The sequence below is a fragment of the Pempheris klunzingeri genome, chromosome 4 (genome assembly GCF_042242105.1).
Source record: "Pempheris klunzingeri isolate RE-2024b chromosome 4, fPemKlu1.hap1, whole genome shotgun sequence".
Lineage (NCBI taxonomy): Eukaryota > Metazoa > Chordata > Actinopteri > Acropomatiformes > Pempheridae > Pempheris > Pempheris klunzingeri.
The window spans coordinates 1,654,872-1,798,390 of NC_092015.1; the positions used below are offsets into that span (position 1 = coordinate 1,654,872).

Genomic DNA, 143,519 nt, shown 5'->3' on the forward strand with positions numbered 1-143,519 from the left:
TTTGGAAATAATTGGCATGTTTGCAAACTTGAGGGTTTCCAGGGAGCGAGAGAGAAAATGTTTGCTGATGGGCACACAGACCTCCTCCTCCTCCTCCTCCTCCTCCTCCTCCTCCTCCCCCAGGAGAGTTTGAACAAAGAGATTAAAAAGCGGCAAGACAGACTGTGAAAATGAAAAAGTGGAGATGGAGAGAGATAAATGAGGACGCACTGGGAGCTCACCAGTCAGGACGCATCCGGAGGTGGAGGACGAGAAGGACGGGACAGGATTGGCCTCATGTCATGAATGAAAATTCAACCCTGACTCGAGTTGGTTTTTGTTGCGTAAAGCTTTGGGCTTGTGTCGGCTTCACTCGCCTTCTTTCCAAATGTAATTCATCAGGAAATGTCCTCCTCCTCCTCCTCCTCCTCCTCCTCCTCCTCCTCCTCCGCTGCTCACTGGGTTTCTGTATTTCATGAAGTCCTGTTCAGCGCTGGGTGACAGAGGCTTGGATGGATGTGAAACTCTCCTGTGTTCAGAAACATGTGGCTGGTTGATAAAGGGTCAAAGGTCAAAAGCCTCTAGACAGAAAAGAAGGAGTCAGAAGTCATGTGACTTTCAGGCAAAAAGCTAAAAAAAAAAAAAACTCAACACTCAAAACTCAACTACAACCATTAACTTCAGGATTCAGGGTCAGTTTTGGGTTTAAAGTTAGTAAAAACTCTGGACTTTCTGCTCCTCTGTTCAAACGGTGGCCGAAGCTCAGGGGACTACAATGTTAAACCTGTTTCACCAAACTGATGGACAACAAAAATGACTTTCTTAAGATGTTGGCAACCAAACGCAAGTGAGTTTTTTCCAAAACTGTCAAAATGCAAAGAGACACGAGAAGAAGCCGGACAACGCAGATGACGTGAAGCTTGCTTAATGCACCAGCTGAAAACTAGCTTCAGTTAGCAGGAGCACTAGCTTCAGTTAGCAGGAGCACTAGCTTCAGTTAGCACAGGAGCAGTAGCTTCAGTTAGCACAGGAGCACTAGCTTCAGTTAGCAGGAGCACTAGCTTCAGTTAGCAGGAGCACTAGCTTCAGTTAGCACAGGAGCAGTAGCTTCAGTTAGCACAGGAGCACTAGCTTCAGTTAGCACAGGAGCACTAGCTTCAGTTAGCAGGAGCAGTAGCTTCACTTAGCACAGGAGCACTAGCTTCAGTTAGCAGGAGCAGTAGCTTCACTTAGCACAGGAGCACTAGCTTCAGTTAGCAGGAGCAGTAGCTTCAGTTAGCAGGAGCACTAGCTTCAGTTAGCAGGAACACTAGCTTCAGTTAGCACAGGAGCAGTAGCTTCAGTTAGCACAGGAGCAGTAGCTTCAGTTAGCACAGGAGCAGTAGCTTTAGTTATACTATATTACACTATACACACCATGATACACACTCTCTCTCTCTCTCTCTGTATGTCTCTCGTCCCAAGTGTCCACTCTACACCAGTCAAACCACAATGAGCTCTCAGCTGCCAGTCCCCTGGGGCATTATGGGTAAACTCACAACATTATGCCGTCTATTGACTAGTGGAGTGCACTCCAGGGACCATGGACACACACACACACACACACACACACACACACACACACACACACACACTGCAGTCTGTGTTACAGGCCGTCACATCTTTAAATCGGTGATATTCAGTGTTTTTATGAGGCTGAAGGTTTAAAAGTTGACAAATCAGCTGCATCTGCATCTTCACGGAGCTTCATAGTGAATCTCTGCCCACAGTGAGTGTGTATATCAGTATTTAACAACAGCTTCATGGCAATTGTTAAATATACGTTATATTTTCCTGCTTCATGTGGTGAACTGTGGTGTGAAGTTTTTTACCCGTCAAACAGCAGCCAGAAGAAGCACAGAGCAAAATATGTCCTCACCTCATCAAGACACCAACATCAGCACCTTTTTCCACAGCAGGAACTTTTATCATTTATGATTTTGAAAAACCTCGGCGCGTTTCCACCGAAATTACCCGGAGAAAAACTTTCCCTCAACCCCAAACTTTCCCCAGAAAAAGTTGATTGATGCTGATTGGTGGAACAGACCTGCAGCAAACTGGTTTATTTCACTTCTACAAGCTTCACTTCGCTTGTGTTTGGAGCAAAAGAAGAGAAGCTACTAGAAGAGGACGGACCCCCACTCCCCTTTGGAAACACAAACCACACAGATTACCAGGAAGTCTTTTACCAGGTAAATAAATTCCTGGGGCTTTATAGATTAGCCCGTTTTCACCAAAACAACTGAGGGTGGATTGATAAAACATGATCAGCTCTAAAAACTGCTCCCTCCTTCAACAAAAATGTCTTTAAAATGCTCCCAGCTCGCCATAATGTCCTCACTGGAGGGGTGTAAAACCAAAGCACACACACACACACACACACACACACACACACACACACACACACACACACACTCGTACTTGGAGCTGCTCAGCGAGATGAAAAAGGAAGAAGAGAGAGAGAGAAAACAGTGTTTTTAGGCCAGACTAGTTAAGACCTCACTGTCCCAGTTGAACAGAATATAGAGCTCACACTCTGAGATGAGCGCTGTGTGTGTGTGTGTGTGTGTGTGTGTGTGTGTGTGTGTGTGTGTGTGTGTGTGTGTGTGTGTGTGTGTGTGTGTGTGTGTGTGTGTGTGTGTACACCCAGCAGTAGGTCTGTCTCTGGGACAGATCTCAGTAGGAGAATGAATGTGTGTTGTCAGTCTTTCTGAGCAGAGTCACTAGAGGAAGCCCATTGGTCACTTTTAAAGCTCTGGACCGCAGGACCGGCGTTAAAGGGTCTCGGTCAGATCCTCTGACTTCATCACTTGGCAGCGTTGCCGTGGTTACACTGACCGACTGATCGGACGACGCCTCCAGCAGGCTCAGTTTTAAGAAGTGACTAAGAAGCTTAAGTTTAAATTAGGTTTCTGTTTTAGAAACAAGCAGCACCTCTTTTTTTATTTCAGCATCTTCATCAGTACTTTACTTTAATTTACTTTAATTTACTTCAATTTTTGTCTATCTATTTATCTATCTATTTACATATATATATATATATATATTCATCGATTTATTTATGTAATTATTCATTCATTTATCCATTTATCTATCTATTTATTTATTTAGTTTTATTCAAAAAGTACGTAGAAACAAATAAAACTACTTTTAAAATAATTTTTAAATTTCTAAATGAAATGTTATCTATATATTTATTCCTTTATTCATGTATTTATTAGTTTTATTACCACAATCACATCTCTATACTTCCACACGTACAGGGGAAGCTGCCTTATCTATATTTTCCTGTCCTAGTGGTTCATTTTGGCTCTGAAAGTTTCACCGAACAAATCTGTAAAGTGTCCTTAACAATCTGAAAATGTCTCGACAGCTTCATCCTTGGATCTGATTTAAAGACAAAACAAAGTGAAGTAATACGTTAGTATCATCGTTAATGTTAGTGATGCTGCGTTCACGTTAAACTGTTAATCCACACGTGTCCTTCTCTCCAGGTTTCTGTTACAGTACAGTTCAGCCTCTGTCCAGGCTCAGTGTACCGTCCCGGTTTGGCCTGTAAATCTGTCCTGCTGTCCGACCGGTGCCAGTGCACCAGGTCACGCCGGCTGCCGTCAGATTAGCTCGCAGTAGCCTTTAGTCCGATGTGTATATCTGGCTGCTGGCAGGCCAACAAACCGTGTTTACAACAACAACAACAGCCTCCTCCTGCCAGCTGGAGTCATCCACAGTTATCCGGCTTCCTTTAAGACATTATTGCAGAAGCTGCATTCGGGCAATTTAATCCACTCATCAGTCTGTGCTCCTGCTTGTTCTCTTCACAGTTTGAGCGGCTGAAGTCAATCCCAGCATGCACTGGACGACCTGGGCGGTGACAGCACGAACCGCTGAGCCACCACTGTCTAACTTCATGTGGATCATGCACCGACCACTGTTAAAATATCAATAACGGATCAATAGTTGTTTACTGAGCACTTCAAATGTAAAGTGAGTTTAAGAGCATGTAAACAAAGTGAATAGAAACATGCAAGTTGACAGAACAGATGTACAAACAACAAATTAACCGATCGAGGCAGCGATGCACCAGAAACTCCTGTGTTCTGTGGAGCTAAAATCCCTGTTTTAGTGAATGTAGTCTGGTGTGTGTGCTGTTTGTGGTTAAACCAAAAGGATCTTCCAGGTCTCTCTCTGTAGGGATCCTTTCCATGATGCTGTCACACACTTAGAAGAACAATCTGAGCTGAGCTGAGTCAGCGGCAAGAGTGTTTAACCACTAACAGCCGTTATATCGCTCTCTTCAAAGCCACCAGACTTCATTGACAAAAATAGCAATTTTGTCTTGCAGAACATGGGGGGGGGGCTGCTGGTCTTGTTTGTGTTATTGTGTGTTACCCAAATATTGTGTTTGATTGAAACCTACACTTTAAAAACACCAAAGTCACACAATAACACAAACTAACTAACCGATCAAGCAGCAGCAGAGCAGCAGCTCCTGTGTCCTGTTCTCTAAAATCCCTGTTTTAGTGAATGTAGTCTGGTGTGTGTGCTGTTTGTGGTTAAACCAAAAGGATCTTCCAGGTCTCTCTCTGTAGGGATCCTTTCCATGATGCTGTCACACACTTAGAATAACACTCTGAGCCTGTCAGTGGATCAAACACTTATTTACTGGACTAATTCCAAAACGTTTGGTACCTACCAGACATTTTGAACCCAAAATATGTAAAAAAAAAAAAATTGTAAAAACACTGCAGTTATCCTGTCAGACAAAAGGTAAATCTGGGTTTACTCAAATATTTTACCTGAAGGAATTCTCACTGAATGCACACAGATAGACGAATGAAAGCTAGCAGCTAACAGCAGCTTTTGGAGGTGACTACACACACAGACTTTAGAAACACATCAATTCTTCATCAGTAGTTTATTATACTAATAATAATTATTACCACAGATCTGATCCCAGAGACAGTAGGCCACCAAAATGGCGGCTCTGCGTGCGTTGATATGATTGTGGTGTTGTTAGACTGAAAAAGAGACCCGACCGCGGAGCCATGGCTCTCTTTTCTACTGGGGGGGTTTGCTGGTGGCAGGCAAACGAAACAAAGTTCTCATCGCTATGCTATTAAAGGCTCTCAAAGCCTAAAACACACGTACTAATCATGTAAAATACAAATACAGAGTGTTATTCTGTCTGTATTAAAACCCACGACGGGTTCGATGGAACCATATCAGTCAGAACGACGACTGAAAGATGAAACACGATGGTAAAAAAAATGGTTTTCCGTCATCCTCAGGCCTCCGTCAGTCCCTGCTAAACTCGGCCTCAGCCCTCTGGACAGCTTAGCACAGCCAGAGAACATTTATAGCAGACAACGACCCCCCCACCCCCCTCCTGAGCGAGGATTAGAGCCACTAAGTTTACTACAGGTGAACAGACGGAGGCACTATAGTACTGGACACACACTCTCACAAGCTCTTCACTGACCTGAAGAGGTGAGGAGGTGAGGAGTGAAGGTGAGCCAGGATCAGAGAGTTTACAGGTGTGGGGAGAGGACATCATAAAAGCTTTAGGAAAACATCGCTCAGGAAGAAAACTGCTTTCAGATCATTCAATCATTCCTGTAAGAAAAACTGTGAAACATTTAACAGCTCTTTTATTTCCAAAGTACTATGAATGACTGTGTGGTCATAACTGCTTCTAACAAGGTGCATGTAAGTGAGTCTGCAGATGTAAAAAGATAAAAGGTGTGGCAGGTATCTATAGGCTGCAGATTGTGGCATCTCCACCCCCCAAAAGCTGTTTATATGTGTGCAAGGATAAAAGAAAAGAGCCCTGCAAAGTCTCCAAATGACACCTGAGCAATCAGGTGCTTTGATTTAATATATACAGTGGTTAACACATGTCTCAGACCAGCTGTCATAAAAAGGAGAAAACACAAATATTTTAGAAATCTGTCAAAAACTTGTTTCTAATTAAACATTGTATTATTATTTATTAGGCAATAAACAAAGTGGAACAACTAAATAGTCCTTATTCACATGTTTTAACCAGAAATCTTAATATCTAGTTTGACCTCCCTGATTGTTTTCATGGACTTTTCCACCGTCTCTTTTGTTATTGAGCTCCAAATAGTTCCCAGCTGTTCCCTCAGACTTGCTTTGGATTAAATTAGTGTGTGATCTATTTTTTAATCCAATAAATCCCAGATCTGTTCGATAGGATTCAAGTCTGGACTCTGACTTGTCCAGTCCATCAGTTCCTCTACTCCAGATTCCTTTTACATCATTTCAGATCCATCATTGTGATTAAAGAGCTGCACATACTGGAGGGTTAACCATCACAGGAGCTAAAGAAATAATCTGGTGATCAGCAATACTGTTAATTTAGGGCAGGGGAGGGAAACACCTTCCACTGGGTGGAGGTCTGATACATTTGTTAAGCTCTGTACATTTATAGATTCTCCTGTTTTTCACAGATTAACACACACGTTACATCCGTGCTGCGGTTCTGCAGAACTGAAAAGTGGTTTGCAGAAAGTTCTGCTCCGTAAAAACCACGACAGGTGGTGACGGCAGCCCCGGGTTATATCAGATCAAAGGTAAAGCTAGTTTAGGGGTCAAGTGAGGAGCAGAGGTTACACTTTACGTGCATTATGGGTAATTTGCTGTGGCTAAGCTTGCAGCACTGGGTCACTGACAAAGCAGGTGTTAAATGGTTCAGGTTACAACTTTGCAAAGAAACACTAAGCTGCACTTAGCGCTACTCTCTTCACCCTTAATCCCACTTTAAAGGAAAAATCCCCCCTTTAAATTTACAGTATGTTTCTGCTTTTCCTCTCAATATTAGAGGAGAAATAAGGGAAATTATTAAGTGTGTGTGTCCTGGTGTGATGTGTGAGAAACACCATCTGACAGCAGGTTAAAGTTGTGTTTTCACTTCTTTACTGTTTCATCACATCTGAACCAGATGTTAATGGAAACACCAATAGTTTGTGATAAGCTCACATGATTGGACAAAGGAAAGGTTAACTTACCTTTTGTATCAGTTTTCTCTTCGTCCACTTTACAAACTTAACGTAAATGTGTGCTTAAATTCAAAATGCGCCTGAATTAGTCCCCACACGAGGTCTGATCTCTGCTCTGCTGCCACATCTTGGGTTCATGTCGCTGTCTTGTACGAGCTTCAGGCCTGGGTCGTGTTCAGGTTTAGTTATTTTCAAATGTAGTTTAGTTACAAAGCTCTCTCCAGGAATCTCTCCATATAGAGTTCAACGAGTTTGAACTTGGAAAGTTGAATTTTTTCGGTAATTATGTCTAATTACATATTTTTATACCCGCTCTCCTCACTGTTATGGTTTGTATATTCAAAATACAAGTGTAGGAAGAGGTTACGAATGAATAAAGGTCAGTAGTGAATATGAAAGAGCAAAAGTATGTAGTCCCAGTAGAGCCAGTGCACCGACTAACCTGCAAAAAAGCTGTGTAACAGCTAAATAAATAAACTTATGTAAGTTCACAGGTACGGGCATGGGTAAAAATGAGTGAGTAGCAATCTAATTGGTATTGATTTTGGGTTCAGGTAATAGTTAATTATGAGTTGAACTCATATTTCTACATGTTCCAGTTACAAAAGTCTGTATTTAATCACGGTTTGGGCTGCAGGACTAGTTTTAACAGGTCTGGATTTGGCTTGTAGATAATAGCAGGTCAATTAATTCATAAATATACAGTTGATAATTAGAACAATAAAAGAGGAAATGCAGAATAGAGAAGTAGGAAATAGATGTTATAGGAAACACAAGCTATGTCTTAGAGAACAAGAGAATATATGATATTATTTATCACTTTTGAGGCACAAAATACCGTCTACTGATCATCAACACACTTTTTAAGCCGCTAAAAAGTCTGATAATATCAACTATATCTCATCTTTAGCATCAAGCTTTACTCCAAGTCAGTCAACCTGAGACCAGTCAGGTGGATCAAATGATCAGTCCCCTGCAGGTGCACACAGCAGGTAGGTCTGGCTGTTCATTTCAGTTGTGGCCCAATCATGACCTCAAACATGGCTGCCAGAAGGTGCGTTACATCACCTGAAAATCCTTCTGTTCTTTTCTGTACATCCCTCCCTCTGCCCGCCCATCACCCACCACCCCTCCCGCCCTCCCAGTGTATCCTCCACGGAGTGGGAGGGGCCACCTAACAAGATCACCGCCAGCTAATCAGCAGGGAGACTCCCCATTGGCCAACAGTCCAGGGGCCAGCCCATGGTGGGAGGTTGTCATGGCAACAACACCGATTGACACCGACAGGTCATTGCTATACACATAATGGGATTATGGGAAGAGGGGGAGGAGGGACTTTGTCTGAGCAGAGAGAGGTGGTGTGGGGGGGGGGTAGTGTTTGAGTCACAGCTGCTCAAAGTTGTGCTCATTGTTGTCCCGTGTTAGAAACATGCTGGTTAATGTTACTGGAAAACTGGGTCGGACTCTCGGGCCGCAAGCTGAAGTGGTTCAAGTCAAGTCCGCAGGGCAGGAATTATTTAGTCTCTATTGATAATTATACACCCGAGCAGACCGACATATTTATGGGGTTCCCCAGGGCTCAATCCTCGGTCCTCTTCTGTTTAACATTTAGACGCTCCCATGAGGCCACATTATACTAAACGATAACAGATCATGATCTCATGGGATAGTGTGTGAATAGTGCGTCACATTTCGCATCATGTCTACGAATTTTAATGTTTTTTTTTGCTTTTAATGTTGTTCTCATTTAGTGCCATTCTCACCAAGTTAGCATGTTCCTCCAAATGGCAGTACGATCGGTCACTGTGGCTGGTACTTGTTGTATCAGGCTGTCTAAAGCACAAAAGTATGCAAAGTGTACAAGAAGAAGACCTTCACAGGGAGTACAGGAGGCATCCTGATCAGATGCTAAACCACCTCGAAGCCCGGCTAGGCTACCCCACCGAGGAAACTCATCACATGATCAGATCACGTGACGTTTTCAAAGCGCTGTCCTTCCATCTGGCAGACGCTACAGGAGCGCCACCGCCAGAGCAACAAGACTGAAAAACAGCTTCTGTCCACAGGCCATCAGGCTCTTGAATAAGGACATATAATCTGGAGCTGTGCATCACCTCTGCAACCTGTAAATACATGAATATTTATTAAACGTCTACATCTTTGCACATTATATTTGCACTATCCTTTTTCTTTTGCACTGGTGAACTGCAATCAAACTCTAATACACTGTTTGTTTCTTTTTCTTCTCAAATTATTTTTCTGTACTTTGCCTTTTTTTATATTTATAATTGTTTTTGTCTGTGTGGAGGGAAACTAGCAAAGTAAGAATGTCATTGCTCAGTGTTACCGCCGTGTTTTTACCGTGCACATGACAAATAAACATCTTGAATCTTGAATCTTCACCTGAAAGTACAGATTTGGAACTCTCTCCCAGTTTTTGTTTAGTTTTAATTTGATGGTACAAAAATATTTATCCGTCAGCTTTTATCACTTTTTTCCATTTTGTAAAATGACCAAAAAAAAGACGAATATATTGAAAAAAATACAAAAAATATTTTTGTACTATCAAATTAAAACCACATCCTATCACGTGGACCTCTAAAGGTTAAACTACGTCAGTCATTAACAGAACACAGATCGACTGACCTGCTCTCATTTCTCAACATTCACAGATCAAATGCAGGTTTTTCTGTCCTGCACATAAACAAATGTTAGTCAGAGACATTTGTGTGGCTTCTTATATACTGATAATCTGTCATTCTTTCATTTATCCTTTAAGGAATTATTATTATTATTATTATTATTATTATTTTGTCTGTGATGTCCTGGTGTGTCTTCCTGCTGAGGTCTACAGGCTGTTTGGGGATATGACCCACAGACGAGAAGGACAGCAGACAAGGCTAGTCAGCACAGACACAGCAGCCAGCAGGACTTGTGTCTGAGTGCGACCAGACTGACTGTCATGTCAGCGCCAGCAGCTCTGCCATGAATCAGCATCACACAGAAAGAGAGAGAGAGAGAGAGAGAGAGACACACACACACAGAAGGACAGAGAGATGAAGACAAACAGTAAAGATTAGCATGTCCACATGTAGCACAGCTGATTTTCTGTGCAGGATCAGGTCATTAGCTGCTTGGTAATTCTGGAAATCTTCCTCCGTTGCCTCAGAGAGACAAATAGCTGCAACCAAGGGCAGACGTTTCATTTCACTTTTGTCGAGGGGCAGTAAACATAAAAGGAGGGAACACAGGTGCAGGACTATTAATAGCAAAAAACAAGAAAATGGTGCAAAAGGTTTTTGCTACTCATTCACACGGACCATCTCTGACATGCAGACAGCAGGAAGGTGGGCAGTGAACCATCAACCCTGTGATCAGGGGACGACCGGCTCTGCCTCCTAACCACCCCTCAGCTCCTAAAACTCCTCTCGGCTTCTCTGGTTTGTCTGGTTTTTCTCTGCACCAAACCACAGTGAGACATGTTGTCTTGCAGCTACTATCAAAGCACATTTTCATATCATTTAGAATAAAACATTCATGTTTACATACAGACTTTCTGCCCATAATTGCATCGTTCCTGCTCGAAGGACACAAAGGTTGCAACGTCCTCCTGGATGTTTTATACAGGCATCAACACCGACCTTCATCTTGGCGTCACCAAACTACCGTGATGAGTGTTAAACTGCAGCTCCTCTGATCTCCACTAGATACCAAAGAAAACTCTGTATTGAAGTGCATGGGGAAAAAAACCCAAACGTATTTCTCCAGCAGGCAGTTAAAGGTCTCAAACCTCATTTCACATCTTTAAGTGTTTGTTCTGGATGGGATTTTAGCAGAAACGATTATATCGTTAAGCTATCGAGGTATCACTGGGGCGACTGTAGCTCAGACGTAGAGTCGGTCGTCCACTGATACCAGACCGTTTACATTCACTTCCTCCTAAAGATGACAAAAAATATGGCCTGCGATACAATTACATCCGGCCCGCGAGATCATTTCATGTGACTATTAACAAAGGCCTGTCGGTAAACAGCACTCCCACCTCTCATACTACAAATCCCACAATGCACCGATCAATCAATCTTTATTTATATAGCGCTAATTCACAACAGCGTTATCTCAAGACGCTTTACATAAAGAGCAGGTCTGGACCAAACTCTAACCAACGATTCAGGAATTCAACATTAAGGATTCAAGAATCCCCACATGAGCAGCATCAGATATTATATTGAGCATCAGTGGAGGAAGAACTCCCCTTTAACAGGAAGAAACCTCGAAGACCCAGGATCAATGTGGGCGGCTTCTGATCAGCTGATCAATGCATCAGAGCTGTTATAGTGACACTTCAGCTAGCCCCCCCCCAAAATAAACGGCTAAACGAAAAGTGACTTTCTCAGCAGAGTTTTACCTGTCTGTCTGTCTGTCTGTCTGTCTGTCTGTCGGAGGTGACCCTGTGTGTCCTGTTTGTGGAGCTGATGTGGCCGTAAATTAAAGAATATAAATATAAGACGAAACTATGAGACAAAACATCAGGACACGTATAAAAATAAAAAAAATAATTTAAAATTTAATTTATTTTATTGAGGAAAAGTTGCTGAAGTTTAAATTCATATTTCTGAATAAAATCTATATTATTATATTGTATTCTATTAAATATACTATTATAAAAGTCACTTTTAGACCGTTTGGCCCGCCGTGTTTTACATTTAGTTTGACACTCCCACAGAGGTGTGGACTCGAGTCATGAATTTGATGACTTTAGACTCGACTTGACAAAATGTAAAGAGACTTGCAACTCGACTTGGACTTTAACATCAGCAACAACTTCCAACTTTATTCGACATTTGAAGTTGCACAAAGAACGGTAAGCTAAGCTAACACTAGCTTACAGGCTAACTAATTTAACTGCTAGCTGCAACTCACTGATAGCGTCACTTTGCAAACACGGTTGCAAACCACGGTTCCTTTTAACAACTCTGTTGTTTAAAGGACTCGAAAGGACTTGAAACTCAAATGGTAGGACTTGGGACTTGACTTGAGACTTGTCGGTCTTGACTCAGGACTTGACTTGGGACTCGAGGGCAAAGACTTGAGACTTACTTGTGACTTGCAAAACAATGACTTGGTCCCACCTCTGCACTCCCATCAGCCGTTAGCGTGCTAATGCAGTCAGCCTGGATGGAGAAATATAACTGTGGAACGTTAGCATGTTAGCATGTTAGCATGTTAGCATGTTAGCATGTTAGCATGGCCGCCGTGGGCACATTAGCATTTAGCTTTGCAGAGCTGTGGCTGTTCCTCACATGAATAATTAAAGTCACTCCTGCCAGGTTGTGTGTGTGAATGAGGAGAGAGGGAGAGATTTACAGAAAGACAAAAGGGAGACTGGAGGCCGAGAAAGACGAGAAAGGGGGGAATTTAGGAAAATGTAAAGAGGATGGATGGATGAGCGTAAATATGAAAGAGGAGGGAAAAGAGAGATGTGCAGGAGAGGAGACAAGGAGATAGAAGAGGAAGACGGAGGAGGAAGTAAAAGCTGTGCAGAGGAGAGGAGGTAAAACTAGCCTCAAACCTAATTACACAGATTAATGTGGCGTGGAGAGAGCAGTTACCCAAATGGACTAAAAAGAGAGAGAGGGAGGGAAAGAGACTATCACACTCCATGATGCTCAAAACCCCAAGTATTAATATACGACTCCCTCTCTCTCTGCTCCCTCCATCTTCCAGCCTCTCTCACTCATTCTCGTTAGACAGGATGTGTCAGCACTAATACTTTATCCCCTCTCTCTCTCTCTCTCTCTCTCTCTCTCCATTTTCCCTTCCCTCTCTCTTTCATCGCCTCAATCTTTCCTCAATTCAGTTCAATTCAGCGCGTTTTATTGAAATAAAGCACAGCTCAGTGTTTAAAGTGGCCGAACACAATAACACCTCGTGGAGAAGAGAGAAAGAGTTGGAGCGGGCGGATCCAATCCCAAAGTGACTTTTTAAGGACAAATTAGTGGAAAATGAAAAATAATCTATCAGTGATTTATACCGTTTCTCATGCAGGTCGTCGTCACTGCCTGGAATTGGAAAGAAGGAACGAGAGGCGCTCCAGGAAGTCCGGTTTGATGGATAGATTCACGAGTTCGGAGGCTTATCAGGCGCCAAAACACTGCACACAAACATTTTTACAACTCCGGAGAGTTACGACGCCGACGGTCACTTTTCCTCCGTCTCAATGATTGTGAGGTAAACAGTAAATTTAGGATCCTTCAGCCTCTGAAGCTGCAATTTTCCACCATTCTTTTACAATACAGCTCTCACATCCCCCCCCCTCTTGACTTTATGTCTACAGAAAGTGCAACACTAAATCACTGCAGTGCTTTCTGAAATAACATTTGGACAGTAGAGACAAACTAGAAACACGGGAGGCTTTTATGCTCCTACGCTCCCCGGATCAATACCGTGAGGCTTTTAATTACCTTTAATAACCAGAGTGTACGATTGTGTGGAGAGCAAACAGAAGGAAATGATCCAGAAGCTCAGGGCTGGAAGTGTTCAGCGACAAGAGTTCAAGACAAAGAATCACATCTTTGAGATTTGTGTTCTTTAACGTGCACTATAGTTTTTATTTTATCTAACTCACACTTTGGTTTTAATCTTTTTATCACTTATTTATTGCTGTATTCATGGTGGTGGTCACTTTTACTCACTTTTGCTGCTGTAACACCAGAATTTCCCCTCTGGGATCAATAAAGTATTTCTATCTATCTGTCTATAACAAACAAGCCTTTATATGTGCTGCAAGGTGGTTAACCCCTTGAAGGTCCTCAGAAATAATCACGTTAAAGATCCTTACACACATAAATGTGTATGCATAAAAACAAGCCATAAAAATGTTAAAAATCTTTCTTTTTTTTAAATTTTTTTTAAATAGTTTTTTAGACCAGCATCAGCCCTAATCATACATATCAAATTTTAATTAGTTTTTTTTAAAAATTAACCCTTAAATTGCCATGTTTTTGTCATGATGCGCATCATTTTATGGTCTAAAATACACAAAAAATACATGAAAAAAATTGAGAACTCTGAAAAATTCACCATCTTGCAAAATTATAAGCAATATGCATGAAAAACTGACAAAATATGCTAAAAATAAAAATCATAACACACTAGAAAGTGCTGAAGACCCTCAAAGGGTTAACAGTGTGGAATCTGTGTTTTGAATCAATAATCACATAAATCTGTATATATATTTGTTTAAAATGTAAATTATTAAATTTAAAAAAAGAGTAAAGTGTGTGTTATCTGTTATATGAAGGGACAACAGAACAGTGAACGTCACATTAGGAAGCTCAGGTTTTCTAATTGCCCTTAAAGACTTGATATATTCTCAGTGTAACCAATGAAAAGGCCAAAAGCCTCCAGTGCGTTCGTCCGTCTCTAAATCCTCTCTGACTCCTCGTGCTGCGTTCAGGGGCTCCAGTGTAGCTGCACAGCCTCGGGCCTGTGTTTTCTGATGCCGCTGCAGACTGTCAAGAGCCAAGACGACACGAAGAGAGACTCAGCAGTCTGCTGCGCTTCTCCAACACGCAACCAACAAAAAGACAACAAGACCGATTACCGCTCGCTGTCACAGTGAGCGACAGCATGGATGCACACAAGCCAATCAATCAATCAATCAATCAACCAATCAACCAATTCATAACAGCGTTATCTCAAGACGCTTCCCATAAAGAGCAGCAGAGAAGATCAGATATTATTTTAGGCAGAACTCTTCATTAGCTAAAGCAACTACAAGGAATTATTAAGACCTTCATGACCAAATCAGCAGGTGAGACCATCAGCAAGAAGACTAGAAGACTGTTTCGGTCTCTTATTTTGAAATCAGATGGAAGACTTTTAAGCACGCAGACCAGAAGGTTGTTCAGACAGTGAGACTCAAGTTAGCCGATTAAAAACGAGCAGAGAGATGTCAGCAGAAAGAGAGGAGAACTAAAGAAAAGCTAAGAGGGCACCGGTGGTCCTGCTTCGTTATTCTGAATCTAAATGTTCAGACAGAATGATGTGCAGCACTAGAGTTTCACTGTGAGCCCTGAAAGGAGGTTTTTCTGTGGAGAAACTAGTTTTTTGACGTCATATTTTGTGGTTATGGAGGACAGGAACACTTCAGAAAGGAGTCAGAGCTGATCCTTAACGGATCATTATCCTCCCAGACTGTTGTTATTATTTAAAGGATCCATCAGTTAGACGTGGTTTTACATCAAAGTATGACTTTACAGAGTAGATCCACAAGACATCAGCATCAGGCACCAGGCAGAAACATGATCGCCTTTGCATCTGTTTTAGCTGGACGACTCATCCTGCTGACATGGAAGGAAAAACTCCCTCCTACCTGTAAAACATGGATCATTTGACGCTGGAGAAAATTCACTACACTACAAAAGGGTGTGCTTATTTAACTCATTTAGAAAAAATGGACACTACTGATATTCCAGTTTAGAGATACTGACCCCAGATCTTTGTCTACATATTTATTATTTGTAATTTTAATGTTCTTTCCTTGTTGTTTTAATTCCCTTTTTTCTTCCTTTGCAAGTGTTTCAAGTTTATTTATATGTATATAATATAATAATATATATATAGTATTTGTAAACACTGTATTTTGTGTATTTTCCAAATACTAATAAAAAGTGTGACTTTACGATGGCGGCCATAGCTAAGCTAGCTACCTGTCGCTAACTGTCGCTAACGTTAGCTACATCTGTCCAGTGAACCAGATCAAGACCTGTAGTTCAGCATCCCATCATCCCTCTGCACCGTAACGTGAATGATGTCATCACCTGAGCAGGTGTGACGGACCGGTGCTGAGAAAAACGAATAAATCCAGATTATTATTTGATTCTTTTGATGTTTCTGAATAAGTTTGATTGGTGCTAACATGAGAAGAGTGTGTGTGTGTGTGTGTGTGTGTGTGTGTGTGTGTGTGTGTGTGCCATTCACTGGAACTAAAGACAGCAGCACCAAACAAAAGCATGACTCATCACACACACACACACACACACACACACACACACACACACTTTAATTCATGTGAATGGGGGGCTGTGGGACGTCTGGGGGTGGAGGACGCCGACATGCATCAGAGCACAGCCACTGAAAAGAGACCTGCTCCTCCTCTAACTCCCCCCTCCACCTCCCCCTCTGACTCCCCCCTTGTCCCTAATATTTCGCCCTCTTCTCACTTTTATTCATGCCTCCTCCTCCTCCTCTTCTTTCTCCTCCACCTGCTTCCTCCTCCTCCCCATCTCCCATTTCTCTCCCTCTTTTCTCCTCTCTCACCTCGTTTACTTTCCCCTACTTTTCCTCCTACTTTTCCTCCCATCCTTCATCCTCTCCCCTCCTCTCCATCTCCCCTCCTCTCACACCCTGCTCTCCATCTCTCACCCTCTAATGCTCAGTTTTCATGCTCTTTTATTTCCCTTCAAGCTTGACTTATTTTCTCCCCCTCACACACACATTTTTCTACCGCTCTCACACATTTTCACCTCCTTTTCGCCTCCTTTTCTTATCCCCTCACCCACTCCTCCTCTTACCTACCCTCCTCCTCTTCCTCCTCCTCCTCCTCCGTTATTCCACCAGTCAACATTGATTAGATATCGAAGTTAATCCTGGCTAAACTCCTCCGCTTATAGCCCGCTCGCCTCGACCAATCACGGAGGCGCTTGCTGCCAACGGGGGCTCTAAACTGCGTCCTGATTGGCCGACGGAGCTGCCTGCCACCGCACGGGCACAGACCACGTCTGAAAATAGTCGAGCGGGGACGGGTGAGCGGGAAATGAATTTGACAGGTAGCGCTGAGAGCCTGATATGACACACACACACACACACACACCTCCTCTAACCCTTGACATATACATAAGCTTACTCATGAGTACACACACACACACACACACACACACACACACACACATGCTTACTCATCCATGTAGCTTAGCATGAAGAGGCACACAAAGGCTGTATGTATGTGAATGTATAGTTGTACACACACACACACACACAAGCTCACACACACACACACACATTTACAGATTTAAAAAAAAAAAAAAAGGCGCATTCAGGGTTGAAAATTGAAACCAGTCTTAAAATAGGTCACATGACCGCCATAGTAAATGCACATAAAGTGAAATAAACATCTATTTAAAAGCTTTTTATATTAAAAAATGATCAAAAACACACATAATTTAGCTTCAACGTTGAATTAGCAGCCGTTAAAAGTGTTTTTCGCGCCGGCTTTATTTCAGCGTGGCCGCTGCAGACTGTCCACTATTTGAGTAGCATTGTGATATCTTCTTATAAGCTTTTGCAAAGGGCGGACACGTCAATGGTGCTAAGACGCAAGTCTTTTTGTCTGAAGGTCGTGAGCAGTCCCAGATTCTACATGGATTGTCTTTCACACATCCTCTCTCTCTCCCTCTCTCTCTCTCCCTCTCTCTCTCTCCCTCTCTCTCTCTCATCTCCTAGAAGTTGCCGTTATGTTTCGCTGACGCTCTGCTGCACAAGTTCTGGTTTTTAATCAGCACGATGAGGGAAACTCTTTAATGAATGCAAAATGTTACTGCACGTATTTATTCCACACGTGCAATAGAATATCTGCTTTGTAGCATCAGTCTTGTGCTTGTTGCTCAGTTTTTTTAACTCGCAGCGAGTGATTTAAGTTAAGGGGAAGACTTGATTGATGCAGTTATATTCCTCATCAACATGAAGTGAAAAACAATCTTTCCATAACCTCGTTTAAAGTGAACCTCAACACATCCAGGATGCAAACTTGGACTTGGCCTTTGTAAACCCCAGGACTGCCCCCCATCACTCTGTCGGACGATTATTCCCAAAGCACAGTAGTCTAAAAGATGTCCGTTCCCCCGTAAAAACCCAGACGCGACCGCCCTGAAGGCCCGGCCCTCCCCGTGCTGCTGAATCGTTCACTGAATACTGTCAGACACGTTTCCAATATCGGAGTAAAACCACGACAGTCCCCGTCACCTGAGCCAGTCGATCCAGGCTGTAAAGTAGCGCTGTGTTCTTCCTGTTGTGTAGGTGGTTGTGTACGTTGCTGTGGGGTTAGCTTTAGATAACAGCCAGTACAATGGGACACACACTGTGGGAAAAAACCTGGCCAGTGATGATCCAGGTAAGAATTACGCTCCTTTAAAATGTTTCTGGCAAAACAAAGTAGAGCATAAATATGATTAGTGGGAGGCTACACGCAGGAAAACAAGCCGCTGGCCGCTATCAGGCTCTTATTTAGAGGGTATATTTTTAGGGAATGACATCCTTTAAACCACAAAAAAAAAGGGAGTAACCAAATTTGCAGAGCCCAGATAGCTGCTGGCCGAGCAGCCTCAGGGAGAGAAGTGAGAAGAATGAGAGCTTAGAGGAGAGGTAGAGGCTTTTTTTATCTGCTGTGAGATAAGAGCGCTTCAGACTGAGCAGAGGACAGAGATACCAGGGTCTGCTTCACTTCTCTGTCTTATGTATTGTACAGCAGAACTTAAAAGTTATAATCCCTAACTTTGCTGTCTTCTTCTTAAAGCTCAGCTTGCCGGTGCTGAAGCTGAAGCTCGGCCAGATAAGTTTTGTACTTACATATATATATATTTCTTTTTCTTATTTTTATATTTTTATATTTCTATGTATGTCCTGTGGTATGTTATAAGGGAGAGGTCAGACGAAATCTCATTGTACTTTGCTGTATGATGACAATAAATCTGATTCTGATTCTGATAAAGCGTAAAGAGTTTTTTCCCTCCAACGGTTTTCTTTTAACCACGACAGCGGCTGTCATCGGCATCGGCGGCGGCTTTAAGTTGAACCCACGTCAACAGCCAAGTTGTTTCTGAGCCTAAACTTAACATGAACTCTGTCATAAAACATGTAACATTCATATGAGCTGGTTTGGAAGGTAGTAATTGATTAATAATTAGAGTGACTGTGATGCTCACTAATGCACATGATCAATACTCACACACAGGTAGGGGGAGTGAGTGTGTGTGTGTGTGTGTGTGTGTGTGTGTGTGTGTGTGTGTCCTGGTCATTCACAGCAGCCCTCTCAGTGCAAAGCTAAGATAACACACAGGGATGACTTCACTGTCAAATCCCCCTCAAATCCCTCTTCCTCTCTGTGTGTGTGTGTGTGTGCATGCCCATCCATGTCCTGCTCCATTCACATCATTCATCATCATCATCATCATCCTCCTCCCTCCACCTCCTTCACTCTCCCTTACTCCCTCCACCTTTAATCCAACCCTCTTCGCTCATCTCCTGTAGCTTCTGTCTCCGTGTCTTCATATATTTCATATCTGAACACATCAGAACAGGATGAACTTAAATCAGGTCCCGTTATGATCCTGTTGATTCTTTTTCACAAGCTATTGGAGCGTAATGTGGCTAGCAGGCTAGCAGCTAACTTGCTAATGGTTTTATATAGTGTTAGCTTAGCTAGTGTTAGCTTAGCTTATTTACTCTGTCCAGCACCATTAAACACAACTGAGTCCTCATCAGTCCTACAAACACCATTTACTGGTGGTGTGCGGATCAATACTGACATATCGATGCCTCCGATACCAGATATTAATGTTCTAGAATCAGTTCTCATATTAAAATATCGATATTCTAGTAATTTGGAGTAAACGTGTGGTTCATCATTAACAGGAACACGGTGGAAAGTAACTCTACTATCAGGATCTCGGCCCAGTTAGTAGGAACTACTTTCTCTTCCGCCTGTCAGAGTCGTGTGTGAAATAAGGCTGTGTAAGCGAAGCTTTCCAAAAAAAAAACAGAGCAAACTTAAAGGGAAAAGTGTAAATATGCTGATGTTCCTAAACAAAAAAACATCTGAATGTTTGTGTTAAAATGTTCAGGTGAGCGTTTTAAGATGGCGTCAATTAACAGGCAACTTTTCAGTATTTTGTTTTTCTTGCATCATAATTCTTCATAATTAAACAATCGGGCTGAGCAGTGTGACGTCTTACATTCATTATGAAGCTATCATTTGACAAACATCACTTTTAACTTTGTACAAAAACTTAATGTGTTTGGAAAATCAAAGTATCGGATCGGTATCGTCGATACCAGCCTGGATTTTACTTGATATCGGATCAGAGAGGAAATCTGTAGTATCACACATCCCCACCATTTATTGTCCCCAAGACTAGTTACTTACTGCAATTTACAAGTCCTACAACCATGAGCTCAGACGTTACTACACCAAGCTCCATTTAACACTAATGACAGGCACCGTTTATTAGTCCTATTAACTCGACACTAACTACCATTGGGTGCCCGTCGTTAATACCTTTGTGTGTGGCCTTAAATAAATACTTCTAACCATCTACTGTCCCAGACACCATTTTACTAAACGTCCAACCACCTTTGAACTGAACCCACAGACGTCCCTAAACGTCCCTTTCTGCTGGTTTTGAGATGCTGTTGCATGCGTGCATCTAATCCAGGTTTCTGGTTCTGCTCCGGCCAAGTGACAGAAACAACACATGACACAACTTCTGTCCACAGTCTGTACAGAGTCACGCTGACTGACTGGTTTCTGTCAAACCAACTAAAGCCGACTGGACGACAGTTTAAAGGGTGAACAAACATATTCAATGCATCAGTTTGTTGTTTGCCAGCTACCAATAAAACTAGAAGAAGAAGAAGTAAACAAACATGGACGACAATCGGCTCGCTGCTGCTGCTGTCTGCTCTGAAAAAACCAAGAAGAAAAAACAGGTCGTCGTCTTGATATTCCTGCTACTTCCTGTTGTCTTCTGACACCACTTCCTGTGTCCCACCCTCTCTTTTTCATTGGCTGTCGGCAACACCTGTGTGCAGGTGGCTCGGTGATCAGGTCACATGACCCCGGTTGCGTCCAGATTGGGCTCAAAACATTCAGACATGTTTGATTGACTGAGGCCTGTTCCCCTCACACACTGACAGGTTTCTGTCCCCAGCTGGTGCAGACTGGTGCAGACTGATGCAGACTGATGCAGACTGATGCAGACTGGTGCAGACTGATGCAGACTGATGCGGACTGGTGCAGACTGATGCAGACTGGTGCGGACTGATGCAGACTGATGCAGACTGGTGCAGACTGATGCAGACTGGTGCGGACTGGTGCAGACTGATGCAGACTGATGCAGACTGATGCAGACTGATGCAGACTGGTGCAGACTGATGCAGACTGATGCAGACTGGTGCAGACTGATGCAGACTGATGCAGACTGATGCAGACTGATGCGGACTGGTGCAGACTGATGCGGACTGGTGCGGACTGATGCAGACTGATGCAGACTGGTGCAGACTGATGCAGACTGATGCAGACTGATGCAGACTGGTGCAGACTGATGCAGACTGATGCAGACTGATGCAGACTGGTGCGGACTGATGCGGACTGATGCGGACTGGTGCAGACTGATGCAGACTGGTGCGGACTGATGCAGACTGATGCAGACTGGTGCAGACTGATGCAGACTGATGCAGACTGATGCAGACTGGTGCAGACTGGTGCAGACTGATGCAGACTGGTGCAGACTGATGCAGACTGATGCAGACTGATTCAGACTGGTGCAGACTGATGCAGACTGATTCAGACTGGTGCAGACTGATGCAGACTGATTCAGACTGGTGCAGACTGATGCAGACTGGTGCAGACTGATGCAGACTGATGCAGACTGGTGCAGACTGATGCAGACTGGTGCAGACTGGTGCAGACTGGTGCAGACTGATGCAGACTGATGCAGACTGATGCAGACTGATTCAGACTGGTGCAGACTGATGCAGACTGATTCAGACTGGTGCAGACTGATGCAGACTGATGCGGACTGGTGCAGACTGATGCAGACTGATGCAGACTGGTGCAGACTGATGCAGACTGGTGCAGACTGATGCAGACTGATGCAGACTGATTCAGACTGGTGCAGACTGATGCAGACTGATGCAGACTGATTCAGACTGGTGCAGACTGATGCAGACTGATGCAGACTGATGCAGACTGATGCAGACTGGTGCAGACTGATGCAGACTGGTGCAGACTGATGCAGACTGATGCAGACTGATTCAGACTGGTGCAGACTGATGCAGACTGATTCAGACTGGTGCAGACTGATGCAGACTGATTCAGACTGGTGCAGACTGATGCAGACTGGTGCAGACTGATGCAGACTGATGCAGACTGATTCAGACTGATGCAGACTGATGCAGACTGATGCAGACTGATTCAGACTGGTGCAGACTGATGCAGACTGATGCAGACTGATGCAGACTGGTGCAGACTGGTGCAGACTGATGCAGACTGATTCAGACTGGTGCAGACTGATGCAGACTGATGCAGACTGGTGCAGACTGGTGCAGACTGATGCAGACTGATGCAGACTGGTGCAGACTGATGCAGACTGATGCAGACTGATTCAGACTGGTGCAGACTGATGCAGACTGATGCAGACTGGTGCAGACTGATGCAGACTGATGCAGACTGATGCAGACTGATTCAGACTGGTGCAGACTGATGCAGACTGATGCAGACTGATGCAGACTGATGCAGACTGATTCAGACTGGTGCAGACTGATGCAGACTGATGCGGACTGGTGCAGACTGGTGCAGACTGGTGCGGACTGATGCAGACTGATGCAGACTGGTGCAGACTGATGCAGACTGATGCAGACTGATGCAGACTGGTGCAGACTGATGCAGACTGATGCAGACTGGTGCAGACTGGTGCAGACTGATGCAGACTGATGCAGACTGGTGCAGACTGATGCAGACTGATTCAGACTGATGTAGACTGGTGCAGACTGATGCAGACTGATGCAGACTGATGTAGACTGATGCAGACTGATGCAGACTGATGTAGACTGGTGCAGACTGATGCAGACTGATGCAGACTGATGTAGACTGATGCAGACTGATGCAGACTGGTGCAGACTGATGCAGACTGGTGCAGACTGATGTAGACTGATGCAGACTGATGCAGACTGGTGCAGACTGATGCAGACTGGTGCAGACTGATGCAGACTGATGCAGACTGATGTAGACTGGTGCAGACTGATGCAGACTGATGCAGACTGGTGCAGACTGATGCAGACTGATGCAGACTGATGTAGACTGGTGCAGACTGGTGCAGACTTTGGGAATTGTGGGTAAAATCTGGCTAAAGATGTTGTAGTGTGTCTCTGGCTTTAGAGGAGCAGAAGGTTATGATCTCAACATCTCTGCTTTGTCATGTAAACATGACGGGAACCTGCAAAACATGATGAAGGATGAACCTCGTAACCAGGACACACACCCTGTCTGTCTCTCTGTCTGTCTGTCTGTCTGTCTGTCTGTCTGTCTGTCTGTCTGTCTGTCTGATGTATCCATCTCTTTTCCTCTGTCTGACACCTCAATGACTGTTATTTATTACCCAGCAGCCCCTGCTTTAGCCAGGCATGCCAAGGCTGGTCGCTCTGTCCTCAGGCAAACTCTCTCTCTTTCATTACCCCCCCGTCTCTCTCTCTCTCTCTCTCTCCCTCCCTCTGTAAATGTCTCTCTCTCTCTCTCTCTCTCTCTCTCTCTGTAAATGTCTCTCTCTCCCTCTCTCTCTTTTTATGCCACTGTCTGGCACTTTCTCTGTCTCATTTCTTCCTCTGTCTTGCTGCCTTCTGTCTGTTGTTTTTTCCCTGTCGCTCTCCATCCTCTGTTTGTTTTTGTTTTTTTTGCTGTTTACACACACACACACACACACACACACACACACACACACACACACACACACACACACACACACACACACACTGCTGTCACCAGAGGCAGAGGACTCTCTCTAGACACCTCTCTGTCTGGTGACATCCAGACGACATTGGACTGTGTGTGTGTGTGTGTGTGTGTGTGTGTGTGTGTGTGTGTGTGTGTGTGTGTGTGTGTGTGTGTGTGTGTGTGTGTGTGCATGTATGTGTGTGTGTGTGTGTGTATGTGTGTGTGTGTGTGTTTGTCCCCTCGTCTTCATCTGTTTACATTTATATGTCTAGATAGATAGATAGATAGATAGATAGATATTAAGAGAGTGCAGGGATGGAGTGATGGAGAAATAAAAGGATGGAGGCAGCAGTCAAGTGAGGTTGTGTTAGGGAGGGAGGGAGGGAGGGAGGGAGGGGAGATGAGGTGAGGTGAGAGTTTATGAATGGGGGGATGGTGGAAATGAAGTCGGAGGTGTAGATGGAGGGAGGCAGGATGAGCGATGGATGAACAGACAGAGAGACTGAAGAGGGAATTAAAGATGAAACCGTGTTGGCATGTTTGTCAACTCTGCCCTGAAGGTGTGTGTGTGTGTGTGTGTGTGTGTGTGTGTGTGTGTGTGTGTGTGTGTGTGTGTGTGTGTGTGTGTGTGTGTGTGTGTGTGTGTGTGTGTGTGTGTGCGTGTGTGTGTGTGTTGCTACCACTTACAGCTGTGCAGCCTAATTAGACTCCAGCAGCATCCTCATTAGTCTGGTTTGTTCAAAAGGCCAAAGACAGTCAAAGTGGGGACACCAGTGTGGACCTGGTTCTGGTTCTGGTCCTGGTCCTGGTCCTGGTCCTGGTGGAGCCGGTTCCCACTTGGCTCAACTTGCAAACCCTCAGAGAACCGGTCTGGCGAAGGAGCCACGCCGTGACATCGCTGCATGCTTCTGTAACCGTCTCTGCTTTCCCAGAAGCACAAGGCTCAGAAAACAACACTGGAGGACCACGTTGTCTCTTCACGTCGGATCTTGTCTCCTCTGTGTGACCCTGCTGGATTTTAGCCCCTGCTGAAGCTCAGGTTTCTTAAAAATGGCGGCTACAGAGTTGGTTTCCAGACCTTGGTTTCCCGACATCACAGCAAAGTGCGTTATGTTTGAGTGCCCCTGGGAGAGATGGACGCTCCCTTCAGGAGGAACCTTCAAGTGACGGCAGAGAACTGATAACCAAGACGTGAGTGGTGGCGCACGTTTGGCTGCTTCAGGTGTGTGTTGTGTCGGTAAAGTCAGAAAACATTTAAACACATCCAGCAGCACAGTTTAAGATGCTCCTCATCCTCATCACCTGTTGGATCTGCACCTCTTCGTCACACCACACCTCTGTCACTACTTCTTCTTCTTCTTCTTCTTCTTCTCGGCGTGACACACATTCGACCATGTTGTTACGTCACCATGAAACTCCAGCAAACCACAGACATCAACACTGATCCAACAGACTTCTCTGGACTCAAACCACCACAGGCTGACTCCTCCAACTATCAGACATCTGAAATAACTTTATTAAAACACGGCATTACAACAGGCATAGAACAAATAGCCATACTCACTGTAGACGGCGATGCATTCTGGGAAACCGGCCCAGAGGATCAAGCAGGAAGAGACAGAGAGGGTAAAGCCGATGAGAAACACTCCCAGTAACCACCACAGTTACAAACTTCATTGATTAACCCAAACGTAGACGATCATTGCCAATACTTGCAGCAGCTTTTTGTAATTCCGACAACATTTCCTCAACAAACGGTCACATTAGAAGAACGCTCCCTCCTTCTGGCCTCCGATAATAAAAGCCCAAGTGAATTAACATCCAACCTCAACAGACCAACTTCATTACCAACATATAAACACCTCGGGGACTCTCTGTCCCCTAAAGTCATTTTCTCAGACACAGTTTACCGTCCCGGCTCCACCGGCTGAAACCTCAGCAAACCTCAACTTTGCTGGTGAAGTAGGAACGGCAACGTGTACAAAATAAGAGTCCCTACGTTCAAAACATGTTTCACGTAAAATAACACACAGTCATTCATTTGTTGGTTATGTTTTTGGATTATTCAGCTCATTTTAAAGGTCATTACTTGTAATCAGACGTCCTACTTGAACAGTTTTACAAGGTTTGATATATTTAGCTTCTGACTTCACGCTCAAACAACCTGCTGCTTCACTCTTCAAAAACAACGGCAGACAGCGAGCGACAGTCGGCTTGTTGAAGGTCTGGAGGAGGTTATGACATCATAAGAGGAGCCAAGTGTAACCTGGGCGTTTGGAGCAGGACAGAAGACATTACAGAGTGTGTTTTGGATGATGTGGGGTCTTTAATAATCAGGACCTGCACAGTAACTAGTAACTAAAACAGGGCGCCCAATACGTCGATCGACCGGTCGATCATCCCTAATCAGGACTAAGCGGTTTAGAAGATGAATGAAAGAACGTATGTAATGAAGGTGTTTGCGTCTTGATTGACGTTCAGGGCTCCAGTCTGGGGGCTCTTCTCTGCTACGGGTCCCCAGCAGGGACATGAGCGGTCAAACTCCAGCTTTAGCCTTCCAGATTATATCTACTGAAGAAGAGATATTCTGGGATGGGGAACAGGACAGGAAGGGATATTAGACTCCATTCAGAGCAGGTCATCAGAGGAAGGTAGAGACCATAAATGTGTTGAATGTTCCAGTTCCTCTGGTCACTTGTGTGTAATATTATAATATATTATAATATATTCTAATATATTGTGTGCATCACTGTTTGTGCATTACTGCTGTCAGTTTTTATGTGTAATACCAAGAGTTACATTAGCTGCAGTTATACAGTGTGGGCCTACATATATTGTATAAAGTAAACTATAGCAATAAATACATGTTTAGCAGCTTTAACCCTTTAACCTCCTCACCAAGAAAAAGGCAATGAAAAAATTTATTCTTTATATATTTTATTTCCTTGGGGCACTAATTACAAAAATCTATGTTTTTTTTATGAACAGACATCTTTTGAAATATTGGCCTCTACCAAACGGTTGAGATGTTGTAAGTAAAACGTGTTCAATAAGATCTAGTGAGTCAAAATGTGCTCCACCATATGGCTGAGCAGAAGGTTAATGTAGGTAGATCACTTTGACCTGGTCATTTTAAAAGTGTGGGCCCCCCTGAACTAAAACCTTCAGATAAACCAGGGATATTAGATTGGAACTACTTTTTCTCAGTGTGAGGGGCCTGTTTTAGTATCCTGAACATAAACTCGACCTGGTTCAGCTCCTAATAACGTCCTGACTAGTTATCAGTGTACCAGCACGGTGTAGTTTTATGGTAACCAAAACATTATGGGTGCACACTCGCTCTGTGTGTGTGAGCGTCGGTAGGTGTTCCTGGTCTCAAAGCCTCATTAGGCGAGCATATGGAGTGATCTGCAGACGGTCCAGCGGTGATGTGGAGCAGAAAAGAGTCTGACTCAGCGCTCCTGCCGCTGAATTACAGCTGGAGGTTTTTCCTTTGCTGTGCTTTTTAATATGATGGAGTCTGGGTAGAAAACACTAAAACTCATATCTGAGGTTCTTTTTATCGGCCAGAAGAGGATTTTATGTCACTGAATGGTTTTAATTAATTTGCACCTCCAGACAGGAGGTGTCCTCTGAGTGAGGGTTTGGTGCTTTGCTCTACAGCACATAGAGAACCAATGGGATCTTCTTCTCCAGCTGATAAACACAGATTCAGACCAACAACCCTCCGGTTACTTCTCTCAGCTTCGGTCGGCCAACACGCCTGCAGGCAGACTAACCTCCTCCTAATAAAACGGAGGTCAGGTCACACCGATTCCTGAAATATCCTCCTTTAGAGATGTTAACATCTGCAGCGCTGTGACACGATCGATCAGGTGACGTCCTCACAAACGCTCACATGTGCTCCAGTATTCATAAATACAGAGCGAACAGCTGCAGCACTTCCTCCAAACTAAGAGAAAGCGAGATTATTCTTTTTTTAGACCAAACCTGCTGTAAATGAGTTAGTTAGTCCGATGGCTCGGTCAGTCAGTTAATCAGCCATTAATGTGGCTAAGCTACTTAGTCACTGAGACGATGTCCTCGCTAAACCGCCTGCTTTAATTCTTTTTTCTCTCCTGCAAGAAAAGCAGCACACAAACACAAACACAGCAGCACGTAAAGATGTCGGGTAAAAAAAGGGTCTCCGCTCTCGTCTCCTCGTCTCCTTCCCTTCGTCGTGATCCTCCATCTCCTTCCTCCTGAGCTCAGGAGGCTGCTGACCGTCACGTCCAATCACCCTCACAATTAGTCTTCGTTCTCACTGTTACTATTTTTCTTTATGTGTTTGGTCACTGCTGTTCCTTCCTGCTGAGTCATCTTCAGCTTCTGTATCACCTCAATAAACATTTGATCACCTCACACTTCCTCTCTGTGTCTCTCAGCGTTGCCCAGTGGGAATATTACAATAACACTCTAGGATCCTCTGGAGTTTCTGTGACTACACGCTGCTTCTTTGATGGTGAAGGTGACGATAATCTAGTTTTTAGGCTCTTTGACAAACCGGCCTGCTGCTTCAGCACCACGGACAGCAGCACAGGTTAGCTCACGCTCACATTTCTTACGTCTTACGTCTCGGGAGGTGGTGCTGCTGTCACACCTGCTGTTACCAAGCAACCAAACCCAGACACAGGTAACGTTTAGCCTAGCAGGAAAGCTAAAGTAGCTAGCTCACTGTTAGCGTGATGCACGGCTCCATTTTCAGTCAGCTGATTGGCTAATTCGTGTCACGTGACCTGAGGTGTTGCTCGCCGCAGTCAAAGAAGTGTGCACTTGTCATCCCACTGAAAATAGAGGATTTGTGTGCATCATCCTAACAGCCCCCAACAAGGAGGGGAGCACTCTGGCTAACAAGGGGGACGATATCGCCCTCATATCGCCGACAGCCACACAAAGATGGCTACTTTTTAAAAAAAACAAAACACATGAACTTCCATTTTCAGGTCACTAAAACAACAGAAAGCAGCTCTGTCTCTTCTTCTTTGCCTGTTTTTTGGTCTGCAAACAACAAAAAGTGCATCAAAGCTCACTGATCCTCTGCATTCAAACTCGTCTCTGGCTTATTTCCATGTTTTTCTTTTGTTTATTTGCATATTATGAGCAGAAAACAGCGACCAGACTGCAGCTCTTATCCACAACCAGGTGAAACAAGCAGGTAAACGCCTGGAAGTCACACAGATCAGTCCTGATGATCTCAAAGATACAAAACCAGCTCTGCTACAGCTGCACTTAAAGCCTTCATTCTGCAAAAGTTTGATCTTTTCTTCGTCCACACTGACTCATGAGGCCGTCGTCTTCAGGTTTGTCCACTCAGAGGCTGCATGAAACTCAGGTAAACCCCCCCGCATTAAGTGTGAGGTCACTCGTGGGTGTCACCAGCTGAGATCAAATGAATAATGAAAGAAGTTTTCCATGTATTGACTTTGTCTTTACAGCACGGATACGTCCGAGAACAAAACCAACATGGCTGCATGACACAGTTCCATGTGGAGAAGAGCTCCACCCTGATTCAGCATCTGGAGAAACCAAACTTATCGCCACACAAACACGTCGCTGACAGAAAGTGCAGCGACAGGAGAGAGAGTGTGTTTATAGTGAATGTGTTTCACTATATTTAAGATGTTCCTGTTTGCGAACAGAGAAGAAGAGATCTTATGCTGTAAATACAGAAGAGACGAACACGTCGTGGTTCATTTATTCTCTTCAGTGAACACCGCTCATGTTTTTCCGTCGGTTCCTTCAGTTTTCATACTTTGCGGCGGCGGTACGGTCGTGACGTCGTGACGTGCAGCAGCACAGCTCGCTCCTTTTGTCGTGCCGTTATGCAATTCTCTCCCTCCTAATTATCTACTGTGACCTCATACCGTGGACGGATTAAGAGACAAAGGCCCCCTGAGCGGAGCCGTGCAGAAGCTCTCAGCCACGGTATGGCGGTGGCTCCTTTCTTCTCGTGGCTTCTTCACAGTGACAGTTTTGGCTGCTCCTTCAGTAGGAGCTCTCCTAATGACTCAGCCTTTGGTTGGTTTGGTGCAGCGGCCCCCCCCGGGCCTGACGGTGATCCACCCGCGCTCGCCCCGATCCCCCTACTTCTACTTCTACTTCTGAAATCGTTGCTGCATGTTCGCCCGTCTGCCCGCCCCACTGTCTCCACACAGAGCGACGCCCTTCGGTGGATGTTGGCGTCCAACGTGGTGGACGTGGCTCCTGCGTGCAGGCGGCATCCGGGTCATCGAGGGTGGGGGGTGGGGGGTGGGGGGGCACGCATGCATTTTTAAATGAAGCCGCCTCAGCGTGGACACACACACACACACACACACACACACACACACACACACACACACACACACACACACACACTCTCCATCTTCCTCCAGTTCACTCTGAATGGTTGATGTTTGAGGGGGGGGGCTCCTCACACCCACTCCCTCCCTCCCTCCCTCCCTCACCCACTCCCTCCCCCCTTCTCCTTGCTCTCCCTGATGCTTTGCCCCTATTGTTCTCCTGCCTTCACACACACACACACACACACACACACACACACTTGTACCAAACAATGCCTGAAACGTGAATGGAGCAGCCACCACAGGGAGAGTTGTAAGCTGTTGGCGCCCAGACTGGTGCTGACTCTCTCTCCCTCTCTCTCTCTCTCCCTCTCTTTCTCACCCATCTCTCTCTCTCTCTCTCTCTCTCCCTCTCTCTCTCACCCATCTCTCTCTCTCTCTCTTTTTCTGAGTGCTTATGAAAAGCTCGCCCTCATCACGTTCAGCACTCTGTGGCCACGAGCAAATTAACCCCCGAGAAGATAATTTTTCTCTAAACCCTCTTAACTGGGGGTGAGGAGGAGGGAGGGGGGGTGAATTTTAGGGATGGGGGGTGGTGGTGGTGGTGGTGTTGGTGGTGGTGGAGAGGGGGCGGGGCTGGTGGTGGTCTTCGTAGTTGCTAGGGGCAACCATAAGGGAGTGAGGGAGGTAAGGGCGTGCGCGTCAGAGGACTTTTGTGTGTGTGTGTGTGTGTGTGTGTGTGTGTGTGTGTGTGAGGGGGGAGGTGGTGGTGGTGGTGGTGGGGGGGGTTTGGGGCGCGTGCGTGTGAGACCTGCCAACGTCCCGCTGCGCGACCCCTCGCGCCAATTTCATCTCACACAATTGGCTGAGAGAGAGAGGGAGAGAGAGAGAGGGAGACGCGCAAAGGAGCGAGAGACAGACAGTGAGAGAGAGAGAGAGAGAGAGAGAGAGAGAGGGTGAGCAAGAGAGAGAGAGAGAGAGAGAGAGAGAGGGAGAGAGAGAGGATGGCTGGTAGGATTTAGCCCCGGCAGCGTCTTTTCCCGTCCAACACAACAAGCTTATTACCGCTCTCTCTCTCCACGCGCTTGGAAACGGATTTACGCACACGAAAGGAGGTTTGTTTTACTCATTTCTTCATTATTCTCTGCTCCCATCACCCTCCCCGCTGTCTGCACCCCCCCACCACCACCCCCTCATCTCTCTCTCGGTCTGCCTTTGACTTATTTTCCTCACACCGTGTGCTTTGCCCCCGTGAGGCTACAGGTCCGCGGGACCGCGTTTAATGGCGATTAGCTGGCGGGTAATTGGCCGCTAACAGATGAAGCAGGCAGGAGGAGCGGGAGCCGGACTGGGGGTGCTGCTGGTGGCTGGGTGGGGGGGTAACACCGGCTGGGGGTCCTCCTGCAAGAGGGGCTTGTTTTGTGGCGGTGGGATGGAGGGTCCTCCCGGGAGAGCGGCGGCGGAGGGGGACAATGAGCGGGGCTGTTGTTTGGCGACGCTGCGCGCCCCCGAACCCCCCCCCCCGTTAATCCAGCTGCTTCTGGAAGCAACGGGAAGATGGAGGGCGTGAGGGGGGGTTAGAAAAGAGAAATGTGTCCAGGTTGAGATGTAACAGCTCGGGTCCATCACACGGACCGGATCAGTCCCTCAGCCTGGGTGTCTGCTGGCTTGGTGGTGGGGAGGGAGGGAGGGAGGGGGGGTGTTTGTGCGCCCTTTCTTGCTGCTCTGGAGCAACACAGGCGAATTCTATGAGTTTTACCTGTCACAGTGTTCATGTGGGGCTCAACAGGGGGGCATGTGATGCCAGCCCCCCCCCCTCTCGTGTGGAGTCCTTGTAATAATCCTGTGGGGGGGTTGAGCCTCTGTGATGTGTCCAGTCTGGAAAGGGGCGTTTGTTGCTCTCGGCGGCAGAAATATACAGTCAGATGTGAACTGTGTGTGTGTGAGTGTGTGAGTGTGTGTGTGTGTGTGTGTGTGTGTGTGTGAGTGTGTGTGTGTGTGTGTCTCAGCATGCAGGAGAAGAAGAAGAAGAAGAAGAGCAGATTCACAAAAGGCGCACAGAGCGGTGCAATAAAACCCGACAGTATCATACAATGCGCGCGCAGGGAGACAGAAAAGGGGGCGGAGGAGGTGAGGATGGGGGGGTGAGAGAGAGAGAGAGAGAGGGGGGGGGGGGGGGGGGGGTATCTCAGCCATTTTCCATGAAGCGCGTGTAAAAACGCACGCACATGGCGACAGACAGGCAGACTGGAGTCACATCCTGATCACAGCCAGCGTCCATGTGTGGATGTAAACGGGGTCAGCGGTGGAGAGAGAGATGGGGGGGGGAGAGGGAGACAGAGAGAGAGGGGGAGACAGAGAGAGAGAGAGAGAGAGAGCTGCCATCTCTGCTGCTCCTCTCATCAGCATTGTTGTTATTGTTGTGGTCTGCTGCAGTGTGAGCGGGCTGGAGCTTCCAGGGAGGGGTATTCCTGCCTCTTTCTCCCCCCCCCCACCCCCACGCACAATAGACAAGGGGGCTGCTTGTTGGGAATTTGGCGCTTGACTTGTTTTGCTGAATGAGGACTGAGGTGCCAGCTCCTGTCTGTGCTGTGAGCCTCCTCTGTCACCACTGATCACCGGCCCCCGTCCCTCCGAGGATCCACCGATTCATTGATCATTTAACGCGCTCTGGGACGTTGTCTCCCCCCTTTGTCTCCCCGTGGCGACGCGTTCAGCCATCCGTTGTTCTCTGTGGAGATCTGACGGCCAAAACCACCTTCGGACGGCTTCATTAAGGCCAAAGTGTTCCTCCAACCCCCCAGTCCTGTTTGGATGGGGGGCACAGTCCTGGTGACCCCTCCTGTCAGGGATCTGTGTCCTGCTCCCTTAAATATGATTTAATAACCACAAGGCTGCTGTTCTTTGTGTCTCTTTTGGGGGGAGAGAAGAGGAAAAGGAGAATAAAAACATGTCGCCATATCAGGAGCTTTTTTTTTTTTTTTGCCCCCCAAAATGGAGGGGGAGGAGGCTCAGAGGAGCTCATTAGCAATGCAAATTAGGCTTTTTTTTTCTTCAACGGGGGCTCGGGCACCTGCTGTCTCGAGCATGCGCGCGGCTGACTGGCTTCCTCCTCCTCCTCCTCCCCCTCAGCCTCGGGAGCGCGCCTCCCTCCCTCCCTCCTCCTCATCAGAATTATGTTGCATGTTCACGGCGCGCACAGGCTGCAGGAGCTTTGAGGGATGTGATAAAAAAATAGAAGAAGAAGAAGAAGAAGAAGGAGGAGAGCTGGAGTCTCTTCTTCTTCTTCTCCTTGTGTGGCTCACAAGCAGAGGGAGGCTTTAGCATAACAAAAGGAGGAGGTGAGGGGGGGGGGGGGGGGGGAAGAGGCGAGAAATGACAGGAGGGACGAAAGACTGGGGGGTTTTGATGAGAAAACATGAAATAAATGTGAGGAGATGGAAAGTGAGAGGACGTAGAGAAGATGGAGGAAAGTTTTCAGCTTCTATGAAACTCTAAAAGACTAAAAAACTCTGTTTTAGTGTTTATGAATCGAGTGTTTGTGGTTTTTTAACGTTCTGAAAAGCGACGGCGTCACTACATGATCAGCTTCCACCTCCACGTGCTCTCAGAGAAGCACCGTTACCCAGAGTGCAGCATGTTTAACAGCCTCCTGAACGGTGAACAGGTGTGTTTAAAGTGCAGCGAAGACAGAGGACGAGGAGGTGACAGAAATATGGACGTTACTTTATCAGATTCATCTCCTCCTTATCTTGTTTTCTACTGCTGAGACAAACCAAAGAGTGTCTTCTGTCTGATGGAGTCCAGTAAGAGCAGCTGGATGAAGTAGTGTTCAGTCACTGCAGCTGTAGATTAAAGAAGTGGAGAAGAAGTACAGTACTGGAGGAGAAGCTCTTAGTTCCAGGTATTTGATGAGTTTATTATAAAGGTGACTTTGGACTGACGACGGTGACTCACTGCGTCCGTCCTGCGCTGTAAACCCCCCCCCTGATACAACAGACCATCAGCTGCTCGGTGTCGTCTACCATTATGTTCTACAGGCTTCACAACAGCTTGTTTGTGAGAAGTTTAGCTGGACGATCGACCTCTCGCTGCCTTCACTGACCCCAAACATGAGTAGAAAGCTGTGCGTTTGTTCATGCATAGCTCACATGAAGAGTAAAACTCAACTCAAACAGCAGTGCATCATGGTCATTTCTGTATTTCCCACCAGCACATCCTCAAAAGAAATGAGCCTCCACGTCTTCAGCACCCTCTGTAGGACAGACGGGGAACTAACTTACAGTGAACTTAATGTGGTGGCAGCTCGGTTAGGTTTAGGTTCAGAACGACGACCACAGTTTGAGTTAGAAGCAGCACGTTAAATAGTGGACACACGTTTCTTATGTTATACAGGTAATAAGTGTGGACTTGTAGCTTCAACAGTTTCCTGTGTGAACGTCCTCACCTGAGCTCTACACACCTGACTTCAGTCACCACGGCGCTGAAATCGTTTTAACCTCCTTGAACAACACATTCAGTGTGGCGACGGCTCGTTATCACTTCTCTAATACATTTTTAATTGGCTCAGAGGAAATTAGGGGTAAAGTATAAAGGATTAATATATAAAAAACCCCAAACAATAAGGAAGTGGTTGAATTACTGAGGGGTTAAAGGGCAAAGGAAAGAAGAGGAGGAGGAGGAGGGAGATACAGATGAGACAAATTAAGGATAACAGAGATGTTTGAACAATGAAAGGAAGACGAGAGGAGGAGAGTAGAAAGAGGGACGTGACAGGAGAGCGGCAAAGGAGGAGGGATGATGGATGGAGAGGTTAAAGAAAGGAGGGACGGAGACAAGAAACGAAACATGACGAGCGACAGAGCGAAGGAGAACGTAGAGGAGGAAAGAAAGGAAGGAAGGAAGGAAGGGGGAGTTTACAGGAGAGGAAGACAGTAAGGGGAGAAAATGGAGGATGGGAGGAAACTTTAAAGAGAGTTTGAGAGGTTGAGAAAGCAGGAAGTAAGAAAACCTGAAAGAGAACTGAGAGGAGGTGAAGGAGGAGGAGGTTAAAGGCAGATAAACGGAGAGGAGGAGTAGACGAGTGGAAGATAAGACAGGAATATGTAGACACAGGTGTAAAGTAAAAGGTGAGAGACAGGAGGAGGAGGAGGAGGAGGAGATGAACGAGAGGAGGAAGATGGAGGCAACAGAGAGGGAAAAACAACAGGAAACTGGAGGCAAGTTGGATGAAAAATAGGAGAAGCTGGAGGGAAAAGATGAGACATAAGATAAGAGGGGTGAGGGGGGATGGCAGGGAGGAGGAGGAAGAGGAGGAGGAGGAGGAGGAGGAGGAAGGGGAGCGCTCGGCCTCGTGTGCGCCGGCTAACCGCGAAAAAAGCAGATGAGCAGACGGAGGAAAATGGTTGTATAGACGTGGAACATGGCGTCGGCTGCGGCCAGACAAGGAGGAAATTGTTCAGTAATGTGCAGCAGGTCTTCCTCCGCTCACTCCTCATCACATGCACATCATGAGGAGGGCTTTTAAATTCACACACAGTTAGCGTGGAGAAGATATTTACTTTATTCCCACGCAGGTTGACCGGTAAACCACCACCGTGCGGGTTAGGGTTAGACTGTGATCACAAACCGCCAAACAGAAATAATCAGAAATCTGATGTAGAACACCCAGATGTCAGCGAGCAGTCGCCTTTACAGTTTCTACGCTCATTAAACGCTCTGGTTTTACGCTCCAGGTTAATGTTTGGTGCCATAAAAGTATAAGAAGTGTTTTATGGTGTTGGCCGAGGTGATCTGAGGCTGCCAGCCGACGTTTAACCCCTTTACTCCAAAATCGCCCCCACAGATTTCACAAGTGGTTCTTATCTTGTGTTTAATATTTGGCAGAAAATCGTTGTTGTTTTGGTCACAAACACGTCGACGTTACGGGTTAAATGCAGAAACGCTGCTGTGACGAGTCTTTGCCTCACAGACGGGATAGAAAAACCTGATTTGAGTGTCATTTCTAACAGTTATTTGGTGCAATTTGTAATAAAAAAAGGGCTGAAAAACCATCCAGACAGGCGAAGGACGAGCCCCCACTGAAGCCACGTCTGGAATATCCAAACTTATTCCCAAAGAGGAAATCTGAACAACAAACAAAAGACGTAAGAGCTCAGCCACGATCTATTTTAATAACCGGCCTGCTGAAGGTTTTAAGGGTTGAAGAGTTCACGTTTTGGAAAAGCTGAGGATTTGGAAAAATGAAGCCCGACTGTTTTACCAAAGCAGGACGCTCTCTGAGTGTGAATCTTCTGTGTGATAACTGCAGGAATCACTGGCTCATTTACTGACAGACGTTTGTCTGAATTTTGATAATTAAGTCGTTCATCAGGCACTCAGACTCAGTGAGCTCTGCTTTTATCTGCTTCACATCACATCGTGTTTGTCGGTTAAAAGGAGGAAGGTTTTAGTGTTCTCTGTGATATATAGTAAATCAGAAACGCCCAAATGTAATAGTTTGGTGCCCATCTACGGTCGATTTGTGTTCCCATCATAGCCTTCGGTGGCTGGACTTTCTAGTTCAGCCATGTTTTCACCCAAAAAACTCCACGCCTCCCAGCCAGAGAGCTAGTAAAAGACGGCGCTCGAGCACAAGGAGGCGACGCGCTGCACAGTTTAGACGACCAGGAGATTATTTGACCAGAAAATAAAATATGAAAAAAAAAAAAACCTTCTGCTGGAAAGACTTAGGAGATAACATCAAATCGGTATTAAGCTACACAGACAGATAGTGTGGCCATGGATAAAATATTTAGCTGGCTTTCCAAATCAGCCTTTTCCCCCCTCGCTCTGTCTGTCTGTCTGTCTGTCTGTCTGTCTGTCTGTCTGTCTGTCTGTCTGTCTGTCTGTCTGTCTGTCTGTCTGTCTGTCTGTCTGTCTGTGTGTCTGTGTGTCTGTGTGTGTGTGTGTGTTTCCCCCAAAAATCCTAAGCGGCGTGCCTGTTCGCTGTAGAAAACAGGGTCAGGCCGGAGAAAAAAGAGAAAGAGAGAGCGAGCACATGATGGGCAGATAAAGGCTTGTCTGTGTCTGAGGGAGAAGAGAGCGAGGAGGAAGAGAGGAGGAGGAGGAGGAGGAGGGCAGCGTGATGAAGGGGCCTCTCTGTTGAAGGAGGGAGTTGCAGCTCTATAGAGGGCTCCCATGGCGGACAGAAACAAGGCATTTAGTCTGCGAGCCGGCCTCGGTAACGCCATAATAGGCTCTCATAATGATGCCACTATGGACGGGGAGCGGGGGAAATAAAACGCAGAATGTCCCTTTAAACTGGGGGCTTGTTGTGAGGAATTCCTATAGTGTGCTGGAGGTGGGTGAAGTGTTACATGACCGCCAGGGAACAACAGGAAGCCTGATCTGGGTGAGAGTTTAGGGCCCCGACATGAAAACCTGAAGGCCCGTCGACGAGTCTTTTCATCAAACAGCTGATCGATCTGCTTTTATTGTGAAAGGTCAGACTGTTACCTTATGGACCAAACGAACAGCCAATCACATGAGGAAGTGATCAGGAGGTGACTGATGATATCAGATCCTAACGTGGAGCTCTCATATGAACTTGAGGTGGACGTTAAGGAAAGTTTCCACCTCGTGACACAACGTTTATCTGCAGCTAACAGACGTTCAATCATGAGCATGAACTCATATCTGGTGAATAAATAATTATCTGCCACAAGTTCAGCTCATTTATTTCCCCTAAACATCCACTAAAAGCATCAGTAAGAGCAGCAGCACTCGTTGGTAGTCGTGTTCGTCGTGTTGCGCTCGTTTGTTCGCATGAGGAGCGACAGAATAAGTCATTTCATAAAAAGGTGGAAAGAAAAAGAGCAGAGAAGTTCAAACGATACCAAGTAAATCCAGGACCAGTATTACCGTTACCGATACTTTTTACTTAGAGAGCAATGCTTCATATTCAGTCAGTCTGCTAAAATTACAATTACGATCAATCACTCATTGAAAAGTGACTAAATCTTACTTCCACTTCTATAAATCTGCAGAAAGGCCTCTGCCTCCAGTGACCTCTGTCTCAGTCTGGTTTGGGGGGGGGGCAAAGTGAGCATGATGGACGCAAGAGGAGAGGAGCGGTGTGTTTGCACAACCACCACAATAAAACACCAGTTGTGTAGTGAACGTAGAGAAGAGAAACTGAAACTTCAGTATCAGACTTCCTGTCTCACCTTCTGTGAGGACGAACATCAGACTTTGTCCACCAAACTAAACCCTGGAGGTGAGAAGCATCGCTGGTTAAAAACAGAACAATGAGCTGTGTATAAATGTGATTTCAGGAGAATAAGATAAAAGTCAGCCGGAGGTTCGTGTTGGTTTGTTGGGAGATCATTTGAAAGGAGGATTTAAGGAAGTTAAGACACTAAAACGTTTCCTCTGCAGCAGGACTGAAGGTTCGGACGCAGAAACTAAAGCGCACAGTTGGAATTTAGGTGGATTTCTGGAAATAGAAAATGTTGGAGGTTCAGTCAGCAGGAGAGTTGCTTCCAGTCGCCCACAGCTCCGGTCAGCCGGCCAATTTTTTAAAGGGCTAATGCTGCGTTTTTTTTCCTCCAGTTTCAGTCAGAACTGAGCTGAGCTTTGGACGAACAGATTATAATCCATCTGAATTATTTTACTTGAACTCTTCAGGAGGAAGACGTGTGCAGTTTGAGCTTCAGTGCATTTCAGTGGATTGATTTTATTCTTCCTCCCGTGTGGAAAATGATTTACAGCCACTTGCAGCGTCATTATTACAGACCTAGAAGGTGAATTAAGGCCTCACACCAACCATCAGTCTGTTTAAAGGGATGCAGATTAAAACACATTGCTGTCTGCTGTACTGACATTATACTACCAAATGATTTTCCTTTATTCACACGGCGAAACCTGACTTTGGTTTGAGTGCATCAGATTCACGTCACGGAGACCGATAACAGATCATAGCTGCTCTCAGCAGGTCCTGCAGTAGATCACTAGATTAAAGCAGCTGGTCAATAATCCCAGTTTGTTCATAATTTCTGCTGTCAGGTTAAAAAAGAAACACCAAAAAGAGATATTAAAACGAGTTCTTTGGATGACGGACGGATAAGTTAAGTGATTAAAGTCGTCATATTTGCTTTTTGTAACTTCATCAATAACCTGAATCACTTGAGCTCCTGCTTTTCCCCGTCACATTGACAGGTGCACCACCAGCAGCTTAAGGAGATCAATACGAGCGCCTGTATCCTCGAAGGCAGCATCAACACTGACAGCCAGTAGAGACACAACCAGGGTGAGCTGAAGTCTGGAGGCTTAGTGGGAGTAATATTAAATATATTTAACGGTCTGGAAAGCAACGAGGAAACAAAATACAGTAACAGAGTAAAAAAAGTGCTGCTGCTCTGAAGTCCTCAGTGTTTGTCCTCCACTTTCTCATTAAGAAACACTGTGTGTGAACATCTGATGAGATGAAGAGAAAGTCTGATATCAGTCCTGTTCCTGTTCACCTAACAGCTAAACTTCCTTTTCTTGAACACACAGTTGTTAAAGTTTAAACTCTCTTAAACAGGAAGTGACAGAGTCCAAAGTTACAGCAGACAGACACTGATACAGAGAGAATATTCAGACTTTACCTGCTCAGGAGGGTCGTCCTCGCTGGGGTCCGATCTCTGGACATAAAGCAAAGGAAAGACACTGATTAAGAATAAAAAGAGCTTTATTTAGCAAAGTGAACCATCAGTTTTGGCTTCACTTTTCCCGATTGGCTGCCTGCCGTCATTAGTGGACCCACGGCACAATTTCTCTGCTCCGAGTGGAGACGCACGGCTTCAGCTAAGACCCCACCCGACAAACCGACGAGGCTGAAACAGACGTTAACGTACTGCAGATGTGTCACCAGAGAAACGATAAACCAGAACCGCTATGATGGTTTCCTCTTCGTTTGAAACGTGGCTAAATTAAGAAAACGTAGAGCAAAACGCAAAGAGATGAAACTGACCAAAGATATTAGTTAAAAGTCCACAGGTCAGTCAGCGTTTGTCCTCTTGAGCTCTTTTTTTTTAGTCTTTTCATTTTATCCTTTGTGGAAATACTCATATGTTTGGATCTAATATTCGCAGGCAGGAGTTCCAAGAGCTGAAGGTACATTAGGAGGGTGGTGTCGAAACGTGACGATTAAAGCGGCAGAAAATAAACAGAATCTGGTTTCAGCAGCCAGGACGGGTTTGTTAGCTCACGCTCTGGTGAACACATCTTCAGACATCTGGGGGGTTTTAACAACTCAGATAAAATAAAAGGGTGCAGGACTGGAGGCAGCTGTATCTGGAGAAGTCCTCCTACAGTGAGCATCATGTCACCGAGCTGTGCACGATGGTTTATTTGGTTTAGCTAACGTATGCTAACGTGCTCACAGAAGCAATGACAGATATTTAGCAGGTTTGCTGAGCTCATTATCTCCTAGTTGATGTTGAGGAGAGCCTCATTAGATCTGATCAGAAACCACCAAAAAGCAGTGGCCGCACTGAAACGCTGGTCCTTGAACGTCTCAGCACAACTTGGTACCAATCCAGCCGCTACATGTTCAAGATATTTCACTAAATAAGTGAAAGGTTTGAACTGCTGGTGGCGTAGAGGAAACATCAGAGCGCTGAAGTCATTAAAACGTGTCCTGTAGAGACACTGAATATCTCATGCTAATATCAAGGTCTTCACCGGCTACCAGGCCGATGATATAGATCCACTTTATCATCATCTGCTGGTGTGATTGGACAGAATTAAAATGCTGCTTGTTGCTCGGATGCTCTCTCTCTGCTGATGCTTTATAATCTGTGGTCTCTTCAGTCAAAATCCTTTAACAATCCTCCCAAACAGCCAAAGCTGCGTCCTCCTTTCTTTCCCAGAGTCATGAACCAGCACACAGAAACCTTGCTCGACATTTTTTTCTTTCTTTCCTTGTGGAGGAACTGAGTTGAAAATAAATGGACCCTAACAGCGTTGCACATGAAAGCCTTTTCAGAGCACCCCCCCCCCCTCCATCCTCCTCCTCCTCTCCCAACCCCGGCTCCTGATGCAAAACTACGACAGCAGGGATAATTAGGGAATTGTATTTTGAAAATTTAGGTCTGCATGGTAATGAGGGCACAACGCAGGATAAAAAAACCTTCAATTCAGCTCAAACTGCTCAAGACGAGTGGCTTCAAGGCAGATATTGAGAAAAAATAAAAAAAATAAAGTACTACTGTGGATTAAAAGCAGATCAGACGCTGTTAAGTCTCCACAGGGCCGTGACATCGGCAGTAATGGAATAACAGCAACAACATAAAGATGACAGAGAACAACAACGTACATGTGTAAGGCTGCAACGGAGCATCTTCACTACCAATTCATCCCTGAGTCAGAAAACTGTCCATCATAGTGCAACAGAGCTCCTTTTTTTATATCTGGCACTCACTTCTGATGGAGGATTGCATCATTTCAGGGATAAACCTGGTTTTATTTCTTATATTTCTTCTTTTATTTAACATATTCTGTGTGCAGAACCATCAAGTCTGTCTGTGGCGCTCACCTCAGGAAAACAGCTGATGACTGGAGCTTTTATCAATAGTTGTGGACTATTTTCAGAGGCGGATTAATCCACATGTGGCGCTCTAGTGACTGTGATGTCGGGCAGCAAGACGGTGTGTGTGTGTGTGTGTGTGTGTGTGTGTGTGGCTGCTTTATAAACCACTATGTGTGTGTTCATGGTGATGGATGAACGTCTTCTTAAAGTTACTGAATGTTATACGTGAAGAAGAAGAGTCTTAAATGCTCCTTCGTTTCTCAGATAGGAACAGAAAGAGACTAAAAAAAGAGCGAACAGGCGCCAGAGAGGGATGGACTGAGCGATGTGGGCTGAATCCAGTTTAAATTGGCTGCTCTCCTAGCTCTGGATTAGACCTGGGCTTAATACCTTTACACTAAAAGGCCTGCCCGTTCCCTCGGAGGGCAATCTGCTGCAGGAACACACCAGGCTTTAATCCACAGCAGCAACAACAACAACAACAACAACAACAACAGTTTATCTGGCTGGAGCTGGCCGGGGCAGATCACACCACGCCACACTCACTCATCCTCACTGCATGTCTGCATTTCACAGTCCGGTGTGGACGCCGCAAATCTGATGAAAATCGGAGTGTGAAAACTGCACAAAGCGGGAGGAATCTGTGGCGGAGGATTATTTTGTGGGGGGGCAGAAGTGATTTCTTACGTGCAGCCAGATGAGGAAGCGGCTTCTGTCACTGGCAGCCATCTTTGTTTGGGCAAAATAAGAAGCAGCTTGTCAGTGATTTTGAGTTCTGTGAGACTGACTGAGACTTGATCTACGACCCTTTTTGATTTTTTAATCATTTGCCAAGAAGTGAAAATCGAGCTCCAGTTTTTCTGTCACTCTGAAGTAAATATCGTTGGTTTTGGTCTGTTTGTCGGACAAAACAAGACAACTGAACACAAAGATGTTGCAATGGAAGAGCAACCTACAACTGTTCTCATTGTTCACCAATCGTTTAGTCTACAGCGACAAAAATAGTCATGAAAAATAGCGAGAGCACAAGGAGATGCCCTCAGTTATCTTGTTTCTTTTCCAGCCAACAATCCAAAACCCACCAGAGTTCAGTTTGCAGTGACAGAAAACAGAGAAAAGCAGTAAAGCCTCATAGTATGCAAGCTTCAGCAAGATCACTTTTAGTATTTCTGCTGAATAAATGACTTAAATGATTAATCCATTACCAAAATTGTCTGCAGTTACGCTGAACTGATACAACAGACGTCAGATTAGTGAGCTGGAGTTGTTAGCTGCAGCTCTCAGAGGATCACACATCTTTAACTAACGCTGTGAAAACAAAGGTAGCTTCCTGTTGTGACCGAACCATCGTCAAATCTTCAGCACTAAAAACCATCAACTCCAACAGGTGCAGCTTCATCGAACATCAAGTTTTCATTCACGCCAAACAAACCCACTGAGCTGCTGCACTGACTGAACTTGTTTGTTTGTACTCGGAGCCAAAGAGTCACTTCAAACATGTGACAGTGACTTCATGCACATTCAAGACCTCCTTACCTCGCCGTGGTGGTGACTTCTCCGAGGAACCAGGCTGACAGCTCACTTCCTGGATGAGTCAGGTGGTGCTGCTTTGGGGCGGAGCATCCAATCAGGGGCTGATTTGCCACAGGTGCTGTTGTTTTGCTTGGATCTGATTGGCTCACAGGCGGTGTACGGTGTCCAGCGGGGACAAATCCTACAGCAGGAAAACAACAGAGATGCAGTCAGACTTTATCAGATAATCAAGGGAAAGTGTTTCTACCTTCATCATGGGGTGTTCTGATTGGTCTGTTTGATGCCTCATAAGCTGTGCTGAATGCATAATGAACTCCTTAAAGAGCGCTTTTAATGAAATCTCTTTAAAATGTCGATGTTTCCAGAGCTGCAGTGGCCACTTTTATGTAAATTAAAAAAAAAAAACAACCAGTTTGTCAAGAACAGTTAGCGGCTAAAGCAGCTTTAAAGGCTTTAAAGTAGAGAGGCGACAGTGCAGAGCGTATTTCTACAGATATCATTACACAGACAGCTGCTGCATGTGAGCCTCAGTCCTCCACATGAATCTATACTGATGTGAACTGTGTCAGCAGGAGCCGCCGGAGGATCAGTTCGTCTGTCTGAGAGCAGGATTTCTCTAAAACCTCTTGAACAGACATTTGGCAGAAAGTCTGGTCTCGAGCCAAGGAACGATTGATTTGACTCTCATAGTGATTTGGATCTGGGATGTTGTTGTGCAGCGATCAAAGTAAAGAGGGCTTTGTTTTCAGTTTCTTCCTAAATATCCTAAATAAGACTGAAGACATTTGGGTGCAAACATTAGTTAGTTTGGTCAGGATGAGCCTCCGATGTGAGCCGGAGGCTGTTGGTGAACAAACCAGCTACTCTACGTCATCAATCATGTGCATTTAGCCACACAATATATACTATTTATCCATCACACCAATCAGAACAGGTTTCCTGGGTCGGATGTTTCACGATACGCAGGAGACTCCAGGTCTTCATTTTGATATCTGCAGGATAAACTGTGCCCCACATGAAGCTGCACGCTCAGCTGATCTGATACGGTGCAGGTTTGATACGATAGCTGCCACTCAGGGAATCTTGTGTTTTCTCCAAAAGAAGAACAAACAACTGCATTTAAAGCTTTTGCTGATGAGGGCGGGGGGTGTTGCCGTACTTCTGACAGGATTTGGGAGGTTTTGATCACGTTTCCTCGCTCTGATTGGTTGTGCGACCGTCCAGAGGCCCTTTGAGGACTACCCTTGTATTTGTGAATTGCTGTGGTGACGCCAGGCTGTAAATGTTGTGCTGCCGGCCAAACATTACACAGACCACCAGGCGTTTTCATTCTGAAGCTGGCAATAGGATCGATGTTTGAGAGAAACGTGCTGGCATCCAGCGACTGTAGATCAGATGGAGACAGAGTCAAGTTATAATTCTGATCCTCTGTGTGTTTACGGCTGTGATGCACTTCTGTTGTCAGAAAGACTGATGAATAGCAGGTTTCGCTCAGGTCTGATGTCGCTCTGGTTCAGGCTCTTGTCCGACCTCGTGTTTTTACCTGCTCTCCACACCGGGGGGGGGCCCACTGAAAGGCCTGCAGTCGTCTTCCCGCCGCCTCCCTGAGCTCTCTGCAAGAACCCTGTCCTTTTGTCTGGCTTTGTAGTCTCAACACAATGAGTTGTACAAACACAGATAATGGCGCTCACTTATGGACATTCCCCCCTCAGAGACGTTCGCGGTGTTACACTTGGTCGTAGAATGAAAAAAGAGAGATTGGGATTGATTTTAGTCCTCCGCACTCCCGTCAGCCATCCCGGCGCCATCTAAAGTGTTTGTCGGGGCCATTTTTGGATTTCAGACAGTTACAGGAGGGTTCAGACGCAGCCGTCCATGATTGCACCATCAGAGGCTGTTAAGGTTTCAAATTAAGTGCTTGTCAGCTCATTGAACGGCCTCTGAAAGCCCTGCCGCATCTTTGCAGCATCAGAATCAGGTTTGCAGCATCGACGAGGCCGCGAGCGACTTTTCTATCAGGGTTTCTACCTGTTGCACCCAGAACAGGCACAAACACACTTCAGGCTGAGAGCGACCAGGTTATGTGGACGTTAAAGCAGCAGAGGATGTGTTCACATACGACGGGAAACATGAGCTCCCTGCTTCCCTCCTGTTCAGACAGATTTCCAGGTTTATCAAACATCCGACGGCTTTGGTTTGATACGATATGACGTTGAGGCATTTTTATTTAAAGATGGCTGCCACTGATGTGGAATCTGCTATCAGACAAACCGGACAGTATTTTTCCCCTGACGGATGTGTTTGCCGTAGGTGAAAGTTGAGTTCATGCTCAGTGCTTTGTCATGTTTTGTTGCTCTGACTGCTCGCAGGACGTTTCATTCTGCTCCCACTGAAGCCGGCCATAAGTGCAACTGAACAGAGAGGCTCCAGATTAACTCCAGATTTGGTAATCTAGCCGTGTCAAGCTTTTGGTGATCCACACGTCCTGACGCCTCTCAGATAGTTTTACATTTAGGGCGAAGAAACAGAGACAGAGACAGAGAGGTTGGAGTTGGAGGTGAATTAAACACATCTTAAGACCTATTTAAGCAGCACTGGTCTCGGTGTTTAGTTTCCTCCAGTGTGTCACATTCAGTGTGTCGTGCAGACGAACCGCTGAGGTCCTGGGAAACGTGTTTCTGCCCTCGTATCTCCTCTCCGGTGCTATCTCTGATCCGGTCACAGGATCGCTGTCCGGGTGCGACGAGCGACCTGATTAAAGGCCGGTCTGTTTATAAACCCCACAAATGAATGCGGCTCGCTGTTGTCTCGGTCCGGACACGCTTTCCGCTCCGCTTAGCCTCCGTCTGAGAGGTCACAGGTTCAATTCCCACAGCGGCGACTGTGACCCGGAGCGAGAGGCCGAGTCTCTACCAGCTCTTCATCACTGCACCTCCGTCAGCTTGGTGAAGCGTTCGCGCTCCGACTGGACTGGAGCGGTTTTCCTGCGGGCCTGATTTCATTTAACGTGACTGATGGTTTTTATTACAAAGTGCTGCAGACTCTTGGTGTTCGCAGCTCAATATTCCAAAAGTGCAACTCCATAGATCACCTGAAATGTCACCTTCAGTGGTATTTCCATACATTATGGCTTTTTCAGCGTCATTATCGCTGCAACATGCAGAAGCTTTTTCTAATCAGAGGCTTCAGAAGGCTTAAATCACCCAGTGCCCTGCAGGAATACAGATTAAAATCATTTGCAGGAACATTTAAAAGAGATTTGATACTTTCTGACCAAAGCTTTTTGCCTAATCAATACTTCTGTGGGCTAATGCACGAGGACGACACCTGACCAGGAGTCAGAGCTGCGTCTCAGTGTGTCAGTAGAGTCTGATTAGGTTTTGTCATGAGTGCAAACTGTGTGTCAGCGTCACACTGACTATCAGTTTGTCTGTCTGCTGTTGTTGTGTGTGTCAGACATTTTGCTTCATCACACTGAAGGCAGCAATTCAGCTGAACTCTAAACTCAATCAACAGTAACTCGGTTTGCAGTGGAAACGCTGTAAAAGCAAGTGACGTTATTCCACCGTGCAGAGGGACGTTGTCAGTAGGTCACGTCAGCCACATTATCTCACATGCAGCACTTCCACGTGCTCAGAGTTAAGCGTCAGGGAGGAACTTTCTTGTGCACTGAATTGCTTTCCAGTTAAGTGCTGAACATCTACAACAGCCCAGCATCAGAGTTTACTCACACAAACACACGTCACACAGAAACGTCCCCTGAAAATACACAACACTGCTAAATTGGCCCACTGCTGCTCTTCCGGAGAGAAGGGAGCGGCCTGATTGTACAAATCGAGGCCATAATTTAGCAATTTTTAACTTCGGGGAAGAAATTAAGTAAATCAAGGGTGTGATTTACTGAGCTGAAGCAAGATTTGGGTGCATGAAATAGTAATTTGAGGGAATTATTTGTAAAATTGCGGCGCAAATGACACATTTTAGGAAAAATTAGTTCTATCAGCCAGTGAATAAGAAAATGAACTAAATGAATGAATGAATCCTGAACAGCCACCTTAGTAGATCCGACTGAAGCTCTCTGTAGTGACTGATTACATCTGAATCTCTTCAAGCGGCTCAGTTCTCGCCTTCACATGCAGCCATTTCCATATCTGGGGCGTTCAAAGACCGCACATCTGCACCACAAAGGGTTAAGCTGAAGCGGTGCGTTTGGGTGTGAATGGAGCGGTGGAGCATTTTGAGTCCACGTTGAGAGCAGGAAGGTGTGAAGAGGAGGGCTATTATCACAGTGTGAAGAGGGAAGCGGTGATTGGCCGCCCCGCCACCTCCCCATTGACCCCCATTAAAGCTGCATTAACTGGGGGATTAGATTGTCATCACAGTGTGGAAACACATGCAGCTGGAAATGCACCCATGAGAGGCTGAAGGCCTTCACATAGTGACAAAGTTAACTGCACAACAAGCTGTTTTCCTCCAAAACTCACAACTTTCTACTAGAAACAGAGTATATCTGTGAGCGGGGGCCTGATTCTGAGGTTTACATGTGCACCTGAGCTGGTTTGTAGCTCTGCTGTCCAGCCTCTGCACGTGCAAACCTGCTCCACCCACAGAAAAGTGATGAAACAGCTGCAGTAGCAGAAACTAGGCTTGTTTTTCCACTACAGGAGTCCAATGGGTTCACAGCGCTCATTTGACAATAGAGACCATCGTTAGCGTCCTGAATCCTGCGTCCCACTTTTGTTTTTACCAATTTCTAAATCCATCAGCTAGTCTAACGATGGTTCGGCCTCTGGGTTTAAGGGCCAATGTTTCAGGGCTTCTTGTGCCACCAAATATCCAAATAACCGGATTTGTGAGCCAAGACTTCTTCGACCACGTGTGTGAGACATTTCAGCTAATCTCTACGAACAGATATCTGCACGTGGATGCAGATACATTCAGAAAAGACGAAAAGTTGTTGTCAGATCATAACTGGTGGGTTTCAGGTTACAAGGACTGTTTACCTGGACGTGATCGACCACTCTGACTACAGGACTAGTCTTCCTTTAATCACAGCCATACTTTTAACCAGCTAAACTAAACTGAACTAAAGCTTTAGTCACCACAGACACATATTAACTACATTCATTCATTTCTTCTCCTCATGTCGATAAAGAAATATCATCTTCTCTCATAATATAGTTGTTGTCCCTAATTAGTGAATCCTTTCTGGATTATTGTGTCTCAATCCAGCTCAGATGGAAACACCAATCAATCAGCTGGTGGCCGGACTGGTTCACACCGTCTCTCTCTCTCTGTTGTTCAGTGCAGCGACCACATTATCTACATGTCATAAGCTGTTGACTGCTGAGCTTTTTGCTTTCAGTGGGACTTATAACTGTTGTTTGAGCCCAGTGTGCTAATGAAGATAAACTTTCTCATCTCGCTGCTTTTTTTGTGTCTGGAAGACGTTCTGCAGCTTTATGTGTGAACATTTCTGTGTTGTGGAGATGAATTTATGATCATTTCTCCTCCTAAATGAAGCATCCTCAACTTACGGAGCAGCTGGCCAACTGGAAAGAGGCTGGTTATGTTATCTGGGGTGGTTTTACCTTCACCTAACCTTCATGAACTACATTTGAAATCACAAAGCGACTCAGTTTCATCTGCATAAACCATTTTGAAGATCCTAATTCCACTACAGCAATCATTGGTCATTTTATAAAGAGGAAAACAGTGGGATTAGAAGACATGTTTGTTCTTTAAATGTGGTTCAACATGTTCGATAGTTTCCTTCAGAAGAGATCACAGTAGTTTGGAGGTTTTCAGGCAGGCGGACCAAGCAGGGCTGCTCGTTACTGTCAGTGAGAGAGATGTTTCAGACGGAGGACCATCACAAGGGCGACGGCTAGATTAGTAAATCACATTTTCAATATTCAGAACTGAAGGCAAAGAAACGGCTCCAGCAGAGCTTTGCACCAACAAAGAGCACATCCCCTTTATTCAGCAGGAAGAGCTCTGCAGGTAACAAACCACATATTTCACTGGGGTGAACAGGAGGTGTCTCTCAGCCGTAACACTCGATGCCTACAGGTGGAGTAAGTGTTAAAACTGCAGCAGCTGATACTTTTCCTGCCTGTAGGAGCTGCAGATCAGCTGAACCTCCTTCAACCTGTTAGACATCAACGACACCGTGTGTCCTTGATGTTCTTTTTTTACATCTGACTTTATAATGAGGTTACAGGAACATTGGCGCGGTCTGTTATAATGATTTGATAAACAGATGGATTTGGGGCTAAAGGGAGAGTCGGACAGACGGACAGAGAGGTCGTAAACAGAAAGACTGACAGAAGAGAGAGGAGGGAGGAGGGAGAGAGAGGAGGGAGAGAGGAGGGAGAGAGGGGAGGAAAACAGGAGACAACACAGAAGACGAGACTAAAACGACAGCGAGAGGAAATGAAAAGGGAGAAAGACATAAAACGAGACGGACTTAAAGTGAGAGACGGAAAAACTGAAAGAAAGCCGAAAAGACAAAAGAGAGAGAGAGACGGAGGAATAAACAGAAAGTAGGAGAGACAGGAGAAGGTAAAATGAGACAGAAACAGAGAGACAGGGGGAACCGAGGCAGCAGAGCAAAAACAAGACAAGCGGAAAAAAAAAAGGGGGGATAGAGAAAGAAAGAGACAGAGAGAGACAGACAGAGACAGACAGAGACAGAGAGAGAGAGAGAGAGAGAGAGACAGCCGAGAGGAAAAACCAGACAGCGGCACAGACAGACAGGCAGACAGACGGAGGTGAAGAATGAAAGGCAGAGACGGACGAATCGAAATAGAGACGATTCGCAATCAGCCCATGTCTGCACCACTCCTCCTCCTCCTCCTCTTCCTCCCATCCTGCACCCCACTCCTCCTCTTCCTCCCATCCCTCCCTCCCTCCCTCCCTCCATTTTGTCGTCCTCCTCTGTCTGATGCTGTTCCAACACCTCAGGGCTTCAGCCTCACATCCACCATCCAACTCACTAATGCTCCTCTGCTGCTGCTGCTGCAGCGTAATCACCCACCAGGAGGAAAAAAAACAAAAAAATCCACCCAAAATAAGGAGAAAGTGAAACAAAGACGACTCCGGTGGAGCTCGTGTGGCTGAACGTGCCTCCAACAGCTGTGCAGCATCCAGGAGAAACTCACATCCGTTACAACTAAAACAGCCGATTAAAGCTGCTGTGTTTGATTAAACCTCAAATCCTGGTTGAGTGACTGTAAACCGGTTGCATCAGTCGCCTCCACCTGTTTTGTTAGCTGCGTTGTCTCTGACTTTGGACTACGTTTCCCAGCCACGCTGCCTCTTGTGATTCTCCCTGAAAGCTCTGGTCCTCCCCCAACCTGTAGTGTCACAGATTTGTTCACAAGGAAACGCACAGGTGTGTACACACTCGAAGGGGGGGGGCAAGACTCAGTAACCGTTCATGGTGCCGCACTTGGTTGCTCACATGTAAAATGATAGAAATTGTTGGTTTAAACTCTGTCTGCTTTCTCACCTCCACAAGCTGCACACATTCTCAGCAGTCGTGACCTTGTGGAGAGGTGTGAGCAGAGGGGGCTTCAGAAGCCCTTCGACGCTTTGGCTCCCAGGACGACCGTGATTGACGAGGTCTCTATTCAAATCCACAATACTTCAGGACCACATGGGGCCTTAAATAGACCTTCGGACTCCCAGAGAGTCGGCTTGGACGGGTCAAGAACTTCACATGCGGCATTCATATTCATGAATGCCGCATGTGAAGTTTGAGCTCGTTGCTCATTCTGTTCCCTCACGACTGAAGTGATGATGGAGAGCACTTCAAGCGCGTCACTAGAACTGAAGTCAGTGCAATCATAGAGGTCTGACAGACAAAATCAACCTCTGGCTCAGTTTGCTGAAGAAGATCAGCTCCAAAATGTGCTGAAAAATGAATTTGAGCAGCTCCACTAACAATTAAACAGACGGATGACTTGGTTTAGTGATGATGGCTGAAGGTTTACACTCTCTGGAGAGGACGATCAAATGGAGCAGGTCAGAAAACTAGAATAAACAGACTGTTGGTGCACCGAGGAAGCATTTCTAAGACTAGATGCTGAAGGCGATTTGAGATTTTGAGATATTTTAGATTCCCGTGGTCCTGCAGACACCCTGAATGACTCTGACCTTCTGTAAATGATGAGAGAAGGTCAGGGAAGAGAGCAGAGACTACTGGAATAAAAATAGAGTGATTCTGCTGTTGCATGCAAAAGAATTTGATTAATCCAGCCATCAAAGCCTGAATTATTGATTAGCAGAAAATTAGCTTCATAATCTGCGTCCTAATTCAGCTGCTAATGTGACTTTCCAAACAAATTAAAGCTGTTCGTCGTCTGGTGTGACTGCAAACACAAAAACTGAACAAAGTCCATATAAATTATTCAGTTTTATCCATAAATGATCTGCAGATAGTAGCAGAAGGATGTGGCGTGCATGCCGTTGCTGCTAGCCTGTAGCGTGCGTATCACTGAGGCTAATCTGTGTGCAACAACACTTTTTAATTCTAATTCAGCCCGACAGCAAGAGTGTGTGTCGCTGTGTCGGTGTGCTAGGTGGACGCATCCATTTCTGACCTCGGGCAACGTGCACAAGCAGAATAAATGAGCTGTGCGTCAGCGCTAACAGGCTACCAGCAGTTTAAAGCTCAGAACAGTGCAGCACTGAGGCTGCAGGACGAGGCCGCGGCACTGCCTCCTCGAATCTGGCAACAAACAGATAAAACATCAGTCCCAACAGCCAGAAATAAATCATTCAAATGGTCAGTTTTAGGGGACATTTACACCAGAACATGTGGATACGATGCTTCACACACCAGTGAGACGATGAACATGTGATCCAGGAAGGCTGCTTTCAGTAACACATTCACAGGTTTGACGGTTTATCAGCGTGTTTATTGGTTTATCTTAGCGTGACAAAGGATCCTGCAGCTCTGCAGAGGTGCTGATCGTTCTCTCTCTCTCTCTCTCCCATCGTGTGAATTGTGAATTAAATAATAGAAATACATCATACATCACGTTATCAGTGCGCGCTGACGTGTGTTTGATTGCTTTCACGGCAAAAGTTGACCTCGGTTCAACTTCCCTCTCACACTGTGCCTGTCTGAACATGTCTCTGCTGTCCAAACAGTCCCAGAGAAAACCAGCCCGGCATCTCCACAAACACATATCTGCACATAAAGGACGGATTTTACAGAAGGAAGTCTTGTGGTTTCTGTTCGTAGTCCAGGTTTTATTGGCCAAATCTGTTTGAGCGGGCTCATCCAGACAAAACACACGAACCTGTCGGCTACCGTGTGGTGGCAATTTAGCTTTTTATTACCATGTGTCTGCATTCATATAAGTTAAACAATGACCAGCACACAGAAGAGGAACATAGGAGTGCCTGCAGAGACATAAATGTAGTCAGTATATCAGGCAGAGAGGCAGCCAGTCAACCAGTAAGCCATCCAGTTGGTCAGTCAGTCAGTCAGTTGTGGCAACAGCATAGTGAGATTATCTGGAGCATGTGATGTTCGTGTTTACACCTCGCTCTCTCTCTCTCTCTCTCCCTCTGTCTGTCTGACTGTGTTTTCCTCCCCGGCTCGCCCCTCCATCTCCCCTGTGTTATTGTTTCTCCACCTGAGTGCCTCTCCGCCTGCATCGCTCTGCCTCCTCCGGTCTGACTCACTCTTTCGCCGTCTCCTCTGAGAGCGTGTGGCGGCGCTCACTAAATGTCTGGACCCTCCGCTTCCCTCACCGCTGGCTGAGAGTCGGTTACTCGTCACGTCAGCGTGTGACTCACAGATTCATTGATCTGCTGATTCATTCACTAAATTCTCCAAAGGTGTTACAACCAAGCAGAGCTGAAAGGAAGTCTTATTTACAACAAATGTCACAAAAAGGCCCAAACCAGTGGATCCAGAGACTAAGAATACCTTATCCTCTGTGCCAACACCTCACTGGTGACATGCTCCTTCATACCGTGACTCAGTATGTAGTCACACACCTTCCTCCTGCCCCGAATACTCACCAGAGCACCAAATGTGGATTAAGACGCCGCCAAAAATAGTCCCCAACAAATGCACTGTTTCCTCCTGTTGTGAGTAATGTTTGTTTAAACAGTACAGTTACTGTTTTTACAATCATTTGTGAGGCATTTTTTAAAAACAACCGCCTACCTGAAGCTGCTGCCAACAGTCTCTCTCTCTCTCAGCATAAATAGTGGAGCAGGTTGTAGATTCACACCAATACTTACTGTACAGGAGTGTGTAACGTTGCATCATTTGAACCTTATATTGGTGCACATCAGGCTATCACGGATGTATTATTGTGTTGTATTTGATCGGCCAAAACCAGGCAGGTACCGTCTGAAGATCAGGCGTCTGTGGTTTTGGACAAACATGCAGCTTTTAGGAACCAAGACCTTTTTTTTTTTTTTTTTTTATAGCTGCTGTCTTGTGCAAGTGGTGCAGCTCAGCCATCTGATTTAACACATTCTGTGCGTGTGTCCCACATCAGATCGTGCAGGGTGTGAATCTGGGAAGTGTGACTGATTAGGAAACATCATAATTGCATTGCATTTCCCGCTGAGATTCTCTATTTTGTTACACTTCATTCCCCATTCAATGCACAGTCTAGACCAGACTAATTGAGTGTCTATGATGTTGATTCAGACTATTAACCATCTGTGCTTCTTCCTCTCCCTGGCCCTCTTTCCTCTCCTCCCTCTCTTCTCTCTGCAGGAGTTTGGAGGACGAGTAGGATGCTGAGTATCTTTCCTCCTCGCCACTGTTCTCCACTCTGCTCTCCATGACCTGAGAGCGCCACCACAGCGGGAGGAAAGAAACACCAGAGAGCGAGAGGAAGAGGAGGGCAGAAGGCCAGGACAGGAAGGAAAGGAAGGAATACACTTTTTAGTTGTTGTTGTTTGTTTTCCCTTTCCGAAATGGCGGCAACGGAGGCCAACACGGCGCCGGTGGTCCAAGAAGACGGGAAAACCCCCGAGAACAAGCCCACAGAGGCAGAGCAGACGGCTAAAAACGCCAACGCAAACTCAGAGACTGTCAACAGCGAGGTTGTCGATAAAGATGGCACGGCTGTCAACAGCGAAGTTGTCGATAACAAAGAGACTGTGAATAACGACACAGCGGCAGCGGCGGCGGCGGCGGCGGCAGGAGCTGAGGAGGGAGAAGCAGCAGCAAGCGAGGAGGCGGCGGCCGCTCAGAGCTCAGAAAACACCTCCTCTGCCGAACCCAAGACCTCCTTCCTGGATTCCTTCCTCAACAAGAGCGGCCTGGGGAAGGTGATGGCAGGAAGGAAGAAGAAAGAGCAGAGCACGACCTCTGGAGAGGAGAACGCCACTGAAGGAGGGGAGAAAGAGGGAGATAAAGGAAGCGAGGAGGCCGAGGGAGGAGCAGAGGGAGGTGCAGAGGGAGAGGAAGCTCCAGAGAACGGTGAGAAGGAGGAGGAGAAGAAGGGCAAAACGGCAGAGGCTAAATCCACAGTTCGAGATCTGATCAGGAAGCCGGTGGCGAGGATCTTCTCCCATCGCAGCACCGAGAAGAAGGACGGCGCCGGCGAACCCCAGAAACAAGTAAAGGTTCGGTCCAAGTCCCTGGACCGGCTGGAAGATCCCGAGGCACTTAACGCTGCAGACTCTACCATAGAGGAGGGAGGAGCAGCAGCAGGAGGAGCAGAGGGAGGAGCAGAGGGAGGCGCAGAGGGAGGCACAGAGGAAGAACAGAAAGCGTCGTCCTCCTCGGCAGCCACTAAGCACATGAAGCGCTGGCACTCCTTCAAGAAGATCATGGCTCAGAAGGCGCACAAGAAGAGCGCAGGAGGAGGAGAAGAGTGCAAGGAGGAGGGCGCGGAGGGGGAGGGAGGTGGCGGAGACTCCTCCACGCTGGACTCCAAGGAGTCGGGGCAGAAGAGGTGGAAACTGAAACGCTCCTGGACCTTCCAGGGCCTGAAGAGGGACCCGTCCATGGTCGGCATCAGCGGCAAGGGCAAAGGCTCCGATAAAGACTCTGGCGACGTCTCGAAGGCAGAGGAGGCGACTGAGGAGGGGGAGGAAGGCAAGGCGGAGGGAGGAGCGGAGGAGGCCAAGACGGAGGGAGGGGAGGAGAAGGAGAAGGCCGAGGGAGGCGAGGAGGAGAAGGCGGGAGGTGGGACGGTGACGCATCACGCCAACGAGATCTGGACCTCCTTTAAGAAACGAGTTATCCCCAAGTCCAAACGCGCCAACACAGAGTGCACCCCCGGCGGGGAGGAGGACGCAACCGCCGCCTCAGGTGAGAAGTTTCCCTTAGACACACAAATAAAGCTCCTGACTGAACCCTCAGCAGGGCCGTCCCACTTACTTTACAGCGATAATGACATGGTGCAGAGAGGTTAAATCCAACAAACATCCAATATTTCACCAAAAAAAAACACACCAGTTAGAGAAAAGTCCACCAAACTAACGTGCAAACTAATTTCTTTTTCATCTTTCCTTCACCGTTAATCATCTCAGGACAATCACTTCACAAGAAGTCATTTTAAACATGCAGAGCACAACTGTACACATGTAGTCGAGCACAACGGGCTTTTTGTGCAGCAGCCCAGTTCACCGTTTAGAGAGTCAGACTCCGGAGCAGACGGCGCGCTCACACTCATTTTGTGTCCGTCGCTGTTCAGGGAGCACAGGCAGGAGTTCGTGGCTTACTGACTCTGGGGGGAGGTAATGTAATTGAACATTCCCCCAAATAAAATATTCAACGTCTGATGTGAAATTCAAATCACGCTGTAGCTTCAACAGTAAAGACTAAGTGTAGCTTACTCTCTGGCCCTGACTTAAGAAGGAGGTGCAAAAATATCCTGTTTGTTTTGGTTTTTTTTACAGATTTTCAGTGGATAACGCAAAAAATGGGCAAAAAGTTAAAGTATTTTTTAAATCTGAAGTTTTGTAATATTGCTTTTTTCTGAATCTGATGTGACTGGTGTGACAAGTTGAGCCTCCAGCAGCCAAACAGCCAGATAGTTTCCTCCAGAGTAGCCAGATGGAAGTAGAGCAAAAATAACATCCATCAGATCAAACCCACAAACAACCACGATGTTGGTTTGTCCCCTTTAAATATAGTTATCTTGTCGTGAACGCACCTGTTAAACTGTTTATTTTAATCCTCTGTAAAGCTGTTTCCTCCTAAAAAGCTAATTTTTCAAAGCCAATCGATGAAAATCTCATTATTTACAGAGAAGCTTCAACCCTGAACTCTCTTCTTCCCTCCAGGTGAAGAAGGAGCAGCAGAGGAGGGCAAAGACGGCAAGTCAGCCAAGGCCAAACGCTCGCACTTCGGCCGCGCAGTTTCCCTGAAGAACTTCATCATGCGAAAGGGCAAGTCGGCCAGCGTAGACATGGGCGAGGGCGCCAAGGAGGAGGAGGAGGCCACGGAGGGAGGAGAGGCTGGGGAGGAAGGAGGTGCTGACGGCGAAGCTGCCACAGCGACCGAGGAGACCAATGACAAGGAGGCAGCGGCGGCTGAGAAGACGCCGGAGGAGGAGGCGGTGGCGGCGACGGCGGCGGCGAGCGGAGCGGAGGCGGCGAAGGAGGTGGAGAAGACGCCGGCCGAAGCTCCGGTGACCAACGGGGAGAACGGCTGCTCCAACGGCACGGCAGAGGAGCACGCCACACACAATCACCAGGAGGAGGAGAAGAAGAAGACGACGGGGGGCAGCCCCGTGAAGAAGAGCAAGGAGGCAGGAGGAGCGAAAGAGGAGGCCAACGCTAAGATCATCAACGCCACGGCGGCTGTGAACAGCGGTGAGTTAGAGCACGCCGACCGGGACTCTGATGAGCCACAAAACAGCAGCAGCAGCAGCAAAGAAGGAGAAACTAACAACAGACAACAAGAACCAGCACCAGCACTAACAAACAGTAGCAGTAACAGCAGTAAAACCAGCCGGCAACATCCTCAGCTAGCACTAGCCGTTAGCAGGGAGGAGGAGGAGGAGGAGGAGGAGGAGGAGGAGGAGGAGGAGGCAGGGGAGGCAGAGTCTCCACAAAATGGAGGTTTTCACCAGTCATGTGACCAGGGAGAGAGGAAGGGGGAGGAGGAGGTGGAGGATATGAGGAAGAGGGATCTCCGAGAGGCAGCGGTGGCCATCGTTCAGAACGTGATGTCAGCAGCGACTGACCAATTAGAGAGGGAGCTGTGCGTGGACAACGGCCTGAACGGGTCCTATGACACCAACATTAGATACTAACACACACACACACACACACACACACACACACACACACCTGCACAGGTAAACGATGCAACTTAATACTCAGATGTGCCAAACGTAAAGTCACACATATTAGCACAAGCTACCAGCCGCACATGTTAAAGGAAAAGTTCACCAACATGCTTATTTGCATGCACTCGCGTCTCTCGTGTGTGTGTGTGTTGCTTTAAGAGCTGGACCCAGGACGTGGTTAGCCTAGCTTAGCATAAAGACATAAAGAACACGTTATATCTCATGAACCTGTTAACAGAAGTTACACACTTCTAGTTTGCTTGTTGATTAATGATTTAAATCTTTTTTTTTTTAAGCCAAAACGACAAAAATCAACTGATTCCAACTAATCAAATGTGAAGAACTGTTGGTTTTCTTACTCTTCTGTTATAATAAACTTTGTCTTTGTCCAGGTTTTAGTTTTATATGAAAAAGTAGAAGCTTTTTTATTTAACAGACCAAAAAAAAGATGAATCTAACACTAACGTTCAGGCTCCTGGCACGTTCTGACTCCAGCTCTGAAGTCAATAAACACACACTAATGTTGAACCATGTGTTTTAAGTTGCACACACACACACACACACACACACACACACACTCTGCACACAGAACCACACACACAATATTTAGTTATAGTTATTCCCCACGTCCCTTTAAAGAAACCGTAGCGTAGGTGTAAAAATCTGTATGTTTGTGCACAAGTAAATCACCAGCGAGTATTTGCCAGAAGAGAGACGTGGAGTGATGGAGGGAGAGAAACATCTCTTTCATCCACCGACTGCTAATTTCATCACAACGTCCAGTTCATGCACAGCCGAGCGATGAAACCATTTAGGACTCAGGTGGCGAGTGTGGATTCCCAGGGCAGCTACAGATGGAAGCTGACTGTTCATGAACTTGGATAAAAACATAAATATCTAACCAGAAAGCAGATTTAAAAAGTAGATTTAATTGTTGATCTTAGCTCCTAATTGGTTCCTTTTCTGGTGCATCATTGGGGGGGGGGGAGTTAAGGCAGTTATTCTGAGCTCCTTTACAGCTTCACTTGTCGTTTGAACCGTTTCACACGTGCAGCCGCTCGGAGGTGAAGCGCCCGTGAACCAGAAGGTGCTCTGTTCCCTCCTCCATTATTTATCGCCCCCCCACAGCTCCATTCGAGTGCAGCGTGAGGCTCAGCGTCCAGTAAGCACCTCGCTTTGATCCCATACGGCCCAACAGATGTTTGTGGGGAGCACCGGGGCTCCTGCTGCCGCCCAGCGACTTACCGGACGGCTCTTTGAAGCTCAAACCCTTTTGCTAGAACTGAACTCAGTTTAACTCCGAATGTTTGAGGCCTGAGACGGTGCCAAGCTCTCGTTGCGTTGTTGGAAAAACACACCAGCAACTGCTTTTTCCTGAAAATAGCTCTGAAAAGCACCTCAGATGCACCTTAACGTCCATCACTAGATGCCCACTGGCGAGCAGGGTTCAGGGTTAGGACACCCCAGAGCTCCCATAAGGTGTGGCCTGGAGGTCTGGGATTTTATACAGGCACAGCAGACACGATGTAGAAGATATGTGGTGATTTGCATAGTTCTGGCATGTAGTATGTCCTAGTTACTGTTGTTTAAAATCACTCAAAGACAAGGACCAAAAAAAAACTGATGTAGTTTAGGTTGTGTTTTAGCCACATGCTGCACTAGCAGGGGTCACCTTTAATTTTCTCTGATAGATAAAACTGGATCCCAGTTATTAGACAACTGAATATCAGTTTTAAATACTGTGTGATTACATGATAGATAGACATCAAATGTAGGTTTACTGATGGACTTTGGCTGCTGTTAGTTACATCTTTTGGCACCATGTTAGATATACTCCAACATATCTGTCGTAATTTGGACTCAGGCGATGATTTTGACATTAAAGCACCGCTGAGGCCGTACACGGTGAACTGCAGTGTGTATGGCACCTTTCAGATTTAGGTTAAAATGCCCGGCAGCACAGAAGAGGCACAGAAACGCCTCACTGGCGACTGTGAAGCTGCTGCTGTCTTCTGCTTTGGCAGCATGTTGACATGCAGTCGGACAGAAAATGGCACTGTGAAGGTCACCTGCCCTCAGCGCCCAGTACACAATCACCGTAGCTGCATAAATATAGACTGAAAACACCCCAAAAGATGCTTGGTGGTTACACTGGTGGGATGCAGACGGCCTTTCTGTGTGCAGCCCTACTTTACTCTCTGCTCTCTGCTCTCACAGGCAAGTCTTCCATCCAAACACTGTTATAGAAGCAGTTCACTGTAAACTGTATGCAACACGTTACTTACTAACATCCGCGGCTTAATTGGACTCTCTTGTCGTCTTCCATGCCAATGCTGAATGAGCCTGAGCTCGACTCCAACATGATAATGATCTCAGGAAAACACACGATAGAAACGCTTATGTTTTCAGTGGTAACTTGCATGCACTCATAGGAGGAGTCCCAGTACCTGGGCTTTATTCTTACATATCCAGGTGTCTGAATGACTGGTAGGTAGTAAAAGTGTTGGAACTGGTCCAGTAGATCACCTCAGACAGCAGCTGAGACATGAGCTGCAACGTAATCCTGCACCTGATCACAGTAGGTCCACTAAAAGAGCTTGTTTGATCCACTGACAGTCTCAGAGTGTTATTCTAAGTGTGTGACAGCATCATGGAAAGGATCCCTACAGAGAGAGACCTGGAAGATCCTTTTGGTTTAACCACAAACAGCCGTTATATCGCTCTCTGCACACACACCAGACTACATTCACTAAAACAGGGATTCTAGAGAACAGGACACAGGAGCTGCTGGTCTGCTGCTGCCTCCATTGGTCAATTGATGTCATTGTTTGTTCCACAAATATTGTGTTGGATCTGAACCAACCATTAAAAACACCATATAACACAATTAGACAAGCAGCCAATTGAGGCAGCAACTGACGTGCAACTCCTGTGTTCTGCAAAGGTAAAATTACTGTTTTTGTCAATGGAGTCTGGTGCAGTGATGTAGCTCAGATTGGTTCCTTTTGGTTAAACCACAAACAGCCGTTATATCGCTCTCTGCACACACACCAGACTACATTCAGTAAAACAGGGATTTTAGAACACATGAGTTTCTGGTGTACTGCTGCCTTGATCGGTCGGTTAGTTAATGTGTGACTCTGCTCTTTTAATGAGTTAGTTCTGATCCAGCACTATATTTGTATAATAAAGGCTGAAGCGATCTACTGGACCAACATCAGAACTTTTTGTTTCTACAAGTCATTTCAAACATGAAATATGTAAAACCAGACTCCAGGTTTAAAACTACAACATTTAAACTAGTGCAAAAACGTCTTTGCACAAGACTTTGTTCCTGTTTCACTGCACAGCCGAAGCAGCACAGACAACAGAGGAAAACGTCGACAGATTTTTCCGCTGATAGTATTTTCCGAGTGTGAGTCGCATGAATGATTAAAGCCACCTGCAGCTTCCCCGCAGACCCTCGACCTTGGTGTTTCGGCCTCCCTCCTCGGCCCCTCGGCCCCCCGGCCCCCGCGCTGCATAGGCAGCTGGCTGCTAGCTCTAATTAGCCGTAGCTTATATAGTTAGCTCTCCGTTTGCTGTGGAAGAGAAAAGCTGGTTTAGTAGACATCAATAGAGTTGAGTCCATCAACGGATTAGTGGGCAAAATCAAAGTGTCACGGAGCCTCTTCAACAAGCCAGATTAACTAGCCTCCTCTCCCTCTGCTGTCTCTCTCTCTGGGGGGAAGCAGACAGACAGACAGACAGACAGACAGACACGTAGACAGACGCCATCGCCAGTGGACGGTCAGGTTATTTGATTTCTTCAGGGAAGCATCTTCTCTTTAAGGTCAAAGACAAAGTCAACACATAAGAGACGACGAGGAGGAAAATCCAAAAACACAGATAAGGGACAAAAAGGGAGGAGAGAGAGAGAGACAGGCAGGAAGACAGACAGACAGACAGACATCGTGTGATGATGATGATGATGATGATGATGATGATGAGCCATTATAATGTGACATTTCTCTCATGTTTGCTTTGTATGTGTCCGTAAAACAACAATAACTGAACTAACCAGAGACCAAACATCTGTACTAAACCACTAAACACACATGGAACCCTTTTATATGATGTTTATTATTATTATTATTATTATTATTATTATCATTATTATTATTATTACCTTTTTTCCAAGACCTATTTTTTAATACATTTTTTCAATCTCTTCTGTTATCATTTACCAGACAAAAAGGCGGGAAACGTGTGAGGCCACACAAAGAGGATTAGAACTGCCCGGGATTCGCTGAGCAAGGAGCTCTGAGCCCCGCCCCCCTCCCCTAACTCCTACTCCTCCTCCTCCTCCTCTTCCTCCTCCTCCTCTCTCCCTTCATCCCTCCTCCTCCTCCTCCTCCCTCCTGAATAAACGGAGTAATCACGTGTTAACAGATCACCATGGTGAGAGAGAGAGAGAGAGAGAAAGATGCAATTCATGTAGATGAGAAGTGAAAAATAATAATCACTCAGAAAGCAATAATTCAGCCCTTCTTTTCGCCCCCATCCGTCCGTCCATCCATCCATCCATCATCATCCGTCCATCCGTCCATCCATCCATCCATCGCCCCCTCCGTCCGACACATGCATACATACGACAAACATGTACATCCAGTGTTTTTATTTTTTCTTTGCTTGTCTGTGAGATTTTATATTGTCTACGAGAGAAAAGAAAAATGCAGAAATGTAAAAAATGAAAAATCGAGACATTCCACAATACCCCCCCCTCCTTCTTCTTCTTCTTCTTCTTCTTCTTCTTCTTCCCCGTCTCTTCTTATTCCCCCCCCCCCTCCCCCCTCCGTCCTATTTTCCTCCTGGTTGAGCTACTTAACTCTGCTCTCTGTCTCTACCGACTCCTGATTGGTGGATTTAAAGACAAAAAAAAGAAAAGAAGAAAAAAAAAAAAAAGACTGTTAGTTTTATATTGACGGCCATTTTGGTTTGTAGTGCCCCTCGACCCCCCCATCTTTGCCCCCCCCCCATCCCCTCCCCATCCGTCCCAGTAGATATTTGACAGTACAGCAGGACCATGTTGCTCCAGTATATAAACTGCCCTGAGGACTGCCACTTCCCAACCAACACTGCAATGTCTTCAGCTCTGTGTGTTTAATGTTTTTAGACTGTTATATTGTGTACATGAATAAAAAAAAAGGAAAAAAAAACCACCATCAAATATTAAAAGTCAAAAAATGATTTTGTTTCTTTCTCCTGTTTGGTTTGGATTCTCTCTCTTTTTTTTTTTTTTTTCCTTTCTTGTTTTATTTTATTTTCTAAAAACACATCTTCTCACTGTTACCGCAGTCTGACGATATGCTGTAATTAAAAAAAAAAAGAAAAAAGAATAATAATAATAATAATAATAATAATGATGATGATGATGATGATGATGTTTTTGTTGGTCCAAGTTTTCACATGTCCGCTAGCAAATTGTCAAGAAAAAAAAATAGTACAATAAAGACTAAAATCTAACAACTAAACTGCAAGTCATTGTGGGGGTGTCTATTTTTATCTGGATGATTGGAGTGTGGTGTGGGCGGAGGCTGGAGGGTGGAGTGACGGGGCGGAGCCGGCCGCTACGCCGCCGCTCCATTGGATGCTCATTAATCTGAGTATCGATAATCTCATCCCTTTACGTAATGGATGGAATAATACGAGATTTCTTTGTATTAAAGTAGATCTGTATGTATTATCTGGCCGCAGGCTGCCGCTGGTTTCGTCCATATGCCAGCCGGCCGCAGCCCCCCCCCCCACATTCATATTTCACACATTAGGACGACGTCTAAAGGCCGCCGGGACCTTTGTTCGCTAGTTCAGAGCAAAATAAAACACTGGAATGTAGAAATAAAGGGACCGAGGACGCGTAGCTACAGTTAAAACTGTGTAGTTTGTGGTCAGAAGTATGAGGACAGCCGATAAGGGGACAATAAATCCTAATATTAGTCATATTTTACACAGTTTTTCCTCCATCTGTGGGGTCGAGACCTGAGTTTTTATGGTTTTACTTTTTATTTTGAGTTTAATTTCTGTTTTTAGGTCAGTTAAGTTTCAGTTTTTAATTTCAGGTGACTCTTATTGTTTAAGGATGTTTAGTTTTTTTTGTATTATCATACAGATTTAAGAAGATGACAGTCTAAATAAACACATAAACACATGTTGGTCAAATTGCAGAAGACGTAAAGTAAAGACGTAAAGTTTCCTGTGAGTCTGCACTGTTATCATCTTTTCATTTCACTCTGTGGTCTAGTTTTTATTTATCATGTCAGCTTTACTGGCTCTAATAACCCGGGAGGATGATTAAGGTGATCAGTTTAGTACGTTTCCTTTAGCGTCAATAAAAAGTGGAGGTTTAATAAGGCGCAGAGGAGTAAAATATTCTGCTCTCTTCTTCCATCGAGCAGGAAAAAAGAAAACACAAAGACAAAGACGGTTTCCAGAAAGCGCTCCGTCTGTCTCCACCATCTCTTCACACTTCTGCACAAGTCACTTCTTTGTTTTCTCCCAGAACTCTCCTCCAGAACTACATTTGATCTTGATTGTTTCCTGGCAGGCTTCATGTCCTCGCTGCAGCAGCAGCATGTGGGCTTCTTCTCATTTCTCGTTTCTGTAGCTTCAACCTCGTCTTTCCTGTCGTGCACTCTTCACGTCAGCTGCACCTCACGAGCACCGACCAAGAACCAAGAACGGAAATATAAGATTCAGATTTCTCCTGTTTGGAGGCGTCTCCAACATTTTGTCTACAAGGATTCGCTGCTCAGACGTGAAGAAGTTCACCCAAACTGGCCAAAAGCTCAGAGCTGAACGGGAGCTGCCGACACGCTTTAAAAGGAGCAAAGAAACCTAAAATGTAAACCTGTAGTTTATCTGAGCTCAAGTCAGGTGAGCTGCTTCTACAACAGTTTAACAGTTTCACTGGTGCAGCTTCAGTCGTAGCTCTTGTGAAAAGAGGAAGTGAAGCTCACATATTTCTGTCTAATTCTACGGATGGATCATATCGTCGTAGTCTGGGGGGGTTAAAGTGAGAAAAGTTCACACCTTCTGTTTTCAGCTGAGAAACTGGAGAACAACTTTGACCTCAGAGATACAGATTCAGAACTGTCCTGAGACATTTAGATATAAAAAAGAATAAAGATCTTAGTAAGGTAGATCCAAAATAAAATAACATAAGATAAAATAACAAAATAAAATGAGATAAAATAAAATAACATAAAATGAAATAAATTATAAAATAACAAAATAAAATTAGATAAAATAAAATAACATAAAATGAAATAAATTATAAAATAACAAAATAAAATAAAACAACAAAATAAAATGAAATAAAACAAAATAAAATATAATATAAAATAGAATAACAAAATAAAATGAAATAGAATGAGATATAATAAAATAAAAATAAATAAACAAATAAGTTAAAATAGATGAACTATAAATTACTACCCATGAACATCTACGTCTCCTTCAGTATAAATTAATGAAAAATCCTCTGATCAGTGTGTAAAAAGTGTCTCCCTCAAACATTAGTTTCTTTTAGACGGACTAGGAAGAAGATGGATTCCACAGAGTTTTCACTTATAATTTGTCCTTTAAAAAAAGGTGATGGTAAAGCCTTCGAGGAGCTCATATTACTGGGGAAATGAGGACGAACCCACATTTGAAAAGTGGAAAACTTTCCTGGGATGTTACTCGAGTGATGAAAGAACAGCGAACAGAGCAAAGAGGAACTATTTCACAAGACTTGGAGCTGAATTCACGGAGGCCTGTAGATTAAACGGAGCTGCAAAATCAGCCGGCGTTCATCAAGTTTAGTGCGTAACGTCTTTATCTCGTCCTGTTTATGTCATTTATGTACTAAGTTTCTGTCTTAACACCATCTTGTCCTTTCGTGTCTGTTTTCAAGGTAGACTTTATTGCCTCTGTCTTATATAATAATTGGAGAAGAACAAGAAGCATTAAGTTGATTAAAGTGCAGTGAATTAACTGCTGTGTAATTAAACCGACAGTCGTGTATTTCCAAAGTTTAATTGGACCTGATGGTCGGCATAAACTTTTAGCATGACCTCCACACCTCCCTGCCCTCGACTCTTCCAGTGGGCGTCCCTCGGAGGGTCGGCGGGCCACATGTTGGGACTCGCAGCAGCAATAATAACACATGTCTCGCCGTCTGCAAAGTGCGTGGTGACGATAATTCCCTACTGTCAGTTGAAATCGGCAGCATACTGTCTTGCTGTCAGGCCAAATCTGTGGGATTATGTTATTACAGCCGTAATGCTGGAGTACAGTAGCTACACACACACACACACACACACACACACACACACACACACACACACACACACACACACACACAGAGGCAACGTGAGGAAAACTGATGCTTTGTGGTTTTAATGGACAAAGCCTGGTAATAATCATGTCAGTTGTGATGATGCGTCGGTGTGTGAATGAGCAGCGGTGAAACCCTGACGAACACCGAGCGTCCTCACTGAACTGGAACCAGCTCTGATCAGCAGATGGAGGACGTGTCGGGATGATGATGATGATGATGATGATGATGATGATGATGATAACGTCTGAAGTGCTACAGTCGTCCTCAGATTTGTCTTTAATTGGGTTACAGTTAAGGTCAAAGACATTGGGAAGAGGCAGAACAGATGGATTACATGTCAGGATTATAACGTAAAGACACCAGCTGCTAAATATAGATTACACACCTACATGCACCGGGCTGACACAACCGGCCTCCTCTTTGGGCTTAATTTGCATTAATGCGTTTAAAAATGCGAGAAGTCGAGCAAAGTCGCAGCAGCTACGTGGTGGAGAGCGACATTTAGGCTGCAGCTGCTATCGTTAGATCAAATTAGTGTGCAGATGAAGGATGTGGAGACATTTTAAGCACAGAGACAGAGAAGTGAATTAACACCAGCTGCAAGTTTGATGAACGACTGCAGAGGTAGTGCAGCAGGACTGTGTTATTCCTGCAGATTAAAAAGGGAGCGCACTGATGAATGTGGTGCAATTTGGCCAGATGGTGGCGCCGTAACAGCAAGACACATTTTGGCCTGTAACTTTTGACCTGAAGGCCACAGCGACCGTCCAGAGGGTCTCTGGAACTACACACACGATGTTTGTGAACGAAGTTTAGTTTGGTGTGAAACCACCCAGTGAGCTACACATCACCTGCTAGCTAGCTAGTTAGCTAACTTAGCTACGTTCCACGCACAAATGCAGCTAACGTTATCTGACCTGACGTGTTTTATCAGCCGGGAAGCCAAAGAACAAGCTGAGCCCTCTACCATGTTGCACCTTTAGCGGTGCTAGCTAGCTAGCTAGCTGGACGCCACTTCTGCAACTTTTGGGTGTGTCGTTTTTCTAATTACGTATTTTAGCAGCAAACAGTTTTACGCCAAAAAAGATCAAACTTTCCTGACTTACAAAACTATTCTTTAAATTGATTAACTTGAGGTTAGGAATTATATGGTACTATTTCTGTTTGTTTTGAAATACAATTTGTCACTATAGTCAAATCTATATTTAGAGTAATGTCCATTCAAGATTATTGAATGTGCTTTTGTATATTATTATTTTTTCTATTATTGTACCAAAATACTTTTATTTATATTTGTACATTTGTACAATTTGCTGATTATTGCCTTGTGTACATCTGGATGTCATACCCCACTGTTCTGAATAAAAGTTCTAAAAATTTTTTTTTTAAAAATTGATTAACATCGTGTGTGTGATTCTTGGCACGATTCAAATGGGATGAAAAACTTATTGACCTCCAAACATATCTCAGATTTCGTCTCTCTATTTGCATCTGGATTGAAATTTCATAATGAATTTTGTCCTCCAACAAGTTTTGAGCAGTCGTCACCAGATTTGGTGCAGAAACATCCTTCGACCAACTGATTCTAAACACAGTGTAGCTACAGCTGGCTCTCACAGTTTGCTCTGTGCTTGTGCAACAAACCAGGAGAAATCTGGTGCCATTTGACCAACAGGTGGCGCTGCAGCAGCCTCATCTAAACAGGCATCGCACTAGTCATGGTAAATGGTAAAAGGTCTGTATTCGTAAAGCTCGATATGTTGACTGATTCACCGATGGACCGGCTGTGTGTGCAGCTACAGGGTCTGTTGTCATTACACTGCACATTACTGGAGTGGATATCAGGCACGTGTCACAGTTTCCACCTGGTTGTGCAGCGAATGTTCACGACGTGAAGGTGAAGTGAAGCCAAACCCACCAGGAGAAACCACAGAAGCATTAAAGAACAACTAACACCAGTGCAGCAAGGTTGGTGGATGCATATAAAAAATATTCAACATTTACGACTCTGAGTCCTGCAGGAGGTCTCCAGCTCGTCGGCCTGTCGCTGCGTCTGGTCGTCACGTCCGGTTCACAGCTCACAGAGCGAGAGCAGAAGGAAGCAGAGATGGTTTAGTCGAGTGTATTTCTAACATTTCATCTTCTAAAATATCACCACAGCACTAATCTGGACAACACATGTCACAATATGACTTTATCAACTTCTAAAAAACAACATGAGACCTGAAAAGTAAAGCGAATCATTTACTTCCCAAGTTTTTATTATTAACTTTGGATTTATTTACAGAGCGAACACCATCCTTTACATAATCCAGGTGGTTTTGGGCAGCAGACAGATGCTGAAACGCAGAGAAAACAGACCTGGGACACATTTTACTGACTAACTCTAACACTTCCAAACTGATTAAGAGCAAACGTAATTACAAAGGCTTTTAAATGAGAGTAATTACTGCCTCCACTTTTCAGACCGGAGGCAGTTATGAAGGAACAGATGTTCGTTTCATTTGCATTACTCCTCCTTTCAATCTACAGTTATTGTGAGTAAAAGAAAATGTTGGACTCCATGTTGGACGAGCAGGAGAAGAATACGACGGGTCAAACCAGCTCTGCTTCACCACGAGCAGCTGTATGATGTCAGCAAATATAAATACTGAATCAATATCAGTCTTAAAGACCTCAGATTGGGGAAAAACTTCTATCACAGGATCCTGAGCTGCAGTCAAACGCTGGTGAAAACAGGAAAAGAGCCAAACAAACCATTTTATCTGATGTTGGTGACACCGGCGAGCTGCTGCAGGCCGACAGGAGCAGACAGCAGACTTTTCCCTGCGGCTCTACTGGGTGATGTATGGAGCGTTTAGTCCATTCAGACAAGCCACTGTCAACACACACACACACACACACACACACACACCGAGCTGGCTGCTGTACAGGCCATTCACAGCCATATATGTGTGTGTGTGTGTGTGTGTGTGCAGCAGGGCAAATAAAAAGACTAAGAATTCTGTGGGATGATCTGTGGGTGTTTTTCAGTTTATAGTTAAGTGGAGACAGAACATATAGAGTTTCCATCCCACCCTGCTGTTGTTTCTCTGTAATTATTGTATTCTGTGTATAGAAGGTTTCTTTGTGTATATATTATGTTTATTTAATTTTCTATTTCTTTAACTGTGTGCTTTGTCTGTCCCCTGAGGGATCAATAAGAAGTTTTATCTCTCATCTGTGTTAAATACTACGGGAACACATCCACTAGAAATCTCACTGAAACCCACAAATGTCTTTATCCAGAGCGGATGAGCTGTGCATCCAGGCAGTTTTCAAAATAAAACTCCCTGTACACAAACATTACAGTGATCAGCCCGGTGGATCGCAGCATTACGCAAAAGATGTTGAGATATTTAAATAAAAGTCAGAACGGTGCCAAAGTCAGGGGCTGAAGAAGGTCGGCAGGGTTCATCCTCACAGACCAAAGTGTCTGACAGACTAACTCTGCCGTCCCTAAAGCCACACTGCTAAATGCATGAATACAAATGATCTAAACTGGTAAAAACCCCTCCTACAAACACTTCTGCTCCCGTTGCACCTGCAGCGTGCACGGTGGAGGTTTTAAATCTCTGAGGAGGACACACACAGGTCGTGGAGAAGGATCGTAAAGTGACATGAGAAGCTAAAACCATGCTGAAACCAGAGGAGTGTGTTAATCAAAGTTTAACAGACTTTAATTAGGAAAATGCAGCAAAACTGTGACCTTCACGGAGACACAAAGAAAAAGTAAAACAATAAAATGTTTTTCACTCAGTAGACAGTCAGTGACACGCTCTCATGGTTCAGGTCGCTCACTGACCAACTGTTCTCTTCTTGATTCACAACTTTGGTGTTTTACAGGTCGAGAGAATCCAAATTAAAACCCCACTCATCAGGTTTGGAGCTCCTGAAGAACAGAAGCACGACAGCAGTGACACACGGAGAGCTTTTGTTGTGACGACACTCGGAAAATCACGGTTTTTTTCCCGTAAACGGCGAAAAGGCAAAGATGCCGCTGGAAGCAGAGAACCCCATTAACATCAAATTTGTCAAAATATACTGTATATATATATATAGAAATATAAATACAAACAGGCAATAAGAATAAAAATAAAAAGGATCTGTGTGCTGCTGTGACTTGACTCCCAGTGTATGTACAGTCCAGGCTTACAAAGCTCATAAAGTCAGGGATCTAATCACAGACCAGACACCTCTGGCATGTAAAGCAAACATCCTCTTTCTCTCTGCGTTCCCTCTTTCATCCGTCAGCTCCTCTATCCTTCCTCACATGTGCATTTAACCAGCCAATCGGTCTTCTCTTCTCTTCTCTTCTCTTCTCTTCTCTCCTCTGCCGATATTTTAATCTGTATTATTCATCCGTCTTTCACAAACTCTCATCCCTCCACTCGTCCGTCCGTCCGTCCCTCCTCTTCTCCTTCACTCCATCTTGGACATCTCAAACTTAGTTGTCAAGGTTTCCTGCAACAGAAAACACACACACACTGTCAGTTTCCTCCTATTTGAACTTGCTGGGCCTGATTCTGTCACTTTTTCTTTCTTTTTTTCTTAAATATCGCAATTTAATATCGTTCACCCAAAACATTCGATCCTTTAGAACAGGGGGGTCAAACATCCTGCCAGAGGGTTGTAAAGTGTAAAAATGACAGAGAAGACATTAGCTGCCATTTCAAAAGTGTTATTATTATTATTATTATATTGTTGAAATTGCACTTATTTTTCTTTAGAAATTTCAGATCATTCATAATGTTTAGAGAGAGTTCATTAACCCTTTCATGCACAGAGGTCACTGCAGCTCTTCAGAAGCTGTTTTCTTGTATATGCATGAGTTTTGATGATGTAGCTGCACATCAGCTGCTACAGTGAAGCTGCTGCATCATCTCATCCACTCAGAGTGAAGCCAAGATGGCCGACAGACAGACAGAAACACCAAGGTGCTCTTTTCTTTCTGTTCAAACCTTCTAGAAAAAGAAACCCTTGCAGGTCAGAAACATATGGAGACATCAAGTAACATCTAAGGAGTCATGCAGTTGCTAAATTTTCCAAGTATTGATTTTATATTGGGAGGAAATGATGATTAATCACATGTCCACTGAAGTGTACATCATGTATCAGGAGCTAGATTTCAACTAGTGGACATGTGAATATATCTTTACAAAATAAAATAAAGTTCAAGTCTTCAAGTTTTTCAGCCTAAAGATGAATAAAAACACTCCTAACTGAGGTAAGGATCATAATTCATGCATGAAAGGGTTAAATGTACTTTTGTGCACTGAACCAAAGGGAAACATCTGGAAAGGTGTTTGATTCAACAGTCCACCGTCCCTTAAACGTCACCGTCCTCCCCTGTTAACAGGACAGCAGAGCTGTAACACGACGTGCTGAACTCAAGGAAGCAACATTCATGTTCTGCAAGTCTAGTTTCAAAAAAAGAGGAGTGGAGTTCATCTTGTTTTCTGCTTCCCTCCTTCTTTAATCCTTCCTCCCTTCCCCTCCCTCCAGAGCGTCTCTCCCACATTGTTAGGACGATTCCTCTTGTTGCAGACACGATGGAGGAGACCCGCAAACAGACGAGTGACAGAAGCGATCACTGTGGACGCCAAGAGGCCAATTTGTGTGATCAGTGGGAGCAAGATAGCGGCGCTGCACTAATCTCCCACTTTAGGGAGGGAGGGTGTCCAGTGATGAGTGGCTGACAAAGTCAAACCATTTCTAAAATGTCAAGGAGCTCTTTCAGTTCCCCCCCGTTTCTCCCCCAACCCTGTTATTTGTGGTTTTGTGAGTGTAGAAGCCAAGAAGTGTGGAAGCTGGATGGATGATCAGGAGGAAAAGCAAAGATTCCCCTTTAATTAGAGTAACAGTCACTTTTCACTGATCCTGGTTCCCGTTTATATTCATTACGACCACAAGAACTAATTCTGTCGTTCCTCTCTGTTTCAGTAGCAGCTGCTGAGAACTACAGCGATTCTTTGTTATAGCACACGCACGTATAGATGTTAAGAAATAAACCCGACTCTGAGGGCTGGAGTCACGTCCCTTCCTCCAGTCTGTGTGTTTAAGGATCAATAATACCACCGAGCAGCAACGCCAGGAGCAGCACACAGTCTGTAACATTTCCAAACTCCTCATTTATTGGGGAGTGAATGTGTGTCACCGTCACGCTCACACAGATGGGCTCAAAATAAAGGCGTGTCATAAAGACGACGGTATTGATTATTGATCGAATGATACACTGTCACACCTCTACCAGCGAGGCTGACGGCAGGACGGCAGGAAGTCCGTTCAGGGGGACGTGGCAGTTCCCTTCAACGGCCCCCTTAATGGTGATGAATGACATAATTTGTCATAATGGGGATAATGTTCCGATTAGGGTCAGACTTTGCCTCCTAAATAACAAGAGCGCGTCACATAATCTGCCGCGAGGACGAGAAAAGACGGGAGTGGAGGCAATTACTTCATCCTCCAACGAGGGTTATTCATTACACCGTCGGTGTTCACTCCCACAGCAAGCAGCCGGCACCTTAAAACACCAAATCAGCGACGGGACAGAAAAAAACAAGTGAGCATTTTAACGTGAGCCCTCGTCTCTTTGACTCCTTCCTTCCTTCCTTCCTTCCCTGTGAACGCATAAAGACATCCCAGCGTGCGAGTACTTAATATCTGCTATGGAGTTTAATATCTCACACAGCAGCTTATGTAAGACACCGATTTTATATAAGAGGCATTCTGCTGATTGCCGGATCACTTAAAAAAAAAAAAAAGGTTCAGCCTGGAGATCAAAGAGTAAATAATTTGGAAAAAGGTCCTGATGAGAGGAACCAAAAAAAAAAAAAAACACCAAGCAGATATTAAAGATGTGATGTCTGGAGAGTTTTTATTCAATAATGGCTGCTGCACACACACACACACACACACACACCGTCACATTGTCCTGCTCGCCATGACAACAGAGAAGGGGATAAACAACAGTGTGATGTAACCGTGGCAACAGCTGCTCTCTGCAGACTGTCTGCCGCCCTCTGCTGCTCACAGTCACAACTACAAGCAGGATAACGTGTGTGTGTGTGTGTGTGTGTGTGTGTGTGTGTGTGTGTGTGTGTGTGTGTGTGTGTGTGTCCTAACAACTGTTTTGTGTTTTTTTAACCTTTTTTAAGTGTCAAATATTGATGACATGAACTAGCTTTCATGTATCATTTACAAATCCCACCATTTTCTCTTCCTCTTTAGTTTAGAATGAGTTTAAAACTTGTCTCTTGTCTCTTTTTCTTCTCAATTAATTAACAGAATTGACAAAAAGGTCGTAAAAACATGCGTCTCTGTCTTTGTTAAAGGAGACATCTGGTGCCTGGGCTCTATCTTTAACATGTTTTGGTGTCTACGTGACTAATAAGTACACAAAAAAGTGTTGGAACTGGTCCAGTAGATCACCTCAGCCAGCAGCCACCAAACGTGATCCTTTGGGACAACTGCACCTGATCACAGTAGGTCCACTAAAAGAGCTTGTTTGATCCACTGACAGGCTCAGAGTGTTATTCTAAGTGTGTGACAGCATCATGGAAAGGATCCCTACAGAGAGAGACCTGGAAGATCCTTTTGGTTTAACCACAAACAGCACACACACCAGACTACATTCACTAAAACAGTGATTTTAGAGAACAGAAGACAGGAGCTGCTGCTCTGCTGCTGCCTCCATCAGTCAGTTTGTGTGGGTTATACATATATTGGGTTGGATCTTAACTAACATTTTAAAACAACACAGTCACACATTAATACAGACAAACTAACCAATTGAAGCAGCAGTTGAACAGCAACTCCTATTTAAAATGACTGTTTTTGCCAATGGAGTCTGGTGGCTCTCAAGAGACGGCTGTCTTTGGTGTTTTAAAGGGCTCTCTGCACACACACCAGACTACATTCACTAAAACAGGGATTTTAGCTTGCACACCCAAGGGGACTTATTGTTCTGAAGGGTTAGTTTGGATCTGAACTGGGATCTTACAGGTTTTTCTCTTTTTAAAAGTTCCATTCTGACTTTAAAGTGTGTTTATCTGTCCAGACAACATTGCTTTTACTGATTTATTTACTTTTCGGTTGCCGTATATCGTTATTTTACCCTCAGTTGTGTACTCTCTATAAAGTTTGATCTTATGGACTTACCTCATCAGAGTCCAGCAGGGGGGGCAGGGCGCTGTGAGGAGGGACGGGGGGAGACTTTAGGCATCAGATTTTAATAATAATATCATTATTATTATTAACTGATAGCTGCTGATGTGCAATAATCAGTGTGAGCGTGCTGACTTACACATCTGCCATAGATGAAGGGATGTTCTCTTCCACCCATTTCAGATCTTCATCCTGGAAAAACAGCAGATCAACAGTGTTTATGTGACTTTATCCTCCCAGAGACTCACACACACTGCACACACTGCTTTACACACTGCTTTACACACTGCTTTACACACTGCTTTACACACTGCTTTACACACACACTGCTCTACACACACTGCTGTACACACACTGTACACACACTGCTCTACACACACTGCTCTACACACACTGTACACACTGCTCTACACACACTGTACACACTGCTCTAGACACACTGCTCTACACACACTGCTGTACACACACTGTACACACTGCTCTACACACACTGCTCTACACACACTGTACACACTGCTCTACACACACTGCTGTACACACTGCTCTACACACACTGCTCTACACACACTGTACACACTGCTCTACACACACTGCTGTACACACTGCTCTACACACACTGTACACACTGCTCTAGACACACTGCTCTAGACACACTGCTCTACACACACTGCTCTACACACTGTACACACACTGCTCTACACACACTGCTCTACACACACTGCTCTACACACACTGTACACACTGCTCTACACACACTGCTCTACACACACTGCTCTACACACACTGTACACACTGCTCTAGACACACTGCTCTAGACACACTGCTCTACACACACTGCTCTACACACACTGCTCTAGACACACTGTACACACTGCTCTACACACACTGCTCTACACACACTGCTCTAGACACACTGCTCTACACACACTGTACACACTGCTCTACACACACTGCTCTACACACACTGCTCTACACACACTGTACACACTGCTCTTCACACACTGTACACACTGCTCTACACACACTGCTCTACACACACTGCTCTTCACACACTGTACACACTGCTCTACACACACTGCTCTACACACACTGTACACACTGCTCTACACACACTGCTCTACACACACTGCTGTATACACACTGCTCTACACACACTGCTCTACACACACTGCACACACTGCTCTACACACACTGCTCTAGACACACTGCTCTACACACACTGCTCTACACACACTGTACACACTGCTCTACACACACTGCTCTACACACACTGTACACACTGCTCTACACACACTGCTCTACACACACTGTACACACTGCTCTACACACACTGCTCTACACACACTGCTCTACACACACTGTACACACTGCTCTAGACACACTGCTCTACACACACTGCTCTACACACACTGCTCTACACACACTGCTCTACACACACTGTACACACTGCTCTACACACACTGCTCTACACACACTGCTCTACACACACTGTACACACTGCTCTAGACACACTGCTCTACACACACTGCTCTTCATATATGGTCCATGCTGAGCTATGAGCTATGAGTAAGAGTGAAACCAGAGCTGAGCTCTTTCTGTTCTCACTCACCACTTTGTTGGCTTTCGCTGTTCCGTTGGTCTCATTTTTACTGCCCCTCATCTTCATCCCCTCTGGAGTCACATGGGGGTAAAAACACAAACACACGGAGGTGAAGACGTCATGAACTCACATTTCACTGATGATGTACTGAAAAAACTTTATGTTCTTCTGTTAAATACATAAACATCATTTAAGGTCTTTTAGGCTCACTGTAACATTACCTTAGTGTAACATTACCTTAATGTAACATTACCTTAATGTAACATTACCTTAATGTCTCACTGTCCGCAGACAGGTTTTAGGTTTAACTTTTAGTTCGATCAACAATTAAACAACTGACGTTCAGAGAGATGCTGAGCTTTGTCTCTAACTAACTAACTAACTAACTAACTAACTAACTAACTAACTAACTAACTGCTGACGACAGAGAGGCGGTACAGAGATAAGACGGCAACAAGTGAGGAAGGTTTCTGACCAAAAGCCTCGTTCATCATGGGCTCCTTCTCCTCTTCCTCGCTCTCTTCATCCAGCAGAGGACTGAAGGCATACCTGACGCAGACAGACAGACAGAGAGACAGACAGACAGAGAGAGACGCTGGCTTTACTTCTCACTTAAACTGAGAAAAACTGCCAAACAAACGGCCCCCCGGCACCCACCTCTGGTTATTGGCTGACGGTCGCCATAGGAACATGATGACCAATAGGATGGTGGAGAACAAGAAGCGCCAGAAGGCGTCGTCTATCCACAGCTCTCTCCAGTCCTGCAGACACACACAGAGACGGTTTCAATGGAAGAAAGGATGAAGCACAGAGAGTTTAGAGAACAAATCAAAGAACGGAGGAGCCCAAAACAAAAACACCCAACTGAGGGCCGACAGAAGACATTTTTATGCTGTGGGAACTCTTTGACTTCACCCTTCACCCCCTGATGATGATCTATTTTCAGCAGCAAACATGTTTGACAGATGTGATGCCATGTTTTTTTTATCATCATCATCATGTCTTCACTCTAAACACGTCAACAACGTTCTCTGACTCCACTTTTCAAACGTCTTCTTATATGATCGACGTTTTTCTGTTCATCTTTCAACTCAAAGTGCTTCACTGTGCGCACGGTCGGGATTTTACAGCAGGTTTTGGACAAGCCGGCTCCAGTCATTTTGGTGCCGAGGCGAGATTTGTTTTTTTTCCTCTTTTTTAGTTTCAACAACACAGATGGAGATGGTGCTACGGTCAGTGAATACTCGGTAACAACGGGCCTTATAGACGGTCCTGCAGCAGACAGACTCCTACTGGATGTGTTCAACATGACATCAAGTATTATCTAGCTGTGATGATGCATTACTAAATCTTTTGCTCTACGTGACTACATGTTTGCTTCTTTTAGGTTGCTTCTGGTTTCAAACACAAACACAGACTGTCAGATACTGAAGAACATCCAAACCCTCAGTATGAAACTGGTTCTTCCTGGGAACCATCATGGTGTCCAAGCACTGGACGCCAGCATAAATATCCCAAAATGCAATGCAGTTGTGACGACAACAACAGTCAATGGCGGCTCCGGCGTAATGACATTAAAGCAGGTCTGAGGTTTCACTTTGTTTGTCCTCATGTGTGTTTTTGATTGGTTTATCGCTCTGGGTTTCCATGGTTACACACCTCAAACCGCACACACCTGCGGTCAGCAGATTAAAGTTTTAACACGCTGCCAAACTCTATTTTACAGTTTGTGAGTTCTCGCTTTAACCTTTCATAGTTTAGTCGATAGTCGATCCATCAGTCCGACCTGAAGCTTTCCAACACTCCAGGTAACCTGAGCTCACCTCACAGTTCACACTGAGCCACCAGCTGAAGTACTTACAGACTGACATTTAGACATCCTGAAGGTCTTGGTGGTCCAGATGATGAAGATGACCGACGCTGAAAGCCACACAAACACACAGAAGCTTTAGTAGAGACGTGAAACGGGGTTTCAGCAGGTGTTCCACACAAACGCAGTAGCTCTCCTACCTATGACGGCGAAGATGAGCGTGTTGGTGAAGTGTCTGTAGAGAGAGAGCTTCACCACGTTCCTCCTCAGCTTCAGCAGCTTCATCGTCTGAGCCAGACTCACAAAGATGTGACGCCGCAGTCAAGGAGCATCACCGACAGGTTAGACAAACATTTATGAGATCTATGGAAGTATTTTAGCCTTTAAATTCAAGATCAGGTGTTTTTACGACCCCTGTGATGGCGGGTGACGTTTGTATTTGCACGACGGACGATCGTTTCAAATGGTCTCTCGTTTGTCTGCCTCAACAAACCAGAGAGGGAACACAGCAGGGTTTGTTTGAACCTGAACTTCACTCTGCAAATCCTAAAAAGTTTTAGCTCTAAATATCTGCAGAAATGTCTAATCTGTGACTTTCAAGATGAATATAAATAAATAAATAAATAAATAAAGAGTCTGACTACACTCACACAGCGAACAGGAGCAACAGGAAAAGCGCTGCAGGCTGTAAAAACTGTACAGACCCAGGTGTATTTCAGCTCTTCTGCTGTCTGGTGTGACCGAGCGCTCACCTGTCAGCGCTCACGTCTAAAGAGAAATAACAGAGCAGGTCCATCCTGCTGAAGAGGGCGATTACCACGGCAACGCTGTGAATTTATCTTAAACTGTTTCATTCGTTTAGGATGCACGCTGTTTTCAGTGTTTAAAGTGAAATTTAGAGGGAAAAACAGTTATAAGAGCTTGATTTTAACAAAAACACTCAGTATTTATATGGCAGCCTGACATGATATGTTGGCAGGCTGCAACTCTCTGTCTGAGATCGATTTTTAAAATGCTAACAAACATTTGACTGCGTTAACGTGGTCGAAATCAATCACTGAAACTCAACGCCAAGGGATTTTCTGATAGCAGCCAAATCTGACTCGACTTGGCTAAATCGTCGAGTCGGTTACAGACCCGCAAAAAACTTTGGTTAATGACTTGATATTAGCGCTGAGAGCTCGGGGTCTTTGCTGACTATAAACGCACAGACAGCAGAAACATTGGAAAAATGAAAATAAGTGAGAGAGAGAGAAACTTTCAGTAGTACTAAAAAGGGGACGGTGCAGTAGCGGATATCCACCAGCAGAGGGTAGAGTCGAGCACAGCCAGAGGGATAGCAGCCAGGAGAACTACATCATCTTCAGCCTGGAAAGAGAGACACGAGTGACAGAGGGAGGAGGGGGAAAACACATGAGATAGGAGGGAGAGAAGCAGAAGGGATGACGGAGAGGACGAGGAGGAAGATGGAGCAGTGCAGAGGCAGACGGGGGAGTAGGGAGAGGGTTGAGAGAGAGTGAAGAACAGAACCACACTCGGGTCAATCAGCAGCCACAGCGGACTCTACAGTTAGTTTGATCTTTCATCGCCCTCTAGTGGCAGCAGGTGCAGCAGGTGGAGGCTGAATGTGGTCCTGAAGAACCGTGAGAGTGGAAACTCACTGCTGATGATTAATAATACACCAAAAATCACCGTTTTACACCTCAAGCACGACTGAAGCACTGCATTATGGGTAGAGTGATGTACCAATATAGTGTCTGCTGTGGACACCGTGTCATCACTGTGCAGGGAAATAATGTTTTATTTAGTCTTCGGCTCAAATTACTTGTGGAACAGTTTAATAATTCATTTTTAATACTAATCACTTGTGTTATCAGAAATCAATTAGGAAAATGTAAGATTGTGTGTGTGTGTGTGTGTGTGTGTGTGTCACATGTTAAAGGATATCCACCAAACAACACAGGAGTCAGTGAAGGCCAGCACTACGTCACACAACATTTTACTGCTGTTGTCGTCACCTCGATCCTGGAGAGAGAAACAGGTTAGACACCAGGGAGGGAGGGAGGGAGGGGAGGGAGTCTAGAGCCGCTAAACCAGCTCCAAATTATCTGATCCATCAGAAACCGGATGAGCCTCTGAGCTCAGTTCCTTTTATCAGTGCCGCCATGTTTTTCTAATAGCTGTGAGGGAGTGAGACGGGCTCAGCTCACAGGGGAGGAGTTTGTTTTCCTCCAGGACCGAAGTCGACTCCTATAACATCTGTAAAAATGATCATATGGAGTAAAGGTGGAAAGAAAAGGAACTTTAACGCAACATGACGGCCGTGTCTCAGATACACTGAGGAAATTCGTGTTTCTTAGTGAATGAAATAGTTGCACCGGCATTGAAAACCTGTGGAGGCCTACACACACACACATATATACAGACACAAACAGAGTGTGTGTGTGTGTGAGACTTACGGCGTTGACTCGTAGGATCCCCTCGATGACAGAGAACATCAGGTAGAGCAGCCCGACTCCGACGACTCTGTGGAGCAGCGCTCCGAGTCTGGGCCTGATGGAGACGAGACAGAAGGAAACAATGTCGGCTAAAACACGGACAAACAAACAATCAATCAATCAATCAATCAATCTTTATTTCTGTAGCACCAGTTCATAACAGCGTTACCTCAAGACGCTTCCCATAAAGACCAAACTCTTTAATTTAGAGAGACCCAACGATTCAGAAAACAGAAAACTCCCCTTTAACAGGAAGACAGTTTTCTGTTGCCTGATAATATTTTACAGGGAGACTCCAGTGTTTTTAAACCTGGGCCCATGTTTGGGTGAACCTGGGAGTTAGTTTGTGTTATTGTGCCACTTTGGTGTTTTAAAGGGCCAGTTCGGATCTGAACGAGCCCTTTAAAACACCAAAGACAGCCGTTATTATCAGTCTCTTGAGAGCCACCAGACTCCATTGGCAAAAACAGTAATTCTAAACAGGAGTTGCTGTTCAACTGCTGCCTCCATTGGTTAGTCTGTTTGTATTATTGTGTGACTGTGGTGTTTTAAAAGGTTATTTAAGATCCAACCCAATATATGTTTAACCCACACAAACTACCTGATGGAGGCAGCAACAGAGCAGCAGCTCCTGTGTCCTGTTCTCTAAAATCCCTGTTTTAGTGAATGTAGTCTGGTGTGTGTGCTGTTTGTGGTTAAACCAAAAGGATCTTCCAGGTCTCTCTCTGTAGGGATCCTTTCCATGATGCTGTCACACACTTAGAATAACACTCTGAGCCTGTCAGTGGATCAAACAAGCTCTTTTAGTGGACCTACTGTGATCAGGTGCAGTTGTCCCAAAGGATCACGTTGCAGCCATTGCAGCCCGTTTGGTGTCTGCTGGCTGAGGTGATCTACTGGACCAGTTCCAACACTTTTTGTGTATTTATTAGTCATTTAGACACCAAAACATGTTAAAAACACCAATTTTTTGTGCCTGTTGTTAATTTTAACCCCAAATTATGTAGAAATAGGGCCCAGGTTTAAAAATGACGTACTTTTCCTTTAACTGAAATAGATCATTAGTTAGTGCTAGTTCAAATGAAAGTTAAGAGTTATAGGTGACATGAAAGAAGAGGAGGAGAGGACGTACTTGACGATGCCGTATCCCAGACTGGCGATGATCACCAGCACCCTGGCCAGAGTCCTCTTCACCGCAGACAGCACCTCGGCAAACACCACCGCCCCCTGGACTGCAGGAGGACACATTACAACGCTTCATCAGCGGTCAGTCCAGAGAAACACCCCCCCTCCGACTCCCCCGCCGCGTCCTCACCCACCTGACAAACCGTCGTATCTGATGCTCTGGAACTCGGCGTAGTAAACCGCCTTCTCCAGCATGCCCAGGAAGATCACTCCTCCGATCCAGAACTGGATCCTGAGCAGATCCCTCCAGTAGCACGCCGACAGGACCAGCCAGAGCACGGCCAGCAGCACGTAGACGATACACATCACCATGTAGAACTGGACACACACACGTTTCTCTCATTCTTTAGAAAAGCTCCTTTAAAGGAAAAGTCTGCTCTTTTTCCTCTTGTTTATTCTTGTTTGAGTAACTTTTACTAAAAACTAGTGGTTGGCTGTTTGATACATTCATATAGACAGTCTGCACGGCTGGTTTTCTACAAGAAGACCAGACGTGACCTTTAAACGGCTGAATGTGAAATGTTTGATTGCTGCTCTCGTACGTGTGTGTGTGTGTGTGTGTGTGTGTGTGTGTGTGTGTGTGTGTGTGTGTGTGTGTGTGTGTGTGTGTGTGTGTGTGTGTGTGTGTGTGTGTGTGTGTGTGTGTGCTCTCACCACCATCAGAGGCCATTCGGAGGCTGATATGTAGTCATGAGGACCACTCATTCTGATCTGCACTGCAAACACAGACAGACAGACAGTCAGACAGACAGTTATACAGTCAGTCAGTTATACAGACAGACAGACAGACAGACAGACAGACAGACAGTTATACAGACAGACAGACAGTTATACAGTCAGACAGACACACAGTCAGACAGTTATACAGTCAGACAGACAGTTATACAGTCAGACGGACAGCCAGTTATACAGTCAGACGGACAGCCAGTTATACAGTCAGTCAGTCAGACAGACAGACAGTCAGACAGTTATACAGTCAGACGGACAGTCAGACAGTTATACAGACAGTCAGACAGTTATACAGTCAGACAGACAGGCAGTTATACAGTCAGTCAGACACACAGTCATACAGTTATACAGTCAGACAGACAGTTATACAGTCAGACGGACAGTCAGTTATACAGTCAGTCAGACAGTTATACAGTCACACAGTCAGACAGACAGTCAGACAGACAGTCAGACAGTTATACAGTCACACAGTCAGACAGACAGTCAGACAGTTATACAGACAGTCAGATAGTTATACAGTCAGTCAGACAGACAGACAGGCAGTTATACAGTCAGTCAGACAGACAGTCAGACAGTTATACAGTCAGACAGACAGACCCACTGGTTGCTGGTCCCTAAGTGGAGGCACTGAATCATCAGTCACTGTGTTACTGTGTTGTAAAGATGATTTTTATTATTACAGAACAATAAAAATCTCTTGAATGCAGCTGTGATGATCAAACACTCGTTATCAGCTGTCCAGAGTTATTGATGATGCAGCTGTGTGTGTGTGTGTGTGTGTGTGTGTGTGTGTGTGTGTGAGTGTGTGTGTGTGTGTGTGTGTGTGTGTGTGTGTGTGTGTGTGTGTGTGTGTGTGTGTGTGAGACTGACGCTGTAGGCTCCAGGGGGAGGGGGGCGCTGCAGGGTCGGGGGCTCGGTTCTTGTCTTTGATTTCTCTGATGTTCAGGATGAACATGTAGGGTCCGTCCTCCCAGCTCTCAGCCACCGTGTCGATGTGAGCAGAGGCCTGGGACACACACACACACACACACACACACACACACACACACACACACACACACACAGGATGATAAACATAACACACACACACACACAATGTTTTAGTGTAACTTAAAGCTCACACACACACACTGACCCCTTTAGGAGCGATGGCAGCCTTCCCTGCTGCAGCCTGTGAGACACAGAGCAATAAAATGAGTCAAACATTTATTTAATAATCCAAACACACCTAAAATAACTGAGAGACTTTCCAGATCCACAGATTCTTGTTCTCCAGCAGGACGTCCTGGGAGTTTTGTTCCCACCAGAGAAGAATTAGATGAAGTTTAAACACGTCCTGGTGAATGTTTTTCTGTTGTGTTGATGTAAAAAAGATTCGTTTGTTCTCATCCAGCTCTTTACTCCACTGAAAGAGCTTTTATTTTGACGGTTTATTAACTGTCTACGCTTTTACTCTGGGTTTCAGACAGACAGACAGACAGATAGATGGTGTTACAGTAGCAGCACAGAAAGTTAAAGTGACCACCACCATGAATACAAACAAATAAGCAAAAAAGAAAAGTAATAAATGTTAAATAATAATAATAAATAAGTCAAATAAAGGTAAATAAATATAAAATGCAGAGCAATTATTGTTTTTATTGTCCTGTTTCCTCTTTAACTATGTTTGCTCCGTCACGTTCTACGACGGCGTGTGAGTTACTGTCTGTCTGCCTGCCTGCCTGTCTGCCTGCCTGTCTGCCTGTCTGTCTGCCTGTCTGTCTGTCTGTAGTGGACGTGGCTCACCTGTGGTTTCGGCAGCGGCACATCTCTCCTCTTCCTCCCGCCCGACGTCTTCTCTGTGCTCGGCTGCAAAACAAACAAACAAACAAACACAGCGTTCACACGGAGAGGACTCCACAATAAAATCAATAAACGGGAGATTTATGGAAAATATTTTCCAAAAAAAATGTTTGCAGCATCATTATTTTGTTTTATTATTTTTTTAATTTAGTTTTATTCCAAATTTTACTGGATAAGAACAATTTTTTTTCTGTAGAAATTAACATTCTTGTGTTTGTGTTGGAGTTTTACTGTGTTAGAATATATATATATATATTAATAATAATAATTATTATTATATAATAACAATTATTATTATATATAATAATAAATGAACTTATTTATTTAAGACACTTGACAATAACTACAACTGTAATACGTTGGTCTTTTAAATGTTAACACTTTAAGCTGCAGTGTGCAGGAGTTAGGAGCATCTATCTCAGACTGAGCCCCGTATGTCCGCCATGTTTCTACAGAAGCCCAGAACGGACAAACATCCACGAGGCCTGAACACAGACGAAAGAGGAAGAAGACTGTTTTATTAGTTATGGGTTATGGGCTCTAATATTTGTGTTTCATAATCAAATTTTTGTCGATTGAAGCCTCTGTGGTTCAAACAGAGAAGTTTGGAAGAGGAACTGGTCGTACCTGCCAAACCGGTCGGTGTGTGTGGAACCGGAGGACTGTTATCATAGAACGGACAGCAAAAAGGCCTGCAGGCTGGGCTTTAACACAGGAAGTGCTGCTGTTCACCTCCTGTTCAGCAATAAAGCTTTCACCAAGCAGGAAGTGTCTCTCACCTGCTGCCGCGGCAGTTCTGTCAGACGTGTTTTCATCTCAATGTTTTCCAGGCCGAACTGTGTCATTAAAAAAAAAAAAAAAACAGTCACCACAAACGCTCCCTTTATTACTGACTGGTTCTCACAGTGTGTGTGTGTGTGTGTGTGTGTGTGTGTGTGTGTGAGCATCACCGTGTTGGGGATTATGTGAGGTTGGCAGGTGATGGGAGGATATTGGTGAAAAACATAATATCCACTTCCTCCTCCTGGTTTGACGTCGGTCGAGCCGAAGTAATTTGCTGCCCGCAACGCCTGCAGACGAGCAAACAAGCCAAAGAGACAGAGATGTGATGGTCACCGGTTGATTATTATTGTATTATCAATAAATCTGTTGTCCTCCTTGACTCATCAAGTATCACTATCAGCTGGTCTACAAAACACCAAACTGTGCTTTTAAATCTGGACCCTATTTTCACACATTTTGGGTTCAAAGTAACAAGAAGGTACAAAAACTTTTTTTTTTAAAGTTCAAAGCCACCAGACTCCATTGACAAAAACTGTAATTTTACACTTGCAGACTATTGAAGTTCCTGGTCTACTTGCTGCCTTTGATTGGTTAATTTGTTTGCACCATTTCATGACTTTGATGTTTTAAAAGTTTAGTTTGGATCCATCACAGTAGTTGTATAACACACACCAACACAAACAAGCTAAATGACTGGGGCAGCAGAAGATAGGCTACTCCTGTGTTCTGTGAGGTAAAATCACTGTTTTAGTGAATGGAGTCTGGTGTGTGTGCAGAGAGCGATATAACGGCTGTTTGTGGTTAAACCAAAAGGATCATTTCAAATTAATTTTGACATCTTTTCTTGCAAAATGGCTTTAAGTATTAATCGATTATTAAAACTGTAGTCAGTCAAGCTAATTTTTTTCAGCTCCACCTTAAACTGGACAGATAACAGTTATGAGAAATATCTGAAAATGTTTTCAGAGCCAGGAACAACATAAATACTGTTTTTCAGAGTCGTGGTCAGACTGAAGCAGAGCAGAGAGTCCGTGCTGCGTTCAGGGTCTGAGAACGTCGGCAGAACAAGTGAGTAAAGTACAGGAGAGCCTCACATCCAGGCTGCGGACTTCTTCGTAGCAGTGGGAGTTCCTCAGATACCAGGACACGTTCAGCTGGACTGGAGACGAGGTGTTACACGTCTCTGTCACCACTGAACACACACACACACACACACACACACACACACACACACACATTAGCTACAGAAAGCTCTCAGAAAGAACAGTAACATTTCCTGATAAAGGAACAGTCTGTGTGTTTGTTGTATTTTTGATGAAGCTACATTTGTGGTTTCCGATGACATCCAGTCTTTGTGCTATGCTATGATATGCTAAGCTATGCCATGATATGCTGTGCTAAGCTAAGCTATGCTATTATATACTATGCTATGCTAAGCTATGCTATCATATACTATGCTATGCTAAGCTATGCAATTATATACTATGCTATGCTAAGCTATGCTATCATATACTATATTTTGCTATGCTATGCTAAGCTCTTCCTGGATGCATCTCTGCGCTGAACTCACTAAAGTGAAGCTGATATTCGTCTCCTTGTTTGACTCCATTTAAAAACTGTTAACCAGATAATTTCCCCCCAAAACATCAGAATGCTCCTTTAAGTTCGCCAGACGAAAGGCGCCGTCAAGTCAACTTACGTTTGAGTTGGATGAAGCTGTTGTTGAACAGAATTTTGGTGAAGTAGAAGAAAGTCTGCCTCCTCAGAATCTCCTGAAACAAACAAACGGAAACAATTGATCCGACTTTGAGTGGTGAAAATGACGACTGACTTTTCGTGCTTTGAACGCACCATGACACCTCACAGAAAAAAAACAAGAATAAACAGTTAAATTCTGCTTTCACACACTTTTGTTGTGATAATCTGTTTGTGACTGAAACACTAGTTTGACCTCTAAAAACAGAAGAGATGTAGCTTCACATTTTGTTAGTTTTTGCTTTGTAGAGGATTTCTTATATTTCCAAGGATCTCCCATTGACAAAACACTCATTTTACCGCATAAAAACACAGGTGTTGCTGCTCTACTGCTGCCTCGATCACTCAGTTTGTGTTATTGTGTGACTTTGGTGTTGTAAAGTGATCGGTAAGATCCCAACTACCTATGAAACATCAACTGATTCAGGCAGCAGAAGACCAGCAACTCTCATCTTCTGTGAGCTAAAATTGCTGTTTTTTTGAATGTAGTCTGGTGTGTGTGCAGAGAGCGACATAACGGCTGTCTGTGGTTAAACCAAAAGGATCTTCCAGGTCTCTCTCTGCAGGGATCCTTTCCATAATGCTGTCAGATTGCATGTGTGCACAGTTAAATCTCTGTTCCGTGTGTCACATGTGACTTCCTGTTTACACACGAACCCGACCCCGAAGGCCGAGCCGAGCTTCCGTCAGAGTGTCGTCACAGTTTCAGTTTGAGCTGCAGTTCAGTTCAGGGAAGATTAAGGCCACGTTTACAATATGATCAATATTTTAGTCGTCAAAAAAATGATGTAGTTTCTCATTTCTGATTTTCTAATTTGGCTTCTGTGGAGAACAGCTGTCATGTTTTGGTAGAAAACAAACAAGCAACAGTTCAGCACTAAAGTGAATGAAAATATTAACCTGTGCTCAAATTAATAGAAGTTAATGGCTTTAAATCACTGGATCACTTTGTTTAATGGGTTTAATGGGTGAATGATTAGTTGATCAGTTTAATGGATCAATCTGAATGAGTGTATGAAGAATGAAGAAATGTTTAAAATATAAATATCAGAAATAACCACTGACTGTTGATAACAACACTTATTGATTAAGGTTTAAAAACTTTAATTACTGATTAATATGCCAACTATTTGTTCCCAATTAACTGACTAATTATTTTCTCTGTAACAGATAAATAAAAAAAGATACTTGCGATCACGAACCCCCGAAATTAAATGTAAAAATGAGAAATTAATTCTCTGTCAAACAGCTATTGATTCAGTTCAGTGGTGATCATTATTATTAGTGTTGTTATTTTTATCATTATTAATATTAAATATTATCTATATTATTGGTAGTATCAGTATTTCAAGTGTCGCTGCCCTCTAGTGGCCACAGAGTTGAACTACAGCAGCATGCTAACTTGTAGCTAATGCTAATATCTCTTAATTTGTAATTAATAATCATCAGATAAATAAATTAAATCATTAAGAGATTTTTATCTGAATCAAACCAGTGTTTTTTTAAAGTGCCAGAACAGAATAAATTAAATATCGCAGCATCAGATGAGATATGATCAGATCTATCAGCAGATATATCGATCACCTGAGTGCAGATCAGCTAGCTAACGTTGTTCACGTGTTTCTGACGCAGCGCGCTCGCTCAGGTCCGTGAAAGCACCTGTAGTCGAGCAGGTGACGGAGGTTTTAGTAACCTGGTCACCACAGGTAACCGACCAGCCGGAGCTACAACGTCCACACCGACATCCGCCACCGCCTCGAGCAGGTAAACTCACACTGTCCACGTTCAGGACCCAAATCCCCGGTTCGGACACGGCTCCCAACGGCCCGACCAGCACCAGCAGGAGCGGGAACAACGACCAGAGTCCCGGTCCGACCCGACCCGGACCCGCGGAGCCCGCCATTTGAGCCTGCAGGCAGAAGAAGAAGAAGAAGAAGGAGGAGAAGAAGAAACCAGGAACAGCGACGCATCCGCGACAACTCACAACAAGCTGGAGACACTTCCGGGTTCCGGGTGACGTTGCCAGGAGAGGAATGATGCTTTCAGGGACCGTGGGAAATATGTATATTAAATCAAAGACGCTCTTTTTTTATTTCAAAAACACCAAAAATATCTGCATTATTATAAGATCCGAGTGTGTAATTGTAGTGTCGACCTACGACCACCCGAGAACCCCACCCCCTAACTTTATCTTTTATTTCTGTTCATGCAGTAGTCGTTGCTTCAGTTTGGTCACTTTGATTTATTTTGAAAGTCCGGATGTTACACAGATGTAGTTCCTCACTGTGACCACAGGAGGGCAGTGAATACTACACAGCACCACTGCACACTTGTATATAGCCAGAAAATATTTTTAAAAAACAAATATTCATGCATCTTAATCTTACTGATTATTATACTAATAAAATAGATACTTAATATGACGTTATAGTTACTTATTGTGACCACATGAGGGCGCTAATATGTTTACATGCACTCATATAACCATCAACTCCCCCAATAATAATAATAATGAGAAGAAGAAATAAAATGTTCTGTATGTTTGTATATACAAATATTAATAAATCTGAATAACTAAAAACATTTACTAATGATAATAATAATGATCATGATATTAGCATCATCATCATATCTGTTTATTGACTTGTAATCTCTAACGGTGACTACCATACAGTTAATAACAAGATATATATTACATTTATGTATAATTTATTTATATATATATCTATCTGAAACTTGTGTATAATTAGCGTAGCCCTTCAAACTGCTAATAGCACCACCTCTATACATGCTAGCGTTGTTTTTCTGCGCTAACGTTAGCCTGCTCTTGCTATGTCGTTGATGATCGGGGATGCAGACAGCTCATTTGTCACTTCCTGTAGCTGACATCTTTGGTTTCTTCTCTCTACTGGAGACCATGTGACCTTTGACCTGCATGTGTCGTGCTAGCTAGCTATTGTCAGACGCCTCTGAGCGTCTCTATTTAGATTTATTTTGAAAAATCTGACTTGACGTTCACGTAGTTGCTCTCTGTGGCCACTGGGGGGCAGTAAACAACCCCAGAGAGCTGTTTACGGCACAGATTCAATCAATAATCACTTTTACAACTATCTATACATAATCTATACACGTGTGATATTGAGAGAAGAGTCGTGTTCAAGTCCGAAACAATAATCAACATCACAAGTTATGACTTACCCTAACCCTAACCCTTCAAAATAAAACATTAAAATACAACATTAAAGATAATTTAATTTTTTTTTTAATGGGTTAAAATTACGGTAACAAAAAAAACAAAAAAAATGTCCCTGCGATTAAGTTAATTAAAAAAAAATATGAAATGATTAAACCCATTTTTGGGATAGATTTTAATTCTTTATTGTTTGTTTTTAATATAAACTCACAGTAGAGTCCAAGAGTTTGAGACCACACTGAAAATAATCTGATATTTTCACATAAACCTGGAAATTATCAGAAAGAAAGACAGGATGTTATGATGTGAAATAAAGAAGGAAATAATCAAGATTCAGAACCATTTCTAGCCATTTTTGGCAAATTTGTGTTAAAAAAATAAGATCTTAGATGTTTCTTCTTCATTTTACACGTCATAACATCACTCTATATCGCCTAGTGATTCCATTTTGATCAATAAAACAGTTTAATAGAAGATTTAATTGCACTAAAAATGGATTTTTGTTTCTGTGAGGTTTTCAGGAGCAGATTTGATTGTATGGTAAATAAAAAAAACAAGATAATATGGATATTAAAAACTCCTTATTTCCTTTTTTTTCTATATTTGTTGATATAAATATGAACTCTAGTGTCATTTGAGGCCTGTTGCCGGCCGACAGTAGAGGGAGGAAGAGATGTTTGGAATAGTTTTGTGTTGTGAAATCTGAAGTTATGAGTCAACAACAGAAGCACAAATGTTTCTCTATTTTTAAACATTTTACAGACCAAAGAATTTACTTACTAGATTAATAATGTTTAGTCGCAGCCCAGCTAAAGACAATTAAAAGCTATAACTGAATATTCAGTTTTTTATATCCTATATATGAAAGCTGCAGCTTTATTCTTTAACACTGTGAATACAGATAAATACTCACACTGGGAGCCTCACAAGATGCTGCACAGTATTAGATTATTAGATTATTATTAAATTAGATTAAAACCAAGAAACAGACAAATAACAATAAATTATACAACATTACTTATTACAGCGACTTACTTTAAATTTCTACTTTGTCAAAAATAACTGAATTTACTTTTTTTTTAGCTTTTCCACTGACCCCTGAATGCACCATCATTTGTCATAATGTAACTTTACATGAAAACAAATATGGTGGACATTAGGACCTGTGTGTGTGTGTGTGTGTGTGTGTGTGTGTGTGTGTATGTGTGTGTGTGTGTGTGTGTGTGTGTGTGTGTGTGTGTGTTTTGGGCGGGGTCGATGATGCATTCAAGAAGAACTTGGTTGTTTTTGCTCGACTGGTTTTGTGGACTCTGGAAGTGGGAGTGCCCTCCAGTCTCTCCCTCTCCCTCTCCCTCCCCCTCCCCCTCTCTCTCTCCCCTTCAGTGTGACTCCACCTCTCTCACCCATTCCTCCCCAGTCTCTCCTCTCTCTCCCCTGTAGCAGCACAGCTCTCAGTAAGTACCTCTTCTTCACTTCTTTAAGTTTTTACACGTTAAAACTGTTCGTGCAGGTCTGAGGTGTGTTCACTGACCTGCTGGTTGTGTGTGTGTACAGGTTTAAAGTGTGTGTGTGTGTGTGTGTAACCTGACCCTGAATAGATTATGTGAGGGTTTGTATGTCTGCAGTGGTGGAAAAGAAGAGAAAAACAGGATATCAGAGAGGAAAATTGATCCAGTCGTGCAGTCAAACTTTTACTTGACGTAAAACAAACAGTGAAAAGTGTCTCAGATGGTCAGTTAAAGCCTCAATAAAGCTCCCAGAGTCAAACTATCAACACACTGAGGTGTAAAAAGCAGGTGAGCCACAGTCGTCCATCAGATGGGAGCAGAGAAACTATTGATTAAACCATTATTGTTCTTTATTTAATCTTAATCCCGCCTTCAGATGTTCATAAAACGTGCTGTTTTCAAAATAAAAGCCTCCATTATGCTCTTATTCTGCCTGAAAACACTTTGTTGCTGCTTTCTGATGTTTTAGAGCTCAAATCATTAATTGATTAATGGAGAAAATAATCATCAGATGAATAGATAATTAAATTAATTGTCGGTTGCAGCTGTGCGTTATACACTGTTGGCTAGTTTAGTAAAAACACGTCACGTTTAAAGCTTCTTTAATTAGAATGACATCATATTTGATATATATATTGATAATGTTTCTATAAATCGACCCATTTAGTGTTTCTCTTCATTATTGATTGATTATTGTTTCCTCTCTGTATCAGAAAGACGGCAGAATGCATCTGGCCAAGAGTTTCATCGGAGGCCTCATCAATGTTGTGACGTGAGTAATGCTAACAGTTTCCCTCCGCTTCCAGTCTTTGTGCTAAGCTAAGCTAACCAGGTCTATCTCTGTACCACACTTATTATTATTAGTTTAATATTCTCCATCAGTTTTTATTGTTATTTCACTTTTAATTTTAGTTTTCGGTTAATTTCAGTTGAGTTTAATTTAAATGTATTTTTTCTAAAGTTATTATTATTATTATTGCTTTAATATGAGTTTTTGCAGCTCTTAGTTTTTTATGGACATAAATCATTTTATGATGAAAAAAGTCTTTGTTGTAATTAATTTTCTGTACATTTTTATTTTATTTCACTCAGTTTTGCACAGTTTGTTTCAGTTTTCATGTCCAGTTTTAATTTTTAATTTTAATTAGGTGTCATAACTTTGCTCTAAACTAAACGCACATATTGATCTCTGACTCTGTTTATTTTTCCGTCCAACAGCAACATCGACCCTGCTGATTTTATACCTTCAGACCCTGTAAGTACCAATGTCTTTTTTAAACACATATACACGTATATTTATATTTATTTATATGTTGTAGATTTTTCTTCTTGCTGTTAATAAGAAAGTCGAGTATAGCTTCAGGTCGACTCAACTTGTTTCCACTGCAAACCAAGTTTCACCACACAGACGCTCTTCAAACAGATAAGAAAAGATGATTATTAATCATGAAGGAAAGTCTATAAGGAGTGAATGCTGACACCAGGGCTAACAGAATAATGATAGATGAGAATTAAAGTCAGATATTTAGTAAAATAAGCAAATGAGCTTTAATTCTGTGATTGAATGATTTATCCCAGTGGAAGATTTCATGAGCAAACAAACACACAAACACACTCCACGTCTTCATGCAGCTCGATGGAGGAATGTGTGTGAGAGTGCGACCTAACAGTAGCTCTTTGTGTGTGTGTGTGTGTGTGTGTGTGTGTGTGTGTGTGTGTGTGTGTGCAGCCTGCCCCTCGCAGACCGCTGAACTTCGCCGAGGCCCACGAGAACGATGAGGAGAAACAGTTTCGGAGGGTTTTCAAACAGCTGGCTGGAGATGTGAGTCTTTAATGTTTAATCCTTAAATCACTCACTCACTTTATTTATCAACATTCCCGTTTCTGGTTTTGTTGCTTTCATGAATCGTGCAGATTAAGTTTTGCAGATAACTCTGAACACACAAATAAACCTTCATCGGGTTAGAAAATGAAGAATCTTCTTATGGTGCTTTTCCATTTCACAGTTTTAGCTCTACAAACACAAACACTGAGGATGTGGACATTTCTTTTTCTTATTTTTACAGTCTTATATTTGTATTTATGTCTTGTGGTATGTTATAAGGGAGAGGTCAGATGAAATCTCATTGTACTTTGCTGTATGATGACAATAAATCTGATTCTGATTCTGACTCAGCTCGCTTGGAGCCCCGGCTGCATAGGTACTGTCACCTAGTGAAAAACCATAAAGACCAAGTCAAGTCGAGTAGCTGCTGGTGGAAAAGTGCCATAACTGTTGCACATAAAGTCAGAGAGCGTTAATGTCGACTAGAATAGTAGCACAGACCAGCTGTCATAAAAAGGAGAAATATTAGATAATATTTTAGAAATCTGTCAAAAACTTGTTTCTAATTAAACATTGTATTATTATTTATTAGGCAAATAACAAAGTGGAACAACTAAATAGTCCTTATTCACATATTTTAACCAGAAATCTTAATATCTAGTTTGACCTCCCTGATTGTTTTCATGGACTTTTCCACCGTCTCTTTTGTTATTGAGCTCCAAATAGTTCCCAGCTGTTCCCTCAGACTTGCTTTGGATTAAATTAGTGTGTGATCTATTTTTTTAATTCAATAAATCCCAGATCTGTTCGATAGGATTCAAGTCTGGACTCTGACTTGTCCAGTCCATCAGTTCCTCTACTCCAGATTCCTTTTCCATCATTTCAGATCCATCATTGTGATTAAAGAGCTGCACATACTGGAGGGTTAACCATCACAGGAACTAAAGAAATAATCTGGTGATCAGCACTACTGTTAATTTAGGGCAGAGGAGGTAAACACCTTCCACTGGGTGGAGGTCTGATACATTTGTTAAGCTCTGTATATTTGTTGTATGTGGTTGAAGTAAATCACAATCATGACACTGAAAAACTATAAAACACTTTTACTGGCAACCACAGTGGAAAGTGGTTTACAATCATTTATATATAAAATAATCTACAGTGACGCCTTCAGGGACATCATCTAAGTTATGTTAAATAGGCAATTCAACGTTATGCAATGTTTGCAGTTTGGTTAAGTTTAGGCACCAAAACCACAGAGTTAGGTGACGGAGAAACAGACTGATTTGGGTTAAGATAAGTATGGACAGCTTAATGTAAGTCTGTGAAAGTCAAGTAAGTCATTGCTGACTTTTGGTTTCACATGGGACTCTAACAAAGGGCATTCTGGGTAAAAGTCCATCCATCCTGTTGCAGTGGGACGACACTGGACGGACGCTCGTTGCAATGAAAACCTATGTTTCATGTAGAAAGAGCTGCTTTTACAGCCTGAGGGTCACATGACCTCCAGCCTCACAACCACACACATGTTTTAAGGTGGTTCAGGACAAAATCGATGTCTTAAGCGTTGGATTTACTCAGTATAGAACTCCTTTTACTCCTTCTGAGGCTTGATTTTAGACCCCGACACCACAATTTTCAACATTTCAACAATTTCTAGAAGCCAGAAAAGAAAAGAGTCTGAAAGAAAATCAGAAAAATGAATCTGAGCTTTGTGCTGAAACGTATCGCTGCACGTTTATTCTTCTTACATGAGTTTCATTCTAACTAAGCTGTGAACAGGTGACTTTAACCTGGGTGCTGATTCACATGTAGAGTGTTCACAGGTTAACAACAGGTGCGACCTGAAGGGCTCATTTACATGTTGTCACTCAGCTCGAGTGTCACAGGATGATGCTTCTAAAGATCCAAGCAGATCAGATCTTTCTTTCTGCGTTTCACCTGATCCCTCGTCCCTCGACACACCTGTCTGCCTGCTGTCGGCCGGCCGCATTCCAAACCCCACCCGGCCGCGTCCTGTCCCGTCCCGTCCCCTTTCTGGTTCGTCCTCGCCCCGGGCCGGTTGTGTCGCCTCGGCCGGCCCCTTAATCACAGTATTCACCGGGTGACTCTGAAACAAAGGAAGGAAAATGTTCAAACACACCAGACTCCATTGACAAAATCAGCAATTTAACCTCACAGGATCGTGTCAGTTTGTTTGAGTTGAGTTGAGTCTTCCAGTCAGGACGACTTGTAATGTCATTTTATGAAGTAATGTGACTTGGAGAGAGTGGAAGAGGAATTTATCTTCCTTCTTCATGTGTTAATGTTGATATTTTACATTGCAAAGTCAATTTTCTAAATGCTTTTCTGCTGAAGACTTGACGCCGATCCAACTACTATCACCTCTAATCAACATTTATCGTGTATTTAAAGTTTACCGATCCTTCATAGATCTTTTGCCTGTGTGTCCTTGGCCAAATACCAAATAATCCACAGTGGCACTGTGGGTGTTTGAGGGTGGAGGAGGTGGAGAATAAAACACAAGTGGGTTCATGGCCTCATTTCTACGGTTAAGTTTTAGATACAGTCGCTCAGTGAGTCAGTTTATTTGGCCTCTGACAAACACGTGAAGAGCTTCAGGGTGTGTTAGAGAGAGAGAGACGGGGGGAGGGAGAGAGAGGGAGGGAGAGAGGGAGAGAGAGAGGGAGGGAGAGAGAGAGAGGGAGAGAGGGAGCGAGAGAGGGAGAGAGAGAGGGAGAGAGAGACAGAGAGAGAGAGAGAGGGAGAGAGAGGGAGGGAGAGAGGGAGAGAGAGGGAGGTCTCTTTCTCTGCATTCCTGCCATTGTCTAGAAGGGAGGCACTCATGCCTACAGGGCGTTGTACTGTGAGTGTGTGTGTGTGTGTGTGTGAGTGTGTGTGTGTGTGTGTGAGTGTGTGTGTGTGAGTGTGTGTGTGTGTGTGTGAGTGTGTGTGTGTGTGTGTGTGTGTGTGTGAGTGTGTGTGTGTGTGTGTGAGTGTGTGTGTGTGTGTGAGTGTGTGTGTGTGTGTGACTCATCAGAGGGGTGTGTGCACTAGTTGGACCAGATCTCAGCCGGCTGTCAGTGAGAGGGTTTATGTTAACACTGGTAATGATGGTGATGAAGATGGTGATGAAGATGGTGATGAAGATGGTCGTAGTAAATGAAGAACCACCCACCTGGTAAAGGTGGAGTTCTGGAAACTTCCTTTTTAAAGGTGTACACACCTGTTTAGAAACTGAGTTATAAAGAAATCATGGAGTGTATTTACTTTACTTTACTTTACTTTACTGTAGTACCAGTAGTAATACTAGTAGTAGTAGTAGAGGCAGCAGTACCATCTGTGGTAGCTGTTGTAGTGGTAGTAACAGTTGTAGTGATACTGTCAACAGTAGCAGTAGTAGTAATAGTATGTGTGTATCAGATGGATTTAAAGTTCAGAGTAACTTCCTGTATTTTAGATATATTGAGCCATGAAATAAATAAAAGCAAAAAATAAATAAAATCTCACCTTTGAGGTACAGAAGCCCAGAGAGGACGTTTGTCATCCTCATCTCCGTCTGTGTCCTCATTTCTTTCCCTGAAAGACAGAAAAGAGAACAAGAAGAACGACTGAAAGAGTCTGAGGAGAGAAAATAATCATTCAGTGACAAGACAGTGATGACATCAGCCCTTCAGATGGTTTATAACACAGATGTTTAAATACAAGGAGCTTTTAAACTTTGTTGAGACTCTAGAAAACACTTCTGTTGTGCTGAACCTTTGGTCACACACTGAAAAACAAAAAGTGTGTTTTGATAAAGGAGGAAACGGGACGGTCCAGAGGAGGAGGAGCTCCGCTGTGTTTTGGAAACAGTGTTTTTCTCTCAGCAGTGAGTCAGAAGCTGGAAAAGTATCACAGGACATAAAAGGAAACAGCTTCAGCTGGATGGAGTCACTCAGATCAGCTGTGACTCACCGTGTGAGGGGTTTCCTCTGTGGAAACACACAGTCAGGTTTAGATCAGTCAAAGGAGGACACAGATATCAGCCTTCACTTTTCTGAGTTCACTGGATACATCCAGGAAGCGCTTAGCATAGCATAGCATAGCATAGTATAGCACAGCCCAGTATATAATAACATAATAGCATAGCATAGCACAGCACAGTATAGCATAGCATATAATAGCATAGCTTAGCATGGCATAGTATATAATAACATAATAGCATAGCACAGCATAGCATAGCACAGCACAGTATATAATAACATAATAGCATAGCATAGCACAGCACAGTATAGCATAGCATATAATAGCATAGCTTAGCATAGCATAGTATATAATAACATAATAGCATAGCACAGCATAGCATAGCATAGCACAGCACAGTATATAATAACATAATAGCATAGCATAGCACAGCACAGTATAGCATAGCATATAATAGCATAGCTTAGCATGGCATAGTATATAATAGCTTAGCTTATCTTAGCACAGCACAGCATAGCATATCATAGCATATAATTGCATAGCATAGCATGGCATAGTATATAATAGCATATCATAGCACAAAGACTGGATGTCATTTGAAACCACAAATGTAGCTCCATCCAAAAAAACAACAAACACACAGACTGTTCCTTTAACAGGAAATGTTACTGTTCCTTCTGAGCTAATGTGTGTGTGTGTGTGTGTGTGTGTGTGTGTGTGTGTGTGTGTGTTCACAGGACATGGAGGTGAGCCCCAAGGAGCTCATGGACATCCTGAACAAAATCGTTTCCAAACGTGAGTCTGAAACATTTATCATGTTTATATTGTGTTTAATCACTTAACTAATCTGAAAAGTTATTGATCTCTCCTTTCAGATGGAAGCCTGAAGACGGACGGTTTCAGCATCGAGTCCTGTCGGAGCATGGTCGCCGTCATGGACGTATCCCTTCACAAAATATGACGCTCGCACAATGCAGTACTAGTACTAGTGGTACAAGGAAGTACAAGAAATAGTACTAGTATCAGTAATTAGTAGCAGTTTAGTAGTAGTAGCAGTGGTAGTAGTTGAATAGTATTAGCAGTAGTGTAGTAGTAGTATTAGTATCCGTAGTAGTTCTGTCTGTGTTCTCCTGCTCTGGTCTCTGAGTTTTACCTTTGACCCCGCCCCCCTCAGAGCGACAGCACAGGTAAACTGGGCTTCCACGAGTTCAAATACCTGTGGAACAACATCAAGAGATGGCAGGTGAGGTCACTGCACACCAGGAACCTTTTTAACCTTCATTTTCAATAAATACCATAAAACATAAACATGTATTTCTCGTCTCCAGGGCATCTATTTGTCCCACGACACAGATCGTTCAGGTGTGATCTGCTCTGATGAGCTGCCACGAGCCTTCAAGGCTGCAGGTGAGACACACTGCAGGTGTGTGTGTGTGTGTGTGTGTGTGTGTGTGTGTGAAATCACTGCAGTGTAAACAGAGTGTGAAGTTTCAGCTCGTGTTGTTTGTGTTTGTGCAGGTTTCCCTCTGAATGACCAGCTCTACAAGCTGATAATCCGTCGCTATAGCGACGAGCATGGCAACATGGACTTTGACAATTTCATTGGCTGCCTGGTGCGACTGGACGCCATGTGCAGTGAGTCGCTCTCTGTCCTCCTCACCTGCTTTCTTCTCTGTTCTCTTTAAATGTCCTGCTATTGCACATTTTGAGCTTTAAATGAATAACAGGTACAAAAAGTTTTTTTGGAAGTGGTCCAGTAGTAGTAAAATTAGTGTTTTAGTGAATGTAGTCTGGTGTGTGTGCTGTTTGTGGTTAAACCAAAAGGATCTTCCAGGTCTCTCTCTGTAGGGATCCTTTCCATGATGCTGTCACACACTCAGAATAACACTCTGTAGCCTGTAAGAACCTTTAGGTTTAACCACAAACAGCTGTTATATCGCTCTCTTCAAAGCCACCAGACTCCTTTGACAAAAAGTGTAATTTTATCTCACAGAACAGAGGAGTTGCTGGTCTACTGCTGCTTTGATCAACTAATTTTTTTGTTGTTGTGTGTCACTCAAATATTTTTTTGGACCTAAACTATCCCTGTAAAACACCAAAGTCACACAATAAACACAAACAAACTATTGAATCGAGACCAGCAGCTCCTGTGTCCTGTTCTCTAAAATCCCTGTTTTAGTGAATGTAGTCTGGTGTGTGTGCTGTTTGTGGTTAAACCAAAAGGATCTTCCAGGTCTCTCTCTGTAGGGATCCTTTCCATGATGCTGTCACACACTTAGAATAACACTCTGAGCCTGTCAGTGGATCAAACAAGCCTACTGGACCAAAGCCAACACTTTTTGTACCTATCAGGCATAGATGTAAAAATAGGGTATACAGAGTCATCAGGCATGTGTTTGTATGTGTGTGTGTCCTGCAGGAGCCTTTAAGACTCTGGATAAGGACAACAGCGGCTCCATCGACCTGGACATCAAGGAGGTAACACTCCTTTAATTCCCACCACTATTTTACCATTGATAAGGGCACAGGCCCTCCTGTGGGTTCACAATAAATAAAAATAGAATATAATTGGTTAGATAATAATGGTGTTACAGTATTTACTACTGCATTGTGAGCCTACTGAAAATCAATGTGTTTCTTTATTGATTATTCCTGTTAAAGGGGAGTTCTTCCTGCCTGCTGTTGCCTGATATAATATCTGATATAATGCTGATCATGTGGGGACTCTTAAGTCCTTAGTTGCAGGATCCTGTGTTTTCTCCATGATGACAAACACGCCAAACTCTGCTTGTAATTCTTGCTATTTTAAAAGTTTCCTCGCTGAATATTTGAGATGAACCCTGGTCTTTAAGGACGTTTAAGTCTTTTTTAACTGATCAACAGTTCGGCTGTTCTCCTGCAGTGAAACAACAGACGGTCTTTTCAGACTGCAGGTTTCACCACACAGTTTAAACTGAACTGAGACACGAACTGATCACTTCAGGAAGTGATTCGGTTCAGTTTGTTCACCCAAAAGAGTAAAAGTGAGGGGGACAAAACTGGAGGATGGGATCAGATGAGATGAGATCAGATCAATGATCAGATGAGATCAATGATCAGATAATATTTTGACAAACACTAACGCTCTGTTTCTGACTCTCAGTGGCTTCAGCTGACGATGTACTCATGAAGCGACGGAGGGAGGCTGCCCCACGACACACACTCCACTTCTTTCATCTCATGACACCCATTACACGTGTGTGTGTGTGTGTGTGTGTGTGTGTGTGTGTGCCTAAGGATGTGCAATAGTGTCACCATGGTAACGGGACCAAAAAAAAAACAAAAAACCAGCATCGAGCTCGAGTCAAAGGAAAAGATTCAAACCAAAGTCAAGCTGCTGCTGCTGCTGCCAGACGGCGGCACTACAACATCCCCACGTTACACATTTGACTCATTTTATTGTTTCAGGATTTCATGAATTTTCGTTCTTTGTATCTGGTTGAAACCGTTTATGATATCAACTCTGGAAGAGAATAAAGTGACACAACTGATGTTTAAGTGTTACGGTGGCTCGTTTTTGTGTGTTGGGTTTGTTTTTTTTCCCCAATTTAGATGCTGCAGCTATAATCTGTAACCTATATGTATAGAATACAAACATAAATAAATCATCATCACACAAATATAAATAAATAATTAGCTAAAAAGGACAAAAATGTGATTATTTGATTATTTCTTGTCCTCTGAAGCTGAATCTTTACATCAACTTGTGTTTGTGTATTAAACTTAAACCATAAATGTCTACAAACATTTGTTTAGCTGGAGAACTTGTGAGGTTTTTAACAAGTGGAGAAAAAAGATTAAAACTATTCAAACCAGGGTAAAATGAACAATACAGTCACAGACAAACGTGATGACGAGATGTCTGCTGGTTAATATGAATGTATTTTATGTTTCTGCACGCTGAGGCGAATAAAACGGACAACATGCAAACTTTGGATTTTGGTATTATGGGTTTATGTTGTTGAAATAAAGGGGGAAAACAGGATAATAAAAATATTTAAATATAGAAAAATCAGTGGAGATGTATTCATATTATATTAATTCCTTCATATCAGGGGATCAGCAGCCAAAAAGGTTGTTAAACACTCTTTTTAAACAAAACAAAACAATCAGTTATAATATAAGAATTTCATGTCTGTTTCAACTTCCCTTCTTATATTTATGTCAGATTTTAAATCTTATCCGACATCTATTAAATTATATTAAATTATATTAAATTATATTATATTAATTATATTATATTAATTATATTATATTATATTATATTATATTATATTATATTATATTATATTATATTATATTATATTATATTATATTATTATTATATTATATTATATTATATTATATTATATTATATTATATTATATTATATTATATTATATTATATTATTATTATATTATATTATATTATTTTTATATTATATTATATTATATTATATTATTTTATATTATTTTATATTATATTATATTATATTATATTATATTATATTATATTATATTATATTATATTATATTATATTATATTATATTATATTATATTATATTATACTATATTATATTATTTTATATTATTATTATATTATATTATATTATTCTATTACTATTAAATTCTATCTATTAAACTGACCAGCAGTGTGTGTGTGTGTATCTGAAGTTTATATATTGACCCAATATTTTTATTTTCATGTTTTCTAATCACCTCTGATCATCTTAATATCATCACTCACCACAGAAGTGAATGTTATATTCCTGTGGTGACCTTTAGATCTAGACTATCAGAGACTTGACGCTGATGCTGAGGTGTGCTCGGTGACGGGCGGGGCGGTGCCGGTGTGGAGGAGAGGGGCGGTGCCGGTGTGGAGGAGAGGGGCGGTGCCGGTGTGGAGGAGAGGAGGTGGGGATGGGGGTGGGGATGGGGGGCAGAACCAGAGATGCTGAGGAGGAACAACAGGTTTCCACCGCACAGTTTGGTGCTTTAATGCGGGAAGTCCGGACAGAAAGTGCAGGAGAACCTGTGGAGGTGCTGCTGAAAGGTAGGAGCGCTGCTTTTGGTCTCATTTCACCAGAAGTGATTCAGATTAAAGAAATAAACACGCGCAGACATCGTTAAAGACACGGGTTCAGTTCCTGTTACGTGTTTACTGGAGGAGGTGAAGTGCTGGAAATGATGCTTCACCGTTTAAACATGAAGAGATTTGGAGCTAAAGTAACATGAAACCAGTGAAACCATCAGTCTGCGTTCATTAGGAGCCTGAACCCTGGAGGAGAGCAAGGGACTGATCAGAGTGATTACCAATCAGCCTTAATGATCGATAGAGACCGATGATATCATAGTTAACAGAACAGAATCAACTTTATTGGCCAAGTTTGTACAAACAAACAAGGAATTTGACTCCGATGAGACTTTTCTCTCTATATAATAGTTATATATGATATTATAATTAGAATAGTTACATTATATATATTATATATTATAGCTATAATAGTTATATATGATATTATAATTAGAATAGTTACATATTATATATATTATATACTATAGCTATAATAGTTATATATGATATTATAATTAGAATAGTTACATTATATATATTATAGCTATAATAGTTATACATGGTACTATTTATTTTTATTTCAGTGAACTTTATAAAGCACTGTGAGACAACTCTGTTGTGATATTGGGCTATACAAAATAAATTGAATTGAATTGAATTGAATTGAATTGATATTATAGTTATATATGATACTATAGCTATAATATTATATTATAGTTATATTATAGTTACCCATAATCCTATTGTGTCCTGGTCCAAGTGAGGGTGTGTGTGTAGTTCTTGTTTCCTCAGAGTAAACAGTGAGGACAGTGAGTGTGTTAAACAGCAGATGGACAGACTGTTTTCAGCTGCATGTGTGTGTACAGTGTGTGTGTGTGTGTGTGTGTGTAAACTGATCATCAATTATCTTTTATTAAACTCACCTCAAACATTCAGCAGAAGCAGGAAACGCTTCTGTTTGTGTGTTAATGGAGAAAAAGGTGAGGTTTAAATGTGAGCTGAAAGTGACTGTTAGCTGTGAGGAGCAGAGCAGAGAGGCTCCAGGTGGCAGGAAGGCTTCAGGCCTGCAGGGGCCTCCTACCTGAGAACACCTGCCTCCACACCGTCTATGTGAAGGCTGAGGTGACGTTGGTGCAGCAGCATCACCTCTGCAGGACATACAGCAGCTCCACTGCTCCACTGCTCCACTGCTCCACTGCTCCACTGCTCCACTGTCCCTCGTCTTTTACTAGGAGGTTTAAAAATGGCGGCGCTGCATTGGCTAGAAGGTTCCAGGGTCAAATCCAGGTTTGAACCCGGGGGTCTTTGCATGTTCTCCCCGTGCTTGTGTGGGTTTTCTCCGGCTTCCTCCCACAGTCCAAAGACTCCAGCTCCCCCCTGCGACCTTGACGGATAATAGAATAGAATAGAATAGAATAGAATAGAACTGTCATGATCCTGTATTTTGTCTAGTTCCGTTTTTGTCTCGTCTCATGTTGTCTTGTCATTTCCTGTTTTATTTTGTAGTATCATGTGTTTCCTCGTTTCAGTTACAGTTACTTCCTTTCGTCTGATTGTCTGGCTCCTCCCTGATTGTTTCCACCTGTTCCCCATCACCCTGTGTATTTATTGTCTGCGTCTCCCTCTGTCCTGTGCCAGTTCGTCATGTCCATTATCTTGTCTTTGAAATCCCATTGTTGGAGAACCATTCTTGGGGTTTGGTCTTTTTTCAGTTGTATACTTTGTTTCAAGCTCTGCCTTGCTCCTTTTGTTGTTCACTTTAAGATTAGTCTAGCTTTGTATCGTGTTTCTAGTTTTGAGTATTTCTGTTCTTAGTGTTTTGATTTTGTTTTGTTTGTTCGCTCCTGTTTTTTCACGGAGTCGCCTTTTGTTAGTTTTAGGGTTTTTTTTGTCTTGGTTCCTGTTTTTGCCTTTTGATTAAAGTTTCTTTGTAACTTTAATTGAGTCGAGCGTGTGGGTTCCTCAGTCTTGTCTGTCCGGTCCTTGTCAAGAACAGTTCCTTTATTCACAGGAAATTGCTTTGTTACGGCAGCCCGACTCCCCACAGGACAACCAACACTTAAGGCACAAAAACAACAGTAAAGAAGGAAAAAACATATGAAATATATAAAATATGTACAAGCTAAAATAGAATAATCTAACATAAGACTAGTCTACAATATAGAAAATAAGAAATATCTTATATCTGCAAATACCAGAGGAATTCCCAGAGGAACCTCTCCGGGAGCTGAAAATGTCCCTCAGAAAGGTCGTTCCCAGATCAATTTAAACAAAACGATCGATCGACTAATTGCTGCAGCTCTAATCAGAAGCCTGCCAAAGGCCAAAGGTCACTTCAGAGTGTGTTTTCACGCAGTAATCATGACGAGCTGAATGGGAACGCACATAAACGTGTCTGGGCTCCTCTTCCTCTTCATTATATACGATATGATAACTGATTATTTGCCGGCTCCAGTTTGAACACGTAATGATCTGCTGTGATTGAAAACCAGAGCAGCAGATTTAAAGTTGATTTAAAGTTTCAGTAACACTAACGATCGCGTCACCTCAAACCGACAAGAGGAAAGAGGTTTTACTGGAGCTCCCTGTGATATTGTGTGAAACTCTATACATAAATATGTGAAGGATAAAATTAAAGACACATATATGTTAAAGAATTATAAATAAAAGATGTCTAAATGTACACTGTTGTCCATATAGTTGGAATAATTGTTCAATACATCTAATTCTGTTAAAGCCTGAATACACAGTGTCTAAAGGTTCACTGTGGTTTAAGTTCCTCTGTGATCTGTTTGGAAGAGTTTGATCAATAAAGTTGAGAAGATATAAACTTTATTTATCAAGAATAAATCACATCATTTCATGATAAGAGGTACAAAACATCTAAGTCCAACTTTATGGGCGACAGTGTGTTTAAGTATGAAAACAGGATGTGAAGCGATCAGGTTGTAACAACGATAAAAGGTCTCTCTCTATCTATCGTACATGATCTCTCAGGTCTTTTGCTTTTATATTGTGTAAATTTATATAATATTGTGTAAATGTTCTGTGTTTTATTGCCTCCTTGCTTTGTACGGCGACCTTGAGTGCCAGAAAGGCGTCTTTAAATAAAATGTATTATTATTATTAATAAACCTGGTTGATTTGAGCAGAACGTCCCTTTAGAAGGCTCCTGTGTCCACGGTAATGAGGTCCCTGCAGTGAGGAACGTTGTGTTCAAGTACTGTGGTGCTGCTATCAGCAATCAGCAGGACCAGGACCGGGACCAGGACCAGGACCAGGACCTAGACCAGGACCAGAGTCTACGCTAAATGACTCGTCTGTCTGCTGGATTCTATTTTCAGTCATTATAAATAATCATGGTGTCATTCTCTGCTCTCCAGGTGCAGGAACCACCTGATGCTGCAGCCTAATCTGGTCTCCTGGGACTGAACACACACACACACACACACACACACACACACACACACACACACACGGACGGACGGACGGACGGACGGACGGACGGATGGCCAACATGGCGTCAGACCCGCCCGTTTTGTCAGAGCAGGAGGAGCTGCAGAGGAGAGCCAATCAGGTCACAGATGAGGTAAGTGATGGAGATTTTCCACAACATCCAGGTGGTGGATCATCACAGCTGGAAATAAAAGTTCTATTAAATATTAAAAACCCACTTTGAGATGGTTTTACCCCAGAGGCTGTTCGCTCTGACATCCCTGCTCATGTCACTGCTAACACCTGGCTAACCAGGCCAGCTAACGAGCTAGCTAACCAGGCTAGCTAACGAGCTAGCTAACCAGGCCAGCTAACGAGCTAGCTAACCAGGCTAGCTAACGAGCTTCTGGTTCCACAGTGCCAAGATGGCGTCAGCAGAAATACCAAACACAAGGCTTCAAAACGTCTTTTTTTTATTTTTAATTTAAGGAATAATCGGATTTAAATCGTCATCTAAGACACAGAATTGTCTGATTTGTTGGCTTCCTGCTACCAGACTCACTTGATGTTCTGTCTAATCGGCTGAACCTCCTGATTAGATAAAGAGCCAGTGAGACACAGGGTGGGTGTAGACGAGATGGCCGGATGGCAAACTGACCTGCTCTAATTGAGTTTGAAGAGGCAGCACGTCAGGATGATGGTCATGACGGAGCTCGGAGTTCTTTACACTGTGGAATATATAGAAGACAATTATAGATTATCTTCATCACCAACAAGATTATGGTCACTAAGTACTTCTAATGATTCAGCCAGCACACCTACGACCTACAAACCCAAAGATCCACAGAATATTTTGTGTTTTTCCTCTGAAGACTTGTTGTCCATGACTTTTTTTTGGAAGTCAATGAGGAAATGAGGCGACTTCTCTCCTGATTTATCAGCTCAGTGAACAGGTTCTGCTCTCAGTCTCTAGTTTACTGTCTTCTTCAGCACAGCAGGATGTTCATTTAGTAAATGATGGTCCATTTAGAGGAAGATACACCAGGAAGAGGGGGGCGGGGCTTTAGGGTGGGGCTTCCTGCTCACTAACCAATCAGAGGGGAGCAGCACAAACTCTGTCACACTAAGGAACCTATAAAAAACAAGAGATTCACAATAATTAAGGTGCCAACAAGGGGGACAGAGAAACTACACACAGCCTCATGTGAGCTACAGAGGACAGTGCTCAGCCTGAGCGCGCTGTCCCTTTAAGGACACCTGGCGCACCTGGTTGCCATGGAGACAACCGGTCTCCCAGTGCAACAGTGCGCAGAGAAAGGATGAGCTCATACACTCAGTGTGGAGCCGTGCTAAACTCACACACACACACACACACACACACACACACACACACACACACACACACACACACACACACACACACACACACACACACACACACTCTGTGGGGTGTAAAGGGTACTGCGGGTCAAAGCCATTTGTCACCTCATCATCCCCTCAGTGGGGAAGTCCCCGGGGCCGACATGATATTTACACAACACACACACACACACACACACACACACACACACACACACACACACACACACACACACACACACACACACACAGCAAGGAGCAGAAACACTTGGAGTGTTTCCATGTGTGACTGACAGCAGTGTGTAAACACAGGTCATCATGTCTGCTCCGTGTTAAAGGGCCAGTCAGTATATTTTTGACTCTTTGCCTGTTTACCGAACCATCAGGCTTCTGACTTTATGTATTCAGGCACCACTTTATTCACAGCTCTGTTGTTTCCTAATGAGTTCCTGTTAAAAATGTTATCAGGAAGAAAGTAAAATGATTGACAGGATCTCTTTGCTCAATTTAAATTAATTAATTATTGTAAACTCTATTTGTCTTATTTATTTGAAATGCAGGATTTGAACATAATTAGTGCCAAATTACACACTTCTCCTTCTGCACTGACTGAATCTACTCACCACTATGTGAAACTAGCAGCGCAAACAAGCAATAAATCAACATTTATGTGGACGTGGAAGTTAACAAACATTTAGACAGAAAAACAAATCTGTAAATAATAATAATAATGATCATAAATGAAACATCAGCGAGGACTCATAAAAACCACCCAGCAAGAATTAATATCAGTTAAGACTATAATTATTTATCGTTATGAGTTTCAATGTACAGTGAAGCTCCCATTTTTGTGTCTTTCAGTCCCTGGAGAGCACGAGGAGGATGATGCAGCTGGTGGAGGAGGTAAACTCACACTAACACAGTATAGTGTTTATAATATATACATCTTCATTTCATCTAATGAGCCGTACAGAGTCAGAGAGAGAACAAACCTCATCCTGAAGGTTATCTTGTTAGCTGCATCACCTTGTTTCCATAAGAGGAAATGGTCCAAGACGTCTCACCAGGTCACTTCCACACAACACGGATGCTGGAAAGTGACTTTAACACCCTGAACCCAGGAGCGGACGACGGCTGTGCAGCCTTTAAAAACAGAACCGACCACTTTTCCGGCTTTCTTTCTGTATTCATGTGGTTTTTTGTGCTCCCTCCTCCAGAGTAAAGATGCAGGGATCAGAGCTTTGGTCATGCTGGACGAACAAGGAGGTAACCAGCTCTATTGATCTCTCTCTCTGTTAATGAAATGACTGTGGAATAGATAGGTAGTCATTTGAAGATGTCTGCCTGTGTTGTTGTGTGTTACTTTCATCTCTGCCAGCCCTCGACAGCTTACATGTTTGGTGTGTTTAAGGCGGATTAACATGGAAACCATGCATGTATTAGTTAGTCCAGTAAGAATCGCCACAGCTGAGACATTTTGAACCCTTTTCTTTGTTAAAGTCTTACAAAGATCAGCCCCCCGTGGACTAAAATATTCAATATTGGACCGTGTTTACAGCTGGAGGTGTCCTGAAGTGCTTTGTGTCCAGTATGCAGTTCTTATATCACATCCACGACTTTAGTTTGATATGCAGAACGTTTGTCTCCCCCTTCCAGCACTGAGAGTAATTCCACAAACTGTTGACTGTAATCAATCCCCTGGATTTTATCCAGATGGATTTTTTTTTTTAAATCTCAAAAACTTTTCTTGGACATTTCTTCAGTTTTCTCCTTGTCACTGTAGCTCCCCCTTAACACTTAACCCTTTCATGCACAGAGGTCACTACAGTCAAAAGCTGTTCTCTTGTATATGCATGAGTTTTGATGGCGTAGCTGCACATCAGCCGCTACAGTGAAGCTGCTGCATCATCTCATCCACTCAGAGTGAAGCCAAGATGGCCGACAGACAGCCAGAAACACCAAGGTGCTCATTTCTTTCTGTTCAAACCTTCTAGAAAAAGAAACCCATGCAGGTCAGAAACATATGGAGACATCAAGTAACATCTAAGGAGTCATGCAGTTGCTAAATTTTCCAAGTATTGATTTTATATTTGGAGGAAATGATGATTAATCACATGTCCACTGAAGTGTACATCATGCATCAGGAGCTAGATTTCAACTAGTGGACATGTGAATATATCTTTATAAAATAAAATAAAGTTCAAATCTTGTTTTTCAGCCTTAAGATTAATTAAAAACACTGACTGAGGTAAGGGTCATAATTCATGCATGAAAGGGTTAATCTACACAATGGATCTTAAAACAGGTTTACTATTCCAGCCTGTGTAGGTAGTGTATGGATTATAATACATAAGGAATAAAATTACTGGACCTCAAACACAGATTCATTAGTTAGCTTAATAAAAGACCTTTCAGCTGCTTCACAGTGTGTTTGAGACCTACTGGAGAACATCTCTGGTCCGAACACGCACCAATCAGATCAATCAATCAGCACCCACCTGTAGCACACAGTCCATAAAACTCCTGTTCCTAACAGAGCAGTTGGAGCGTATTGAGGAAGGCATGGACTCCATCAACAGGGACATGAGAGAGGCAGAGAAGAACCTGACAGACATGGCCCAGTGCTGTGGTCTGTGTATCTGGCCAATCAGGAAGTAGGTCTGGTTTCCGGGATCCGCACCTTCTTCTCCCACCTGGTGGCTGATGAAAACCCACACGGGTGCTCAGTTCCATTAAATGAGCTGAAAATTGGGACCCATTTTTTATGTATTGCAGGTTTGAAAAGACGGGAAGGTACAAACGTCTTGGGACTGGTCCAGTAGGTTGTTTCCTTCTGGCCACCAGACTCCATTGACAAAACCAGTGATTTTACTCACAGAGCATGGGAGCTGCTGTTCTGCTGCTGCCTGGATTGATGAGTTAGTTTGCGTTATTGTGTGACTTTGATGCTTTAAATCGGTTATGTTGGATCCAGCATAATATGCAGGTAGCACACAATAACACAAAGAAACCACACGATCGGAGCAGAGAGGTGAAATGACTCTTCCTGTCCTTCTTGGCCTGTTCACTGCAGGCTGATCTACTGGACCACTTCTGAAACCGTTTGTAGCTACCAGTCATTTCAAACCCTTCAAAATATGTAAAAAAGAAATTATTTAATGGCTCCAAAACCACTTTTTCATTGCAGTTAATTTGCCAAACGCTCGCTTTCAGTCATTTCTACATGACTTTTTGGACTTTTCCATATTTGACAACCCTCGAGGAAGCCTATGAGCACCTTTACTTATTATTTTAACAAACTTAGCAAGATATTTTCCATATTTTATTTGTTATTTGATATTTATCGTGGCTTAAAACGGGACCTGAGAACATAATTTTGCACCTCCCCATGTGTAAACGTGTGTTGGTATGACAAATAAAGTTCCTTGAATCCTTGAAGATTACTCTGAGATAGTGTCCGTGTTAAATCCAGTGCAGAAAACATGCGTAGGAAAGCATCTCATCGCTGAGAACAGCAGATTAAGCCTATTTTCACCTTCATCATATAGTTTCTGGAACCAGTTTAACACAGTTTGGAATCTGCCTGCTCATTTTTCCCCAGCCCTCCTCTGGTCCGGTCCTCTATACACACTAGAAACCTCATTAAACCTCATTCCAGTTCAGCCAAACGCCGAGAGACACCACGTAATGGAACTGGGCACTGAAGCGAGCAGCCGGCACGTTATTTGGCACCGCTCGGCCCAGCGGGGGGATAGTTCCTGTTATTTATGATTTGTGGGTGGATTCCTTTGGCTCGGAGTCGTGGGCGCCTCGTGTTCAGCTGCTGGTGGTTGGTTTGAGTTCAGCTGTGGGGCTTTTTGGGAAACAGTTGGTGATTTTCTTTTTGGATTTTGTTTTGCTTTCCTCCTCCGCGCCCCTCCACTCGTCCTATTGTCCTTCCTCCTCCTATACTTCCTCCTCCCGCCTCCTTCCTCTTTCCTGTTCCACTCTCTGTCTTGGCCTTCCTCCCCTCCTCCATCCATCATCCATCCATCCATCCATCCTCTTCCTCCTCCTCCTCCTCCTCCTCCTCCTCTCATAGAGCAGTTGGAGCGTATAGAGGAGGGCTTGGATCAGATCAACTCTGATATGAAGGAGGCCGAGAAAAACCTGACCGACCTCGGCAAATGCTGCGGCCTCTGCTCCTGTGATAAGTAGGTGGAGGTGTGTGTGTGTGTGTGTGTGTGTGTGTGTGTGTGTGTGTGTGTGTGTGTGTGTGTGGTTTCTGAGGTAAGTACGTTAACTTTCTTTTGCTGCCTGCTCGCTTTGCTGCTGTAGGATTTTTCCTCATCTCTCCTCTACTGTATAAATGGCCCACTGCTGTCCCCATACTGGGAATGTACCATGCATCCATCACCTAACAGACACATTAAGTCAGTTTGTACATAGAGCACATTTAAAAACATCAAACGTTGACCAAAGCGCTTTAAATAAAACACAAGAATGAAGGAAGTAGATTAATAAAAGCATCCAGAACCAGAGTTAGGACTTTTTGCCACCGACGGGCTCAGATTGTTGTTCTAACAGGTTTATGGAAAGTTTCCCTACAGAGAGAGATCTGTTAGATCAGTTCTGCTCCTGTCTTCAAAGCCACCAGACTCCAATGACATAAGCAGTCATTGTACCCACGGGAGTTTTGCTGTTCGGTGTTGTAAAGGGTGCAGAGCCAACGCAATAACACAAACAAACTCATTACAGCAAGGTAAAATCCCTGTTTTAGTGAATGTAGTCTGGTGTGTGTGCAGAGAGCGATATAACGGCTGTTTGTGGTTAAACCAAAAGGATCCTTTCCATGATGCTGTCATACACAATCTGAGCTACATCACTCCACCAGACTCCATTGACAAAAACAGTCATTTTACCTTGCCAAACACAGGAGTTGCAGGTCAACTGCTGCCTCAGTTGGCTGCTTGTTTGATTGTGTGATTTGGTGTTTTTAATGGTTGGTTCAGATCCAACACAATATTTGTGGAACAAACACTGACATCAATTGACCAATTGACTGAGAAATAGACCACTACTACTGTATTCTGTGGAGCTAAAATCCCTGTTTTTGTGAATGTAGTCTGGTGTGTGTGCTGTTTGTGGTTAAACCAAAAGGATCTTCCAGGTCTCTCTCTGTAGGGATCCTTTCCATGATGCTGTCACACACTTAGAATAACACTCTGAGCCTGTCAGTGGATCAAACAAGCTCTTTTAGTGGACCTACTGTGATCAGGTGCAGTTGTCCCAAAGGATCACGTTGCAGCCATTGCAGCCCGTTTGGTGGCTGCTGGCTGAGGTGATCTACTGGACCAGTTCCAACACTTTTACTACCTACCAGCCAGAGTTATCTTTATGCTGGGAGGAGATTTGAGAAACAGCTGTAAAGCCTGTAATGAAAACACAAACACTACACTGCAGCTGTAGGATCCGTATGGGAACAATGTGGCTCTCATCACGTTTAACTCACTGTGAGAACACACTCATACGGTCACTCCCTCTGAAGGCTGAAGGCGTTTGAGGAAAGCGGGGCGTACAAGGCAGTCTGGGGCGGAGCCTCCGGCCAGGACGGCGTCGTGTCCAACCAGCCGCCGTCGTTCCGAGTCGGCGACGAGAAGAGCATGACCATGAGCGGAGGATACATACGGAGGTAGAGAGACATGGTTGTTGTGTTGTTGCAGCTGCTGTGTTGGGTGAGACAGGTGTGGTGAGAGAGTGTGTGTTTGCTCTTCTGTAGGCCGGACTGACATGTAGTACTACCAGTCAGTCAGACGGGCAGCTGGACAAACACACACACACACACACACTCTTTATTGCTCTCTCTCTCTCTCTCAGGGTGACTAACGATGCCCGTGAGGATGAGATGGAGGAGAACCTGGCTCATGTCGGCAGCATCATCGGGAATCTGAAGAGCATGGCCCTGGACATGGGCAACGAGATGGAGACGCAGAACGACCAGATCGAGCGCATTGAGGGAAAGGTACCGCTGTGTGTTCATGACTGTGTGTGTGTGTGTGTCGTCATGAAGCTTCACAAACATCCCAGCGTGTCACAGAACACCTCCAAGATGCAGTTAGGGATCTCTTGGGAAGTTCACCAGTTGAAATCCGCTGCACATTTTGGCAGAAAAGTCACCAGATATCATGAAGCACCAGCTGCCAGGCCCACAGTGATCCTGACGGGGGCCTCGTGTTTGGGTTTTCACACGACTCTGATCCATTAAACCGACTTAAAACAGCACTCAGTGATCACAACTGGTCAGTATGATGATACTTGAGTGAAAGTAACAAGACTACAAATGTAAAAATACTCAAAGTACAGAAGCATTAGCATTCATTTAAATAGTAAAGGTGAATGTGGCAGGTGGTGAGGGTGGAGACCATTTTAGTGACCTTATATACAGCTGAGAATCCATAATAATATACCATCATTTATTTATTGATTTGTATTCTTAATCTAAATCTAAGTAACTAAAGTGAACGAACACATTTAATGCAATAAAATATGTATTTAAAGCATAACTTTAAACACTTTTTAGTGTTTGTTATTCTAAGTGTGTGACAGCATCATGGAAAGGATCCCTACAGAGAGAGACCTGGAAGATCCTTTTGGTTTAACCACAAACAGCACACACACCAGACTACATTCACTAAAACAGGGATTTTAGAGAACAGAATACAGTAGTAGTGGTCTATTTCTGACTCAATTGGTCAATTGATGTCAGTGTTTGTTCCACAAATATTGTGTTGGATCTGAACCAATCATTAAAAACACCAAATCACACAATTAAACAAGCAGCCAACTGAGGCAGCAGCCGACCTGCAACTCCTGTGTTCTGCAAAGGTAAAATTACTGTTTTTGTCAATGGAGTCTGGTGGAGTGATGTAGCTCAGATTGTGTGTGACAGCATCATGGAAAGGATCCCTACAGAGAGAGACCTGGAAGATCCTTTTGGTTTAACCACAAACAGCACACACACCAGACTACATTCACTAAAACAGGGATTTTAGAGCTGCAGGTCTGCTGCTGCCTCCATCAGTCAGTGTGTTTGTGTTATTGTGTGACTTTGGTGTTTTAAAGGGTTAGTTAAGTATAAAGCTGCATAAAAAGGAACCACTCAAGTAAAGTAAAGAAGTACTTCCAAAACTTTTTTTGTACCTGACAAAAGCAGCAGATGCTTCTGAGTCCAGACTTTCATTCAGACGTGTCACAGCACTGCAGGAGCAGAAAGATCCTCCGACGGCCATGAACACGGCTTTTTGGCTCCAGTGCTGTCCAGGAGTTGTCCGTCCGTCTGTCCGTCTGTCCTATTGCTGTGAACATAAAACCTCAAAATGTCCAGGTCTCATAAAACACTTTTTGGCCATAATTCAACAATTCATACGCTAATTATGAGAAAACTATCACTCAAGTGTCTGATGGGAGGAAATGATCAAAGGTCAACGTCACTGTGACGCCATTATGTTCTGAAAAAACTCTTTTCCTGCCGTTGTTGAACGTCAGGAACAGAAGGGAAGACAATGGCTGTGTTTTCAGAGGCGAACAACCACGAGGCGATAATTCTTCTTTATTAATAGTTTAACCCTTTCATGCATGAATTATGATCCTGACCTCAGTCAGGAGAAGTGTTTTCATTCATCTTTAGGCTGAAAAACAAGATTTGAACTTTATTTTATTTTATAAAGATATATTCACATGTCCACTAGTTGAAATCTAGCTCCTGATACATGATGAACACTTCAGTGGACATGTGATTAATCATCATTTCCTCCCAATATAAAATCAATACTTGGAAAATTTAGCAACTGCATGACTCCTTAGATGTTACTTGATGTCCCCATATGTTTCTGACCTGCATGGGTTTCTTTTTCTAGAAGGTTTGAACAGAAACAAAAAGAGCACCTTGGTGTTTCTGTCTGTCTGTCGGCCATCTTGGCTTCACTCTGAGTGGATGAGATGATGCAGCAGCTTCACTGTAGCAGCTGATGTGCAGCTACGCCATCAAAACTCATGCATATAGAAGAGAACAGCTTCAGAAGAGCTGCAGTGACCTCTGAGACCTGCTGTGTGTAGTAATGTAGCAGCAGCTGTAGTTTTCCTGCTGAGTGTTTCTGTTTTCTGTCTCCCTCCCCGTGCAGGCGATCCTCAACGTGTCCCGCATCACCGCCGCCAACCAGAAAGCCAACAACCTCATGAAGCGATAGAGGGAGCGCTTCAGATTACAGCGCAGTGACTCTGGAGTTAGGGTGTAATGTTATATACTAAAAAAAAAAACCAGGACATGTAGGTTGGAAACAAGCTCCTGACGTGAGACGTAGAATTGCAACCAAATAAGGTGGAGAAATAATTCTGTTTGCATGTAAAACCCTGAAGAGTTACACTTTAATTTCATGCATTCAACGTGTTTCCTTCCACTCATGTGTCCAGTATAAAGTGCACACAACAAAAACATTATAATCCACACTGCGTATGTTCACAGCGCTTCCTATGTTGGAACACATTTACAATTTTGAGGGATACAGCTGTGACATTTCTGTATTTTGAAAAAATATGTGTATGGTTTATTGCACTTTTTTAGCTATTTATTCAATAATCTGGACATAAATCTATATATATTATTAAAATGTGGGATATAAGGGTTGTGTTGATGTATAGCAAATTAAAATGCTCCAAAAAAATGGCATGTAAAAATGTAAAGATATGTTCTGTGGTGGCTCATAAAGGGTTTTAATCTGCAGGTAGCTGTTGTGTTATTAAAGGGTGTGTATGAGGAAACAATCTGGATTATATTATTCTACTTTACCTGAAACCACCTTCTGCCGACACGAGAGGCAGAAGGTGGTTTCAGGTACGTTCTCAAAGCTGAAACCATCTGACGCCATCTGTTTCATGTGACTCCTTCTCTAACTCTTGTTTCTCGCTCTCAACGAGGCTGCTGGATCAAATAAATCCAAATTATGAGAGGACAATCACCTGATCACAGCCGTGGCTCCGTCCCGTTCCGTCAGTTCCTCCTGTCTGCCACGAAAAGGAACGAGACACCCAGTGGTTAAATAATAATATACAGTAGAGACGCTCTTTAAGTTGCTCCCAAACATCCAGATTATCCTTCAGCGGGTCAAACATACCCTGTAATAACAACACAAGTACCAGATTATTATTCTGGATTATCGCCGCCTCATTCACTTCATGTTGGTGCGACCTGTGCCGAGCGCCGTGATCCAAAGCGTCACCTAGTCCTCCAGTGTGGTTTAAAGCTGCAGCTCTGATATTCCTGTGACCTATGAGGCGTTCATGGTCTCCTGTCTGCCGTTTATTCTAGCTGTCGTCACTAGCTGTGCTCTGAAATGTGTCACAGAGGTCATGATAACTGAGCTCCTGCCACAGCGAGGCCTTCGAGGCCTTCGAGGCCTTCGGAGCCGTCCTGATCCCCCTGAAGGTTTTGGCCTCTGTGGTCGCTCAGCGCAGAGTTAGATCATTAAATGATCCCTGTGGGGAAAGTGGGTCACTGCACCACCAGAACCAGAACCACCACCAGAACCACCAACAGCACCACCAGCAGCAGCACCTGCACCACCAGCAGCACCAGCACCACCATCAGAACCACCAACAGCACCACCATCAGCAGCACCTGCACCAGCACCACCAGCAGCAGCAGCACCACCACCAGCAGCAGCAGCACCACCACCAGCAGCAGCAGCACCACCACCACCAGCACCAGCAGCAGCAGCACCACCACCACCAGCAGCAGCACCACCAGCAGCACCACCATCAGCAGCACCTGCACCAGCACCACCAGCAGCAGCAGCAGCAGCACCACCACCAGCAGCACCACCATCAGCAGCACCTGCACCAGCACCACCAGCAGCAGCAGCACCACCACCAGCACCACCACCAGCAGCAGCACCACCACCACCACCACCAGCAGCAGCACCACCAACAGCAGCACCACCACCACCAGCAGCAGCAGCACCACCACCAGCAGCAGCAGCACCAGCAGCAGCAGCAGCAGCACCACCACCACCACCAGCAGCACCTGCACCAGCACCAGCACCACCAGCAGCACCACCATCAGCAGCACCTGCACCAGCACCACCAGCAGCAGCAGCACCACCACCACCACCAGCAGCAGCACCACCACCACCAGCAGCAGCACCACCACCAGCAGCACCACCACCACCACCAGCAGCAGCAGCACCACCACCAGCAGCAGCACCACCAGCAGCAGCAGCACCACCACCAGCACCACCACCAGCAGCAGCACCACCACCACCACCACCAGCAGCAGCACCACCACCACCACCAGCAGCAGCACCACCACCACCAGCAGCAGCACCACCACCAGCAGCACCACCACCACCACCAGCAGCAGCAGCACCACCACCAGCAGCAGCACCACCAACAGCAGCACCACCACCACCAGCAGCAGCAGCACCACCACCAGCAGCAGCAGCACCACCACCACCAGCAGCAGCAGCACCAGCAGCAGCAGCAGCACCACCACCACCACCACCAGCAGCACCACCACCAGCAGCAGCAGCACCACCAGCAGCACCACCACCAGCAGCAGCAGAGAGCAAAACCACTACAAATACAGGAGTCAAGAAGTAGCTCCACCCGAGGAGAACATGATGAGGAGGTGCAGGCATCCTCAGCTGATGTTTTCCCTGCAACGGGTATAAATTACACAAAAAAATAAAATAAAATAAAATAAAATAAAATGAGGAGAAACTGTGTGTGTGTGCACAATAAATAAAAGAGGAACACAAACACATCATCAAATGTAAACACACACTCCTCCTGCCTGAACAGAGGGTGAAACACGTGCAGGACGGCGCCCCCTGCAGGCACATCCGGGTACTACACACAGGAAGGAAACACGCAGTTCTCCCCAGAGGAGGAGCTCTGGCGACACCAAGCGGACCAGCAGTGTCCTCTTCCTCCTCCTCCTCCTCTTCCTCCTGCACCACGATGGCTTAAGATGGTGGTGAAATCTCCATCTTATCCTCTCAGAGCTGCACCTCAAGTTTACAAATCAGATGCAGACACGAGTTTCTGTTTTCTTTCCCAACAGCTGATGTCTGATGCTCATCTCTAAACTGGTGGTTAGTTAGTTAGTTAGTTAGTGTGGTTAATGGGTTTAGTTAGTTAACCAAACTGTGACATTGGAATGTTTGTTTTATATTTTTGTGTGTATATATTTCTTATTCCTTATCCAATGTAAATACCCCCCCAGTCTGTTTAATGTCTTTTGCACATCATGTCTTTTTTTGCACCTTTCGTTGTCTTGTTTTTTTTTTTATTTCAATGACTTCGTGCATAATGACAACAACAGAATTCTTCTTCTAGTTAGTCTAAATGAGCAGGTGACCTCTGTTCACCTCAGTGGGCCTCCTGCTGCAGGGACAAACACCTGCAAGGGAGCACGTGTTAGTGATGAAATGCTAAAAATATGTGAATATAAAAAAAATGCGCATAAAAATGCGCTGTGCTCATTAATAATTAAGTTTAATCATCTTAAAACTCTTTAAATGATCAGAATAACCGGTGCAGGTGTGGTGGTGTTTGGTGCAGCAGGACGTGGCACAGGTTGGTGCTGCACGCGGCACACAGCTGGGGGGCGCGCGGCGTGCGGAAAAAATGTTGCGCGTTCAAGGGAGGAAAAAAAAAGAATTCTCTCGCGCCGCGGAGTCTGCGCAGTAGCGTTGTTCTCGTCACTCCGAACTTTCGGGAGAAGCGCAGGAGGAAAGGAGGGAGAAGAGCAGCGCCATTTTTTACCCCCGGTAATTATTTCCTACATATTCAGCTTCTCGCCGCGCGGGCCGACTGCGCGTGGGTTTGTGGGCATGAAAAATCACGTCTAGCTGATGTTACAATGCGGGAAGAAAGAGCGCAGAGCTCCGAGAGCTAGCAGACATTTCGTCCTCGGGCTCCACCAGCGTTGCGTTGCGTTTCTTGGCGCGGCGGACCGAGATGCAACGCGCCGCTTCGTAAACGCGCTTTTCACGCACACACGCGGTTTGTCGGTGAGTCCGCGGGCTCGTGCGGTCTGCGCAGCGGCGGGCCCGGTGCTTAGTACCGGGCGGAGGTGATGGCGGAACCGTCGGGCTGCTCCCAGTGTGACTGAGCGGCTGCACGAGCTCAACAAAGACACGAGAGGGGCGCAGCTGATTGGCTCTGCGGGACCACGTGGTCAGATCAGACGCAATGTTCGTCTGTGTGATTTCTTTTCTTCTCTTTTTTTGAAGTGGAGAGTTTCCGGTGAAGTTAATGTGATGATGAGCTAAAACAGGTTTAAACAGATTAACTAGAGGACTAACTAGTGGAGTAACTAGAGGACTAACTAGAGGACTAACTAGGTTAAGAGGACAGAGGAAACAACAAGCTTAAGTAGTTTAACATTTTGAGCTGTTTATGGTGTTTTTCTGTGATACACACACATACATGTGTATTATATATGTGTGTATATAAATGTATGTATATATATATATGTATGTGTGTGTGTGTATATATATATATATATATACACACACACACACACATATATGTATACATACATACATATATGTGTGTGTGTGAGAGATGCCCTAAATTTTATATATGTGGTAAAATATGGTAAAATAGTCTATATGTTTGTATTTTCAAGTCGTTTCACCCACTCAAAGCGCTTTTACATCACATCCTCATTCACACATCATTCATTCAGGAATCTAAGTTGGAGAAGACTATTGTTTCACACACATTCATATATATAATATATATATATATATATACTTAAAGAGAAGGGCTTTTATTTTAAAATGTGGATTAATGATTAATTTTACTTCAATCCATAAGAACCCTTTTCTCCTTCAAGTGAAATTATGGGGGATTTAAAACTAAACTAAATGGACCATAAGGAACATTTCCAAACTTATTTTTGAGATACAAGATCTAAAATGTTAAATATACGTCACAGCATTATTTTTCTCAGCGCTTTCTTATAGACTTTTTCCTAAAATACGGTCAGGACAGATTCATATAATCCAGGACAGGATTAAAGTTGCTAAACTGTTTGAAACTCACCTTTTTAATAACAAAAACAATTTAAAATCAGCTGGTTGTGTCACAGCTTTTAATCAGGCAGACCACCATTTTGGAAATGGTCACTGGGTCACATGACTGCACCAGGAAGTGTAGTAGCTGTCACCGAGGGACCTCTGGAGTTAGATTCAAGGATAAAGAATATCTAAAAGGTGTTCTTGTGGGTTAAAATGTGGATTAATGACATATGTTGGGACCCCTAATCCCAGTTTAACACACCGGCACCCTTCGGTGGGTGCTGTTCTTCATGAAGCCATTTTGTATTTTTAGATCCAGCCAGAGGGGAGCAGTGTCGGGACACAAGCTGGAGGAAAACTCTACAGAAGCTTATTGCTCAAACGTGTTTTCTTCCTTCTATTATTTTTATTTAATGTAACTGTGGTCATAGAAGTTTGTTTTAACAGTGAAAAACCAGATCTGATGAAGCTCATCTGACTCCGGCGAGCAGCTGAGGAGTTAGAATTACACGTGGGGATGAGTCAATTAGATCCACGCTGTGTCGCTCTGCTTCCAGTGGAGCATTAGTGGACAGCTGAAGGGATGTCAAGCAGCAAATCTGTATCTGATCCACGTCTCTAGAGCCCATTTCTCTCCTAAGTCACCAGCTGAACTCGATGTGCACCAACACAGGAGTCATTCATGTGTTTTACCAAGTGACACTGTTAAATAACAGGCTGCAGCTATATTAAAATACTACTACTAATAAAAGTGCACTTGCTACAAGTTTTTAGAGATGTTTTGTTACCAGGAAGTTGTGAAACCTCGACTGTGAGACGTGTGTTTATGCGTCTCGATCAGGTTAAAACGTCCGTGTGTCAGTTTGGTGTTTAATGCTGCCACCAAGCGTCCGACAGGATGACCCACATGGCAGGAACCTCCTCCTATTATTATTTACACGTGTTTAGATGGAAGTAAATAAATAAATAGATTATTTACATTCATTCGTTTGGTCTGAAGCAACGTGCACATTAAGATATTTAGTCAAATGGATAGAAATAAAATACAAACTCGTCATTTTGTAGCTGAAACACTCTCCGTTTTTCACATGTTTCACATACATTAATCAATATTTAATCATTTAGTCAGTAGAGCTGCAGCGATGAGTCGACTGATTGTTCAGTCCATCAACACAGAACTTTTCTGCAGCTAGTTTGATTAAAGTTTCCCTTTCAAGCCAAATTTTATTGTTCCAGGTTGTCAAAGGTGAAAATCTGCTGCTTTCCTCAGTTGTAGATTCTAATAAATTGAATATTTTGGGGGTTTTGGACTGTTTGTAAAACTAACTGAGACGTTTGTCACTGTTTTCTAATGTTTTCTTCACCAAACCATTGAAGAAAATCAGACTTTATTTACCTTATAAAGGAATAATAGAGCTACGATCGTGATGCTAGTCCACCTTTTTAAGTGTGTGTGAGTGATATTTGAGATAATTAAATGAATTAACGTGCCGTCTCTCCTCCATCTTCCTCCGTCCGTCACCTTCTCCAGGTCCTGTGCAGTCAGACGGGTGTCTCCAGTCCGGACTGGCAGGCGGACCAGGACCAGAGAGTCCCGGGTGGCGGTGGACTCGGGTCCCAAACTGAGCAGCAGTGGGCCGTCAGAAGAGGAGGGGCGGGAGCGGACGAGGCAGAGGAGGAGCCATGTCGGCCTCGTGGCGTGACGACGACGAAGAGTTCAAGGTGGGAGGAGTGAAGGGGGTGTTGAAAGCCAAACCGAGGTTCTCCTTCACCGAAGTGAAGCTGCTGCTGGAGGCGGTGAAGAGGAACAGATACATCATCCTCAGTGAGTAGGAACCACCGTGTGTGTGTTTGCTTTGTTCTTTGGTTTAAAGCTAGAAGAAAACCATGTAATTCCACTCCTGAAGATTATTATCATCTGTCTTGGAGAGAAAAGGGAGATAATTATGTTTGTTATGTTTGTTCCCTAAAGCCCTTTTCACACAGGAATATTATTACCTGATCTTAATCCTAAAGCCAGTCTGCCACGTTCGTGATTTATAAAAGTAAAAATTTCTGCCGCAAATTACCTTCATGTGAGGTTATGAGTCCCATGTGAGGCTGCTCTTATTATATTAATTATAAGATGAAGTTTTTACAGCATTTTGAGGCTCCCCTCGCTACGTAGCATGATGTGGATAACACCAGTCATATTTTGATGTCAGAGCTGTGAAGTGGAAGGGGCTGTTGGTTCTGGGGGTGTTTTCCCACGATGCTGTAGGTTTATGTTGTGTTGAACACAGTCTGAGAGGTCGGTCAGAGGTCGGAGGATCGAAAGGCGTTGCTGTTGCAGTTGTAAACTAAATGTGGAGCCACGTCGTTGCTGAATTTTGCTGCTCATCTGTTAATTTGATGTTTGCACCTTGAGAGTTGGAGCTAACTTCTCCTCTGGAGTCCTTATGTACACAGCTTTGTGCTGAAGATTCACCTGAGAGGCCATAAAAGTGAGTCATGCATTATTTTTCTGCAATAAATAAATTTTTTTTACTTCTGGATGCTCAAAATGGCTCCTTCCACTACGCAGCGTTATAGTTTAACTGTAGTTAGTTTAACCGGCGTGAATTCTCACTCACATTTTAAAGAAGAAACATTATTTAAAGGTGTGAAGGAGGTTAAAACTGACCTGGAATCTGCTGATTGGTGGTATTTTGTAACACAGGCGCATCTTTTTACTGATCATCCTCCTAAAAGAGCTTCGGAGTCGGTCACCTAACGATAAGCATGTTTCCTTCCACCTCATTTTTTATGCAGTGTTGATAATTAAAGGCAGAATACGTCAAACTCTTGTGGTAATTAATCCGACGATGCATCATTTGTGGCCCAAGCGAGGACACAAGTGTGAAATAGCCTTTGACTGTACTGACCACCTGTGCAGGTGTTGCTGGCGGTGGAGTCACGGTGAGCGAGAATGAGGATGAGGATGAGGATGTGGGCAGTGTAGGGCCGTGTACACAACACTACATATCACGGTTTTTACCAGCAGAGGGAGAGCATGTGCCAGACGTGGAGTGACAATACCACCGTTGTTAAGAATTGTTGGATGTGACCAGGACTGATGTCTCTCACGCCAAACCAAGCCTCACGTCACGTCTGCCTCCCCGTAGGGAAGTTTAACCAAGGCGTGTCGGCGGAGACCAAGAAACAGACCTGGGCTGAAATCACCAATCAGATCAACGGCCTGGGAGAGAATCACCGAGAGGTTTGTTGCTGTGATCACTGATCTTTTTGTGTGTCATGTGAATTTAAAGACTGTGTTTTTCTCTCTATGCCCTCAAACACAACTATACTCTCTATAGTTGTTTTAGGTTTAGATGGAAGAGTAGAGTTACTGTGTTATTAGGTTTTTATACAGATTACACCCAGACGCTGTTAAAACAAAGGTTTGTCTGTTTGGAACCTCTTGCACAACTTGTGTTTGTCCTTCCTGCTCACATTATTTTATCAGAGCAATTTACAAAACCGCATTTCCTTCTAGTCACACGAGAAACAACTGAAGTGTTTCACTGTGTTTTTGATCCTGTTGACTCATCTCTCAACCTGTCACATTAATTTTTTGTGAATCCTGAGGGAGTCTCAAAGGATGCAGGGAGAGCACCTCTAAAAATACTACCAATTATTCTTCTTCTGTTTCCTTTATTCCAGACTAATCTATTAATTATAACCACATAGTTTGAGGCATCGGTACAGGAGACTCCTACGTGGAAAGTCTGTGTGTCATCGCGGTGTAAGGCTTTTTAAAGGAGCGTTCGTGTCCTCACAGGTGCGTCAGATCATGAAGAAATGGGCGGACCTCAAGTGTGATGGAAAACGACGAATCGTGGCCCTCCGGGGGCCCAATGGCAGCCACCTGAGGAAGAAGAACCTGGGTCCTGTGGAGAGGATGGTCCATAAGATCCTAATGATGAGTCCGAGAGGAGGTGAGGAGGAGTCTGCTTCTCTTTATTTCTAGCACAAAGAAATGAGTGAATACAGAAATTCAGACGCAGCAGCAGAGTATAGGAGCTTCATGCAAAGTGACAGAGGATGATCTTTAGTTATGTTAGTCTGTTGTTGGAGGAAGCTTTTGACAGCATAGAATTGGGTGTTTTAAACCTTTTTTTTTAATCTATTTTTCCATATTTTGGTGTCTGAATAACTGGTATCTCGCTCTCTTCGAAGCCACCAGACTCCATTGACAAAAACAGTGATTTTACCTCGCAGGACACCAAAGGCACACGATGACAAACATATACTAACAGAACAAGGCAGCGGCAGACCAGCATCTCCCATGTTCTGCACAGTAAAATGTTTTTGTCAATGGAGTCTGGTGGCTTTGAACAGAGCGATATAAAGGATGTCTGTGGTAAAACCAAAAGCACTTTAATCGGGTGTAGTTGTAGTTGTAGTTCCTCCTTAATTAATCAGTCACTTTTCTTTTGTTGGTTCCCAGATGGCGACAGTGATCTGGACTTGGGAGAAGATGCTGATTTCTCCAAGCTGTGCAGTAAAGGCCCGTCCTCTAACCCTTCCACCTACTCCTACCTCAGCCTGACGGACAGTTCCCACTCTTTACCCGGTGGAGTCTCCTACGACCTTTCTCCACTCTCCTCGCCAGAGAAAGATCTGGGTGGTAAGTAGAGCGAGAGACAGGAAGAGATGCAACAAGTAGTCCGCACCGCTCACAGGGCAGGAAGCTCACTTATGTACATGACGTATGCTAATGTGAGGGCGGTTTCTCTACACCAGGGCTGCCCAATACGTCGACCGCGGAGGTAGTGCGAGTAGAGCGAGTGACATTAGAAAAAATAAATAAATAAAATCGTGTTTGCGACTTGATTGACGTACAGGCTGTGATCTCTTCTCTGCTACGGGTCGTGGGCAGGGACATGAGCGGTCAAACGTGTTAGCTACTGCAAAACTCCAGTGAAGTGAACTAGTTAGTCTTCCAATCTATATCTACTAAAGAAGGGATACTCTGGGATAGGAAGGGATACTCTGGGATAGGAAGGGATATTCTGGGATAGGAAGGGATATTCTGGGATAGGAAGGGATACTCTGGGATAGGAAGGGATACTCTGGGATAGGAAGGGATATTCTGGGATAGGGAATGGGATATTCTGGGATACTCTGGGATAGGAAGGGATATTCTGGGATAGGAAGGGATACTCTGGGATAGGAAGGGATACTCTGGGATAGGAAGGGATATTCTGGGATAGGAAGGGATACTCTGGGATAGGAAGGGATATTCTGGGATAGGGAATGGGATATTCTGGGATACTCTGGGATAGGAAGGGATATTCTGGGATAGGAAGGGATACTCTGGGATAGGAAGGGATACTCTGGGATAGGAAGGGATATTCTGGGATAGGGAATGGGATATTCTGGGATACTCTGGGATAGGGAACAGGATAGGAAGGGATACTCTGGGATAGGAAGGGATACTCTGGGATAGGAAGGAATACTCTGGGATAGGGAACGGGATAGGAAGGGATACTCTGGGATAGGGAACGGGATAGGAAGGGATACTCTGGGATAGGAAGGGATACTCTGGGATAGGGAACGGGATAGGAAGGGATACTCTGGGATAGGAAGGAATACTCTGGGATAGGAAGGGATATTCTGGGATACTCTGGGATAGGGAACGGGATAGGAAGGGATACTCTGGGATAGGAAGGGATACTCTGGGATAGGAAGGGATATTCTGGGATAGGAAGGGATATTCTGGGATAGGGAATGGGATATTCTGGGATACTCTGGGATAGGGAACAGGATAGGAAGGGATAGAATATTAGACTCCATTCAGTGCAGGTCATCAGAGGAAGGTAGAGACCATAAATGTATTGAATGTTCCAGTTCCTCTGGAGTGCAGTATTGATTTTAACATTACTGTTGTCAGTTTTTATGTGTAATACCAAGAGTTACATCAGCTGCAGTTATGTAGTGTAGGCCAACATATATGAAGTATACTCAGTATATATAGAAATTAATATATGTTTAGCATTTTTATTTATCTTTTGCTTTATTGATGAAATTAGTTTAACTTAACCAGCCATCCTTTCACCAAAGGTTTTTGTGAAAAGCATCTTAAACACATGTGAGTGTTGCTTTTTTGTTGCAATATATATTTTTTTAATATATATATTATATATTTATTTTTTGGAACTTTTTTTTTATTTCAAATTCAACAATTTATACATTAATATTCACAATTCTTCAATTTTCCTTTTTTTTTTGTTTACAGCTGTATCTATACGTGTACAAGGATAGGCACAGTAATAAAATAAATTAAAAAGGAAACCCAACAACAGATATAACTTAACTCTATCATAGGGGAAAAATATATATAAGAGGTGTATAGAATGTTTAGCATTTTTAATGTAGGTAGATCATTTTGAGTTTAGTTTCTCAGTTTTTCTCAGCAGGCTCACAATAGAAATGAGGAAAGCAAAGGAACACTTGTGACGATAACAAAAGATGAAGCCCCCGTCTGTTAGTCGCCAGGATGGAAAAGTACTAAAGCTATGAATCAGAAACATTAGAGCAAATATGGGAAAGATAAAGAGACGAAGATGAGCTGTGAGGAGGAACATTAGAGTCTCTAAAAACATCAGAAATCTCCACATTACTGTGTTAAATATCTTAGTTTAAGATACTACCTAATGATGGAGGGACTGGAAAAAAGATAAAACAGGACTAAATCAAAGTTGTGACTCTCTCAGCGTAATTCAAGAACGTGTCCCAGATTATGTAGAATATCGACGGTTTGTCCAAAGGGATTTTATCCTAATCCCACTGGAGAGAAACACTAAACATCCAAGTTTCCTCTTAATGAACATGAGGAATGGAGACGTGTGCAGATATTCTGCATAAAACAATAACAGAGTTTTTGTTTTAATACTAAAGAGTTTTTTCACTTGTATGAACCGTCAGTGTTGACAGTGAGAATAAACTCATTCCTGTTTATGTTGGACTACATTACCTCCTCTCTTTAATACTTCATTCTGAGACTGTTTGGATTTGCTGCTGCTGCTGCTGCTGAGCCCCCTGCGGTGAAGTGATCTTGCCGTGTGTGTGTGTGTGTTTTCTGTTTCTTTGCAGGCGATCCTTTACATTCCTCCTCTGACTTTGACCTGGCTGACGATGGAGGTAAGAAAGTCGTCTCATACAAGCTGCTGTTTGCAGCCAGCAGGCTGTTTGGCTCTGCGGAGGGAAAGTTAAAGGGCACGAGATAATTTAGAATTTAAAATTCATGTGAAACGAGCGTCTGAGCTCGGCTTGTTGGTGCCAGGACCAGGATTTAGGGACGGCAATTTAGTAAGCTCATAAACCTTCTAATTCAATTTTGCACAAGCTTAGAGGATAACTTTGGCCTGTTTTCACATGTTATTACATACTAGGTGATAAACTTATGGCTCATGTAGACAGTAAGAATAGAGGATTCTCCTTGAGGGGAAGTTCCAGCCTGGAAAACAGGAAAAGCAAAGAAGTGACTGACTCATCTGTTTCTGTGTGGTCCTCCAGAACGAGCCATGGATTTTGACGAAAACGACGACTCCGCCTTCTCCTCCTTACCTCCCCCTCTCCCCCCGCCTCCCTCCACCTCCGTGGAGCCCGTGTCTGACGACGCCCGGATGAGGATCAAGCCGGTCCACACCTACTCCCGAAGCAGCAGCCAGAACCACACCTACTCCAGACCTCCACCCGGACCCTCCTCCGTGTTCCCCCCGGCGTCTGATACAGAGACTGCCTCGGCCTCCTCCGTGCCTCCTCCCCCGCCGCTGTCCCCCACAAGCCCCAACGTGACCGCCTCCTCCGCTTCGTTCCCTCTCCCTCCACCTCCCACCACCTCCTCCTCCACGTCTGTCGCAGCTAATGACTCTACCTCTCACCCTGCCCCCTCCTCTTCCTCCATCCCACCGCCTCCCGCTCCTCCCGCTTCCTCTGCTGCGACATCCTCCTCCTCCTCCTCCGTTGCTTCTACCACAACCTCCACTCCCTCCTCCTCGGTCACCCCTCACCAGCCTTCGCCCTCCCCCTCCGTCCTCCCACCCAATCAGCCCTCCACCTCGGGCTCTAACCCGTCTGACCCCCTCCCGGCCGGAGCGTCGTCCCGCCGGGCCCACGACCACGTGGCCCAGATGGCGTCCCAGGGCCTCCAGCAGCAGCGGGCCAGCCGGATGCTCCTGACCTCGGTGTCTCAGTCTCTGGAGGTGCTGGCGCAGTCGGTGCAGCTGCTGGTGGAGAGCCAGCAGGAGTTTGTGCAGGAGTCTCTGCTGCTGCAGAGGGAGACCGTGGACATCCTGAGGGATTTCTCCAACACGGCGCTGACTATGCTGAGAGACAAAGCAAACAGCGGGCAGCTGGCGACGCATCACCACCACCACCACCATCCCGCTTCACACTTCTGAATAATGATGAACAAACTGGTAGGTTTTTCAAAAGAGACAGAAACAGTAACCACAAGCCAAGTGCAGGTAGATTCTGGCAGTGGGATCAGCTGCCACGTGGTGTAAAACCTCCAAAATCATGGGAGAGACGGGTGACGCTTCACTCCACTGTGGCTGCTGGACAGAGAAGTTCCTCTCTTTTCCTGGAAACGGGACAAAATGGCACAATGGTGGCACACTACATGCAGCTTCACGCCCCTGCTATCACAGAGTTCCTTCGTGTGCCTGAATCTGAATCTTGTTTCCTTTTTTTTTTTGTATTTACTGTCTGTGTGTGACAGGCTCACATGTTCTCCACACTGTCATTGGCATTTCAAATGGTGGCGCCTTCCTTCCTTCCTTCCTTCCTTCCCTCCACAGCAGCACAGGCCGACTGGCTGGACTGTGCTGATGCATGGAGGTAAAAAACCCCCACAGATGATGCAAAGGACACCGTCTGGCTTTTCATTTGCCATTTTTGCTTCTTGAGTGGGACACTGGAACACTTTGATTTACCTGCCTCACTGATTGAGAGGAAACTGTAACATGTTAACTGTGCATCCTTCAGCCACCATCTCAGTGTTACACCTGATCTGCGTCGGCTCCACAGTCACTCTGTCCTCCTCAGCGGCTGGGGCTATCTCCCGGTTTGGTGTTTTGCTCAAGGGCAGGACGGCAGGAGCTGTGGACACGGAGCAGAGAGCACGCGTTATCACCTTATCGTTCACCGAGCTCATCCTGTGTGACGGCTAACTAATCTCCAAGCTCAGTGACGTTTTGTTGAGGTTACTGCTGAGTTTAGTGCTGGTGAGAGGGAAGAAGTTAGCTTCTGTCGTTTCCAGGGGGGGCTTTTTTCAGAATTTCAGACATAATTATCTCCTGTTTCTCTGTGCAATTTAGTAATCTGCTTCCAAATGCCCTCATGTTTGGCTTCAGTTACACAGATTATGTAAAATATGGACTCTGCAGTTAAAGAAATCATCCCGTTTGAGCATCTAATGATTTTAATCTGCTGACTACTTCCCAACTAATCATTGGTCAATAAAACATTAGAAAAGTGTGACAAATGTCAGCATCCTAGAGCCCAAACACACCTGATCACATCCCAGTTTGTCCAACTAATAATCCACAACCCAGAAATATTTAATTTCAGGACTTTTATCAACACTACTAGACACTACTGTGTCTCGGAGCGACCGTGAGAAGATCTAGATGAGCATGTTACTAGTATTTTCCAGCCTGTTACCCCAGTTTTGCTTTGCTGATGTTTTACCACAACGTTCTGCTTTTGTTGTGCGACTGCTGGTCAATGAAACCAGGCGTGTTCACATTTCAGTTTACTTCACATTGTGCGCAGGGGTCTGATTTTAGCGGGTTAATGCAAAGTCACAGCCAGCAGTTGGTGGGAAACAAGTGGAAACGAGCGTCTCCAGCTTCAGGGTTCAAATCTGTGTGACCTGATTATTTCCCATGATCAGATTTCGGCAGCTGAGTTACTTTAAAGTCGTTTTTTTTTATTTTTCATTCATCAGCAGCTTAAAAGTGAAAGTTTCTGTCGGGCTGATGAGCTGCACTGATAACACAGAGACGGCCTGAGCTGAATCCTGGCGTGGGTGAAACCTGCACTGCACACTGCGTCACATGAAACCTGGACTTTGGTGATAACTGCTGCTGCTAGAGTAAAGACTTTCTCAGTGCTGGGGTTTTATTATCTGTGACAGAAGCGAGGCAGATTTGACCCTCGTCTCACCCCGATGGCGAGCGTCAGATCTCTGCCTGATCTGTGAGCGTTTCTGGAAACGACGCAGGAGACTCTGATGTCCTGATCTGTTTTTGTTCTGCTGCCCACCGCACACACGAGCGTGATGTGCACCTGAAGCTCTTCTTTGACCTCCTCAGTGTGAAATCCAGCTCATAGCATCAAACTCTCATGTCTGCAGTCTCACCCCCCCCCCCATGTTCTCTGTCTGACTGACTGACCAAATGACTTGTAAGTGTCTGCTGTAACACCAGGCTGTGTGATGCTTCCTACAACCAAATCCTGATAATAAAGATTTTTATGACTAAAAGAGGACGGAGCTTTTGGTTTTTAGGTTAAAGACGCTGAACAACAACACTGAATGTGTGTTCTGTGTGATGGATCTTCTTCCTCCTGCTGTGGATCCATCCGCCGCTGCAAATAACGGACTATTTCCTTCTGCAGAGAGCTGCTTTTAAGGAATTAGAAATCCTCTTTAGAAAGGATGTAGGAACCTGAGAGTCAGTCAGCTTCATCCTTTTGAGTTCATGCATGTCTGATAGTGGTGGAATAGAAAGAAGTCCATCTACTGCACCCATGAATATCTCCATCACATTTCATCCTCCACTGCCTCTATTTAACCCTTAAACTAGTTACTCTTCTCATTCAGAAACAAAAGATGTGCTTATATATGTTGCAGCACTCCTCAGTAGTACCAACAATATCTAGATTAGATCTATTACCACATTAAAAGCCTCTGGCACGTAGTAATTAGTGATAAAAACAGAATATTATATTATCCTATGGTAGTATAACAGCAGGAGAGGAGCCAGAATGAATACTTGTACTCAATGATGAATGATATTTTTTCATCATCTTCATCTTCGTCCCGTCTTCTGCTTTCCTGTGAAATAAATAATCACTTCAGTATCATTAAAATACTTGGAGACATCTGGACTACTAACCAGTAACCAGTAACCCGTCAGCCTGAAATGAAATAAAATGACGGACGTGTCACTTTTTCTTCCACAAATGTAATAAAACAGCAGCTTTTCTTGGGTTAGATGATCCAAACCACATAAAACTGATGAGATGATTAAAAGCTGGAGAGGAAACAGCTCATCTGACCAGAAGATATGTCGCAAGCTTCAGGATGTTTCTTATATCGCTCTCACTTCCTGACAGCCTTCACCTTAAAAGGTAATTCCGGTGTTTTAAAACCAATGTGTTCATATTTTGGTATCTAGATGACTAATGGGTGCAACATTTTGGAGAATTGGTCCATCCAGCGGGATCCTTTGGGACAACTGCACCTGATCACAGTAGGTCCACTAAAAGAGCTTGTTTGATCCACTGACAGGCTCAGAGTGTTATTCTAAGTGTGTGACAGCATCATGGAAAGGATCCCTACAGAGAGAGACCTGGAAGATCCTTTTGGTTTAACCACAAACAGCACACACACCAGACTACATTCACTAAAACAGGGATTCTAGCTCCACAGAATACTGTAGTAGTGGTCTATCGCTGACTCAATTGGTCAATTTATGTTTGTTGCACAAATATTGTGTTGTATCAGAACCAACCATTAAAAACACCAAATCACACAATTAAACAAGCAAACTAACAAATTGAGGCAGCAGCTGACCTGCAACTCCTGTGTTCTGTGAGGTAAAATGACCTGGTGGAGTGATGTAGGTCAGATTGTGTGTGACAGCATCATGGAAAGGATCCCTACAGAGAGAAACCTGGAAGATCCTTTTGGTTTAACCACAAACAGCACACACACCAGACTACATTCACTAAAACAGGGATTTTAAATGGATTTTTCATGCCGCATGAGCAGATAAAGGCTTCTTCTTTAGCCGTTTTGTCCAATTCAAAACACTGGAGCAGAATTATTATGTTTTCCCATGTAGGTTTCCAGTGAGACAAAGCAGCGCTGAAGAAATGTGGTCAAGATGGAAAGTCTGTGCAGGTTCACAGGTTTGTCTACATGCAGCATTAAGTGCTTTTAAATGCAGCTATGAATCTGTCAGGGGGTGGGGTGGGGGATGAGTACAGCTTTTGATGACGAAAGTGGGGGCGAACAACACCAGGAGGGCTGGACCTGCCTCCCGTCCTGATAAAGACTCAGCGACAGGCCGCCGGAGACGAGTGGACGTGTGAACGATGGATCTCAGAGTGCTGATTGTGTCTCTGTCGCTGTGGGGCTCAGGTAGGACGACGACACACTCACCAACATGCTGAGAGCTGATAGACACCTGCGTTTTAAGATCTCACAGGTTTCATGAATGTGGTGATGCTGATGTGTGTGTGTGTGTGTGAGAACAGGAAGCCCTATTTTACTGCTGTACAACGATACACATGAGGGATTATAATGTATTATAATGTCATTGTTTGGCTGCTACAACATAATTCACTGTAAAATAAATATTCATCCAGTCATAAATGCAACACAGATGACTGAAATGTTATAAGTTAATACAGGAATATTTTAAAAATATTACAACAAATGGATGGAAAGCAGGCTGTTTAATTCACTAAATCAATAAACCACGTCATGTCGTGTGTGGATATTCTATGATTTTATAGGAATATTAGGGCTTAAAACGATAAGTAAAGTGTGATTTAAATACTTAGTGCGTAAAACAATGGACCTGCTGCTGCTTAATAAATAGTTGTTAATAGGCAGAATTTAATTACTTTTGTTAAATTAGTTAAAGGATAATTAAAGTATTATTAATTCAACCCTGGGCCTTATTGTTACATTTGATTTTGGTGTCTCCATAACTAATAGGACCTGGTCCAGTAGATTTCTTCTTTCTAATTAAACTAAACTTGTTTCTAAACCTGTGCAGCTGTTAGAAACATCACAGCTGAGTGTTACTGTGTGACTGTTTACCCTCAACTTCACTTCTTGTTTACATTCTGGACTCATTTTATTTAATTTGTTTGGCACTATTTCTCTGCTTTTCACTTAGAGACACTTTTACACTTTGTACTTTGAGTTTAACTTTTGTACTGTACTCTGGCAAAGTAATTTCCTTCGCGACCAATAAAGTTGATCTTATCTTATCTTACAATAAGGAAAATAAGAGATAAGAAACAAAGACTCACCGTGCTGCAGCAGCAGCAGCAGCAGCGCCGCCTCCTGCACACATCCTGAAAAACAGAGTAACAAAGATGAGACGCTCACTGCCAAACTGTGTCAAACCCACAAAACAAGGATAATAAAGAACAGAACATCAACAGTAATGTATTCTATGATCGGAGGACAACACCACAAACCTCTTTATTGTCATGTGTGCTTTGTTTTGTTTCCCCTCAGCTCTGCGGGCTCAGGACACACACAGTCCAACAGGTAACCTACAGGAGAATCAGTAGAAGAAGAAGAATGATTGAATAATCATTTGTATTTGTATAACTAAGTGGATATAATATAGTAATATAGTATAATAATATATAGTGGTAGTAGTATTATTAGTATTATTTAGTACAACTCCTCACTCTGAGTGTACATGTTATATATCATTATTATTATAAGACTCTCCTTGCACTCACCTGGTGCAATAATTTACCTTTGTAATAATTTTTAAAACATAATTTCTATATATTTATATTTTTACTTTTGTGTTTGAAGTTTATTCTTATTCTTTTGGAGCTGTTTGTAACAAATTATTCTGATTCTGATAACGTGGCTCCACTTCCTGGTTGTGTTTGTGCGTCTGCTCAGCGGTGCTCGATGACGTCAGGTTGGTGGGAGGAGCCAAACCCTGCGCCGGCCGCCTGGAGGCGGAGCAGCAGGGAGGCTGGGAACCAGTGGACGACCGCTACTACGACTGGAACCTGACCTCTGCAGCCGCGGTGTGCAGACGGCTCAACTGTGGCTCTGCTGTGTCGCTGCGACGGACGCACAGCTCCACCCTCAGGCTGAGTGCCGTAACTGATATCATGAACCCCGACATGATGCATCTCCTTCAGCCCGTGCAGGGCGACTCCTCCATCCTGGAGATCACCTGTTCAGGTCAGAGTCATTAACTGTGAGGGTGAATGTCTTGGCTACATTTTCATCCAATCAAGAGAATCAGATCAAACATTTTCTTGAAAATACAAAGTAAAAATGGTGGAAGTGTCTTGAGTGTATAAAAGAAGCCGCCGTAGTGAAGCCTCGAGTTTGACCTCACGGCCGTCACCATCTTGGCTTTTTGGAGCCAGACATGAAGGTTATCCACGAACACCGCCTCTGATTGGTTAGTGAGCAGGTAGCCCCGCCCCCTCACTTAATACTTTTAAAAAACAGGATGTCCCTAAAAAAGCATTTACCTCCTTTTCTTTTTCTACTTATCTGTTTTTAGTCTTTAAAACTTCTTACATGTAATAAAATGAGTTAAAAACAGAACAATATGATTCTATAATAACACTTTTAAAGGAGACGTCCTGTTTACTGACTACTTTTGCTGTTTTAGGACATTTTGCCGATGATGCTTCTGCACTTGCTCTCAGCCTCCGTCTCCATTTTAGAAGAACAGATCAGGTCTTCGTGCTTCGTTCTGGCTTTTGGTCATCTTCATGTTAGCGGGAGCTGGAGGGGGAGAACAGTGGCGCACAGTGAGGTGGACTCAGGTGGTTTTCAGTGGACGGCGGGGCTGCTGAAGGGTTGGAGGAGAGGTCACATGACCAGCAGATCCCCTTGTGACATCACAACGGGAGCCTAATCTAAACAGAGCGTTTTCACAGAAAGATGGAGCAGGAGAAACAGAGAGAGGGCGGCCTTCAGGCACACTGATTCATGTTGAAAAGACTTTAAGAAGTGTATTTTATATAATAAGTAAAGGATTCAGCTACGTTTCCCACCAGCTGACGGCTGTTTCTCTTGCCCTCCGTCTCCACAGACTCCGTCAGGCTGGTTGATGGGAACAGTCTGTGCTCAGGCAGACTGGAGGTGAAGTCTGACCAGCTGTGGTCCTCAGTGTGTGAAGATGACTTCGACCTGCAGGACGCAGAGGTGGTCTGCAGGGAGCTCGGCTGTGGGGCTCCTTCGGTCCTCCAGGGGGCGCTCTATGGAGAGGGGGAGGCTCCGGTGTGGACCAAAGAGTTCCTGTGTGACGGCCGTGAGTCTGCTCTGCTGGACTGTAGAAGCTGGGATAGAAACAGCTGCTCCTCTGGGAAAGCTGCCGGCCTCACCTGCTCAGGTAGAAGAAACCACCCCCCCACCAGTGCAGTTTAAACAAACAGGTCTGAACGTGAGCATGAGATGTAGTTTTGCCTCATTCCCACCCAGAACCTGCTGATGTGAGGCTGGTAGGGAAGGCCAGCCGGTGTGGAGGCACGCTGGAGATGAAACGACGGGGCGAATGGAAAGCCGTGGATCAGAGGGACTGGAGCCTGGAGTCAGCCGGCAGCGTGTGCTCATACCTGGACTGTGGCTCTGCTGTTTCAACCAGGAGGACAGAGACACCTGCACCTGGACATCTGTGGGGAAGCCAATCTGCCTGTGATGAGTCTCCACCAATGAAATGTTTCACACAATATGCGTATTCGTCTTTCGTCATAGAGGTCACCTGCTCAGGTAACAGCACTGATGACACTCACACATAATCTGTGCGGCGTCTTGATGCGACGGAGATGTAAAAGATGAGGAGCAGGTTTGAGAGGAAGGTGATTAAATCCTGGTTTAACTTTAAATCACGTTCAAACTAGTTTAAAATGAAATCAGATTAAAGTTAAACCTACCTTTAGACATTCGTCATGATTTTAAATTGAATTCTGCTGCACCGAACCTTTTAAGGCCAATTATCCAGTATTAACTTTAACCCTTTAAAGCCTGAAACATTAAATAAATGCCAGAAAATTCAATTTTTTTTAAAACTGGAGTTTTAATTGAACCTTCTGAGGAATTACAACAAAAAAAAGGTTTTTAAAAAGTTAAAAACTTTTAATTTTTGTGCAATTTATTGCTCACAGTTTGGGGATTTAGCTTTTAAAATGGCTGCCTGTTCCAGATGGACTTCCTTCCTGGTCCATCTTCCTCTAAATGGACCATCATTGACTAAATGGACGTCCTGCTGTGCTGAAGAAGACTGTAAACTGAGACTGAGAGCAGAAACTCATCAGGAAAATGTTTTTACTGAGCTGATAAATCAAATCATCCAGAAGCTACAAACATTTCTTTTCTCTCCACAGACTCCATCAGGCTGGTTGATGGGAACAGTCTGTGCTCAGGCAGACTGGAGGTGAAGTCTGACCAGCTGTGGTCCTCAGTGTGTGAAGATGGCTTCGACCTGCAGGACGCAGAGGTGGTCTGCAGGGAGCTCGGCTGTGGGGCTCCTTCGGTCCTCCAGGGGGCGCTCTATGGGGAGGTGGAGGCTCCGGTGTGGACCAAAGAGATCCAGTGTGACGGCCAAGAGTCTGCTCTGCTGGACTGTGGGAGCTCAGACTCGGCTGCAGACACCTGCTCGTCTGGCAGAGCCGTTCGGCTCACCTGCTCAGGTAGGAGAGGAGCTGCAGCTCCGGTTTGGGTTAGCCGATCTTTTATTTACTCACGTGTCCTTCCCCTTGTCCAGACCCTGATGAGGTCCGGCTGGTGGGAGGAACGAGCCGCTGCAGTGGTAGACTAGAGCTGAAGCACCGTGGGGTCTGGAGGGCGGTGGGGAGCGCAGACCCCGGCTGGGGCCGGAGGACGGTGGCTAGGATGTGCCAGAGGCTGGACTGTGGCTCCTTTGTTTCAGCGGGAAAGAAAACTAATTCCTTGGAAGGATCCATGTGGTGGGTGAAATCTTCCTGCGTTCACTCTGAAGCTACGCTACAGGAATGTGTGATGACGAGGGAGAAGCCCAGCAAAGCCAGCCTGGAAATCACCTGCTCAGGTGAGGCCATCAGGCTGTGACCTCCAGCCACAGCACCAATACCTGACTCACAGTACAGATACGCCTGTAGTTCAGTCAAATCTGTCCTTGAGTTAAAGCACTGGAGCTCTTGACTCCAAAGAAACAAAAGTACATCGTTGTATTGACGCCACATTGAGTTTTCAGAACCGAATGACTCTGAATGAGTCTTATTTGTAGAACCATCCGTTATCCATCATCTTCCGCCAACCCGAGGTCGGTCCGAGGTTAAGCAGGGCACTCCAGACGCCCTTCTCCCGAGCAACGCTTTCCAGCTCCCCCCCGGGGGATCCCGAGGCGTTCCCAGGCCAGCCGACAGATGTAATCCCTCCAGAGGGTTCTGGGTCTGCCCCGGGGTCTCCTCCTGGAGGGGCATGTCCGGAAAACCTCTAAGGGGAGGCGCCCAGGAGGCGTCCTGACCAGATGCCTGAACCACCTCAACTGGCGCCTTTCGATGTGAAGGAGCAGCGGCTCTACGCCGAGCTCCTCACCCTCAGAGCTCCTCACCCTCAGAGCTCCTCACCCTCAGAGCTCCTCACCCTCAGAGCTCCTCACCCTCTCTCTAAGGCTGAGCCCAGACACCCTATGGGGGAAACTCATTTCAGCCGCTTGTATCCATGATCTGGTTCTTTAGGACAATCAAGAGCTTCTCCTTCCGGTTCAGCTTCTTCACCACGACGGACCGGTACAGCGCCCGCATCACTGCTGACGCCGCACCAATCCGCCTGTCCATCTCACGCTCCATTTTACCCTCACTGGTGAAACAAGACCCCAAGATACAGCAACTCGCTCCCAACCCAAAGGGGGCAATCCACCTTTTTCCGGCAGAGAACCATGTTTGTAGAACCTGTAGAGTAAAAGTTTGTAGAAATGCTTTATAGACAGGAGTTAGTGAGTAAATCCTTTTTAAAAAAAAAAATCATAAGAAGTCATTTGACCAACCAAAGTATAAGAAGTGCAGAGACGGCTCCGTTTAAAGTGTCTATCTGGACTTAAACGGATGTTTGCAGATGCTTTCTCAGGTTGGACGGTGAGTTTTTGGTAGACAGAGCGAGCACCTGAGGCTTTCTTCACAAACATCAGATACGACCGTGCTCTGGGGGGAAGGAACTGTCATCTTAATCTGCCGCAGCCGTCATCCTCCAACTGTAGCGGAGTAAAAGTCACACGCTTCCAAGAAAATAACACTCAAGAAATGTCCAGACGCCACTCGCACGTGTCGGCGTCTGCTCTCACACCAGCTCTTATTACGTAAGACCTGCCCAAAGACCGTTCACTTCAGGGGGTGGCTGAGCTCACCGGGCTCAGATGGTGAGAAAATGCTAATTCATGATAATAATAATGATAATGATAATGAGTGGCTTCCTCTCTCCACAGACTCCGTCAGGCTGGTTGATGGGAACAGTCTGTGCTCAGGCAGACTGGAGGTGAAGTCTGACCAGCTGTGGTTCTCAGTGTGTGAAGATGGCTTCGACCTGCAGGACGCAGAGGTGGTCTGCAGGGAGCTCGGCTGTGGGGCTCCTTCGGTCCTCCAGGGGGCGCTCTATGGGGAGGTGGAGGCTCCAATGTGGACCAAAGAGTTCCAGTGTGACGGCCGTGAGTCTGCTTTCCTGGACTGTGGGAGCTCAGACTCGGCTGCACCTCGGCTCGACACCTGCTCGCCTGGCGGAGCCGTTCGGCTCACCTGCTCAGGTAGGAGAGGAGCTGCAGCTCTGGTTCGCCCTCCTCTCTCACGCTCCTCCACTCATTATTTCCCGCTCTCTGCTCAGCTCCAGAACACGTCAGGCTGGTGGGAGAGGCCAGCCGCTGCGCCGGCACCCTGGAGATGAAGAACCAGGGCGAGTGGCGAGCAGTGGCCGACTGGGACTCCGACTGGGACCACTGGTCTGCGGCCGCAGTGTGTGCACAGATGCATTGTGGTTCTGCCGTTTCGACGGAGATGCCATACAGTGATTCGGAGACGTCCGTGTGGTGGATCACCTCTTCCTGCGTGCAGTCAGCGCCCGTGCTGGTGGAGTGTGTAATACTGACTGATGTTGTTGAGACTTATACCAGATGGAACGTGATATGCACAGGTAACACTGACTGGCCTCAGATTAAAGGATCACTTCACTGTTTTTAAACCTGGGTCCCCTCCCTTCTTGTGAACAGACCTTCTGGCTCGGCCGAACCTCTCCTCCTCTGCCGCCGCTGCTGACGGGGGCTCCAACGCCACGCAGCAGGGGCTTCAGGTGCTCATGGGCTCCGACTTCAGCATCACGTGCTCCACCGAACCACAATACCACGGCGGTTCCTTCCAGCTCGTCTCCACCGCCTCCGGCACAGCAAACAACCGCACCCTCCCAGCTGCCAATCACTCCGCCCACTTCAGGTTCTCTGGCGCTGACCACACCCACCAGGGGGAGTACCGCTGCGTCTATCACGTCCACGTCTTCTCCCACAACTTCTCCTCGGAGAGCCTGCCACTCTATGTCACCGTCTCAGGTAACACTTACATGAGTTTTCTGAGCTTTCAACCACTGCCAGCAGGGGGCGCTGTGTCTTCTTCCCCTGATACCGTTCTCTAGCTGGACGACACTGCGTAGTCATCTTCGAAAGCTTTATTCAGTCCTTGTTCTCCTTCCAGAAACAGTTTTTCTTATAGATTTCAGTGCAAAATGTACAAAATTAGCCATTTTAAACCATCTTGTTTTTACACTCCTAAATAAAAATGTCCCCTGGAAATAAACTAGATGGGCCGAGCACCCTTTAAACACTTCAGTCTGAGCTGTGGTGAATGATGCTGCACATGCACATTGTATTTAGATCCAATCATCATAAGGACACGGCAGGAGGAGCTGCAGGCCTTTAAGTTTGGGAGTGTCAGGAAGTCAGGAAGCAGGTAGGTCAACGAAAATGGAGGCTGAAAAAGCTCTCGTGTAATCAGAGAAAACTAAATGCAGCTTCCTTGCAGGTGTCAGGTAAAGTAAAGTAAAGTAAAATCAGTTGTCAGTTGAGATATCTTTTAATTGCACTGGTCTCGGTTTGTTCAAATAAAATGACAGTTTAGCTCCAGACAGATATTTTAGTGTTAACAATCTGTTTTATAACCAATAAAAACACGACTTGAGGTAACTGATGTGAGGATTTTAAATGTGTTTCAGCGTCTGTAACAGAGCTGATCATCAGACTGGTCGTCCTTCTGCTGGCTGTGACGTTAGCCATCACTGCCCTCTGCCTCCACTCTAAGGTACCGAACACGTCTCCACTCAGAGGGTGTTTATATCTAGTTAGAGGATTCATTATTCCAGCATGTCGTGTCTCTCCAGGCCAGAAGGAGCCACATCGGGACAAGAGAAGAAGGACTATGAGTGATTTAGAGACCGGAGCCCAACCCGCTCACCTTGCTTCAGTGATGTGCACTGTAGGTGGACCCTGTGACATCACTGCTGGGCGTGGTTACAGGTGTAGGTGGACCCTGTGACATCACTGCTGAGCGTGGTTACAGGTGTAAGAATCTTCACGGCTGTCAGATATGGAACAAAAGACACCAAACATATTTAACATAACTGAACTACTGACTGTAAGAAACAATCATCATCTTATTTCTCCTCAAAACATTATTAGTCATCTAAGAGTAAACAGATTATTATTATTATTATTATTATTATTATTATAGGAGAGTTACAGTTAATTTGCATATTGTGTAAAACAGAAATAGATAAAACAGCCAGATGTTGAAAAGGGACAATCTGTATATTTGTATAATGTATAATTTAAACCTCCCATGTTACTGTCACGTTCTCTGATGCTGTTTTTTTGTATATTAAACTTGTTTTATTGATTGATTGATCAGACTTGTTGCTATTTATTTTGATTTCTACGTCTACTTGCCTCTTTATTTTCCTTGTTGCTAGTTTTTCTGTTCCACACTCTGAGAGCTAAAACCAACAGGGCTGCCAGTACAGTAATATTATCCTGATGCTCACTGAAGTGCAGGTATTACTGAGCCTGAAAAGTTTCTATGCAAGATTTGATTTCTTTCGCTGGAAGTCATCGCTCATGTTCTTAACTATAGCTGCCACGTACCGCTGGTGATGCATACTGTAGCTAGAAGGTGAAAAGATAAAGATTTGGGATGGAGCTTCACGTGAGACCGTTTATCAGAGAGGATGATGATGACAGACTGATAAGAAACTACTGAACGTCACAGCGGCCTTATCACAAACCCTGTTCTCTGTTCTTAGAACTCTAAAGTGTGGTGAGTAAGATTTTAGAAATTAATAACGCAAAGAAACTAAACCTAAGGTGATGCGATACTGTAGAAATCAACAATAAATAATAATAATACATTTTATTTATAATGCACTTTACATTTGGAGGTACAAATCTCAAAGTGCAGCAATTAAAAACACAAGACATTTTCCAAGGAAGGTAGGTCAGTTTAGGAGTACGACCTCTTAAAAAGATGAGTTTTTAGATTTCTTTTAAGAGAGTGCACAGTCTGAGGTGCCCTCAGGTGGTCTGGGAGGGCTTCCTACAGGTGTGGAGCAGCAGTCATTGGTAGACCGGAGGTTTCTGGAGGAGGTTTGGAGGGTAAGGAGTTCCTTAAGGTAGTCTGGGGCGTTGCCATGAATGTAGTTGTAGGTGAGAAGGGAGATCTTGTATTGGGATCTGAGGTGGATGAGGAAGCCGATGCAGTGAGTGGAGGATGGTGTGATATTGTGATCGTCGGGATCCTGGCAGCGCTGTTTTGAACGTATTGGAGCTTTTGAAGGAATGTTTTTGAGGTGGAAGAAGGATTTCTGGCACAGGTGTTTAATGTGGGAGTCAAATGTAAAACCTATGTTGGTGACTGATGGGGAAAGTGGGATGTTATGGCCAGAGAAAGATACAGAGGTGATGTTAGATGACCAGAATTAATGTGGGATGACCACACAACTAACTGGGGCTGAGGTATAATTAGACTTCAGGAAACACCTGAAACACCTTCACACTTTTACAGCCCTTCGTCCAGTAGGGAAATGTACTGCTGTTCCTGAAATTCAGCTGTTGTTCAGATGAAATTTGAACCGTTTTTGCTGTTAAAAACATCACGAGGGGTGCAGGATGTCAGTTTTATGATTATCACTGGCAGCTTCCTGTTTGTGAATCCCACCAAAAAATGTGGCAGTGACTGGCAGCTCAGAGAGACACCACACGAAGCCTGATAAGGAGATTGAAAGATGGAGAGGAAGCTGACGCATTTGCTGAGGAGAGACATATAAGATCCAGAGGCGGTGACACGAGGGCAGACTGGTTTGGACAACACACCAACTGGGCCAACATGGATGGAGTGCTGGTGGTGTTCACGTTGCTCTGCATCTCAGGTAGGACCTCAGCCTCCGTGACCCCACTGACGGCTGCACACAGGACGTCAGGGTTTGACTGACGGATGAGCAAACGGCATTTAAAGTGAAGTGAGGAATTATTACTGACTACAGACAGGATCCAGCGCTGAGACCCACATAAAACACGACCTTTGCTAATGTTTTCAGTTTCCGCTGCAGAAAAGCCTGAACTAAACTTTAGGAAAACTTCAAGTGCTTCTCAAATTGTATTCATGATTTGGCTGAAACCTTAAATTTAGATTTATATCAATCAAAATGTTCTTTTTGCTCAGACAAAAATGTACATTCACCCAAAATAACAAGATGATTTAATGATTTTAAGACTACTTAATGTGGGTCAATATAATAATATTGTTTTGCTGTTTGGAAACTTGAACTTTACCGTGAATTAATGATTATATAATAAATAACACTGCATTATAACCTGCTGCACCAATCACAACCACTACCACAACAGTATGTAAACACAATATCTGACGTAGCTTCCCTTTATAAAGTCACCGTGGTGAACTTATCTTTACCAAGCTAATGTTGACTGCACAGCGTGATGGCGATAGATCAATGATATCTTTGGTATTTAGACTGGTTCCCTATAGGCCTATATAATCTCCTGGGAAACTGAAGGCGTGATTTAAAGCTCTGAAATGAACACAAGAAAGTTTATAACATTTACAGGACCTTTGTAGACCAGTCCAGAGCATCATAATGACCCTTTTACTTATTTTTATTTCATCTTTTATGGTTCTCCTCAGGTCTACAGGCAGAGGACGAAGATATTCTCAAAGGTAAACAGTCAAAATGAAAATATATGAAGAAGTAAACAAGAGATGATTTCACTGATTCCTCTCTTACCCGTGTTCAGAGATTGATGGGATCCAGTTGGTGAGAGGATCCAGTCCCTGTTCTGGTCAGCTACAGGTGAAGCACTACGGAGATTGGAGAGAAGTAGGAGACGTTCACTGGGACCTGAACTTGGCTGATGAAGTCTGCAGACATCTGGACTGTGGTTCTGTGGTTCAGATTATCTCAGGGTTGCGTCAGTCGAGTCATGCGTGGACCTTCACGCCCTCCTGTCTTGACTCTGCATCTACACTGAGGAAGTGTATAACAAAGAGGATTCCTCACACCAGTGTGTGGATCACCTGCTCAGGTAAAACCATCTGTAGTACAAACACAAAAACAGGATTCCTCAGCGAGCTCAGAGACTGATGGGATTTTAATGGCTATTTTAGGAATTCTGATTTTTTCACACATCTTGTGCTGTACAGTAGAATTAAGTTGTGGTATTCCCACTAAATGATTTGAATTTGAATGCATGACAAAGAAGAAAACATTACCCAGGAAAGATGAACCTACCTTTGTCACGTCAACTTTTCTT

The 143,519-nt window shown here is 44.3% G+C and overlaps 6 protein-coding genes and 1 long non-coding RNA gene across 9 annotated transcripts; 6 read left to right on the top strand and 1 right to left on the bottom strand.

The window, feature by feature from the left end:
- Nucleotides 1–31,225: 31,225 nt before the first annotated feature.
- Nucleotides 31,226–57,464, top strand: LOC139199613 (transcriptional regulator ATRX). The gene is made up of 3 exons (XM_070828678.1): nt 31,226–31,240; nt 53,966–55,513; nt 56,491–57,464. Exons 2-3 carry the CDS (start codon nt 54,169–54,171, stop codon nt 57,462–57,464), a joined length of 2,319 nt encoding a protein of 772 aa, XP_070684779.1. The 5' UTR covers nt 31,226–31,240; nt 53,966–54,168.
- A 12,088-nt stretch (nt 57,465–69,552) lies between these two features.
- On the bottom strand, nt 69,553–88,264 carry LOC139199615 (transmembrane protein 87A). Its single transcript, XM_070828681.1, has 21 exons — nt 88,041–88,264; nt 86,211–86,283; nt 85,606–85,703; nt 84,679–84,798; nt 84,508–84,564; nt 83,672–83,734; nt 83,022–83,057; nt 82,757–82,892; nt 81,812–81,873; nt 81,292–81,475; nt 81,105–81,204; nt 79,934–80,027; nt 79,420–79,499; nt 77,675–77,781; nt 77,526–77,584; nt 76,322–76,425; nt 76,140–76,213; nt 75,674–75,735; nt 74,204–74,256; nt 74,059–74,089; nt 69,553–70,362 (listed from the first exon to the last, which is right to left on the bottom strand). The coding sequence occupies exons 1-21, from the start codon at nt 88,167–88,169 to the stop codon at nt 70,321–70,323; spliced, it is 1,764 nt and encodes a 587-aa protein (XP_070684782.1). The 5' UTR covers nt 88,170–88,264; the 3' UTR covers nt 69,553–70,320.
- A 2,600-nt stretch (nt 88,265–90,864) lies between these two features.
- On the top strand, nt 90,865–100,288 carry capns1b (calpain, small subunit 1 b). The gene is made up of 11 exons (XM_070828684.1): nt 90,865–90,913; nt 91,681–91,739; nt 92,186–92,222; nt 92,697–92,789; nt 97,496–97,553; nt 97,634–97,698; nt 97,933–98,001; nt 98,087–98,165; nt 98,277–98,393; nt 99,178–99,236; nt 99,901–100,288. The coding sequence occupies exons 2-11, from the start codon at nt 91,693–91,695 to the stop codon at nt 99,925–99,927; spliced, it is 651 nt and encodes a 216-aa protein (XP_070684785.1). The 5' UTR covers nt 90,865–90,913; nt 91,681–91,692; the 3' UTR covers nt 99,928–100,288.
- Nucleotides 100,289–105,362: 5,074 nt separating this feature from the next.
- Nucleotides 105,363–115,256, top strand: LOC139199984 (synaptosomal-associated protein 25). 2 transcript variants are annotated; one of them, XM_070829206.1, is made up of 7 exons: nt 105,363–105,440; nt 107,507–107,548; nt 107,863–107,911; nt 110,727–110,838; nt 112,173–112,316; nt 112,502–112,646; nt 114,805–115,256. In XM_070829206.1, exons 1-7 carry the CDS (start codon nt 105,369–105,371, stop codon nt 114,868–114,870), a joined length of 630 nt encoding a protein of 209 aa, XP_070685307.1. In that variant the 5' UTR covers nt 105,363–105,368; the 3' UTR covers nt 114,871–115,256. The 2 variants fall into 2 exon arrangements, with proteins under 2 accessions (XP_070685307.1, XP_070685308.1); XM_070829207.1 differs by lacking the exon at nt 112,173–112,316.
- Nucleotides 115,257–118,403: 3,147 nt separating this feature from the next.
- On the top strand, nt 118,404–130,222 carry LOC139200191 (uncharacterized). Of its 2 annotated transcripts, none has more exons than XM_070829430.1 (7): nt 118,404–118,449; nt 121,238–121,531; nt 122,850–122,944; nt 123,506–123,662; nt 124,175–124,354; nt 126,823–126,870; nt 127,246–130,222. In XM_070829430.1, exons 2-7 carry the CDS (start codon nt 121,390–121,392, stop codon nt 128,130–128,132), a joined length of 1,509 nt encoding a protein of 502 aa, XP_070685531.1. In that variant the 5' UTR covers nt 118,404–118,449; nt 121,238–121,389; the 3' UTR covers nt 128,133–130,222. The 2 variants fall into 2 exon arrangements, with proteins under 2 accessions (XP_070685531.1, XP_070685532.1); XM_070829431.1 differs by lacking the exon at nt 118,404–118,449 and having other exon boundaries at nt 121,262–121,304; nt 121,385–121,531.
- Nucleotides 130,223–132,057: 1,835 nt separating this feature from the next.
- Nucleotides 132,058–140,337, top strand: LOC139200079 (scavenger receptor cysteine-rich type 1 protein M130-like). The gene is made up of 14 exons (XM_070829310.1): nt 132,058–132,103; nt 133,217–133,249; nt 133,622–133,912; nt 134,781–135,080; nt 135,170–135,457; nt 136,072–136,377; nt 136,452–136,581; nt 136,686–136,754; nt 137,407–137,621; nt 138,150–138,464; nt 138,548–138,847; nt 138,924–139,256; nt 139,916–140,001; nt 140,081–140,337. Exons 1-14 carry the CDS (start codon nt 132,058–132,060, stop codon nt 140,120–140,122), a joined length of 2,754 nt encoding a protein of 917 aa, XP_070685411.1. The 3' UTR covers nt 140,123–140,337.
- Nucleotides 140,338–142,049: 1,712 nt separating this feature from the next.
- On the top strand, nt 142,050–143,100 carry LOC139200426 (uncharacterized). Its single transcript, XR_011584171.1, has 3 exons — nt 142,050–142,120; nt 142,894–142,926; nt 143,004–143,100. It is a non-coding gene; the product is annotated as an uncharacterized lncRNA (long non-coding RNA).
- Nucleotides 143,101–143,519: the final 419 nt, after the last annotated feature.

Bases quoted from the DNA above. Each gene is read 5' to 3' on its own strand.
- LOC139200079 (XM_070829310.1), top strand. From the start codon at position 132,058: ATGGATCTCAGAGTGCTGATTGTGTCTCTGTCGCTGTGGGGCTCAG. The intron at 135,081-135,169 runs GTAGAAGAAACC...ATTCCCACCCAG, and splicing joins TGCCGGCCTCACCTGCTCAG to AACCTGCTGATGTGAGGCTG. The intron at 138,848-138,923 runs GTAACACTGACT...TCTTGTGAACAG, and splicing joins ATGGAACGTGATATGCACAG to ACCTTCTGGCTCGGCCGAAC.
- LOC139199615 (XM_070828681.1), bottom strand. From the start codon at position 88,169: ATGGCGGGCTCCGCGGGTCCGGGTCGGGTCGGACCGGGACTCTGGTCG. The intron at 77,585-77,674 runs GTAGGAGAGCTA...TGTGGCTTTCAG, and splicing joins GCTCATCTTCGCCGTCATAG to CGTCGGTCATCTTCATCATC. The intron at 74,257-75,673 runs GTGAGTGAGAAC...CTGTTTTTCCAG, and splicing joins CAGCGAAAGCCAACAAAGTG to GATGAAGATCTGAAATGGGT.
- LOC139200191 (XM_070829430.1), top strand. From the start codon at position 121,390: ATGTCGGCCTCGTGGCGTGACGACGACGAAGAGTTCAAGGTGGGAGGA. The intron at 124,355-126,822 runs GTAAGTAGAGCG...GTTTCTTTGCAG, and splicing joins GCCAGAGAAAGATCTGGGTG to GCGATCCTTTACATTCCTCC. The intron at 126,871-127,245 runs GTAAGAAAGTCG...GTGGTCCTCCAG, and splicing joins TGACCTGGCTGACGATGGAG to AACGAGCCATGGATTTTGAC.
- LOC139199613 (XM_070828678.1), top strand. From the start codon at position 54,169: ATGGCGGCAACGGAGGCCAACACGGCGCCGGTGGTCCAAGAAGACGGG. The intron at 55,514-56,490 runs GTGAGAAGTTTC...TCTTCCCTCCAG, and splicing joins GGACGCAACCGCCGCCTCAG to GTGAAGAAGGAGCAGCAGAG.
- LOC139199984 (XM_070829206.1), top strand. From the start codon at position 105,369: ATGGCGTCAGACCCGCCCGTTTTGTCAGAGCAGGAGGAGCTGCAGAGG. The intron at 105,441-107,506 runs GTAAGTGATGGA...TGTGTCTTTCAG, and splicing joins CCAATCAGGTCACAGATGAG to TCCCTGGAGAGCACGAGGAG. The intron at 110,839-112,172 runs GTAGGTGGAGGT...CTCCCTCTGAAG, and splicing joins GGCCTCTGCTCCTGTGATAA to GCTGAAGGCGTTTGAGGAAA.
- capns1b (XM_070828684.1), top strand. From the start codon at position 91,693: ATGCATCTGGCCAAGAGTTTCATCGGAGGCCTCATCAATGTTGTGAC. The intron at 97,699-97,932 runs GTATCCCTTCAC...CGCCCCCCTCAG, and splicing joins GCATGGTCGCCGTCATGGAC to AGCGACAGCACAGGTAAACT. The intron at 99,237-99,900 runs GTAACACTCCTT...TCTGACTCTCAG, and splicing joins TCGACCTGGACATCAAGGAG to TGGCTTCAGCTGACGATGTA.